General features: G+C 42.2%; 3 protein-coding genes across 6 annotated transcripts; 2 read left to right on the top strand and 1 right to left on the bottom strand.

Annotated features, from left to right (window-relative positions):
- Positions 1-30436: 30436 nt before the first annotated feature.
- Positions 30437-61632, top strand: LOC124000087 (gigaxonin-like). Of its 4 annotated transcripts, none has more exons than XM_046306223.1 (20): positions 30437-30578; positions 31241-31291; positions 31375-31425; positions 31597-31800; positions 31893-31939; positions 32055-32087; positions 32189-32258; positions 32360-32420; positions 32602-34439; positions 34793-34990; positions 35150-35264; positions 35541-35891; positions 36273-36493; positions 38081-38202; positions 38376-38488; positions 38877-39026; positions 39143-39279; positions 60267-60401; positions 60586-60695; positions 60899-61632. In XM_046306223.1, exons 10-20 carry the CDS (start codon positions 34800-34802, stop codon positions 61078-61080), a joined length of 1827 nt encoding a protein of 608 aa, XP_046162179.1. In that variant the 5' UTR covers positions 30437-30578; positions 31241-31291; positions 31375-31425; positions 31597-31800; positions 31893-31939; positions 32055-32087; positions 32189-32258; positions 32360-32420; positions 32602-34439; positions 34793-34799; the 3' UTR covers positions 61081-61632. The 4 variants fall into 4 exon arrangements, with proteins under 4 accessions (XP_046162179.1, XP_046162185.1, XP_046162171.1 ...); XM_046306229.1 differs by having other exon boundaries at positions 32055-32112; positions 32686-34439; XM_046306215.1 differs by having other exon boundaries at positions 32055-32112.
- Positions 61633-68232: 6600 nt separating this feature from the next.
- Positions 68233-110864, top strand: LOC124000081 (c-Maf inducing protein). The gene is made up of 21 exons (XM_046306200.1): positions 68233-69166; positions 93658-93783; positions 93874-93924; positions 94505-94666; positions 94982-95023; positions 95763-95825; positions 96660-96740; positions 96902-97005; positions 97173-97277; positions 97779-98177; positions 101863-101928; positions 104245-104271; positions 104387-104435; positions 104523-104630; positions 104724-104840; positions 104955-105095; positions 107100-107147; positions 107363-107509; positions 108971-109076; positions 109780-109850; positions 109950-110864. The coding sequence occupies exons 1-21, from the start codon at positions 68840-68842 to the stop codon at positions 110001-110003; spliced, it is 2394 nt and encodes a 797-aa protein (XP_046162156.1). The 5' UTR covers positions 68233-68839; the 3' UTR covers positions 110004-110864.
- Positions 110865-115094: 4230 nt separating this feature from the next.
- plcg2 (phospholipase C, gamma 2) lies at positions 115095-138338 on the bottom strand. Its single transcript, XM_046306188.1, has 32 exons — positions 138177-138338; positions 131354-131551; positions 131028-131177; positions 130773-130866; positions 130615-130662; positions 130394-130478; positions 129617-129697; positions 129222-129265; positions 129015-129087; positions 128772-128873; positions 128560-128678; positions 124271-124356; positions 124033-124150; positions 123724-123892; positions 122250-122345; positions 121969-122049; positions 121660-121829; positions 121365-121565; positions 120947-121247; positions 120699-120767; positions 120439-120548; positions 120260-120356; positions 120044-120110; positions 119486-119661; positions 118658-118760; positions 118205-118408; positions 116677-116816; positions 116449-116560; positions 116152-116319; positions 115983-116071; positions 115698-115894; positions 115095-115538 (listed from the first exon to the last, which is right to left on the bottom strand). The coding sequence occupies exons 2-32, from the start codon at positions 131541-131543 to the stop codon at positions 115496-115498; spliced, it is 3783 nt and encodes a 1260-aa protein (XP_046162144.1). The 5' UTR covers positions 131544-131551; positions 138177-138338; the 3' UTR covers positions 115095-115495.
- Between the last annotated feature and the right edge of the window lie 5841 nt (positions 138339-144179).

Below are 144179 nucleotides of genomic sequence, written 5' to 3'. Positions count from 1 at the left end.
TGGTCATCCCGGTGTTCGAGGCACTCTTGCGTCTATTCGCCAGCGCTTTTGGTGGCCGACTCAGGAGCGTGACACGCGCCGTTTCGTGGCTGCGTGTTCAGACTGCGCGCAGAAGAAGTCTGGTAATTTTTTTTCTGCTTCTGCTCCTGGTCTTGCTGGGTCTCAGTCTGTTCCCTGCCATCGCATCTCTCCTGTTCTTGTCCCTGCCCTTGCTGTGTCTCAGTCTGTCCCTAGTTCTCATTTTTTTTTTAGAGTAGTACCCTAGTTTCCCTTTTTATCGTTTTTCGTTACGGTCCTGAGGAGAGGAGTTGGGTTCTTTCTCGGGACGTGCTGGACCGTTTGATCTATGATTTCCTCCGTTGCCGCCAGTGTTCCTCCTCGAGAGCGCCAGGAGGCGCTCGGTGAGTGGGGGGGTACTGTCATGTTTGTCATTTATTGTCATGTCTTGTCCCTGTGCTCCCCATGCTATTCGTTTCCCTCTGCTGGTCTTGTTTGGTTCTATCCCTCTCTCTCCCCTCCCTCTCTCACTCTCTCGCTCTCTCTTCTCTCTGTCGTTCCGTTCCTGCTCCCAGCTGTTCCTATTCCCCTAATCATCATTTAGTCTTCCCACACCTGTTCCCGATCCTTTCCCCTGATTAGACTCCCTATTTATTCCTTTGTGATCCGTTCCTGTTCCGTCGGTTCCTTGTATTGTATTCACCATGCTGTGATTGCGTTTCGCCCTGTCCTGTCGTGTTTTTGCCGTGATTGTGTATCACCCTGTCCTGTCGTGTTTTGTGCCTTCATCAGACGCTGCGTGTGAGCAGGTGTCTCAGTCGACTACGGCCTGCGCCTACCCGAAGCGACCTGCAGTCTGTGGCCGCTTCTCCAGTTGTTTTCCCCTCTACAATCTAGAGGATTTCTGTTATTCCGTTTTGAACATTAATAAACTCTGTTTCTGTTAAGTCGCGTTTGGGTCCTCGTTCACCTGCATGACACAGAGCTCATCAGTAAGCGGAGGGCGACTGATAAGCGCTACTAGACGGTCCTCTCCGTCAAGTACCTGTACTACCTTACCGGTCCATCTACGCTGGACCGGATCCGCAGCTTCCTGCAGTGCATTAATAGACTCTGGGGCGGAGGGCTGTTTTATGGACGAAGCCTGGGCTCGGGAACATGACATTCCTCTCAGACAGTTAGGGGAGCCCACGGTCATGTTTGCCTTGGATGGTAGTCCTCTCCCCAGTATATTATATGAAACACTACCTTTAACCCTCACTGTATCTGGTAACCATAGTGAGACCATTTCTTTTTTTATTTTTTGTTCACCTTTTACACCTGTTGTTTTGGGTCATCCCTGGCTAGTGTGTCATAATCCTTCTTTTGATTGGTCTAGTAATTCTATCCTTTCCTGGAACGTTTCTTGTCATGTGAAGTGTTTAATGTCTGCTATTCCTCCTGTTTGTTCTGCTCCCTCTTCTCAGGAGGAACCTGGTGATTTGACAGGAGTGCCGGAGGAATATCATGGTCTGCGCACGGTCTTCAGTCGGTCCAGAACCAACTCCCTTCCTCCTCACCGGTCGTATGATTGTTGTTCTGATCTCTTCAAGAAGCGTTTTGCATCCGCTCCTATCCTTGTTGCACCTGACGTCACTAAACAGTTTATTGTTGAGGTTGACGCGTCGGGGGTGGGCGTGGGAGCCATTCTGTCCCAGCGCTCCGATACTGACGATGGGGTCCACCCTTGTGCGTATTTTTCTCATCGCCTGTCACCGTCGGAACGTAACTATGATGTGGCTAACCGCGAACTGCTCGCCATGCGTTTAGCCCTAGGCAAATGGCGACAGTGGTTGGAGGGGGCGACCGTTCCTTTTGTCGTTTGGACTGACCAAAAGAACCTTGAGTACATCCGTTCTGCCAAACGACTGAATGCGCATCATGCTCGTTGGGCGTTGTTTTTCGCTCGTTTCGAGTTCGTTATTTCTTATTGCCCGGGTACTAAGAACACCAAGCCTCATGCCTTATCCCGTCTCTTTAGTTCTTCTGTGGCTTCTACCGATCCCGAGGGGATCCTTCCTGTTGGGCGTGTTGTCGGGTTGACTGTCTGGGGAATTGAGAGACAGGTTAAGCAAGCACTCACGCACACTGCGTCGCCGCGCGCTTGTCCTAGTAACCTTCTTTTCGTTCCTGTTTCTACTCGTCTGGCTGTTCTTCAGTGGGCTCACTCTGCCAAGTTAGCTGGCCATCCCGGCGTTCGGGGTACGCTTGCTTCTATTCGCCAGCGGTTTTGGTGGCCTACTCAGGAGCGTGACACGCGCCGTTTCGTGGCTGCGTGTTCGGACTGCGCGCAGAAGTCTGGTAATTTTTTTTTCTGCTTCTGCTCCTGGTCTTGCTGGGTCTCAGTCTGTTCCCTGCCATCGCATCTCTCCTGTTCTTGTTCCTGCCCTTGCTGTGTCTCAGTCTGTCCCTAGTTGTTACTCTCCTGGCCTGTTTGGTCCTGTTTGCTCTAAAGCTTTCAGTTCTCTACCCGTGTCTCATTTTTTTTTTAGAGTAGTACCCTAGTTTCCCTTTTTATCGTTTTTTCGTTACGGTCCTGAGGAGAGGAGTTGGGTTCTTTCACGGGACGTGCAGGACCGTTTGTGATCTATGATTTCCTCCGTTGCCGCCAGTGTTCCTCCTCGAGAGCGCCAGGAGGCGCTCGGTGAGTGGGGGGGGGTACTGTCATGTTTCGTCTTATATTGTCTTGTCATTTTGCTTTTCCCTCTGTTCGTTTTCCCCCTGCTGGTCTTTTTAGGTTCGTTCCCCTTTTTCTCTCTCCCTTCCTCTCTCTCTTCTCTCTATCGTTCCGTTCCTGCTCCCAGCTGTTCCTATTCCCCTAATCAATCATTTAGTCTTCCCACACCTGTTCCCTATCTTTTTCCCTGATTAGAGTCCCTATTTCTCCCCTTGTTTTCCGTTTCTGCCCTGTCGGATCCTTGTCTATTGTTCACGTGCTGTGTCTGTGTATCGCCCTGTCGTGTCGTGTTTCCCTCAGATGCTGTGTGGTGAGCAGGTGTCTGAGTCTGCTACGTTCAAGTGCCTTCCCGAGGCAACCTGCTGTTCATGATCGAGTCTCCAGTCTGTTCTCGTCATTACGAGTGGAATTATGCTTTATGATTGTAGATTTACTTTACTGGATTAAAGACTCTGTTTTCGACAATTCGCTTTTGTGTCCTCATTCACCTGCCTAACAAAAAAGGACTTCACCTTGTGTAACAAGGGCATGTCCAGACAGTAATGAATTAATTTCTGGTTTATTTCTAATTCATTAGATAACACTGTAAGCAAGCTATCCATTGAATCATCAATTCTTACTGATCATAAAGTTATATTCTTATCTGTAAATATGAATGGCTCTGAAGTTAATAAACCGAATCAGAGTTTTTGGAAACTCAATAGTAGGCTGTTGGAAGATGATAATTTAAAATGGGATTCCAAAGATATTATACAAGAAAATGTCAATCTTATGGGAACTATTGGGAATTAATCCAGTATGAAATAAGACAAACAGCCATGAAGAAAGGTAAATAAATTGCTGAACTTAAAAGATTGAGGCAATAAATACTTTCTGTCATGTTTTGTCATTTATTATCTTGTCTTGTCCCTGTGCTTCCCATTCTATTCGTTTCCCTCTGCTGGTCTTATTAGGTTCTTTCCCTCTTTCTATCCCTCTCTCTCCCCCTCCCTCTCTCACTCTCTCGCTCTCTCTTCTCTCTATCGTTCCGTTCCTGCTCCCAGCTGTTCCTATTCCCCTAATCAATCATTTAGTCTTCCCACACCTGTTCCCGATCCTTTCCCCTGATTAGAGTCCCTATTTCTTCCTTTGTGTTCCGTTCCTGTCCTGTCGGTTCCTTGTCTAGAATTCACCGTGCTGTGTTTGTGTATCGCCCTGTCGTGTCGTGTTTTCCTCAGATGCTGCGTGGTGAGCAGGTGTCTGAGTCTGTCTGGTTCAAGTGCCTTCCCGAGGCAACCTGCTGTTCACCTGCTGTTCAAGATCGAGTCTCCAGTTTGTCCTCGTCATTTCGAGTGAAAGTTGTGTTTTTTGTTTGTATTTACTTTACTGGATTAAAGACTCTGTTTTCGCCAAGTCGCTTTTGGGTCCTCTTTCACCTGCATGACAGAAGGAACCGACCAAGGAATGGACCCAGCGACTTCAGACGCTCGTTACACTGCCGTCGAGATCCAAGGAGCCATGCTCGGCAGACACGAGCAGGAATTGTCTGCTGCTCGCCATGCCGTGGAGAACCTGGCCGCTCAGGTTTCCGACCTCTCTGGACAGTTCCAGAGTCTACGTCTCGTGCCACCTGTTACTTCCTGGCCTGCCGAGCCTCCAGAACCTAGGGTTAATAACCCACCTTGCTACTCCGGGCAGCCCACTGAGTGCCGCTCCTTTCTCACGCAGTGTGAGATTGTGTTCTCTCTCCAACCCAACACATACTCTAGAGAGAGAGCTCGGGTTGCTTACGTCATTTCACTCCTTACTGGCCGGGCTCGAGAATGGGGCACAGCTATCTGGGAGGCAAGGGCTGATTGCTCTAACAAGTTCCAGAACTTTAAAGAGGAGATGATTCGGGTTTTTGACCGTTCAGTTTTTGGTAGGGAGGCTTCTAGGGCCCTGGCTTCCTTATGCCAAGGTGAACGGTCCATAACGGATTATTCTATTGAGTTTCGCACTCTTGCTGCCTCTAGTGAGTGGAACGAGCCGGCGCTGCTCGCTCGTTTTCTGGAGGGACTCCACGCAGTGGTTAAGGATGAGATTCTCTCCCGGGAGGTTCCTTCAGATGTGGACTCTTTGATTGCTCTCGCCATCCGCATAGAACGACGGGTAGATCTTCGTCACCGGGCTCGTGGAAGAGAGCTCGCATCAACGGTGTTTCCCTGCTCCGCATCGCAACCATCTCCCTCCTCTGGCTCAGAGTCTGAGCCCATGCAGCTGGGAGGGATTCGCATCTCGACTAAGGAGAGGGAACGGAGGATCACCAACCGCCTGTGCCTCTATTGCGGAGTTGCTGGACATTTTGTTAATTCATGTCCAGTAAAAGCCAGAGCTCATCTGTAAGCGGAGGGCTACAGGTGAGCGCAACTACTCAAGTCTCTCCATCAAAATCCTGTACTACTTTGTCGGTCCATCTACGCTGGACCGGTTCGGGTGCTACATGTAGTGCCTTGATAGACTCTGGGGCTGAGGGTTGTTTCATGGACGAAGCATGGGTTCGGAAACATGACATTCCTTTCAGAGAGTTAGAGAAGCCTACGCCCATGTTCGCCTTAGATGGTAGTCATCTTCCCAGTATCAGATTTGAGACACTACCTTTAACCCTCACAGTATCTGGTAACCACAGTGAGACTATTTCTTTTTTGATTTTTCGTTCACCGTTTACACCTGTTGTTTTGGGTCATCCCTGGCTAGTATGTCATAATCCTTCTATTAATTGGTCTAGTAATTCTATCCTATCCTGGAACGTTTCTTGTCATGTGAAGTGTTTAATGTCTGCCATCCCTCCCGTTTCTTCTGTCCCTACTTCTCAGGAGGAACCTGGCGATTTGACAGGAGTGCCGGAGGAATATCATGATCTGCGCACGGTCTTCAGTCGGTCCCGAGCCAACTCCCTTCCTCCTCACCGGTCGTATGATTGTAGTATTGATCTCCTTCCGGGGACCACTCCTCCTCGGGGTAGACTATACTCTCTGTCGGCTCCCGAACGTAAGGCTCTCGAGGATTATTTGTCTGTGTCTCTTGACGCCGGTACCATAGTGCCTTCTTCCTCTCCGGCCGGGGCGGGGTTCTTTTTGTTAAGAAGAAGGACGGTACTCTGCGCCCTGCGTGGATTATCGAGGGCTGAATGACATAACGGTTAAGAATCGTTATCCGCTTCCCCTTATGTCATCAGCCTTCGAGATTCTGCAGGGAGCCAGGTGCTTTACTAAGTTGGACCTTCGTAACGCTTACCATCTCGTGCGCATCAGAGAGGGGGACGAGTGGAAAACGGCGTTTAACACTCCGTTAGGGCATTTTGAGTACCGGGTTCTGCCGTTTGGTCTCGCCAATGCGCCAGCTGTTTTTCAGGCATTAGTTAATGATGTTCTGAGAGACATGCTGAACATCTTTGTTTTTGTCTATCTTGACGATATCCTGATTTTTTCTCCGTCACTCGAGATTCATGTTCAGCACGTTCGACGTGTTCTACAGCGCCTTTTAGAGAATTGTCTCTACGTAAAGTCTGAGAAGTGCTCTTTTCATGTCTCCTCCGTTACTTTTCTCGGTTCCGTTATTTCCGCTGAAGGCATTCAGATGGATTCCGCTAAGGTCCAAGCTGTCAGTGATTGGCCCGTTCCAAGGTCACGTGTCGAGTTGCAGCGCTTTTTAGGTTTCGCTAATTTCTATCGGCGTTTCATTCGTAATTTCGGTCAAGTTGCTGCCCCTCTCACAGCTCTTACTTCTGTCAAGACGTGTTTTAAGTGGTCCGGTTCCGCCCAGGGAGCTTTTGATCTTCTAAAAGAACGTTTTACGTCCGCTCCTATCCTCGTTACTCCTGACGTCACTAGACAATTCATTGTCGAGGTTGACGCTTCAGAGGTAGGCGTGGGAGCCATTCTATCCCAGCGCTTCCAGTCTGACGATAAGGTTCATCCTTGCGCTTATTTTTCTCATCGCCTGTCGCCATCTGAGCGCAACTATGATGTGGGTAACCGTGAACTGCTCGCCATCCGCTTAGCCCTAGGCGAATGGCGACAGTGGTTGGAGGGGGCGACCGTTCCTTTGTCGTTTGGACAGACCATAAGAACCTTGAGTACATCCGTTCTGCCAAACGACTTAATGCCCGTCAAGCTCGTTGGGCGTTGTTTTTCGCTCGTTTCGAGTTTGTGATTTCTTACCGTCCGGGTAGCAAGAACACCAAGCCTGATGCCTTATCCCGTCTGTTTAGTTCTTCTGTGGCTTCTACTGATCCCGAGGGGATTCTTCCTTATGGGCGTGTTGTCGGGTTAACAGTCTGGGGAATTGAAAGACAGGTTAAGCAAGCACTCACGCACACTGCGTCGCCGCGCGCTTGTCCTAGTAACCTCCTTTTCGTTCCTGTTTCCACTCGTCTGGCTGTTCTTCAGTGGGCTCACTCTGCCAAGTTAGCTGGTCATCCCGGTGTTCGAGGCACTCTTGCGTCTATTCGCCAGCGCTTTTGGTGGCCGACTCAGGAGCGTGACACGCGCCGTTTCGTGGCTGCTTGTTCGGACTGCGCGCAGACTAAGTCGGGTAACTCTCCTCCTGCCGGTCGTCTCAGACCGCTCCCCATTCCTTCTCGACCATGGTCTCACATCGCCCTAGACTTCATTACCGGTCTGCCTTTGTCTGCGGGGAAGACTGTGATTCTTACGGTTGTCGATAGGTTCTCTAAGGCGGCACATTTCATTCCCCTCGCTAAACTTCCTTCCGCTAAGGAGACGGCACAAATCATTATCGAGAATGTATTTAGAATTCATGGCCTCCCGTTAGACGCCGTTTCAGACAGAGGCCCGCAATTCACGTCACAGTTTTGGAGGGAGTTCTGTCGTTTGATTGGTGCGTCCGTCAGTCTCTCTTCCGGGTTTCATCCCCAGTCTAACGGTCAAGCAGAGAGGGCCAATCAGACGATTGGTCGCATACTACGCAGCCTTTCTTTCAGAAACCCTGCGTCTTGGGCAGAACAGCTCCCTGGGCAGAATACGCTCACAATTCGCTTCCTTCGTCTGCTACCGGGTTATCTCCGTTTCAGAGTAGTCTGGGTTACCAGCCTCCTCTGTTCTCATCCCAGCTTGCCGAGTCCAGCGTTCCCTCCGCTCAAGCGTTTGTCCAACGTTGTGAGCGCACCTGGAGGAGGGTGAGGTCTGCACTTTGCCGTTACAGGGCACAGACTGTGAGAGCCGCCAATAAACGCAGGATTAAGAGTCCAAGGTATTGTTGCGGCCAGAGAGTGTGGCTTTCCACTCGCAACCTTCCTCTTACGACAGCTTCTCGTAAGTTGACTCCGCGGTTCATTGGTCCGTTCCGTGTCTCCCAGGTCGTCAATCCTGTCGCTGTGCGACTGCTTCTTCCGCGACATCTTCGTCGCGTCCATCCTGTCTTCCATGTCTCCTGTGTCAAGCCCTTTCTTCGCACCCCCGTTCGTCTTCCCTCCCCCTCCCGTCCTTGTCGAGAGCGCACCTATTTACAAGGTACATAAGATCATGGACATGCGTTCTCGGGACGGGGTCACCAATACTTAGTGGATTGGGAGGGTTACGGTCCTGAGGAGAGGAGTTGGGTTCCGTCTCGGGACGTGCTGGACCGTTCACTCATTGATGATTTCCTCCGTTGCCGCCAGGATTCCTCCTCGAGTGCGCCAGGAGGCGCTCGGTGAGTGGGGGGGTACTGTCATGTTTTGTCATTTATTATCTTGTCTTGTCCCTGTGCTTCCCATTCTATTCGTTTCCCTCTGCTGGTCTTATTAGGTTCTTTCCCTCTTTCTATCCCTCTCTCTCCCCCTCCCTCTCTCACTCTCTCGCTCTCTCTTCTCTCTATCGTTCCGTTCCTGCTCCCAGCTGTTCCTATTCCCCTAATCAATCATTTAGTCTTCCCACACCTGTTCCCGATCCTTTCCCCTGATTAGAGTCCCTATTTCTTCCTTTGTGTTCCGTTCCTGTCCTGTCGGTTCCTTGTCTAGAATTCACCGTGCTGTGTTTGTGTATCGCCCTGTCGTGTCGTGTTTTCCTCAGATGCTGCGTGGTGAGCAGGTGTCTGAGTCTGTCTGGTTCAAGTGCCTTCCCGAGGCAACCTGCTGTTCACCTGCTGTTCAAGATCGAGTCTCCAGTTTGTCCTCGTCATTTCGAGTGAAAGTTGTGTTTTTTGTTTGTATTTACTTTACTGGATTAAAGACTCTGTTTTCGCCAAGTCGCTTTTGGGTCCTCTTTCACCTGCATGACACTTTCTCTAATCTCTATGGAGGACCTTGATGAATAGAGAAAGGGTCTGAATGTACAAAGAGAGAGGAAAAGGGCATTTGTATGATCAAAAAGGAGATGTTTGGAGGAAGGTAAAAAATGTCAACATTTTCACAATTTTGAGAAAAAAAATCAAAATCTTTCTTCTACTAATAAGCTTAATATAGATTGCAAAGAAAACGAAAACCTCAAAACTATTTCTAAATATGTTTCAGAAATCTATGGTAATCTTTACACCAGTAATGCCTGTCCTACTAGTGATGCCTGTCCCACATGTATATATTACCTCGACTAACCGGTGTCCCCGTACATTGACTCTGTACCGTATATAGCCTCGCTATTGTTATTTTACGGCTGCTCTTGAATTATTTGTAACTGTTATTTCTTATTTTTGTAGGTATTTTTCTTAAACTGAATTGTTGGTTAAGGGCTTGTAAGTAAGCATTTCCATGTAACACCTGGTGTATTTGGCGCATGTGACAAATACAATTTGATTTGATTTGATGTCTGCTTTTCATGACTCAAATACTATGTAAAATTCATAGAAAAAGAAGACTTCAATACTGTAAGTCTTGTGATTCATTTGTTTCAATTAATGAAATTTTAAAAAGAATCTCCAGTGAATGATGGCCTTATTAGGGAATTCTATAGATATTTTCATGAGGATATTGTTGAATTTATATGTAATGTCTTTAAGGAAGCAATTGATTTAGGGTTCCTGCTTGTTTGTATGACAAAAGGCCTCAGTTCTGTAATCCCCAAACCAAACAAAAATCCTATGATGTTAGAAAATCGGAGACGAATGACATTAATGAACGATGATGAAAAGCTACTTGCATCCATCTTTGCAGAAATACTTTAAAAAGGTATTAACCAAATCATTGATGATACCCAGTCTGGTGTTATGGAGGGCAGACATACAGTTGAAGTCTGAAGTTTACATACACTTAGGTTCGAGTCATTAAAACTTGTTTTTCAACCACTCCAAAAATGTCTCGTTAAACAAACTATAGTTTTGGCAAGTCGGTTAGGACATCTATTTTGTGCATGACACAAGTCATTTTTCCAACAATTACTTACAGATATATTATTTCACTTATAATTCACTGTATCAGAATTCCAGTGGGTCAGAAGTTTACATACACTACGTTTGACTGTGCCTTTAAACAGCTTGGAAAATACCAGAAAATGATGTCATGGCTTTAGAAGCTTCTGATAATTTACATAATTTTAGTCAATTGAAGGTGTACCTGTGGATGTCAATTCAAGGCCTACCTTCAAACTCAGTGTCCCTTTGCTTGACATCATGGGAAAATCCAAATAAATCAGCCAAAACCTCCACAAGTCTGGTTTTCCAAAATGTCCAAATGCCTGAAGGTACCACATTCATCTGTACAAACAATAGTACACAAGTATAAACACCATGGGACCACGCAGCCATGATTCCACTCAGGAAGGAGACGTGTTCTGTCTCCTAAAGATGAATGTACTTTGGTGCGAAAAGTGCAAATCAATCCCAGAACAACAGCAAAGGACCTTGTGAAGATGCTGGAGGAAACAGGTACAAACGTATCTATATCCACAGTAGAACAAGTCCTATATTGACATAACCTGAAAGGCCGCTCAGCAAGGAAGAAGCCACTGCTCCAAAACAGCCATAAAAAAGCCAGACTGTGGTTTGCAACTGCACATGGGGACAAAGATCTGACTTTTTGGAGAAATGTCCTCTGGTCCGATGAAACAAAAATAGAACTGTTTGGCCATAATGACCATCATTATTGAGCAAGCAGCATACCACCCTGCATACCACTGCTGGCTTGCTTCAGAAGCTAAGCAGGGTTGGTCCTGGTCAGTCCCTGGATGGGAGACCAGATGCGGATGGAAGTGGTGTTGGAGGGCCAGTAGGAGGCACTTTCCTCTGGTCTAAAAAATATCCCAATACCCCAGGGCTGTGATTGGGGACACTGCCTTGTGATGTTAAATGGGTGTCCTGACTCTCTGACGTCATTAAAGGTCCCATGGCACTTATTGTAGGGGTGTTAACCCTGGTGTCCTGGCCCTAAAAAAATTCACAGGCCCTCCCGGGTGGCGCAGTGGTTAAGGATGCTGTACTGCAGCGCCAGCTGTGCCACCAGAGACCCTGAGTTCGTGCCCAGGCTCTGCTGTGACCGGGAGGTCCTTGGAGTGATGCACAATTGGCCTAGTGTTGTTAGGGAGGGCTTGGCCAGTAGGGATATCCTTGTTTCATCGTGCACCAGTGACTCCTGTGGTGGGCTGGGAGCAGTGCATGGTTGCCAGGTGCATCGTGTTTCCTCTGACACATTGGTGTGGTTGGATTGTGTATCGGAGGATGCATGACTTTCAACCTTTGTCTCTCCTAAGCCCGTATAGGAGTTGTAGCTACTAAAAACAATTGGACAACATGAAATTAGGGAGAAAAAGTGGTAAAGAAAACATCACGGTCACCTAATAATCCCCAGTTTACAATTGGCTCATTCATCCCATCCCCTGTAACTATTCCCCAGGTCGTTGTGTAAATGAGAATGTGTTCTCAGTCAACTTACCTGGATAAATTACATTTAAAAAAAAATGTAATTATGTTTGGAGGAAAAAGGGGGAGGCTTGCAAGCCAAAGAACACCATCCAAACCGTGAAGCACGGGGTGGCAGCATCATCTTGTGGGGGTGCTTTGCTGCAGGAGGGACTGGTGCACTTCACAAAATAGATAACATCATAAGGATGGAAAACTATGTGGATATATTGAAGCAACATCTCAAGACAGTCAGGAAGTTTAAGCTTGGTCGCAAACGCCAAGCATACTTCAAAAGTTGTGGCAAAATGGCTTAAGGACAACAAAGTCAAGGTATTGGAGTGGCCATCACAAAGCCCTGACCTCAATCCCATAGAGAATTTGTGGGCAGAACTGAAAAGGTGTGTGTGAGCAAGGAGGCCTACAAACCTGACTCAATTACACCAGCTCTTTCAGGAGGAATGTTATTGTGGAAGGCTACCCGAAAGGTTTGACCCAAGTTAAACAATTGAAAGGCAATGCTATCAAATACTAATTAAGTGTATGTTAACTTATGACCCACTGGAATAAATCATTTTCTCTACTATTATTCTGACATTTCACATTCTTAAAATAAAGTGGTGATCCTAACTGACCTAAGAGAGGAAATATTTACTAGGATGAAATGTCAGGAATTGTGAAAAACTGAGTTTAAATGTATTTGGCTAAGGTGTATGTAAACTTCCCACTTAAACTGTAAATGTAATAATGTCTGACTAGTATGGGACTTGATAGACTACAATAAGCACATTATGGAAGACAGCTTTATTTCATTTGTAGACTTTTACAAGGTTCAATATGGAATATTCCTGTAAAATATGTGATCACATATTTTGGTATTAAAGTTTGAAAAGATCAGAAAGAACCAATTAAAATGTATCCCCTATTGTAGAGAAAATTGGAAAAATATTTAACCCCTCGTTATTAAGAGATCTTTCTTTATCTGGACGTGTACTTTTGTCAACATCTGCTAAACACGTATATGTAACAATTACATTTGATTTGATTTTGATTTAGCTAGCTTTAGCCCACCATTTAGCTAGCTAGTTAACGTTCTCACCAGTCGTGTAGTCAGACTTGCTTGCTAACATTAGTCCAGCACCATGGCAAGGATAGTTGGTTAGCTAGAATGTCACCACTTACAAAAATCTGACTACACGAACGGTGAGCTAATGTTAACTAGCTAGCTAAATAGCACCAGGTTACCTAGCTAGTTAGACACCTTGGTTGACTAGTTATCTACATCAGCTAAAGTTGGCTAGCTAGCTCACAAAGGACTTGCGGGCTCAATGTTTCCCCATACAAAACACAAACGTTTTTGTTCCATGAGTGCATCTGTACATGACAAATCAAATGACCTGTGAAGTCAGTTATACGTATCAGCAGGGATATAAATTAAGCTAGCCTGAGGCTAGAACTTTTCTGACACAGCAGTAAAATACTTAGTAGAACATGTGCCAAACTAGCCTAACACAGCAGTGAAATTTTGCCTTTACAAACATCACATGCCACAGATTTAGGACCTGAATGTAGAAATCATGGTCGGCTGGCCGGTACCCAAAATCCTTATGTTACATCCCTGCATGTCAGTCACTTTCAGTGACTTCACAGCTAACAGTTTAAACTTTCCTCTTGAGAATTAGAATCAGAAGTACAGTTGTATATGTCACGGATGTGAAACGGCTAGCTTAGTTAGCTGTGGTATACGCTAAATACCGTTTCAATCGGTGACGTCACTTTCTCTGAGACCCTGAAGTAGTGGTTCCCCTTGCTCTTTTCTTTTTTTATCTTACAGATGGACCTACCCAAAACCCAGTGACAACACTTGGGTCTGCAGCTGCCATTTTTCGGTGGGAAAGAAAAAGGGCCCTGTATTTACCAGAAAAGGAAGCTCATCCACCATGGCAGAAGTGGAAGATCCAGACTGATGATTGGGAAACAAGAACAAACAATGAGGCATGAGGATTAAGTGTTGATGGTCCTTCTGTAGCTCAGTTGGTAGAGCATGGCGCTTGTAACGCCAGGGTAGTGGGTTCGATCCCCGGGACCACCCATACGTAGAATGTATGCACACATGACTGTAAGTCGCTTTGGATAAAAGTGTCTGCTAAATGGCATATATTTATTTATTATATTTTGGCAAATTGTCAAAATCAAATCAAATCAAATCAAATTGTATTTGTCACATACACATGGTTAGCAGATGTTAATGCGAGTGTAGCGAAATGCTTGTGCTTCTAGTTCCGACAATGCAGTGATAACCAACAAGTAATCTAACTAACAATTCCAAAACTACTGTCTTATACACAGTGTAAGGGGATAAAGAATATGTACATAAGGATATATGAATGAGTGATGGTACAGAGCAGCATACAGTAGATGGTATCGAGTACAGTATATACATATGAGATGAGTGTGTAGACAAAGTAAACAAAGAGGCATAGTTAAAGTGGCTAGTGATACATGTATTACATAAGGATGCAGTCGGTGATGTAGAGTACAGTATATACGTATGCATATGAGATGAATAATGTAGGGTATGTAACATTATATAAGGTAGCATTGTTTAAAGTGGCTAGTGATATATTTACATCATTTCCCATCAATTCCCATTATTAAAGTGGCTGGAGTTGGGTCAGTGTCAATGACAGTGTGTTGGCAGCAGCCACTCAATGTTAGTGGTGGCTGTTTAACAGTCTGATGGCCTTGAGATAGAAGCTGTTTTTCAGTCTCTCGGTCCCAGCTTTGATGCACCTGTACTGACCTTGCCTTCTGGATGATAGCGGGGTGAACAGGCAGTGGTTCGGGTGGTTGACGTCCTTGATGATCTTTATGGCCTTCCTGTAACATCAGGTGGTGTAGGTGTCCTGGAGGGCAGGTAGTTTGCCCCCGGTGATGCGTTGTGCAGACCTCACTACCCTCTGGAGAACCTTACAGTTGAGGGCGGAGCAGTTGCCGTACCAGGCGGTGATACAGCCCGCCAGGATGCTCTCGATTGTGCATCTGTAGAAGTTTGTGAGTGCTTTTGGTGACAAGCCGAATTTCTTCAGCCTCCTGAGGTTGAAGAGGCGCTGCTGCGCCTTCTTCACGAAGCTGTCAGTGTGAGTGGACCAATTCAGTTTGTCTGTGATGTGCATGCCGAGGAACTTAAAACTTGCTTCCCTCTCTACTACTGTTCCATCGATGTGGATAGGGGGGTGTTCCCTCTGCTGTTTCCTGAAGTCCACAATCATCTCCTTAGTTTTGTTGACGTTGAGTGTGAGGTTATTTTCCTGACACCACACTCCGAGGGCCCTCACCTCCTCCCTGTAGGCCGTCTCGTCGTTGTTGGTAATCAAGCCTACCACTGTTGTGTCGTCCGCAAACTTGATGATTGAGTTGGAGGCGTGCGTGGCCACGCAGTCGTGGGTGAACAGGGAGTACAGGAGAGGGCTCAGAACGCACCCTTGTGGGGCCCCCGTGTTGAGGATCAGCTGGGAGGAGATGTTGTTGCCTACCCTCACCACCTGGGGGCGGCCCGTCAGGAAGTCCAGTACCCAGTTGCACAGGGCGGGGTCAAGACCCAGGGTCTCGAGCTTGATGACGAGCTTGGAGGGTACTATGGTGTTGAATGCCGAGCTGTAGTCGATGAACAGCATTCTCACATAGGTATTCCTCTTGTCCAGGTGGGTTAGGGCAGTGTGCAGTGTGGTTGAGATTGGATCGTCTGTGGACCTATTTGGGCGGTAAGCAAATTGGAGTGGGTCTAGGGTGTCAGGTAGGGTGGAGGTGATATGGTCCTTGACTAGTCTCTCAATGACGGAAGTGAGTGCTACGGGGCGGTAGTCGTTTAGCTCAGTTACCTTAGCTTTCTTGGGAACAGGAACAATGGTGGCCCTCTTGAAGCATGTGGGAACAGCAGACTGTCCAAGGGGGGTTTGTGTTATGATAAACAATGCATTTTCTGTCCAGGTAAAGATGTTGATATGGCATTGAAAAATACCCATCATTGATTAAATGTATCTTTGTTTTTCCAACAGAACATCCTTTGGACCATCTGATGCATGGACATCCTGTGCCGGGGTGATCTGAGCATGAGCGTCCAGTTGTGGAGACTACAGCACATCGAGCCTGTGGACAGATAGGTCAATAACTCATCAAATACGATACTATATTGTGTAAAACATTGAATTTGTAGCTGCATCAAAATTCTGACCTCATGTCCCCTTTACCCCATGTTTTAGACATGAGGCTTGACCTGCGGAACATCAGGCACACCCCACGAGAAGCAGTGCACGATCAATGCCACGCTCAGCAAGGAGATCTGCTGGAGGTGATGTACTCTTTCATTCTGGGGGTAAGATATACAGTACTCGTCAAATGTTTGGACACACCTACTCATTAAAGGGATTTTCTTTATTTGTACTATTTTCTACATTGTAGAATAATAGTGAAGACATCAAAACTATGACATAACACATATGGAATCATGTAGTAACCAAAAAAAAGTTAAACAAATCAAAATATATTTTACATTTGAGATTCGTCAAACTCGCCACTCTTTTCCTTGTTGACAGCTTTGCACACGCTTGGCATTCTCTCAACCAGTTTCATTGGGTAGTCACCTGGAATGCATTTCAATAAACAGGTGTGCCTTGTTAATTTGTGGAATTTCTTTCCTTCTTAACCTCTCTAGGGTACGTGGGATACTAGCGTCCCATCTGGCCAACATTCAGTGAGGTTGCAGAGCGCCAAATTCAATTACAGAAATGCTCATTATAAAAATTCAGAAAACAAAACATATTTTACATAGGTTTAAAGATGAACTTCTTGTTAAACCAACCACAGTGTCATATTTATAAAATGCTTTTCGGCGAAAGCATACCTAGCCCAGAACATAGCCCAGTTGACAAATGATTACAAACAGTAATCAGCCAAGCAGAAGCGTTACAAAACTCAGAAATAGAGATAAAATTAATCCCTTACCTTTGATGATCTTCATATGGTGGCAATCAGAAGACATTAATTTACTCAATAAATGTTCCTTTTGTTCGATGAAGTCTCTTCATATCCAAAAACCTCTGTTTTGTTAGTGCGTTTTCTTCAGTAATCAACAGGCTCAAACGCAGTCAAAACAATCAGACAAAAAAATCCAAATTGTATGAGTAAAGTTCATAGAAACATGTCAAACGATGTTTATATTCAATCCTCAGGTTGTTTTTTAGCCTAATGATCTATAATATTTCAACCGGACAATGACATCGTCAATATAAAAGGTAAACAAGAAATGCACATGCGCCTGAAAAAGCTCTTTGACACGTTAGGGTCCACTCGTTCAGACTGATCTTACTCCCTCATTCCCGGGACCACCCATACGTAGAATGTATGCACACATGACTGTAAGTCGCTTTGGATAAAAGCGTCTGCTAAATGGCATATATTATTATTATTATATTATTTATAAGAATAGAAGCATGAAACGATTTCTAAACACTGTTGACATCTAGTGGAAAGCATAGGAACTGCAAATGGAGTCCTAAGTCAATGGATACTGTAATGGCATTGAATAGAGACTAAAAAAACAACAAAAAACCTACTTCCTGAATGGATTTCTCAGGTTTTCGCCTGCTAAATCAGTTCTGTTATACTCACAGACACTATTTTAACAGTTTTGGAAATGTTGGAAGTGTTTTCTATCCAAATCTACCAGTTATATGCATATCATATCTTCTGGGCCCGAGTAGCAGGCTGTGTAATTTGGGCATGATTTTCATCCAAAACTCAGAATGCTGCCCCCTACCCTAGAGAGTTTAATGCATTTGAGCCAATCAGATGTGTTGTGACAAGGTAGGGGTGGTATACAGAAGATAGACCAAGTCCATATTATGGATAGAACGAAAAGGAAGAGCCAGAGTTACCTCTGCTGCAGAGAATAAATTCATTAGAATTAACTGCACCTCAGATTCCAGCCCAAATAAATGCTTCACGGAGTTCATGTAAGATACACATCTCAACATCAACTGTTCAGAGGAGACTGTCAGAATCAGGCCTTCATGATTGAATTATTGCAAAGAAACCACTACGAAAGGACTTGCTTGGGTCAAGAAACACGAGCAATGGACATGGTTTGGGATGAGTTGGACCGCAGAGTGAAGGAAAAGCAGCCAACAAGTGCTCAGAATATTTGGGAAATCCTTCAAGGCTGTTGGAAAAGCATTCCTCATGAAGCTGGTGGAGAGAATGCCAAAAGTGTGCAAAGCTGTCATCAAGGTAAAGAGTGGCTACTTTGAAGAATCTAAAATCTAAAAAAGTATTTTTAACACATTGTTGGTTTCTACATGATTCCATATGTGTTATGGAATCACAGTTGTGATGTCTTCACTATTATTCTACAATGTAGAACATTGTAAAAATAAAGAAAACCCTTGAAGCAGTAGGTAGCCTAGTGGTAAGAGCGTTGGTCTTGTAAACGGAAGGTTGTAAGTTCAAACCCCTGAGCTGACAAGGTATAAAACTGTCGTTCTGCCCCTGAACAGGCAGTTAACCCACTGTTCCTAGGCTGTCATTGAAAGTAAGAATTAGTTCTTAACTGACTTGCCTAGTAAAATAAATAAAAAGGTTTATCCAAACTTTTGACTGGTACTGTAATTTAAACATCACAGATATAAATTCCCAATGTCCCCATGATAACATGCAATGTGAACCGTGTTGTACTACTGAATGAAAATGAAACCTGCTACTTGCCTTCAGCAAGATGTACATTCCCACTGTGCCCATGATAAAGTTTTGAGCAAAGCTTGTATATATTATAACCTATTCTGGGAGCCTTGTGTGTGTGTTTGAACTAAGTGGAATATTGTTGGACCATTCACTTCCCGAAAACAGGTACTGACAGGAGGAGCAATATGAGTCTGCTAGAGGCTGTCATGCTCGATGGGGTGTGTGATGGAAGCTTTGGGGTTCCACACAACGAAGAAGCAGGTGTCCATTCCAGGGATGTGGAGCTGACCTTGGACCTGGTGCCAGTAAGGATGGTCTTCACGGATAAAATCCTTTGACTTCACTGCCTCTTCAATGGTAAGGTCCCTTGCACCATAGGTACACTTGACCTCCATCACTGCTGTGGAGTTCACCAGACCATCTGGTGGGGCACCCAGGATCCCAGATCCTGTGACCCAAAGCCCTGATTCCTGCACATGCATCCCTAAAGCCATGTTGAATGCCTTGAAGCCCTCCTTTTTGTTATCTGAGCCCCACATTACAGATAAAACCCCATCCAAAGACTGAGACTTTTTAGCAGCGATGGAGTAACGCTCTTGGCCCTAACCACAGATTCATACTTGCTGGCCGTCGATCTCCTCCTCACTGTGTGCCAGTTGCGGTTGGTGCTCTGTCCAACTGTTGCCTGCCGTATAGCCTCCTACTGCTCCACCGAGAGCGCCATGACAGCCAGGATGCCTGCATGCCCCAGGTGCTCTTGAACAATGTCTGGTACAGAAAGGGATAACAAGGAGGGTAGCAGTTGTTCTGGCTCAGGTTCAAGGAGATATTCCATTCCACTGAACCTGCCCCAGAGACGGTTCCTTAGCCACTGAAGATCCTCCTCTGTGGGCTCTCAGGACAGAGGGTTGTAGGCTTTGGCCGGGTACAGGTCCTCCATTGACGGCACCTGGTTGGGCATGGCTGGCTTCCTCCACTCGCATTCCACATCCATACGGCCGATATTGTGAACCGCCAAAATAGCTGCATGGCTACCTGTATGAGCTCCACGGAGGCATTCTCATGTGGTAGAGAGAATCCCCTGGTCACCTATAGAGACCTGGCAAGGGGAAGGATGTGCCACATTCCTTTCAATGTGTGACTTTGAACACATTACCGTTAATTGGTAAGAAATGTGCTATATAAATGAAGTTTGATTTGATTGATTACATTACAGATGTAGAATATTGAATAAGCTGTCATTTTCAAGAGAACAAGTGCAGTTTTTCCATAAATGTATAATTGGTAACTTTGTCACGGCTTCAATAAGTAGTGAGTGCAGGAGTCAGGCGCAGAGAGCAGGGTAGTTCAAAAGATGTGGATCTATAATATTCCAACAAAACCAGAGAGACGGTCACGCCACACACACAAGGGCGCGTAAAGTCCCAGTCCAAACAAACAGGACGAAACTCGGAAAAAAGAAACCACAGGAATAATCAAACACCATAAACAGAAAAACAAGCCCGCCCAAAGCCGGCGGGCCTACTGGGTTTAAATAGCCCACAACCAAACCTAAACACCAAACAGGTGCAACAAATCAGACACAACTAAATCGGTGGCAGCTAGTAGGCCGGTGACAACGACCGCCGCCCAAACAGTAAGAGGCACCATCTTCGGCGGGATTCGTGACAAACTTGGGATTTTAACACTTGACTTATCAAACATATAGTGGGAAGGATTCTATAAAGCAAGATTGTGTGAATGCATGTACCACTCCGAATAAATAAATGCTTTGCCTTTGAAGATTTGTCTCTGGTCATGAAACTACAATACAGGCTGTATGTCTAAACAAAATCAATTCTGAATGTCAATAGATTTTTTGATTCATTCTCATTAATGACAACACTCTGGTATCCATATCCTCTGGTTAATGATTATATAATTTATTAAAAATGTTGACAGCCGTATTCAACACATTGTGTTGCTAAGATGCTCAAACTGAACTTAATAGCTACACTCACCTACACAGGATAAACTTTATCCCTCATTCTGGCCCTGACCAAACCGTTAAGTTGCCCCTCACTTTAGCTGCACTTCTCCACATGAGTAGACTTATAGTGGTCTTCTCCCTTTTTAAAGCTCTGTTGTCTTAATTGTCTTAAGGTCTGAAGTAGACATGGTTTACAAACAATCATCTAGGCTATTTTGTTTGTCTACTGCTCTGCTAACTAGCTAGCTAACGTGTAGTTTGTGGCTAGCTAAGACAGAGAAAGAGGACGCAAGAAGTTTTACACTTTATTCAATTAATTTCAATAAAGCACATGGATTCATCATGGATTGGGTACAGGTCTCTGATCTGGTGATGAACGTCAGCTGATGTGCAGGAGCTTCCTGCAGGAATTTGTAGTCTTGCTGAGGTATTTTCTGTTGCTAATTAGCATTTTGACATTTGAGTAAATTGAGGCAAATATATTGATCAAACTTACCTTGTCCGAGAGAGAATTACACGGTTATCAAAACGTCACATCAATGTAAGCCTACACCAAACACACAGTTAATTTGAAATGTTTGTAAAATTCACGATGTGAAAAATGAATGGCGGAAAAACCATTGGAACCATTTCCGTGTTGTTATGGGTACTGTGGCAGACTATATGGCCAACCGGTGGCTTCAAAGCCTCTCATCAGCAATCCAGGGTTTATATACATCATTGGTCAATGACATTCAAATCAGCATTGGAAAAAAGCATGAGTTTAAGTTTGTTCTACCTGAGCAAGTCTGACCACAAGTCAAAGACCCCTATGATTACACACCAAATGCGTTTGATGGATCCTTTTTTGTCTTCTTCTAATGTAATTCAAAAGTAACATAAAGTAATCAGATTACGTTACTGAGTTTGGGTAATCCAAAAGTTACATTACTGATTCAAATGTTGTAGAGGTAACTAGTAACTGTTACATTTAGAAAGTTACCTACCCAACACTGTTGGTTTAATCAGTCTATAGACAAGGTATGACAGCAATCAATGCTTTGGTTTTGTTTCCCTGGCACTGTTTCCACATGCTAACATTTTAACATGCCAAATCATGAGACCGATTTTAACATTGTTTGTGCGTCATGTCCAATTAATCCCTAAATACAATATCTCAAATTGATTGTGAAGCTCAACAAAGTCACTTATAGATGATTTGAACACAAATGCTCAAATGTTAGTACGTGAAAACAGTGCCAGGTAAACTAAACCAAAGCATAGATTGCTGTCATACCTTATCCATAGACTGCTTACAGGTTAAAGAAACCAATATTTCATTTGTTTATTTGGGTGAACTATCCCTTTAACCCATGTTGTGCAGATCCCCCTTCCATCTTAAATTAGGAATTTAAAAAGAGAGAAGGTATAGCCTATACTTTACTTACTTAATTCCCAGACCTGCTGTTTTTATTTAATTTATTACTATACATAAAAATATACTTCAGGTATGGTTTTATAATGGAACATATCCCTCTGCTATGTTTGATTTTTTTTAAATACAGCGTTTTAACTGTTTTATCAACAGATGAGTGAGAAAGCAGTCAACCACTGCCATAAAAGGACAACTTGGCAGGACGTCAAAGTAAACTGTATTATTTGTGCATGATGCTTTATATTATGTATTTTCCTGTTTATAAAACGGAAGAGGATTATAACAACTTTACAAGTGCACACAGCTGGCCGGTGCTTACATTACAAGTTTGGAGGTTTCAGCATCTAAACTACTGAGTTTTCCTGAGTTTGTCTTTTTCCCTCGCCTCACAGATGATGATTCATTAAGAAATCAGCCAACCAGTGGAGGCTGCTGAGGGGAGGACGACTGATAATAATAGTTGGAATTGAGCGAATGTAATGGCATCAAACACATGGAAAGCATATGATTGATTTATTTGATACCATTCCACTGATTCCGCTCCAGCCATTACCACGAGCCCGTCCTCCCCAATTAAGGTGCCACCAACCTCCTGTGAGGCCATCGTGTCCAAAAGCAGCCTATAGCCTAGGTAATAATAATAACATGGGGGGTGCTTATATTTGTCCTGTTACACACTTGTACAATGTGTTTATTTGTGTATCCCAACTCCCCCTGAGACACCCACAGGGCGTTGGATCATGACCAGGGTCACCATTGTCCAGTGTCTCTGGAGAATTTTGGGTTAAGTGCCTTGCTCAAGGGAACCGTGACAGGTTTTCACCTTATCAGCTCTGGGATCTGAACCAGTGACGTTTCAGTTACTGGTCTAACGCTCTAACCTTGAGGCTATGTTGTCTCTCTCAAGTGTTTATCCCATACACCCATCTGATATTGGAGGGTGCTATTGCAGCCCATTCCGTTAATTGACCAATAACAAAATACGGAGGCACAACTTTCAGTAGGGACGGTGGGAATATGTCCCCCCCACATTCTGAAATTGCATTTTTGTCCCCCCCCCCACCCAGTTTTATCATTGGAATGTGATACAAAATGAGGCGACAGTGTGCTTCAGGACCATGAGGACACCTCTGAGCGGTGTTTGGAGTGTTTATCCGACTGGATAAACATTTATTTTGAATATTATGTCCCCTCCACCTATAAAACCAATGTTGCGCCCCAGACAAAATATATAGACAAATATTTAACATTTAAATATAATAGCTGGGGTAAATGCAAAAATGGAAATAATGGGGTCAATGAGCATATAGTCTACCTACAGTAGGCTATTTTTTCTAGGTTGTTTTTTGGACATCAAAAACTTGTCCTACACTACTCTGTTGGTTTGGTTAGTGGGGAGATGGCTCTTAGACAATTATAGTGTAACCAATAAGAAGTATTTATATTTTAAACAATCAATTGAGTACCAAAACATTTACATTTGATAGAGAAATGGTCTACAGAGGTCACTCTTTGAATTATATAAATATTGCATCGACAGGGACAGTGTTAGACACTATATAAATATTTTACCTCCACTAGAGGTCAGAGCAACCCTGACTAGAAGGGTTCTAGATTTGGTTAAAGATAGTATCATACAGTATGTCAAACCCTAGCCTATGGACCTGGCTTTCCCAGGAACAAAAGAAAGACATTTGGCAACACCTAATGGTGAGAAAGAGAATCATGTGCTTTTTTTTGCCTGACTTGTGAATTATATAATTTTTTTAATAGTTTACTTATTCACACACACTTTAATACGGAAGTCCAGAACAGACATGAATAAAAAAGATCACAACATAACAAAAGTTGTTTTCTCGTGATCACGATATCATTTTCTCACGGTCAAGACATAACAAAAGTTGTTTTCTCGTGATCACGATATCATTTTCTCACGGTCAAGACATAACAAAAGTTGTTTTCTCGTGATCACGATATCATTTTCTCACTGTCAAGACATAACAAAAGTTGTTTTCTCGTGATCACGATATCATTTTCTCACGGTCAAGACATAACAAATGTTGTTTTCTCGTGATCACGATATCATTTTCTCACGGTCAAGACATAACAAAAGTTGTTTTCTCGTGATCACGATATCATTTTCTCACGGTCAAGACATAACAAAAGTTGTTTTCTCGTGATCACGATATCATTTTCTCACGGTCAAGACATAACAAAAGTTGTAATGTCGAGATTAAAAACATAACTTAAATAAACATAAATCTCAAAACGTATTTAATTTTACTCAAGACTTCTAAGGATTGGTCTTAGTGCACCCCTGTACCTGACAAACACTCAGAGATTCTGTTCAATCCAACTTGCACACAATCGAAACACCCTATAAATAGGAGTGATTTTATTATTGCTACGCTAAGGGGTGGCACATTTCATGCTAACATCATGCTTAAATTTGTGTTTGGGGCTCATTATCAGTTTATAAGTTAGAATGTTTGCAAGCTAAATGTCCTTACCTTGAGCTAAGAGCTTGTGAAAGAGCTAAGTAAGACCTGGTGGGGCATTTAAGCTCTGAACGATGCCTGACAGGCATCTCTGTCTCCCAGGCTGTGTGCCACCCCCAAGACCACAGCCAAATCGCATGCAAGCAATGCAGCTAACTTGGCTAGTCTTGTGAGTGAGCGAGCTAGTTAGCTAGTTAGGTAGGTAGTTGTGTTACCTAGATAGCTAACTAGCTTGTTTATTATCAATGCTTTTTTTAGCTTGCGTAACTGATATGTGTATACATTTACATTACATTTAAGTCATTTAGCAGACGCTCTTATCCAGAGCGACTTACAAATTGGTGCATTCACCTTATGACATCCAGTGGAACAGCCACTTTACAATAGTGCATCTAAATCTAAATCGGTATAATTGTAAGGGACACTTCATGTTTTATGGATAATATTTGCTTAAATGCCCTACAAGCACATTGTTATCAACACAGCCACAGGGCTCTTTGATGAGGTGGTTATCGTGCATCTGATGGCGCCAAAGTTGATGGCTATTTTGTTAGTTTGTAACTAGTTTTTGTACATAATGTTGCTGCTACCATCCCTTATGATCGAAAATAACTTCCGGACATCAGAACAGTGATTACTTACCTCAAACTGGAAGAAGCTTTTTCCTTTAGCAAGTCTGAAGAGAAGGATATACTGCTTTCGCGGGAACAGGCCCAAATCACGATCATTTGCGTCAAGAAAAGATGGAGGAAAAGGGGGCGCAGGTCGGGCTGCCATCTGAGAATCAGTAGGTGAGTGTTACAGTAAATGAGTGAAGAGGCGTGGAGTCAGGCGCAGAGAGCAAAAGATGTGGGAAAAACAACACGCTTTAATGTCCCGGAAACATAAAATGAACAAAAGTGGAAACACAAATGAACAGAAATATAAACGGACAGCGTGAAACCCAAATGCCAACAAAAATACACTCAAACAACAAAACAGACGAACAAGCCCGCACGAAACTGAAGCGGGCTGAACAGACTATATATAACCCTACCCTAACAACCAAACAAGAAACAGGTGCTACCAATAGACAGAACTAAAGGAACACAGAACAACGGATCGGCGATAGCTAGTAGACCGGCGACGACGACCGCCGAGCGCCACCCGAACAAGAATGGGAGTCACCTTCGGTAATATTCGTGACAGCGAGTGAGTAAACTCCCACTGCCATCTGTTCTACTGGCTAACATACAATCATTGGAAAATACAATTGATGACCTACGATTAAGATTATCCTACCAACGGGACATTAAAACTGTAATATCTTATGTTTCACCGAGTCATGGCTGATAATATAGAGCTGGCGGGATTTTCCATGCACCGGCAGAACAGAAAAGCTGTGTCTGGTAAGACGAGGGGTGGGGGTGTGTCTTTTATTAAAATATATATATACATATTTATATTATATTGTTTTTTTTCTCCCCAATTTCATGGTATCCAATTGGTAGTTACAGTCTTGTCCCATTGCTGCAACTCCCAAACGGACTCTGGAGAGGTGAAGGCCAAGAGCTGTGCGTCCTCCGAAACACAACCCAGCCAAGCCGCACTGCTTCTTGACACATTGCCCGCTTAACCCGGAAGCCAGCCGCACCAATGTGTCAGAGGAAACACCATACACCTGGTGACCGTGTCAGTGGGCATTGCGCCCGGCCCGCCACAGAAGTTGCTAGTGCGCGATGGGACAAGAACATCCCTGCCGGCCAAACCCTCCCCTAACCTAGACGGCGCTGGGCTAATTGTGTACCGCCCCATGGGTCTCATGGTCGCAGCCGGCTGCGACAGAGCCTGGACTCAAACCAAGATCTCTCTTGTGCGATACAGTGCCGTAGACCACTGCGCCACTCGGGTGTGTGTCTATTTGTCAATAACAACTGGTGCGCAATGTCTAATATTCTTGAGGTATTGCTCGCCTGAGGTAGAGTGCCTTATGAGAAGCTGTAGACCACAATATCTACCAAGCATGTACTCATCTATATTACCACCACAGACCGATGCTGACACAAAGACAGCACTCAACCAACTCTATAATGCCATAAGCAAACAAGAAAATGCTCATGCAGAAGCGGCACCTCTAGTGACCGGGGACTCTAGATCACCTTTACTCCACATACAGTGATGCATACAAAGCTCTCCCCCGCCCTCCATTTGGCAAATCTGTCCATAATTCTATCCTCCTGATTCCTGCATACAAGCAAAAACTAAAGCAGGAAGTATCAGTACCAGCTCAATACGGAAGTGGTTAGATGACGCTGATGCTACGCTACAGGACTGTTTTGCTAACACACACTGGAATATGTTCCGGGATCCATCCAATTGCATTGAGGAGTTTACCGCCTCAGTCATCGGCTTCATCAATACGTGCATCGACGGCATCGTCCCCACAGTGACCATATGTACATATCCCAACCAGAAGCCATGGATTACAGGCAACATCCGCATGGAGCTAAAGGCTAGAGCTGCCGCTTTCAAGGAGCGGGACAGTAATCTGGACGCTTATAAGAAATCCTGGTATGCCCTCAGATGAACCATCAAACAAGCAAAACATTAATAAAGGATTAAGATTGAATCCTACTACACTGGCTCTGACGCTCGTCGGATGCGGTAGGGCTTGAAAACTATTACGGACTACAAAGGGAAACCCAGATGCGAGCTGCCCAGTCCTGCGAGTCTACCAGATGAGCTAAGCGCCTTTTATGCTCGCTTCGATGCAAGCAACACTGAAGCATGCACGAGAGCACCAGCTGTTCTGGATGACAGTGTGATAACGCTCTCGGTAGCCGATGTGAGCAAGACCTTTAAACAGGTCAACATTCACAAAGCCACGGGGCCAGACGGATTACCAGGACGGGTACTCAAGCATGCGCGGACCAACTGGCAAGTGTCTTCACTGATATTTTCAACCTCTCCTTGACCGAGTCTGTAATACCTACATGTTTCAAGTAGACCACCATAGTCCCTGTGCATAAGGAAACGAAGGTAACCTACCTAAATGATTAACGCCCTGTAGCACTCTCGTCCATAGCCATGAAGTGCTTTGAAAGACTGGTCTTGGCTCACATCAACAGCATCATCCCGGATACCCTAGACCCACTCAAATTCGCATACCGCCCCAACAGATCCTCAGATGATGCAATCTCTATTGCTAGCTAGTTATTTTATATGCCATTTAGCAGTTAGCAGAGCAGTAGATCAAACTGGTTGGCCTATTTCAGGAATCATCATCTGTGAGGTGAGGAAAAAAGACAAACTCAGGAAAACTCAGTAGTTTAGATGCTGAAACCTCCAAACGTGTAATGTAAGCACCGGCCAGCTGTGTGCACTTGTAAAGTTGTTATAATCCTTCTCCGTTTTATAAACAGGAAAATACATAATATAAAGCATCATGCACAAATAATACAGTTTACTTTGACGTCCTGCCAAGTTGTCCTTTTATGGCAGTGGTTGACTGCTTTCTCACTCATCTGTTGAAAAAAACAGTTAAAACGCTGTATTTAAAAAAAATCAAGCATAGCAGAGGGATATGTTCCATTATAAAACAATACCTGAAGTATATTTTTATGTATAGTAATAAATTAAATAAAAGCTGTGTATATTAACAGCAGGTCTGAGAATTAAATAAGTAAAGTATAGGCTATACCTTCTCTCTTTTTAAATTCCTAATTTAAGATGCAATTTCAAAATGAGATATTGGTTTCCTTAACCTGTAAGCAGTCTATGGACAAGGTATGACAGCAATCGATGCTTTGGTTTAGTTTACTTGGAACTGTTTCCACAAAATAACGTTTGAGCATTTGTGGCACAAATCCAATTCCAATATTAGCAGTTTTTGCGCAATATGTTCAAATCATCTATAAGTGACTTTGTTGAGCTTCACAATCAATTTCAGATATTGTACTTAGGGATTATTTGGACATGACGCACGAACAATGTTAAAATCATTCCCATGATTTGGCATGTTAAAATGTTAGCATGTGGAAACAAAACCAAAGCATTGATTGCTGTCATACATTGTCTATAGACTGATTAAACCAAAAGTGTTGGGTAGGTAACTTTCTAAATGTAACAGTTACTAGTTACCTCTACAACATTTTCATCAGTAATGTAACTTTTGGATTACCCAAACTCAGTAATGTAATCTGATTACTTTATGTTACTTTTGGATTACATTAGAATAAGACAAATAAGGATCCATCAAACACATTTGGTGTGTCATCATAGTGGTCTTTGACTTGTGGTCAGACTTGCTCAGGTAGAACAAATGTAAACGTGCTTTTTTTCCAATGCTGAATTGAATGTCATTTGACCAACGATGTATTTAAACCCTGGATAGCTGATGAGAGGCTTTGAAGCCACTTGTCTGCCATATAGTCCGCCACAGTACCCATAACAACACGGAAATAGTTCCAATGGTTTTTCGCTATTCATTTTTCACATCGTGAATTTTACACTTCAAATTAACTGTGTGTTTGGTGTAGGCTTACATTGGCGTGATGTTTTGATAACAGTGTAATTCTCTCTCGAACAAGATAGGTTTTTATCAATAAAGGGCTTTATTACAGACAGAAATACTCCTCAGCACCCACCTCTGCAGTTGTGAGGCCGGTTTGATGTAATGCCAAATTCTCTAAAATGACATTGGAGGTGGCTTATGGTAGAGAAATGAACATTAAATTATATGGTAACAGTTCTGGTGGATGCAGTCAGCATGCCAATTGCAAACTCCCTCAAAACTTGAGACATCTGTGGCATTGTGATGTGTGGTAAAGCTGTACATTTTAAAGTGACCTTTTATTGTCCCCAGCACAAGGTGTACATATGTAATGATCATGATCTTTAATCACATTCTTGATATGCCATACCTGTCAAAAATAAGCTTTCTGTGCCTATGAAACATTTCTGGGATCTTTTATTTCAGCTCATGAAACATGGGACCAACACTTTACGTTGAGTTTATATTTTTGTTCAGCATATATAGCACATTTCTTACAACAAATGCATTTCAAGGTGTTCAAAGTCATTAATTGAAAGGCATGTAGCACATAAGATCCTTCCTCTTGGCAGGTCTCTAAACAGTGGGGCAAAAAAGTATTTATTCAGCCACCAATTGTGCAAGTTCTCCCACTTAAAAGATGAGAGAGGCCTGTAATTTTCATCATAGGTACACTTCAACTATGAGGAAAGAATGAATGGGGCCATGTATTGTGAGATTTTGAGTGAAAACCTCCTTCCATCAGCAAGGGCATTGAAGATGAAACGTGGCTGGGTCTTTCAGCATGACAATGATCCCAAACACACCACCCGGGCAACGAAGAAGCATTTCAAGGTCCCGGAGTGGCCTAGCCAGTCTCCAGATCTCACCCCCATATAAAATCTTTGGAGGGAATTGAAAGTCCGTGTTGCCAGCAACAGCCCCAAAACATCACTGCTCTAGAGGAGATCTGCATGGAGGAATGGGCCAAAATACCAGCAACAGTGTGTGAAAACCTTGTGAAGACTTACAGAAATCGTTTGACCTCTGTCATTGCCAACAAAGGGTATATAACAAAGTATTGAGTTAAACTTTTGTTATTGACCAAATACTTATTTTCCACCATAATTTGCAAATAAATTCATTAAAAATTCTACAATGTGATTTTCTGGATTTTTTTTCTCATTTTGTCTGTCATAGTTGAAGTGTACCTATGATGAAAATTACAGGCCTCTCTCATCTTTTTAAGTGGGATAACTTGCACAATTGGTGGCTGACTAAATACTTTTTTTGCTCCCCTGTAATTAAGTCTTGATCTTGACATAATGAGGGAATATCTGTTTTTATTCATATGGCCTCTCTGGACTTCTGTACTTTTATGTTATTGTTTTTCTACGGGCATATTGTTTTTCAGTATTGTTGCAAGCTGCTGCACAACGATGGTATATATGAAAACCATCATAATTATTTTCCTTCAAAACGATCAGGTTTGGCTCATTCTGACATGTCTTTATTTATTGCTCTTGTTATATTTATTGTTTTTGTTCTATTTCTTGTTGATTGATATTGCTGCATTGTTGGAGATAGACACATAAGCATTTCACTGCACCACGAAAATATCAACAACGCTTTGTACACGACCAATACATTTTATTTGATTTTGTGTCGGTTATTTCTTGCATATGTTTTATGAATTTCTGATATATTTTGGGGGGTGGGGGGGGGGGTATTTCTCTGGTCCACGCGCATGAGCAGGATGAATAGAGACGCCTTTGACTGCAGTGTGCAGTTCCGGGCTGTGCTCAATGTGGGCGGAGTCAAACTCGTTTAACCCGAACCCTTCCCGTCTCTTTCAAGATCACCCAAGTTGAGGTAAACGTTGAAGGTATCAACGTCAGCGAATCTTAATCGAACCTAACCTACATGGATAAAAAATATCAACCATGGAAGTAAGTGAGACTGTCATTATGCACTTTGTAATATTCATGTTATACCAGTGCAGTGATATATTTGTATATGACCAACTACCACACCGATGTTAGCATAGAGTTAATTAGCACCCATTTGCACCTGAGCTAGCTAATTGCTCACAATGAGGGAATCTTATTTGGTCAAGTTTTACATGTACAGTTATGTAATCGATTTGATTGTTGATTTTTCTGTGTTTCTTCAATGTATGCCTTATTGTGTTTGGCTGGCTCTAAATGTGTGTCGTTGATGCCATTCCCTTAGGTACACAGCAAGTCTACACAGCATACACAAACATAATATGTACAATAATGAAATCACCTGGTCCCAACATACATGGCAAGTCAAGAAAAGTCTTTGTAACTTGTTCAAATAAATAAAATTAAGTTAAACACATTTTACGAAAGCATTCACATTGCTTTGAAACAGTGTCCAAGGAAATATTTTTGGCATGTGAGTGCATTGATGTGAGAAATTGGGTTTGCAGTCGAAAATACATTTTCTGGTTCAACAACACCCATAATGATGTGAAAAATACTTGGGCTAATTCAGTTCCAGCTGTGTTAAAAAATGTTATGCATGCTGGAGCGTAAAAATCTGTTGAATTGTACTTTTTCTTTACTTCCACATACACTGTTCACAGAAACATTGCTCGGATCTTGGACCTTGGAGAACTTTTGGTGTGGATGATCAGGTTAGATATCCCTTTAAATGATTCCACTGAACTGTACCATTTGATGTCATTCCTTTATTGAAAATTGTACCTTCACACCACAGGATCTACCAAAGCAAGGTTTCTCAAACAACTGTGGGGTGTTTGTTTTGATGGTAAGATGCTGGCTGTTCAGTATATTATATTAGTCCTATTTTCTGTTATAACATATGAAAATATATTGTTATTTCTGTGCTTGTAGCATGCAAAGCACACTTGTTATTTCTCATACTACTTCTTCTTCTTTATTATTCTTGACTCTTTTTTTTTGGACCTATTTCCTACAGTTTTTACACGACATTCAATTCATACATCAAACTCCTGCAGAGCTGGATGCTGATGTGACATACTGTGACTTCTTGGGGGAAAAGGGATGTATGTTTCTGGACGACGCACCCATGCTGTTGATAACATGATCGAGTGGTGCAGATTACTGTTTGATTTAGTATGCTCTGTACATTGCAATGGAAGCACAGTGTGATTTCACTGAGGTATGTATAAATTATGAAATTCTCCTCACTAGTGGATATGTTTTTTGGGATCCCCATCTGACTGATTTTCTTTTTCAATGGAAAACATGCAGCAAATTATGTGACGGTGGTGCCTTGTTCTGCAGAACTTTCCCATGCCGTAAGTCTTAAACATTATAAAAACGTTTAATTTGCATCCTTAAAATCACTTGTTTCACTAGCCAGACTGACCTGAATATATTTTCATATTGAATGTATGTCATTCACTCACTAAGGTCTGAAGAAGAGAGGTTGAAAGATTGAAAAAGGTGGCGAAAACAAAACGCATTACAGGTAGGTGTCATATGATGAGTGGTATAGTCTTAAACCAATGTTTAATGTCTTAAACCCTCCCTCCAATATATTTCAGGTTGATGTAGAAGATGTCCACCCCCCCCCCCCCAAGCATGTCACATCAGCATCCAGCTCTACAGGATCAGGTACTGTATTGGCTATTAGCAAAAGTAAGATGCATTCTTGTACACGCATCCCTAGAGGTTCCCTTACATTACTTAATGACCACAATCTGTTTTCTTTCTAGATGATACTGAAAACAAAATGCATGGACAACTGGGAGCTGTGAACTGGCTATGTAGTCTACTGTATGTAAGGCTTGATGCATGGCAAGATATAATAGTTGTGATGACTTGTTGAGTAGTTATAGATGTCACTGAACACTCCTTTAGTAATAGTGGTTTTTGTTTGCATGGTGGTATTGTGAAAGTGGGGTGTAATTTGTCTTGATCACCCACTCTTAATATTTATTCTTCCTTTTTCTTCAAGGAAGCAGATGTTATTCTAAGGGGCACCCTAGATGCAGCAATGTGGTGTGAACTCAACATATAAAGGCGTTGTTTCCTTCCATAGTGTAATTGGGATGAACATGGAAGACCGCATTACAACCCTTAAAGAACTACGGTTGTATGATGGCCAGGATGAAGAGGAAAATATTCTCCTCAAGGAACAATTCATGTTACAGAGAGATTATGAGATGTTCTATGTGGAGGCAGTTGACAACAAGAAAATTACTGTCTTTGCCTCTTGAGGAGCAGGAGTGAAGCCATTTTTGAGGAGTGGTCAAACCTTGTTTTTGTCTGCTGTTTTAATTGTGTTATGTGGTTTCGTGAAGATGACGTAGAAGTCACCCGAGGCTCTGCTCTCTTTACTGGAGCTGGTATAACTTAATGTACAAAGCACATTCAGCTTGTCTATATGGTATAGTCTGTCCATTCTCATGAGGAAAGTAAATAGCATCAGGATAGGTAGTGTGTGTGTGTTCAATTAAATAATATAATTACAAAGTTAGAACACTTATCAATGCAATTTTAACAGTATATGACATACATAACAAGTCTGTTCACTGCAACAATATCAGTAGCTTGTCTCAAATATAGCATAAAGCAAAAAGTGTTACAACACATCTGCTGGTACCACATGAAATAATATTTCTTAATATATTTAAAAAAGAATTACGTTTGTATTGAATGTGTGTGTTTGTATTCAGTGTGACTGCCAAACTTCAGATGGACAAAAAAAGGTGGGTGGGTCAAACTTTTGACTCCGCCCGTATGGAGCCGGGCCTCGATTTGCACACTGCAGTCAGGGGTACTCTAAGAAATATGCGCAGCTCGTATGCTGCGTTCATAACCAAGTGGGAGGTGCTATTTACCACAAACGACTGGGACAATACACGATGCGCATCCAACTCGTCTATCATGCCACGTTCAAAACAACTGTGAACTCAAATCTCTGACTTCCGACTTTAGTGAGTTCAAAACAACTGGGAACTCTGAGGGAAAAATTAGCTCCGGCTGGGAGAGATCAATTTGAACGGTCACTCAACTCGGCGAAATCGGGCCTCTTTCTATAGCTTTCTGACGTGAACATGGCTGACTCCATGATTTGACCTTGTTCCCAGTTGTTTGAATGCGGCGTCATCCTTCCGACTTCTCCCACATGCTGACCTCATGTCAACTACTAAGGAAATTACCTCAATAACAGCATTTTCGGCAGTTAAATGTAACAGCAAGACATTCTATATACATAAAAAACGATCTATTAATAGGGTTTTAGAACACTACCAGTTGTTTACAAGCATAATAGACATACTTTTAGTTAATGGTTGACACAGCTTGTTGGCCATCAGCCAATCTGCGTTTCTCAACGCGTTCAAAGCATATGAATGTATTTACGACTTCACCACTGGTAATTACTACCTTTCCTTTTGGTTATGAATGCAGCATTATTGCCTTTGACACATGCGCTTGGACCATTTGTGTGAAAACACTAGTGCTTTTTTGTGGGCGCAACATGGGCTGATCCAAAATACAGTACATTTTTGGCTCTGTTCGATTACTTTGAAGATGTATCCAACCTTTCTTCATCGAGGTTTACATCTTCATATATAATGTAAATCAATGGTGCACACACTAATCTATTTGAAAGGTGAAAGGAAGGATTCAACATATATATCTCGCAGGTCTGTGATTGCTCCATTTAATGTATGATTTGCTCAAAAGGAAGGACATTAAACGTTTTTCATTGGAGCCTGCTGAAAGCTTCTTCACGCCTACTTTACAGAAACTTACAGTCTGCCTCTGATTTGTGGTGATCCATGCAAGGTAACGTAATGCTACTGTGAATTGGGACGCACCCTGTTATTTTTCTATGTCTAGCCAGCTAGCGGTAAAGTAGGTTACTATTATAACGTTAGTTAGCTATGCTTGTCGCCGAAACTGTCTGTTTTTATTGAAATGTGTGTGACCCTACCAAGTGTAACGATGTCACTTTTAATATTCAGCCCAAAATTCAGTTCAGTCATTACATATTGCTACAGTAACTCATTTATTATGCTGACGTTAGCATAGCCTACGTAGGCTAATCCTGTGTGAAACTAACACTGGCCGGTTAAATTGATTTATTCTCTGTGCCCTCATCCGGGCAGCTGTGTTAATAACGGGTTTTTCATCTGTAGATACACAATGTCCACCTCTGATCCAGTGGTTAGCGCTGCAGGTTCGGTGGTATCGGACCCTCAACACTCTCAGAAACTTCTCAAGGCCCTTCGCTCATTTTGGATAGAACAATGCTTCCAAGACGCAGTCTTAGTACTGGAAGGGGAAAAGATTCCAGTCCAGAAAAATATTTTGGCTGCGGCTAGTCCATATATCAGGTAAACAGCTTTTGACATGCCATGGTTAAAAAAAAAAATGTTGACAGGGCTAGTTATGTAACATAGTTTCCCAGCTGTCAAGGGTGTGTCCCACTCTGTGCTTGTAGACTGTCAGTGCCCTTTCCTGTCATTCTGATACAGTATTCTGACATCCCATAGAACAAAGCTGAACTACAACCCTCCAAAGGAAGATGGATCCATGTACACCATTGAGCTCCAGGGAATCTCTGTCACTATCATGAAGCAGATCTTGGACTACATCTTGAGTGGGGAGGTAAGCAGTATGCAAATCTGTAGTAGGCCTACAGTAAAGTGAACACAAGTGGGATGGGTCAGATTACTTAACTGACCAGTACGTGTGATTCTTATACTGGTTTTTAAATTGCCAGTACTGATATTATCCAGTAGGTTATATGCCTAACTCTTTTGAGAGAATCCATATTCATATCTATTTTAGAATTGTATAATATTCAAAAACATAGTATGATACCTAGAAGAATCCTGATGTTACACTTCTCCTTCCATCCCGCTCCTTGTTGTCTGTGTGTAGATCAGTCTGAGTGAGGACACCATTCAGGACATGGTCCAGGCCGCTGACCTGCTGCTCTTGACAGACCTGAAGTCCCTGTGCTGCCAGTTCCTGGAGAGCTGCATTGCTGCAGAGAACTGCATTGGGATCCGGCTTTTCTCTCTACATTACTGCCTTCACCATGTTCACCATGCTGCCACAGACTTCCTTCAGACACATTTCTGTGATGTGGCCGTCACGGAGGAGTTTACGGAGTTACCTCCAGACCGGCTGTGCGAGATCCTGTCGATGGACAAGCTCAACGTGGGCAATGAGAAACATGTCCTGGAGGCTGTGGTGCGCTGGCTTGGCCATGACCTGGAGGAACGGAGGGTGAGGGCCTGTTCTACTGCTAGGGTGGTGGTGGTCCTGCCCTTATTTCTGTCTGTCTGTGTTATTTATTTAACTAGACAAGTCAGTTAAGAACAAATTCTTATTTACAATAAAGGCCTACCCTGGCCAAACCCAGACGACGCTGGGCCAATTGTGCGCCGCCCTATGGGACTCCTAATCACGTCTGGATGTGATACAGCCGGATGTGATACAACCGTCTGCCTAAAGCATGGCTGTAGAATTACTACAATTCTGGTCGAAGACTACTAAATAATTTGAAGGAATGTGTTTTTCGCACACAATTTGCCTATGCATTACTATTGGCATTTTAGCTTATCCCCTGAGTAACATCTTCTTGGTGTGTCCCCCCCTCCCCTCCAGGTGCACATGAAAGAGGTGATGTCATCGGTGTGGATCCAGGGGCTGGACCAGGGTTACCTGAGGGAGCAGATGTTAGGAGAGCCCTTGATGAGGGAGGTGATCCGGGAGTACTGCAACGCTCCACTGGGGGGCGCAACACTGCAGGGCGAGGCTCTGTTAGCCGCCTTCAAACCTCGTGGCTACTCGGAGTGCATTGTCACTGTAGGGGGGGAGGAGAGAGTGTGAGTATCTTTTAAGTCTGTTACTCTGGGACGAGGTCCAGACATAATTGTCTTTGCTGTTGAATGTGTACAGTGCATTTCAGAAACTATTAATACCCCTTAACTTATTCCACATTTTGTTGTGTTACAGCCTGAATTCAACACACAATACCCCATAATAATGACAAAGTGAAAACATGTTTTTAGAAATGTTAGCAAGTTCATGGAAAATGAGTACAGAAATAACTTATTTACATAGGTATTCACACCCCTGAGTCAATCGTTTTTTAGAAGCACCTTCGGCAGCGATTACAGCTGTGAGTCTTACTGGGTAAGTCTCTTAAGAGCTTTCCGCACCTGGATTGCCATTATTCTTTATCAACATTATTTAAGCTCTGTCAAATTCATCTCCCAGTGTCTGGTGGAAAGCAGACTGAACCAGGTTTTCCTCTAGGATTTTGCCTGTGCTTAGCTCCATTCTGTTTCTTTTTTAAAATCCTGATTAACTCTCCAGGCCTTAACAATTATAAGCATACCCATAACATGATGCAGCCATCACTATGCTTGTAAATATGGAGAGTGGTACTCCTAACACCTTGTTTTCAGGGAAAAAAGTGAATTGCTTTGCCACATTTTTTGCAGTGTTACTTTAGTAATGCATGTTTTGGAATATTTGTATTATGTACAGGCTTCCTCCTTTTCACTCTGTCAATTAGGTTAATATTGTGGAGTAACTACAATGTTGATCCGTCCTCAGTTCTTTTCCTTTCACAGCCATGAATCTCTAACTGTTTAAAAGTCACCATTGGCCTAATGGTGAAATCCCTGAGTGGTTTCCTTCCCCTCTGCTAACTGAGTTAGGAAGGATTCCTGTATCTTTGTTGTGAGTGGGTGTATTGATGCACCATGTAAAGTGTAATCAATAACTTCACAATGCTCAAAGGGATATTCAATGTCTTTTTTTAATCTACCAATTGGTGCATTGGAGAACCTTCCTTGTCTGTCACTTGTTAAGAACATTTTTACTCCTGAACTTATTTAGTCTTGCCATAACTTAGGGGTTGAAATTTCAGCTTCCCATTTTAAATGAATTTATAAAAGTTTCCAAAAACATCATTATACTTTGACATTATGGGGTATTGTGTAGGACAGTGACAAAAAAAATCTAAATTTAATCCATTTTAAGTTCAGGTTGTAACACAACGAAATGTGGAAAAAGTCAAGGGTGTGAATATTTTCTGAAGGCATTGTATATGACTCATACAATGTGGTCATAACACATGGATTCTCATTTTGCGATATGCTGTGGTTTTGTGCACATGCTTGATAGATAAACAGTTTGTAATGGAAATTCATGCAAAACATTTAGATATCTGCAAGAAGAGAATGTATTAAGGACAGGAAGGGGAAAAACTGAGAATAGTGTGTGGTTGATCTACTGATAGAGCACATAGTGATTGAGGAGACTTTAGACAAGTAAGTAAAGTTGAAGGGGTGTTCTGGTGACACATAGACAGCGGATGAGGTTAGAGAAGGAGCCAGTGTGTCAGAGATAAAAACCAACAGGACTAACAACAATTGACGTCCTGTTATCTGGTTCCTGTTTAGAACGAGGAAGCCGTCAGCCATGATACGCTGCATGTGTCCACTCTACGACCCAAACCGCCAGCTGTGGATCGAGCTGGAACCAATGAGCATTGGGCGAATAGGGCATGGGGTGCTGGCAGCAGGTTGGTATTGGATCCAGACACAGTTTTACTGTTACATATGCACATACTTATACACAGTGCAGTTTTCATGGCAGCTAATGATTAGTTGATGGCTCCAACAATTCTCATGTCAGGCAAACCCAACCTAGTCTTAGTAATCAACAATAGATTAACCCCATTCTTTGTCCTCTCAGAGGGCCATCTCTTTGTGATGGGTGGCATGGATGAAACCAAGACAGTCCTGAGCAGTGGAGAGAAATATGACCCAAACACAAACACTTGGACCCCCATTCCTTCCATGAAACAGGTATTCTACAGTACTACTCCACACAACATTATAAACTGCAATGTTATTTTTTCTTTGCAATCCTTTCAACCTTTTCATTAGCACCATTCAACCCGCTTGGTTCATAGACATTTCAAGTGGTATCATCTGAAGTTCTCACTTCAATTGGTTATGTAGACAAAATAAATGTCTTCCACTGAACTAAAGTGAATATTGTGGTATGTACATACATGACAATTTATTTAATCTATCAAATGTTCCATCTGTCCTTTTTACTTGTATACTCCCACTGGTAGCCATTTGTTTTGTTCTTCTCTACCCTCCTAAAGTGTGTTATTGTTCCAAGTGATGCCACTAGGGGTCAATGTTTCTCAGTATTATTAAGGCTTCTGCCATTTTGTTTGGTCAGGCGAGGCAGAACTTTGGTGTTGCTGAGCTGGATGGGATGATCTATGTGTTGGGAGGAGAGGAAGAGGACATGGAGCTCCTGACTGTGGAGGTGTTCGACCCTCACTACAACACCTGGACTACCCAAACCAGCATGACCATGGTCCGCAAGGTGTGACATGACATTAACATTTCCGGCTTCCAACTGAAATGTATAACAAACACATTCACAAATTGCAACCTTTCCAAATCTCTCACCACTTGCCCAACGATCTCTCCTCTCCTCAGGTTGGCTGCTATGCCACCATGAAAAAGAAGATCTATGCCATGGGTGGTGGGTCATATGGAAAGCTGTACGACTCAGTAGAATCTTATGATCCAAAGACCCAGCAGTGGACTGCAATCTGCCCTTTGAAAGAGAGAAGGTACATAATCAAGTCAGTAGTTTGAATATACAGTATACAGTGGGGCAAAAAAGTATTTAGTCAGGCACCAATTGTGCAAGTTCTCCCACTTAAAAAGATGAGAGGCCTGTAATTTTCATCATAGGTACACTTCAATCATGACAGACAAAATGAGAGAAAAAAAATCCAGAAAATCACATTGTAGGATTTTTAATGAATTTATTTGCAAATTATGGTGGAAAATAAGTAATTGGTCACCTACAAAAAAAGCAAGATTTCTGTCTCTCACAGACCTGTAACTTCTTCTTTAACCTGTTGCGACGAGCAATCCCGTATCCGGGAGCGTAATTATAGCCTCAAGCCCATTACCATAACGCAACGTTAACTATTCATGACAATCGCAAATGAAATGAAATAAATATATTGGCTCCCAAGCTTAGCCTTTTGTTAACAACATTGTCATCTCAGATTTTCAAAAATGCTTTTTAACCATAGCTACACAAGCATTTGTGTAAGAGTATTGATAGCTAGCATAGCATTAAGCCTAGCATTCAGCAGGCAACATTTTCACAAAAACAAGAAAAGCATTCAAATAAAATAATTTACCTTTGAAGAACTTCGGATGTTTTCAATGAGGAGACTCTCAGTTAGATAGCAAATGTTCAGTTTTTCCAAAAATATTATTTGTGTAGGAGAAATCACTCTGTTTTGTTCATCACATTTGGCTAAGAAAAAACCCCAAAAATTCAGTCATTACAACGGTGAACTTTTTTCCAAATTAACTCCATAATATCGACAGAAACATGGCAAACGTTGTTTAGAATCAATCCTCAGGGTGTTTTTCACATATCTATTCGATGATAAATCACTCTTGGCAGTTTGGTTTCTCCTCTGAACAAAATGGAAAAATGCACGCACCTGGAGATTACGCAATAGTTTCGACGGAGGACACCGAGCGGACACCTGGTAAATGTAGTCTCTTATGGTCAATTTTCCAATGATATGCCTACAAATACGTCACAATGCTGCAGACACCTTGGGGAAACGACAGAAAGTGTAGGCTCATTCCTTGCGCATTCACAGCCACATAAGGTGACATTGGAACACGGTGCATTCAAAATCTGGCTCACTTCCTGTATGAAATTTCATCTTGGTTTCGCCTGTAGCATTAGTTCTGTGGCACTCACAGACAATATCTTCGCAGTTTTGGAAACGTCAGAGTGTTTTCTTTCCAAAGCTGTCAATTATATGCATAGTCGAGCATCTTTTTGTGACAAAATATCTTGTTTAAAACGGGAACGTTTTTCATCCAGAAATTAAATACTGCCCCCAGAGGTCCAAGAGGTTAAGAGTCTCCTCTGTCCTCCACTCGTTGCCTATATTAATGGCACCTGTTTGAACTTGTTATCAGTATAAAAGACACCTGTCCACAACCTCAAACAGTCACACTCCAAACTCCACTATGGCCAAGACCAACGAGCTGTCAAAGGACACCAGAAACAAAATTGTATACATGCACCAGGCTGGGAAGACTGAATCTTCAATATGTAAGCAGCTTGGTTTGAAGAAATCAACTGTGGGAGCAATTATTAGGAAATGGAAGACATACAAGACCACTGATAATCTCCCTCGATCTGGGGCTCCACGCAAGATCTCACCCCGTGGGGTCAAAATGATCACAAGAACGGTGAGCAAAAATCCCAGAACCACACGGGGGGACCTAGTGAATGACCTGCAGAGAGCTGGGACCAAAGTAACAAAGCCTACGATCAGTAATACATTACGCCGCCAGGGACTCAAATCCTGCAGTGCCAGACGTGTCCCCCTGCTTAAGCCAGTACATGTGCAGGCCCGTCTGAAGTTTGCTAGAGAGCATTTGGATGATCCAGAAGAAGATTGGGAGAATGTCATATGGTCAGATGAAACCAAAATATAACTTTTTGGTAAAAACTCAACTCGTCGTGTTTGGAGGACAAAGAATGCTGAGTTGCATCCAAAGAACACCATACCTACTGTGAAGCATGGGGGTGGAAACATCATGCTTTGGGGCTGTTTTTCTGCAAAGGGACCAGGACGACTGATCCTTGTAAAGGAAAGAATGAAATCGTGAGATTTTGAGTGAAAACCTCCTTCCATCAGCAAGGGCATTGAAGATGAAACGTGGCTGGGTCTTTAAGCATGACAATGATCCCAAACACACCGCCAGGGCAACGAAGGAGTGGCTTCGTAAGAAGCATTTCAAGGTCCTGGAGTGGCATAGCCAGTCTCCAGATCTCGCCCCCTTAGAAAATCTTTGGAGGGAGTTGAAAGTCCGTGTTGCCCAGCAACAGCCCCAAAACATCACTGCTCTAGAGGAGCTCTGCATGGAGGAATGGGCCAAAATACCAGCAACAGTGTGTGAAAACCTTGGGAAGACTTGCAGAAACCTTTGTCATTGCAACAAAGGGTATATAGCAAACTATTGAGATAAACTTTTGTTATTGACCAAATACTTATTTTCCACCATAATTTGCAAATAAATTCATTAGAAATCCTAAAATGTGATTTTTCTGGATTTTCTTTTTCTCATTTAGTCTGTTATAGTTGAAGTGTACCTATGATGAAAATTACAGGCCTCATTTTATTTATTTTATTTCACCTTTATTTAACCAGGTAGGCTAGTTGAGAACAAGTTCTCATTTGCAACTGCGACCTGGCCAAGATAAAGCATAGCAGTGTGAACAGACAACACAGAGTTACACATGGAGTGAACAATTAACAAGTCAATAACACAGTAGAAAAAAAGAGGAGTCTATATACAATGTGCGCAAAGGAACACATGAGGAGGTAGGCAAATAATTACAATTTAGCAGATTAACACTGGAGTGATAAATGATCAGATGATCATGTACAGGTAGAGATATTGGTGTGCAAAAGAGCAGAAAAGTAAATGAATAAAAACTGTGGGGATGAGGTAGGTGAAAATGGGTGGGCTATTTACCAATAGACTATGTACAGCTGCAGCGATCGATTAGCTGCTCAGATAGCTGATGTTTGAAGTTGGTGAGGGAGATAAAAGTCTCCAACTTCAGCGATTTTTGCAATTCGTTCCAGTCACAGGCAGCAGAGGACTGGAACGAAAGGCGGCCAAATGAGGTGTTGGCTTTAGGGATGATCAGTGAGATACACCTGCTGGAGCGCGTGCTACGGATGGGTGTTGCCATCGTGACCAGTGAACTGAGATAAGGCGGAGCTTTACCTAGCATGGCCTTGTAGATGACCTGGAGCCAGTGGGTCTGGCGACGAATATGTAGCGAGGGCCAGCCGACTAGAGCATACAAGTCGCAGTGGTGGGTGGTATAAGGTGCTTTAGTGACAAAACGGATGGCACTGTGATAGACTGCATCCAGTTTGCTGAGTAGAGTGTTGGAAGCAATTTTGTAGATGACATCGCCGAAGTCGAGGATCGGTAGGATAGTCAGTTTTACTAGGGTAAGCTTGGAAGCGTGAGTGAAGGACGCTTTGTTGCGGAATAGAAAGCCGACTCTTGATTTGATTTTCGATTGGAGATGTTTGATATGAGTCTGGAAGGAGAGTTTGCAGTCTAGCCAGACACCTAGGTACTTATAGATGTCCACATATTCAAGGTCGGAACCATCCAGGGTGGTGATGCTAGTCGGGCATGCGGGTGCAGGCAGCGATCGGTTGAAAAGCATGCATTTGGTTTTACTAGCGTTTAAGAGCAGTTGGAGGCCACGGAAGGAGTGTTGTATGGCATTGAAGCTCGTTTGGAGGTTAGATAGCACAGTGTCCAATGACGGGCCGGAAGTATATAGAATGGTGTCGTCTGCGTAGAGGTGGATTAGGGGATCGCCTGCAGCAAGAGCAACATCATTGATATATACAGAGAAAAGAGTCGGCCCGAGAATTGAACACTGTGGCACCCCCATAGAGACTGCCAGAGGACCGGACAGCATGCCCTCCGATTTGACACACTGAACTCTGTCTGCAAAGTAATTGGTGAAACCAGGCAAGGCAGTCATCCGAAAAACCGAGGCTCCTGAGTCTGCCGATAAGAATATGGTGATTGACAGAGTCGAAAGCCTTGGCAAGGTCGATGAAGACTGCTGCACAGTACTGTCTTTTATTGATGGCGGTTATGATATCGTTTAGTACCTTGAGTGTGGCTGAGGTGCACCCGTGACCGGCTCGGAAACCAGATTGCACAGCGGAGAAGGTACGGTGGGATTCGAGATGGTCAGTGACCTGTTTGTTGACATGGCTTTCGAAGACCTTAGATAGGCAGGGCAGAATGGATATAGGTCTGTAACAGTTTGGGTCCAGGGTGTCTCCCCCTTTGAAGAGGGGGATGACTGCGGCAGCTTTCCAATCCTTGGGGATCTCAGACGATATGAAAGAGGGGTTGAACAGGCTGGTAATAGGGGTTGCGACAATGGCGACGGATAGTTTCAGAAATAGAGGGTCCAGATTGTCAAGCCCAGCTGATTTATACGGGTCCAGGTTTTGCAGCTCTTTCAGAACATCTGCTATCTGGATTTGGGTAAAGGAGAACCTGGAGAGGCTTGGGCGAGGAGCTACGGGGGCCGGAGCTGTTGGCCGAGATAGGAGTAGCCAGGCGGAAGGCATGACCAGCCGTTGAGAAATGCTTGTTGAAGTTTTCGATAATCATGGATTTATCGGTGGTGACCGTGTTACCTAGCCACAGTGCAGTGGGCAGCTGGGAGGAGGTGCTCTTGTTCTCCATGGACTTCAGTGTCCCAGAACTTTTTGGAGTTGGAGCTACAGGATGCAAACTTCTGCCTGAAGAAGCTGGCCTTAGCTTTCCTGACTGACTGCGTGTATTGGTTCAAGACTTCCCTGAACAGTTGCATATCGCGGGGACTGTTCGATGCTATTGCAGTCCGCCACAGGATGTTTTTGTGCTGGTCGAGGGCAGTCAGGTCTGGAGTGAACCAAGGGCTATATCTGTTCTTAGTGTTCTGCATTTTTTGAACGGAGCATGCTTATCTAAAATGGTGAGGAAGTTACTTTTAAAGAATGACCAGGCATCCTCAACTGACGGGATGAGATCAATGTCCTTCCAGGATACCCGGGCCGGGTCGATTAGAAAGGCCTGCTCACAGAAGTGTTTTAGGGAGCGTTTGACAGTGATGACGGGTGGTCGTTTGACTGCGGCTCCGTAGCGGATACAGGCAATGAGGCAGTGATCGCTGAGATCCTGGTTGAAGACACCGGAGGTGTATTTGGAGGGCCAGTTGGTCAGGATGACGTCTATGAGGGTGCCCTTGCTTACAGAGTTAGGGTTGTACCTGGTGGGTTCCTTGATGATTTGTGCGAGATTGAGGGCATCTAGCTTAGATTGTAGGACTGCCGGGGTGTTAAGCATATCCCAGTTTAGGTCACCTAACAGAACAAACTCTGAAGCTAGATGGGGGGCAATCAATTCACAAATGTGTCCAGGGCACAGCTGGGAGCTGAGGGGGGTCGGTAGCAGGCGGCAACAGTGAGAGACTTATTTCTGGAGAGAGTGATTTTCAAAATTAGTAGTTCGAGCTGTTTGGGTATGGACCTGGAAAGTATGACATTACTTTGCAGGCCATCTCTGCAGTAGACTGCAACTCCTCCCCCTTTGGCAGTTCTATCTTGACGGAAGATGTTATAGTTGGGTATGGAAATTTCGGAATTTTTGGTGGCCTTCCTGAGCCAGGATTCAGACACGGCAAGGACATCAGGGTTAGCAGAGTGTGCTAAAGCAGTGAGTAAAACAAACTTAGGGAGGAGGCTTCTGATGTTGACATGCATGAAACCAAGGCTTTTTCGATCACAAAAGTCAACAAATGAGGGTGCCTGGGGACATGCAGGGCCTGGCTTTACCTCCACATCACCCGCGGAACAGACAAGGAGTAGTATGAGGGTGCGGCTAAAGGCTATCAAAACTGGTCGTTGGGGACAGAGAATAAGAGGAGCAGGTTTCTGGGCATGGTAGAATATATTCAGGGCATAATGCGCAGACAGGGGTATGGTGGGGTGCGGGTACAGCGGAGGTAAGCCCAGGCACTGGGTGATGATAAGAGGTTGTATCTCTGGACATGCTGGTTGTAATGGGTGAGGTCACCGCATGTGTGTGAGGTGGGACAAAGGAGGTATCAGGGGTATGAGGAGTGGGACTAGGGGCTCCATTGTGAACTAAAACAATGATAACTAACCTGAGCAACAGTATACAAGGCATATTGACATTTGAGAGGGACATACAGTGAGGCATACAGTAATCACAGGTGTTGAATTGGGAAAGCTAGCTAAAACAGTAGGTGAGACAACAGCTAATCAACTAGCACAACAACAGCAGGTAAAATGGCGTTGACTAGGCAACGGGGCCGACAGATAAAACAAACAAGCAGAATGGAGTACCGTGATTAATGGACAGTCCAGCGTGCATCAGCTATGTAGCCAAGTGATCAGTGTCCAGGGGGCAGCGGTGGATGGGGCAGGGGAGCTGGACTGGCGAGTGTTATCCAGGTTAAAAAACTAACAATGACTAAATAGCTTGTAGCTAGTTAGCTGGTTAGCTTCTGGAGGTTCTTGAGTGTGTTCTAAAAATTAAAAATAATAGCGATTCCGTATCACATTGGGTGAGGCAGGTTTCCGGAAGGTATAAACAAATTAAAAATATAAAAAAATTGGGAGGAGATAGAAAGTACATATGGGCCACTGAGTGTTTGGGACGCGGCGATGCAGACGGTTAGCAGGCCTGTGCTGACAAGCTAACAGTTAGCAGGCCGGGGTAAACAAGGTAGCAGTTAGCGGACCTGGGCTCAACAAGCTAGCAGTTAGCAGGCCGAATTAGCAAGCAAGGAGATAGCAAGGGCTAGAGAGTTAGCCTTTGGGGGACGTCGCGATGGGGTGAGTCTGTTTATTCCTCTTCATGCGGTGACATCGATAGACCGGTCGTGGGTTGCGGTTTAGCTCGATAGCTAGTTGTGAAGATCCAGCTGAAAAATGTTCCGTTTGCGGTGGGAATCCGGGGATAAAAAATAAATAGGTCCGTTATGCTCTGGGTAGCGTCGCATTGTTCGAACTGGTGAGAGCTTTCCGAGCTAAAGGTTAGCTGACCTCCATCCTATGCTAGCTTGCTACCGATGGCCTGGCTAGCTGTCTAAATCGCCGTGAACCCCAACCAACCTCCACTCACTGGACCCTTTTGATCACTCGACTAAGCATGCCTCTCCTTAATGTCAATATGTCTTGTCCATTGCTGTTCTGGTTAGTGTTTATTGGCTTATTTCACTGTAGAGCCTCTAGTCCTGCTCACTATACCTTATCCAACCTATTAGTTCCACCACCCACACATGCAATGACATCTCCTGGTTTCAATGATGTTTCTAGAGACAATATCTCTCTCTTCATCACTCAATACCTAGGTTTACCTCCACTGTATTCACATCCTGCCATACCTTTTGTCTGTACATTATACCTTGATACTATTTTATCGCCCCAGGAAACCTCCTTTTACTCTCTGTTCCAGACGTTCTAGACGACCAATTCTTATTGCTTTTAGCCGCACCCTTATTCTACTCCTATGTTCCTCTGGCGGTGTAGAGGTGAATCCAAGTCCTGCAGTGCCTAGCTCCACTCCTATTCCCCAGGCGCTCTCTTTTGACGACTTCTGTAACCGTAATAGCCTTGGTTTCATGCATGTTAACATTAGAAGCATCCTCCCTAAGTTTGTTCTATTCATTGCTTTAGCACACTCTGCCAACCCGGATGTTCTAGCTGTGTCTGAATCCTGGTTTAGGAAGACCACCAAAAATTCTGAAATTTTCATCCCAAACTACAACATTTTCAGACAAGATAGAACTGCCAAAGGGGGCGGTGTTGCAATCTACTGCAAAGATAGCCTGCAGAGTTCTGTCCTACTATCCAGGTCTGTACCCAAACAATTTGAACTTCTACTTTTAAAAATCCACCTCTCTAAAAACAAGTCTCTCACTGTTGCCGCCTGCTATAGACCACCCTCTGCCCCCAGCTGTGCTCTGGACACCATATGTGAACTGATTGCCCCCCATCTATCTTCAGAGCTCGTGCTGCTAGGCGACCTAAACTGGAACATGCTTAACACCCCAGCCATCCTACAATCTAAGCTTGATGCCCTCAATCTCACACAAATTATCAATGAACCTACCAGGTACAACCCTAAATCCGTAAACACGGTCACCCTCATAGATATCATCCTAACCAACTTCCCCTCTAAATACACCTCTGCTGTCTTCAACCAAGATCTCAGCGATCACTGCCTCATTGCCTGCATCCGTAATGGGTCAGCGGTCAAACGACCTCCACTCATCACTGTAAAACGCTCCCTGAAACACTTCAGCGAGCAGGCCTTTCTAATTGACCTGGCCGGGGTATCCTGGAAGGATATTGATCTCATCCCGTCAGTAGAGGATGCCTGGATATTTTTTTAAATGCCTTCCTAACCATCTTAAATAAACATGCCCCATTCAAGAAATTTAGAACCAGGAACAGATATACCCTTTGGTTCTCCCCAGACCTGACTGCCCTTAACCAACACAAAAACATCCTATGGCGTTCTGCATTAGCATCGAACAGCCCCCGTGATATGCAGCTGTTCAGGGAAGCTAGAAACCATTATACACAGGCAGTTAGAAAAGCCAAGGCTAACTTTTTCAAGCAGAAATTTGCTTCCTGCAACACTAACTCAAAAAAGTTCTGGGACACTGTAAAGTCCATGGAGAATAAGAACAACTCCCAGCTGCCCACTGCACTGAAGATAGGAAACACTGTCACCACTGATAAATCCACCATAATTGAGAATTTCAATAAGCATTTTTCTACGGCTGGCCATGCTTTCCACCTGGCTACTCCTACCCCGGTCAACAGCACTGCACCCCCAACAGCAACTCGCCCAAGCCTTCCCCATTTCTCCTTCTCCCAAATCCGTTCAGCTGATGTTCTGAAAGAGCTCCAAAATCTGGACCCCTACAAATCAGCCGGGCTAGACAATCTGGACCCTTTCTTTCTAAAATTATCTGCCGAAATTGTTGCCACCCCTATTACGAGCCTGTTCAACCTCTTTCGTGTCGTCTGAGATTCCCAAAGATTGGAAAGCAGCTGCGGTCATCCCCCTCTTCAAATGGGGTGACACTCTTGACCCAAACCGCTACAGACCTATATCTATCCATACCATGCCTTTCTAAGGTCTTTGAAAGCCAAGTCAACAAACAGATTACCGACCATTTCGAATCTCACCATACCTTCTCTGCTATGCAATCTGGTTTCAGAGCTGGTCATGGGTGCACCTCAGCCACGCTCAAGGTCCTAAACGATATCTTAACCGCCATCGATAAGAAACATTACTGTGCAGCCGTATTCATTGATCTGGCCAAGGCTTTCGACTCTGTCAATCACCACATCCTCATCGGCAGACTCGACAGCCTTGGTTTCTCAAATGATTGCCTCGCCTGGTTCACCAACTACTTCTCTGATAGAGTTCAGTGTGTCAAATCGGAGGGTCTGCTGTCCGGACCTCTGGCAGTCTCTATGGGGGTGCCACAGGGTTAAATTCTTGGACCGACTCTCTTCTCTGTATACATCAATGAGGTCGCTCTTGCTGCTGGTGAGTCCCTGATCCACCTCTACGCAGACGACACCATTCTGTATACTTCCGGCCCTTCTTTGGACACTGTGTTAACAACCCTCCAGGCAAGCTTCAATGCCATACAACTCTCCTTCCGTGGTCTCCAATTGCTCTTAAATACAAGTAAAACTAAATGCATGCTCTTCAACCGATCGCTACCTGCAACTACCCGCCTGTCCAACATCACTACTCTGGACGGCTCTGACTTAGAATAAGTGGACAACTACAAATACTTACGTTTCTGGTTAGACTGTAAACTCTCCTTCCAGACCCATATCAAACATCTCCAATCCAAAGTTAAATCTAGAATTGGCTTCCTATTTCGCAACAAAGCATCCTTCACTCATGCTGCCAAACATACCCTTGTAAAACTGACCATCCTACCAATCCTCGACTTTGGCGATGTCATTTACAGAATAGCCTCCAATACCCTACTCAACAAATTGGATGCAGTCTATCACAGTGCAATCCGTTTTGTCACCAAAGCCCCATATACTACCCACCATTGCGACCTGTACGCTCTCGTTGGCTGGCCCTCGCTTCATACCCGTCGCCAAACCCACTGGCTCCATGTCATCTACAAGACCCTGCTAGGTAAAGTCCCCCCTTATCTCAGCTCGCTGGTCACCATAGCATCTCCCACCTGTAGCACACGCTCCAGCAGGTATATCTCTCCAGTCACCCCCAAAACCAATTCTTTCTTTGGCCGCCTGTCCTTCCAGTTCTCTGCTGCCAATGACTGGAACAAACTACAAAAATCTCTGAAACTGGAAACGCTTATCTCCCTCACTAGCTTTAAGCACTAACTGTCAGAGCAGCTCACAGATTACTGCACCTGTACATAGCCCACCTATAATTTAGCCCAAACAACTACCTCTTTCCCAACTGTATTTAATGAATTCATTTGTTTAGCTCCTTTGCACCCCATTAATTTTATTTCTACTTTGCACATTCTTCCATTGCAAAACTACCATTCCAGTGTTTTACTTGATATATTGTATTTACTTTGCCACCATGGCCTCTTTTGCCTTTACCTCCCTTCTCACCTCATTTGATCACATTGTATATAGACTTGTTTATACTGTATTATTGACTGTATGTTTGTTTTACTCCATGTGTAACTCTGTGTCGTTGTGTGTCGAACTGCTTTGCTCTATCTTGGCCAGTTCGCAATTGTAAATGAGAACTTGTTCTCAATTTGCCTACCTGGTTAAATAAGGGTGAAATAAAAAAATAAATAAAAGTTTTCGGCTGGCTTGCCCCAACAACACCCTGAATGCACTGAGCTAGGCTGAAACTCCTGCATTTTGGAGCTGCCTTACTCAAGAAAACAAAAAAGAGACCATGTTTGTATGCTGCTCTATTAACTCAATGATGTGTATATATACAGTGCTTTGCGAAAGTATTCGGCCCCCTTGAACTTTGACCTTTTTCCACATTTCAGGCTTCAAACATAAAGATATAAAACTGTATTTTTTTTGTGAAGAATCAACAACAAGTGGGACACAATCATGAAGTGGAACGACATTTATTGGATATTTCAAACTTTTTTAACAAATCAAAAACTGAAAAATTGGTTGTGCAAAATTATTCAGCCCCCTTAAGTTAATACTTTGTAGCGCCACCTTTTGCTGCGATTACAGCTGTAAGTCGCTTGGGGTATGTCTCTATCAGTTTTGCACATCGAGAGACTGAAATTTTTCCCATTCCTCCTTGCAAAACAGCTCGAGCTCAGTGAGGTTGGATGGAGAGCATTTGTGAACAGCAGTTTTCAGTTCTTTCCACAGATTCTCGATTGGATTCAGGTCTGGACTTTGACTTGGCCATTCTAACACCTGGATATGTTTATTTTTGAACCATTCCATTGTAGATGTTGCTTTATGTTTTGGATCATTGTCTTGTTGGAAGACAAATCTCCGTCCCAGTCTCAGCTCTTTTGCAGACTCCATCATGTTTTCTTCCATAATGGTCCTGTATTTGGCTCCATCCATCTTCCCATCAATTTGAACCATTTTCCCTGTCCCTGCTGTAGAAAAGCAGGCCCAAACCATGATGCTGCCACCACCATGTTTGACAGTGGGGATCGTGTATTCAGGGTGATGAGCTGTGTTGCTTTTACGCCAAACATAACGTTTTGCATTGTTGCCAAAAAGTTCAATTTTGGTTTCATCTGACCAGAGCACCTTCTTCCACATGTTTGGTGTGTCTCCCAGGTGGCTTGTGGCAAACTTTAAACAATGCTTTTTATGGATATCTTTAAGAAATGGCTTTCTTCTTGCCACTCTTCCATAAAGGCCAGATTTGTGCAATATACGACTGATTGTTGTCCTATGGACAGAGTCTCCCACCTCAGCTGTAGATCTCTGCAGTTCATCCAGAGTGATCATGGGCCTCTTGGCTGCATCTCTGATCAGTCTTCTCCTTGTATGAGCTGAAAGTTTAGAGGGACGGCCAGGTCTTGGTAGATTTTCAGTGGTCTGGTACTCATTCCATTTCAATATTATCGCTTGCACAGTGCTCCTTGGGATGTTTAAAGCTTGGGAATTCTTTTTGTATCCAAATTCGGCTTTAAACTTCTTCACAACAGTATCTCGGACCTGCCTGGTGTGTTCCTTGTTCTTCATGATGCTCTCTGCGCTTTTAACTGACCTCTGAGACTATCACAGTGCAGGTGCATTTATACGGAGACTTGATTACACACAGGTGGATTGTATTTATCATTAGTCATTTAGGTCAACATTGGATCATTCAGAGATCCTCACTGAACTTCTGGAGAGAGTTTGCTGCACTGAAAGTAAAGGGGCTGAATAATTTTGCACGCCCAATTTTTCAGTTTTTGGTTTGTTAAAATAGTTTGAAATATCCAATAAATGTCGTTCCACTTCATGATTGTGTCCCACTTGTTGTTGATTCTTCACAAAAAATACAGTTTTATATCTTTATGTTTGAAACCTGAAATGTGGCAAAAGGTCACAAAGTTCAAGGGGGCCGAATACTTTCGCAAGGCACTGTATATATTTTTTTACATTGTTTGCTGATATGTGACACGTATTATTGGTTTTCTGCCCCACCTGCCCTGAATGACGGGTTGCCACTGGATCAGTGTTTGCAATGCATTTTCAACTCTACCAGTAGTTTCGTCACAAATTGTTGCATTAAATAGCAAATATGCCTACTCTGGTCTTGGCATGTGCACTCTAGCCAACAGCTCGCAGATACAGTGGTGGTAAGCTTGTCTACATGATGAGATTATGGATAAGTGCAAAAATGTTTTTATTTGTCAAAATTGCAGTCAAGCATGGTTCATCATCACCAAAATAAGATTCTCGACATTTATTGGAAAGGAGCATCAAGTTCATACCATGCACTTTCACCACCCTGTGAAGTTCATATTAACTTATTTCATCTGTAGCCTAATTTAAACTGCATGGTTTCCCAAGTCGTAGTGGAAGGAGCACACACCATATCATCGTGTGACTACAAAATCACATCGATATGATGGTTCACTATCACTATTTGCACTTGGTTTCCATCACCATTTCTTGCATAATTTATTTTACAGACCAAAAAAATCTCATTGTTGAACGAACAAATTATCTGTCTGCATCTATGAAATTGTCCTGAAACTTCCTGTTTCCATCACAGCTGTCATAATTTTATTTTACATGGTATAACTTTACTCGTATAAAAACTGTAGATGGAAACGTGGTTAGTAAGGTATTTAGCGTAGCCTAGTGGTTAGAGCGTTGGACTAGTAACCGGAACGTTGCGAGTTCAAACCCCCGAGCTGACCAAGTACAAATCTGTCGTTCTGCCCCTGAACAGGCAGTTAACCCACTGTTCCCAGGCCGTCATTGAAAATAAGAATTGGTTCTTAACTGACTTGCCTGGTTAAATAAAGGTAAAATAAAATAAAAAAAATTGTTACCCAGAAATGGTTTGATATTGATATAGAAATGTCTGCATTGGGCCTTTTTTTAAAGTCAATGGCATCATTAACTTTACCCAGTACCAGGATATTTTAAGCAAAAACCTGGTTGCCTCTGACAGGAGGCTGAAACTTGGCTGCAAATGGATCTTCCAGCAAGACTATTTGCCCAAGTACACATACAAATCCACAAAGAAATAGTTCATTTGGCCACAAAATCAACATTTTGCAATGGCCATCTGTCTCCGGACTTGAAACCCCATTGAAAACCTGTGGTTTGAATTGAAGAGGCCAATCCATAAGTACAGAGGAAGGATATCAAGGATCTGGAAGGATTCTGTATGGAGGAATAGTCTAAGATCCCTTCCAATGTGTTCTACCACTCATAAAATATTTTACAAAACGGCTCAGTGCCGTTATCCTCGCAAGGTGAAAACGGGTGTCAGTAATTTTGACCTACCTTCTTGAGAAAAATAAATATTACTTGTTAAACGAAGTAATTATCTTTGAGCAATTGTATTAGTATAAAAAATAATTTACCAGTTTCTTTTCCATACAATACAGCTCAGTATTTGAATTATTTATTTTATACAGTCATTATTGCTAATATTTATCAAGTGTGTCAATTTATGACCCCACTGTGTGTGTGTATAGTTTACCTGTCAGATGTCAGGTTTTACTTGAGAAATGATTCAACTTTATTGTCCACATTTAGATGAGAGGTGAAGCCAAAGGCTATTTTCCAAGTAACACATTTATACATTGTAATACAGTTTATTTGATTTGATTGCTTATGTACTATTTTCTAAACTCTTAGTACGAAACTCCAAACTGGTAACTTGTAACGCAGCCCTTCTTACATTCAAAACCTTTCATCGAGCATTAATTTTGTTTGTAGACATATTTCACCACACAACCATTGATCCAAAATATGAGTTTACTGTGAAATATAATGAGTACATTGGTTTAAACACAACATGATGATATCTTCTCAATTGAGTTATTTTTAACAACCAGTTAATCCAATAGCAAAACATGTAATGTAGCATGCTACAGTCCTGTAAATTACAGTACATTACACTGTTTTCACATTAGGCAATACACTTGCACAACTGAACATCACATTTCCGTCATCTCTATCCCATGTGTGATCATCTTTCACAATTTTGATGTTATTTTGATTGAACCTTTATTTAACCAGGAAGGGCTCATTGATTTAAAATCTCTTTTTCAAGAGCGTCCTGGCCAAGATAAGCAGCACCAAATTACAGACAAACAACATGAAAAGCTACAAGTAATCTAGTAAAAACCATAGAATTCACAGGAGTATAACAAAATCAAAAAGAGCAAATTAAAAACATTGACAGGTCAGGGAATCAGTCTCAAGATCATTCATCAGTGATTTAAAAAGTTCTTCCAGTTTAAAAGTATTTTGCAAGGTGTTCCAAGACTATGGCGCAGAGTACATAAAAGCCCTTTTAACAAATTCAGTTCGGACATTTGGAACAGTTAGCAGGATAATGTCCAGCGACCGAAGAGAGTACCCACCACATGTCTGAACAATAAAATGCCCAAATAAAAAGGTAGTAAACCCAAAATGGCTTTGTAAATAAAAGTATACCAGTGACTGAGCCTACGATTGACTAGAGAAGGCCAGCCAACCCTGGTATACAAAGTGCAGTACTGCGTAAGGGTTTTGCAGTTTTAAAATAAATCTCAAAGTGCAATGGTAAAGGGTGTCAATTGATCTCAAACACTGAGCGGAAGCATTCATATATAAAATATTCCCATAGTCTAGTAAGGGCATAAATGTAGCTGATACTAGCCTCCTTCCGGCTTCAAAAGATAAACAGGCCTTATTCCTAAAATAAAATTCCAATTTCAGCTTCCATTTTTTTTGTAAATTGTTGAATATGCAATTTAAAAGAGGCCGTCATCAATTAAAATTCCAAGATATTTACATGAGGTTAGTCTCAATCTCATTGCCCTGACAGGTAATAATAGGTGAAAAGTTCAGAGGTCTATATCTTGCTTTAGAAAACGCCATTAGTTTAGTTTTGTCAGTATTGAGGATAAGCTTCAATTGACACTAGGTATGTTGAACAGTAAGCTTCAATTGACACGAGGTATGTTGAACAGTATAAAAAGCAGTTTGCAAGTTCTGGAATGCTTTTGTAAGAGACTAGGCATAACAGTATCATCAGCATAAAAATGAAGTTGTGCATTTTGAACAATTTTGTCTAAATTATTTATATAAATAGTGAATTAGAGAGGACCAAGTACTGAGCCTTGGGGCACACCATTAGACGGACAATTTAACAGACATGAGCCCATCAAATTGAGTGCACTATCAGACAGATAGTTAGCAAACCATGCAACTGCATGCTCTGAAAGACCTACACTCGATAATCTATGCCTTCGCATGATCAACTGTATCAAAAGCCTTAGAGAGATAAAAATAAAAAGTGAGACACAGTGCTGTTTTTTTGTCAAGGGCTTCAGTGAAATCATTTAAAACCTTCATGGCTGCTGTGCTATGCCTCTTCCTGAAGCCTGATTGGTACATTGATAAAATAGTTTGTAAATAAAAACTCTTTTAGCTGTTCACTTACAAGGGTTTCAAGTATTTTCACCAGGGGTGACAGCTTTGCGATTGGCCTATAATTATTTAAAATAGTTTGATCTCCCCTTTTTAAAAGTGGTGGGACCAAAAAAAATCCAAAGATCTGGAAATCAGCATTACATTCCAGGGTTAGATTTAACAGATGTGTACGTGGTTCAGCTATGAAATCAGCTGCCAGATTTAAAAAGCAGGGATCCAGAAGATCAGGACCTGCAGGCTTTCTCTGATCTAAGGAGTTCGGGATTTATGTACCACCTGCACTGAGAATGGCAAAAAGCAATGTAATCCAATTAAAGAAACATCATGTTTAGCAGGCACTAGTTTGCAGCAAGCCTGTCTTGAGCATTTGGCCGAAGGTTCTCTCATCGAAATTGCAGTAAATATCCTCATTGTTCATGCACCTGGGGAAACCCCTTTTGGCATGGCGAGTCCAAACCTGACATGCACTGTAGGTCTGGATTGAAATCATTCCATGCCTCGTCCATGGCCTTTTGGATACATGTTTACTGTATAGGGGATGCATCTCTTTCTTGTTTTGGACTTTCTGGATTATTTGAAATTGTAGTGACAGAAACACAAGCATTTCGCTGCAGCTGCTGTAACACCTGCTAATCTGTACATTTCTGATCTTGTCAGATATGATTTTACTTGCTGTGGCAAGTTTACAATAGTCATCATAGTAGTACATTCGAGTATATATTGTACTTTTTGTGTTTATACATCAGACATACAAAACTAGTCAAAGGTTTGGACACTCCTACTCATTCCAGGGTTTTCCTTTATTTTAACTTTTTTTTGTAGAATAATAGTGAAGACAAATTATGAAATAACACATTTAATCATGTAGTAACCAAAAAGTGTTAAACAAATAAAAATATATTTTAGATTCTTCAAAGTAGCCATGCTTTGCCCTGATGACAGCTTTGCACGTTCTTGACATTCTCTCATCCAGCTTCATGAGGTCATTATCTGGAATGCATTTCAATTAACAGGTGTGCCTTGTTAATTTGTGGAATTTCTTTCCTTAATGCATTTGGGCCAATTAGTTGTGTTGTGACAAGGTAGGGGTGGTATACAGAAGATGGCCCTAATTGGTGAAAGACCAAGTCCATATTATGGCAAGAGCAGCTTAAATAAACAAAGAGAAACGTCAGTCCATAATTACTGTAAGACATGAAGGTCAGTCAGTCCGGATAATTTTAAAGAACTTTGAACTTTTCTTTAATTGCAGTCACAAAAACCATCAAGCGTATGATGAAACTGGCTCTCAGGAAAGGAAGACTCTGAGTTACCTCTGCTGCAGTGGATAAGTTCATTATAGTTAAATGAACCTCAGATTGCAGCCCAAATAAATGCTTCACGGAGTTCAAGCAACAGACACATCTCAACATCAACTTTTCAGAGGAGACTGCGTGAATCAGGCATTCATGGTTGAATTGCTACAAAGAAACCACTACTAAAGGACACCAATAGTAAGAAGAGACTTGCTTGGGCCAAGAAACACAAGCAATGGATATTAGACCGGTGGAAATCTGTCCTTTGGTCTGATGAGTCAAGATTTGAGATTTTCTGTTCCAACCGCCATGTCTTTGTGAGATGTAGAGAAGATGAACGGATGATCTCGGCATGTGTGTTTCCCACTATGAATCAAGGAGGAGGTGTGGGTGTGCTATTCTGGTGACACTGTCTGTGATTTATTTAGAATTCAAGGCACACTTAACCAGCATGGCTACTCCAGCATTCTGCAGCGATACACCATTCCATCTGGAATGCGCATAGTCCCACTATCATTTGTTTTTCAACAGGACAATGACCCAACACACCTCCAGGCAGTGGAAGGGCTGCATCAGATGAACTGGCCTCAACAATCACCTGACCTCAAACCAATTGAGATGGTTTTAGATGAGTTTGATCGCAGAGTGAAGGAAAAGCAGCCAACAAGTGCTCAGCATATGTGGGAATCAAATCAAATCAAATGTATTTATATAGCCCTTCGTACATCAGCTGATATCTCAAAGTGCTGTACAGAAACCCAGCCTGAAACCCCAAACAGCAAGCAATGCAGGTGTAGAAGCACGGTGGCTAGGAAAAACTCCCTAGAAAGGCCAAAACCTAGGAAGAAACCTAGAGAGGAACCAGGCTATGTGGGGTGGCCAGTCATCTTCTGGCTGTGCCGGGTGGAGATTATAACAGAACATGGCCAAGATGTTCAAATGTTCATAAATGACCAGCATGGTCGAATAATAACAAGGCAGAACAGTTAATATATTTTTGCCCGCATAGAAAGTGGTAACAGTGCACAAAGTCTGGAACCAACAGGACTCTGAACAGCTTCTAACCCACCAGAGTCCATGCTCTGGCGAAGGCTCTGACGAATTGAAGCTGTTCTGAGGGCAAAAGGGGGTTCAACTCAATATTAGGAAGGTGTTTCTGTTTTGTAAACTCAGTGTATATAACCACGTTATTTTCTACTCTGTATATAGCCATGGTATTTTCTACTCTGTATATAGCCATGGTATTTTCTACTCTGTATCTAGCCATGGTATTTTCTACTCTGTATATAGCCATGGTATTTTTCTACTCTGTATATAGCCATGGTATTTTCGACTCTGTATATAACCATGGTATTTTCTACTCTATATATAGCCATGGTATTTTCTACTCTGTATATAGCCATGGTATTTTCTACTCTGTATATAGCCATGGTATATATAGCCATGGTATTTTCTACTGTGTATATAACCATGGTATTTTCTACTCTGTATATAGCCATGGTATTTTCTACTCTGTATATAGCCATGGTATTTTCTACTCTGTATAGAGCCATGGTATTTTTACTCGTCATTTTTATTATTCGATTTTCTATCTTATCTTTAACTCTGCATTGTTGGAAAAGGACCCGTAAGTAAACATTTTCACCTGTTGTCTACGAAGCATGTGACAAATAACATTTTATTTGAACTAAGAGTTGTGGAGCAGTTCCACATACAGTGCCTTTGCGAAAGTATTCGGCCCCCTTGAACTTTGCGAACTTTTGCCACATTTCAGGCTTCAAGCATAAAGATATAAAACTGTATTTTTTTGTGAAGAATCAACAACAAGTGGGACACAATCATGAAGTGGAAAGACATTTATTGGATATTTCAAATTTTTTCCCATTCCCCCTTGCAAAACAGCTCGAGCTCAGTGAGGTTGGATGGAGAGCATTTGTGAACAGCAGTTTTCAGTTCTTTCCACAGATTCTCGATTGGTTTCAGGTCTGGACTTTGACTTGGCCATTCTAACACCTGGATATGTTTATTTTTGAACCATTCCATTGTAGATTTTGCTTTATGTTTTGGATCATTGTCTTGTTGGAAGACAAATCTCCGTCCCAGTCTCAGGTCTTTTGCAGACTCCATCAGGTTTTCTTCCAGAATGGTCCTGTATTTGGCTCCATCCATCTTCCCATCAATTCTAACCATCTTCCCTGTCCCTGCTGAAGAAAAGCAGGCCCAAACCATGATGCTGTTACCACCATGTTTGACAGTGGGGATCGTGTGTTCAGGGTGATGAGCTGTGTTGCTTTTACGCCAAACATAACGTTTTGCATTGTTGCCAAAAAGTTCAATTTTGGTTTCATCTGACCAGAGCACCTTCTTCCACATGTTTGGTGTGTCTCCCAGGTGGCTTGTGGCAAACTTTAAACAATGCTTTTTATGGATATCTTTAAGAAATGGCTTTCTTCTTGCCACTCTTCCATAAAGGCCAGATTTGTGCAATATACGACTGATTGTTGTCCTATGGACAGAGTCTCCCACCTCAGCTGTAGATCTCTGCAGTTCATCCAGAGTGATCATGGGCCTCTTGGCTGCATCTCTGATCAGACTTCTCCTTGTATGAGCTGAAAGTTTAGAGGGACGGCCAGGTCTTGGTAGATTTGCAGTGGTCTGATACTCCTTCCATTTCAATATTATCGCTTGCACAGTGCTCCTTAGGATGTTTAAAGCTTGGGAAATATTTTTGTATCCAAATCCGGCTTTAAACTTCTTCACAACAGTATCTCGGACCTGCCTGGTGTGTTCCTTGTTCTTCATGATGCTCTCTGCGCTTTTAACGGACCTCTGAGACTATCACAGTGCAGGTGCATTTATAAGGAGACTTGATTACACACAGGTGGATTGTATTTATCATCATTAGTCATTCAGGTAAACATTGGATCATTCAGAGATCCTCACTGAACTTCTGGAGAGAGTTTGCTGCACTGAAAGTAAAGGGGCTGAATAATTTTGCACGCCCAATTTTTCAGTTTTTGATTTGTTAAAAAAGTTTGAAATATCCAATAAATGTTGTTCCACTTCATGATTGTGTCCCACTTGTTGTTGATTCTTCACAAAAAAAATACAGTTTTATATCTTTATGTTTGAAGCCTGAAATGTGGCAAAAGGTCGCAAAGTTCAAGGGGGCCGAATACTTTCGCAAGGCACTGTACTTGTAAAAATTGTACCAAAGTGATTAAAAAACTAACAGTGAACAATTGCATGCACTTATTATACTGACTATATATTAGGTCAGATTACATAACTGCATTATGTCTATTGTATTTCCACCCAAGAGGTCGAGAATAAGGTCAGAAGCATAGCTGCGTCCCCAGATGAACTCATATTTTTGAAGTATATTTTTCATCCCTTCAAAGACCACAGAAGATGAATGTTACACAAAGTCTCCTGTGGTGGATTTGTTTAGTGTTGGTGTTATTAATGTTATGCTTTTGACGAGTGACCCCTGACCTGATATTACGGTGGGGATGTCTCTGCCTGCAGGTTTGGCTCAGTGGCGTGTGGTGTGGGTCAGGAACTCTATGTGTTTGGAGGCGTGAGGAGCCGTGACTCAGACAACCCAGAATCCAGCACCATGACCACCTGCAAGTCCGAGTTTTTCCATGATGAGATGAAAAGGTCAATAATAGGGCTTACTTTGATCAAATACATCCTTGTTTTCATTCATGCTTTAGCCAGAACGGTTATTGACTGGGTGTATCCTTGTTACCTAAAGACGAAGAGACCTTATATTTACTGTGTTTGTAGATTATCAACATCTTTCAATCTTCTTTTTTTTTTTGCCCAACCACACTGTGTCCAGATGGATATACCTGGATGACCAGAATCTCTGTGTTCAGACCAGTTCCTCCTTTGTGTATGGAGCTGTCCCCATTGGAGTCAGCATTTATGTGGTGGGAGACCTAGACACTGGTGAGTTAAAGGCTGTGCCAATAGAATGTAAATTTTATGATATGTTATGTAATGGACTCCTGAAGCATATTACAACAACTTGGCAAGCATTTGCAAATACAAGTTACTGTGTGTATACATTCTCTAAAGGGGGGTGGGGGGGTGTACACAGCTGGCAATCCCCTGAGGGTAATATCAATATATGTTTTCCTCCCTCTGCGTAGGTACAACCTATGACTATGTGAGGGAATTCCGTCGTAGCTCGGGGACATGGCACCGCACCAAGCCCATGCTGACATCTGATCTGTGCAAGACGGGCTGTGCAGCCCTGCGCATCGCTAACTGCAAACTGTTCCGTCTGCAGCTGAAGCAGGGCCTGTTTAGACACAGGGTCCCATCGTCATAGAAAGCACCAAAAGGAGTGGCATTGTCTCCACATCTTTTGGCAATGGGCACAGCAATGGGACATAAGAATGGAGGTTGAAGAGGGGACCCTCCAATGGGGAGTGACCAATGGGGAGTGACAGTAAAGTGACTGTTCCACTGGATGTCATAAGGTGAATGCACCAATTTGTAAATCGCTCTGGATAAGAGCGTCTGCTAAATGACTTAAATGTTAAATGATTTTTGGAGTATTTATCTGCATATTTTGCTGACTTTCTTAGGGTTCATGAGGGTATTATTGTATGTGCGATCTTGCTTGAAGAGGGATCACTTTTTAAACATGGCCTTATTTCATTGCAATTTAACAGTGGGAATGATTTGTAAATACATTTTACTGACATTCCCCATTTGCTTTTTATGTTTACTACATTTTTGCTGCTGCTTGGTGGACTTTAGAGAATGTAACACTATTTTTAAGGGGTGAAAAGGAAGAATTACATTTTAGCAGACATGCTTATCCAGAGCCACTCACAGGAGCAATTAGATTAAAGTGCCTTGTTCAAGGGCACATCTACAGATTTTTCACCTAGTCGGCTCGGGAATTTAAACCAGCGACCTTTCACTTAACCACTAGGCTCCCTGCCGCCAAGTAGTACTGTAATTTGTAATCACCTAGCCTGTCATTTTTAAGGAAAATCTAGACCCATGTCTAACACTGTATTGTTTTTGTTATGAGTCAGTGAATGTCAACTAGAGATACATAACTAGATTCACAAAAGGACAAATGCTGTTTTTGGCCTATGACAACTAGAGATACACAAGGAGACTTATAAAATAACATGTGGTTTTAGTTGTTCCCTTAGCTAAGGGAACAACTAAAATAATCTTTACTCAAAATCTTAACTTAAAATAGACTTTCTAAATAGACAGTTTATAGTGCTTAATGCCAGAAGCTGGAGCATAGCACATATTTCAATGGTTACTGGTGATATACTGTATACACTGAGTGTATAAAACATTAGAAACACCTGCTCTTTCCACAAGACTGACCAGGTGAAAGATATGATCCCTTATTGATGTCACCTTTAAATCCACTTCAATAAGTGTAGATGAAGGGGGAGACAGGTTAAAGAAGGATTTTCAAGCTTTGAGACAATTGAGACATGGATTGTGTATGTGTGCCATTCAGAGGGTGAATGGACAAGACAAAGGATTTAAGTGCTTTTGAACAGGGTATGGCAGTAGGTGCCAGGCACACCGGTTTGAGTGGGTCGAGAACTGCAACACTGCTGGGTTTTTCACACTCAACAGTTTCCAGCCTATCAAGAATGGTCGACCACCGAAAGGACATCCAGCCAACTTGACACAACTGTGGGAAGCATTGGCGTCAACATGTGCCAGGGTCTCTGTGAAATGCTTTCCACACCTTGTAGTTCATGCCCTGACAAATTGAGGATGTTCTGAAGGCAAAAGGGGGTGCAACTCAATATTAGGTGTTCCTAATGTTTTGTGCACTGTGTGTGTATATATAAACGGTACTGTATCCTAAGTGAAATCTCTTCATGACATGAATGTAAGGCTGAGTTAAGCATTTTCCAGCAGTGCCATTGGTTTCTCTTCAACCAAGCACTCCAGGAACAGCGTGGGTCAGAAAAAGATGTAGAGTTACTAGTGTCGCTCTTAAAGTTGTTGCATGGTCAATCCAACATCTGCATTGGCCATGCAGCATTTACGGTGATAAGGCCTCTGTAAAAGTCCGGGCAACCATACTTCTTGTGCTTCGCAGAGCTGTTGTCAAGTAAGTGTGTTTGTTTATACAGGACCTCCTGCCCCCACCTACCATCAACCAATCATGTAAATGCGGAGCTACAGTTGAAGTCGGAAGTTTACATGTTAGCCAAATACATTTAAACTCAGTTTTTCACAATTCCTGACATTTAATCCTAGTAAAAAATTATGTCTTAGGTCAGTTAGGATCACCACTTTATTTTAAGAATGTGAAATGTCAATAATAGTAGAGAGAATTCTTTCAGCTTTTATTTCTTTCATCATATTCCCAGTGGGTCAGAAGTTTCCATACACTCAATTCGTACTTGGTAGCATTGCCTTTAAATTGTTTAACTTGTTTAAAATTGTTTCAGGTAGCATTCCACAAGCTTCCCACAATAAGTTGGGTGAATCTTGGCCCATTCCTCCTGACATAGCTGGTGTAACTGAGTCAGGTTTGTAGGCCTCCTTGCTCGCACATGCTTTTTCAGTTCTGCCCACAAATTTTCTATGGGATTGAGGTCTGGTCCTAGTGATGGCCACTCCAATACCTTGGCTTTGTTGTCCTTAAGCCACTTTGCCACAACTTTTGAAGTATGCTTGGGGTCATTGTCCATTTGGAAGACCCATTTGCAACCAAGCTTTAACTTCCTGATTGATGTCTTGATGTTGCTTCAATATATCCATATAATTTTCCATCCTCATGATGCCATTTATTTTGTGAAGTGCACCAGTCCTTCCTGCAGCAAAGCACCCCCACAACATGATGCAGCCACCCCCGTGCCTCACGGTTGGGATGGTGTTCTTCGGGATGCAAACCTCCCCCTTTTTCCTCCAAACATAAGTTATATTTTTGTTTCAACAGTTATTTCTTTGGTCATTTCTCCAAAAAGTCCGATCTTTGTCCCCATGTGCAGTTGCAAACCGTAGTCTGTCTTTTTTTATGGCTGTTTTTGAGCAGTGGCTTCTTCCTTGCTGAGCGGCCTATCAGGTTATGTCGATTTAGGACTTGTTTTACTGTGGATATAGATACTTTTGTACCTGTTTCCTCCAGCATCTTCACAAGGTCCTTTGCTGTTGTTCTGGGATTGATTTGTACTTTTCGCACCAAAGTACGTTAATTTCTAGGAGACAGAACACGTCTCCTTCCTGAGCGGTACGACGGCTGCGTGGTCCCATGGTGTTTATACTTGCATACTATTGTTTGTACAGTTGAACGTGGTACCTTCAGGCATTTGGAAATTTCTTCCAAGGATGAACCAGACTTGTGGAGGTCTCCAATTTTTTTTCTGAGGTCTTGGCTGATTTCTATTGATTTTTCCATGATGTCAAGCAAAGGGGCACTGAGTTTGAAGGTAGGTCTTGAAATACATCTACAGGTGCACCTCCAATTCACTCCAATTATGTCAATTAGACTATCAGAAGCTTCTAAAGCAATGACATCATTTTCTGGAATTTTCCAAGCTGTTTAAATGCACAGTCAACTTGGTGTATGTATACTTCTGACTGACTGGAATTGTGATACAGTGAATTATAATCTGTAAACAATCGTTGGAAAAATTACGTAAAAAAGGATGTCCTAACCAACTTGCCAAAACTATCTTTTGTTAACAAGAAATTTGTGGAGTGGTTGAAAAACAAGTTTTAATGACTCCAACCTAAGTGTATGTAAACTTCCGACTTCAACTGCTTTTGGAGCCCTCTGCATTGTTACAAAATTTGGGAGGTCCATGGCGATGCGGTACAGATCTCAATTTGGCATCTTTATGCCTCCGGAGGCTCTGCAATTGAGTCGCACCCTCCATTAGGGAGACTCGGACCACATTTTCGGATCAAGCATAAATTGGATTTTAAGTTGCTGGGTGTAATTGGCTGATGACCTTTGAACTGGCTTTTCAGTCAGTGGACAAATTTGGCATCTGTTGACCCCATTTGTTCTGTGTGAGTTACAGCTGTTGCTTTCCGTCTCAATAGAAGGGCAACTCATCACCTATACACTACAGCACTCACAGACACATACAGTATTAGAGAAAATGCATTCACACACACACACGTAATGCCTTATTATTGCAGCCAACAGAGCTCAGGACACCTCTGAAAAGCACCAAGAACACATATTATACTGTATCAAAATCTCCACTTAACACTGTTTACTTGCAGCATGTTACAGTGTATTGCTGAGAGATACTCAACATTCCAGTGTCCCTCACACAGTTTAAACACTATCCACATTCAGTGGTCGAAACAGTGCTTTCACAAAACATTCACCCATTGTGTAGCTATCAAAACACTTTGATGCACTGTTCTTCGGGGAAGTCTGCAATAGTATCATCAAGTGATTGTTAACCAAAATAGGGATGTGGGAGAAACATAAATTCAAAGCTATATGTATTTTGTATTCAATTCTGTGGAGTAGCAAGGAAGGTGTCATGGAATGAGCTCAATCATTAGTGTCTTTTGGTTTAACAAAATGGATTAAACACGACTCTGTGTGGTCAACTGGGTAGTTATTCCTCTGTGACATCAGCCCTGCTTGAAGTGGTTTAAATCAAGTAGCATTCAGGATGTTTTTTTGTTTTTTTTATTCACGGGTTACTGAGGAGTTATTTCCCCAAATAATCCATTATATTTTGGTTATTGTTGATTTTTTTGGAAACAATAGTTAACCAAGAGAATCCACTCCAGAAGTGTGTGTACGTCAGATACAGTCCAAAAATGTTTCTCATGTCATCAGTCAAGTTAAGATATTGGACTTTCAAGAAGCAAAAGAAAACAGCCATATGGTGCATTTTAAATGATGATGATGTGGATGGTGACTCTTTGCTTCTTGAAAGACCAATATCTTTTAAACTTGACTGCTGTGGACTCATTTTTTATAAAAAATTGCCAAATCGTTTTTGAGTGGAGTTTCCCTTTAATACAACAGGATTACTGAAGATAATCAGGATGGAGTTAATTAATTTAAACCAAGCTGCTCTCATTACATCCTCATAATTTAACAAGAGATCTTGATGAGTAGCTAATGTTAAACTGAGACCTGAGAGACTGTGCTGCCGGACAACTTGATGAGACTTGTTCATGTCCACCAGTGGCATGTGAAGGGAAGCGTAACAGAAAGACACCAGCACTCTACACTCATTGCTTTGACAAAACCTGTTTTGAGATTTACGTTGAGTGTAATCAATGTTTAAATATTAATGCTGATTGTAAAGGAATTAATTAATCAGAAATTAGGAAACTATCTGTTATGCCCTAAGGTATTGGGACCTCCTTATGTTTGTTGCATTTGAATGTGGTTTATCATTTAAAGAACAGACTACATGGGGGGTTATTTAACTTCCTCTTATATCTGAAATGTCTTAACTGCATAATGACAGTCACATTGTCTTTCACTTTCAGCTTTACTAAGCGTTCAGGCATGACAGACCAAGGCTTGCTATTGTGTGATGCAAATATGGAGTGCTATCTCTGCAATGTTGTGGTCAAGTTGCATAATGGGAGTGGGTGGAATTGAAAAAGCATTCAGAGAAATGTGTTCAGCTCCCAATGGGAGCATCTAGACCTTAGTGGAGAGACGAAGCGATATGTAACTTTTTGGATGACCCCGACCAAATTTACAGAAATGTTAGTTATCGATCTAAGATGCGCTAGATATGTTCTATGTACGCTATTTCTATGCTTCCCGTTCTTAAGATTAGTTTTGCATCTTACTTTCAGTTTTGTACAGCGCTGAAAATACAATATTTTTGGTTATGTAAAATATATTTCACAGCGGTTTAGATGGTACAATGATTCTCTACACTATACTTGCTTCTTTTGTCATAAACTGAAATTAGGCAAACTATTAGAATTTAGCAACCCGGAAATGGCGGAGTGGTTTCTGCATTGTGCATCTTTGGAGAGCTGCTTGTTTTTGACAGTGTGACCCATGAGTTTAGTGTCCAAGGTACTGTATATTTCACATTATAAACTGGGCGGATTGAGCCCTGAATTCAGATTGGCTGAAAGCCATGGTATATTTAAGCAATAATGCACGAGGGGGTGTGGTATATGACCAATATACCATGGCTAAGGGCTGTTCTTACGCATGAGGCATCGCGGAGTGCATTAATACAGCCCTTAGCCGTGGTATATTGGCCTTGTATCACAAACCCTGAGGTGTCTTATTGCTTTTATAAACTGGTTACCAATGTAATTAGAGCAGTAAAAATAAATGTTTTGTCATACCTGTGGTATACAGACTGATATACCACGGCTGTAAGCCAATCAGCATTCAGGGCTCGAACCACCCAGTTTATAACAGACTGTATACCACGGATTTGACAAAACATTTAGTTGTACTGCTCTAATTATGTTGGAAACCAGTTTATAATAGCAATGCATTGAATTCATTTAGAAACGCTGATTGGCTAATGGCCAACAAGCTGCATAAACCATAAATTAAAATTACAGCTATCATGCTTGTAAATAAGTTACTCCATTCAAAAACCATATTAATAGATTGCTTTTTATAAATGTTTTGTTGCATTTAACTACCGAAAATGCTGTTAGCAAGGTGACGTCAGAGCTCATGATGATATGAGTTCCTACTTGTAATTACCAGTTGGAGGTCAGTTTAAGTGGATTTTTGCCAGTCATATGTGGTAAATTCCCACTTCCCACTTGGTTATGAACGCAGCATTAGAGGTCACTCTTCTTTCTCTGCAATACTTATCCTTCTCAGTATACCCTTCAGCTTGCCCATACTGTATTGTCAACAAAGGCTGTTACATACAGTAGGTTTGTGACAACTGTTTTCTTAGATTTAATCTGGAAACATCAATACATACTGTCACTGTGGGTCAAGAATGTGACTGGGAGTCTCTGACCCATTGCTGAAACAGTTTTAATGGATATGTGTTGTGCAGTCCCCCATCACAGACCGTGTGGATGCTAATCAATCAATTCTGGGAATGAAGTATCAACATTGAGCTCACAGTTAAAGGGAAACTGTCAGTGATTCATGTTTATTATAATGTGAATCAAAACTCTAAAGGATTTGCAATAAAATGAAACTATAGCCTACAACCGTTTTCGGTCGGTGTGTAATTGAAACAGTAGCCTACCGACAATTAGGCGGATATCCTCATATTATATATTGCCATATGTTTCCCTCAGTATCCTATCGGGTCTTCTTATGATTCTTAACGCCCGTGATTCCAGCAACATTTATTAAGTAGAATGATTGATTTCCGTGTCAAACGCAGTCTTCTTTAACAAAAAATAGAGACAACACTGCTAGACGAGAAAATTGACATGTAGGTCGTGCGCCCTCCATTTTTGTGTTGAGGAAACTGTACACCCTCCTATCACATAGTAGGCAGCAGACAGTGGAGCTAAAAGACGCACAGCGCATCCGCTTGCCTCCCCATTGACGTCACTTTGGTATCACATGAACGAGAAGGGACCAATCCAAGTGGCTCTATCGAAGTGCTTCGGTTCTTTCACGAAGATAGAAGAAAAAGACAGTAAAAAGGAACCATGCCAATGACCGTTTAAAGACCAAGAAACACGAAGAAACACGTCGCCTTTGGATTTGTGTGTTTTCTATCAAAGCTACGTGACTTGTATGAGTTCAATCTGTGGAAGATGTTATCTGGACTGGAGCTGGCAGAATGGACATGGCCCGAACATATTGAGTAGCTCGTTGGGGGTGCTAAACGCGGACAGGATAGACATTACAGTGGGAATGGTGTGGATATAGGATTATTTGCCTATCCAATAACTGCTCCTTTACTTTTCCGTTTTGAAATACCTCCTTCAAAGACTCTTTCATGGCTTTTCTATCAGTGGCTCCGCCGTGTCTGTTTTTCGCCCACAACACTCTTTTAACAATTGAGGTCGTATCGCGGTAGCTTTGCTCCCAAGGTTTACAATCCAATCCAATTGGCTTTTCTTTTGAAATATATATATTTAAACTAATATTAGATAGGCCTACATTGTTACCTATAGGATCTTTTTGCGACGAGTTGAATATGGATTTTAACAGCAGTGGTGGGGGTAACGAGCTACATAATAAACAATTCTATCAATCTGAGGAGAGCAAGCCTTTGCTGGGGGAGATGTCTGCGCCGACGCCACCGGAGGGGAATAATATCAAGTTAGGCGCCGGGCCGTGCAAGAGAACCCTTCTCCATTGCAGCAGTGGGATGCGATATAAACTACTACAGGAGGGGGACATCCAGGTGTGTGTGGTCAAACATCCTCGGACCTTCCTCAGCAAAATTCTAACCTCAAAATTCTTACGGAGATGGGAACCGCACCACCTCACCTTGACAGACTGCAGCCTGGCGTCTGCGACGGTGAGTTGCAACATTGTGTGCACGTTCAATGTTTATGCTGTCTTTTTTTTTAAATGTGTGCTTTGTTATCACTTGTAATAATCCGTTTAAACACGACGATTGACGCATTTTCTGTGATTAACAGCAGAAAATGTAGCCTATCTGTTTCCTTTGTTACCTTCCAAATTCCATTTGCTCAGCTGATAATTAGATCGCAACATTGTTGCTTTATTTCCCCCTTCGGTGACACTATTGTCGCTACACCTACACACATCCTCTGACGACTGTGCAGTGGACTCCTATTTGCTACGCTTTTATTTTAGTTGGCTACGATTTTCATATCATTATAACATTTGATAATCTCTAGGACTATTGGTTCATCAAACATGTATGGCTGTTGATATGGTTTATCAGTCCTCGGCGGCCTAGGCCTACTGTTGTCCTCACGTTGGATACATAGGCACGGACTGACGTGTTATTTCTGTATTAAAGCATTGTTTTGTGGGCAGTGAGTGATGGCATGCTCACAATGATATTGGATGACATTTTCTGTAGTCTAATGAAAGCTGAATTGGGCCTAATGTTAATCTCCCAACAGCTGCCTCTTATGGATTTGTATCACATTAAATACAGTTGGCCCAGGCCAGGGCAGGGATCAATTCAGTTTTTAATTAAGTGAATTCAAGAAGCAAACAATAGGCATTTATCATATTTAATTCCAATGCACTTCCTGAATTGATCCTAACTGTGATGTAAAAATGACTGTACTCATTGGACTCTGATCTGCTGTGTAAACCTTGTATGAAGCCATAGCTCATAGATGAAAACTGTTTTCAACAGGAATGCCATACGAAATATGAGTTTTTAAACCAAACAAATAGTATTAATATTACTCTTCCTATAGTTACAAGTGCCGGGTCTCTTAAAGGTTCACACCTTACTTCCTGGTCAAATGCATCTAAAATGGTTGAAAAAAAATATGATCATGATCACTGTTAGGCTATTATTGTTACTGTTGTTTACTGGTGGCAGTGGGACAGTTGTCATAAGGCTTGGGGCATTGTTTTATCAACAGGTCTTCTAAGAGGACATTGTTTTTTTGTTTTACATGTTCACCCATTTGAACAATTTCACCCATGCTGCATGCAGTAAGCTAATAATGCCACATTTGATATTTTTCAGATTTGATTATGAATATACTTCATATAGTAAACAATGGTGGGGATATTTAATTATGTATTTAATAAGTTACTTAAATAAGAATATGAACATACAGTGTGTTTTGAATGTATTACACGTATGCATAAGGTATAATTTAATTGCAGTACAATTGGCAAGTCACCCATGGGGCTGTTCACAAATGTTTTGTCTTGGTAGACTGCATTACAATTTACAAAGACATACTGTCAAATCTATTCTTACAACTAATCTTAACTTGTGGATAATCACACTAATGCCGCAGTGCTTCAATGAAAAGCACAGTACAGTTACAAGTGTCAAACACTCTCAGACAAGACGTCTTTGTCAGACATCATGACAAATTAGACAGTATTTTGTGGCTTGACCTAGTTGTTGATGAGAATATATATATATATATCTATATCCCTAAAATATGGTAGACTACATAACTTTACAAAAAAGTTATGTCTTCCTTCACAGCTCATTCTATCAGATGTGAAGCGTAAGGTGCTGACTAACCACCTCACCCCATTATCAATAACAGTCCCTCTCAGCAACGGGGTCACTAATAGGTGTCCATCAGGTGCTCAGTGTTTGGCGGAGCGTCACTAATGGAAGTGTAGTTGTCTGGCTAATGGTCTCTTTGGGCCACAGTCAGTGTCTTACTTTTAAATCTGTAATGTCTGTCTGTCTTTAGAAGTGAGCCGTTACATGTATTGTTTGATGTGTCAATATAGTATTCATAACAAGGTACTGTTCTCAATAAATTGCACATTAAAGCCCCAAGGAAATTATTTCTCCCCCATACATTGTAATTCCACAGTTTGACTATATGCCAGACAATTCAGGTCTATAACTAGTTCAATCGCAAATTATCGAGTGCAGAACTGTTGTTCTGTACTAAAAACAACTTGAATTATATTTCCTTTGTGTATTGGGTCACCAAACTGTGACTGAAACTTGAGCCATGCCACACAAGTTCAGGTGCATTTTCTCCTATCAGACTTACTCCTTTCCTGTCATAATTTACATTAGGACAAAACCCCAAGCCATGTGGATGCTTCAGTTTCAACAAATGAGGTAGGCTACAATATAAATAGATGAAGGCCTGATATGAGAAAAGTGAATCATTCCTCTTCTTAAGCATAGGCCAGTCACTATTGAGAACCTGCATCATATTTGCGTAACACCAACCCATTACAAGAACTTCCTGTCACGCCTCCTTCACAAAGGCCTACAGATTAGCTTGCAGTTGTGATATCTCAAGGGTCCTATTATGTCTTGAAGTGAACACGAACAGACAGAAACTAAGAACATGAGGTTGAGCAGGGTTAGGCCATACTACTCCCCAAAGAGCTCAGATTAGACAGAGATACCTTACTATCAGTAAGCAACTGAAAACACAAGATGAGGCAACTTTGTATCTAACCTTTACATACAATGGTTGGCTGGCCTTCTCTAGTCAATCGTAGGCTCAGTCACTGGTATACTTTTATTTACAAAGCCATTTTGGGTTTACTACCTTTTTATTTGGCCATTTTTGTTGTTCAGAAATGTGGTGGGTACTCTTTGTTCACAGGACTTTATCCTGCTAACTGTTTCAAATGTCTGAACTGAATTTGGTATAAGGGCTTTTATGTACTCTGCGCCATCGGCTTGGAAAGCCTTACAAAATACTTTTAAACTGGAATTGGTGATTTTTAAATAATTGATTAAGGATTTTGAGGATGATTCCCTGACCTGTCAATGTTTTGTTTTATCTTGTGAATTCTTTTTTTTTTTACTAGATTACCTGTAGTTGTTCATGTCTGTAATTGTGTATTGACTTGTGTATTGACTTGGTGCAGCCTATCTTGGTCAGGACGCTCTTGAAAAAGAGATTTCAAATCTCAATGAGCCCTTCCTGGTTAAATAAAAAAAAAAAATACAATCTAAACACTGAAAGTCAGACTGAAAAACCAAACTATTTTTCACATCATACTCCATCATAGCTATTATTGTAGTGTAAAATGAACTGAAGACATTTATAATACACAGTTGTGACACACACACACACACAGATGCCTCAGAGAGCCTCTTGGCAGACACGTGTTCACATTCAAATACAGGATCATCCTCCTTTTGTTGGGATAATCACCCATTAAGAGAATATTTGAATTATTCTCTGGAATTAAGTTGCAGTACCCTGACATGGTTTCTTATTATTAACCTAAATTTGACTTTCCCCTTTGCCAGAACATTCAGTAGAGGGAGAAATAAAGAGAACATGTGTGCAATAATGAAAAAAATAATTTTAGACAGACATATAGACTTAGGCCTATTTGTCACCTACCCAGTAAATACGTTTTAGGCCTCATTATAAAAGTGTACAGTAGCCCGCTGTATGCCATAACTATGATCAGCAGTGGTTTTAGCTCGTGTGCATTTGACCAATGGGTGTTGTTAATCAGAAATCCCTTTAAATCAAATACAGATGTTACAACAAATGTTATAGATTTTCTAACTGAAGTGGTACTAAACTACCATAAGTTTGCCACCTTTGTTGTAACCCAATCTGTACAGTAACAGTGGAACGGGTGCTATCAAGTATAAACATTTGTGTAGCCCAGTACTCAGACAAGGTATACAGTACATGGGATCCTTGGCAGTTCAGGAGGGAGTAACAGAGTGGTGAAAGGAAGGGCAGTGAGCTGGTCATGTGGCATCACAACTAGATTATCCCCCTCCCTTACATGGTTCATCATATGAGAACCTTTGGAACCTCTGCTGTGGTGAGGTCCTGGCTGGGCTCTATTTTGTCAGCGTCACAGTGTGATTGTCTCAGCTCTCACAGTGTGATTGTCTCAGCTCTCAGTGTGATTGTCTCAGCTCTCACAGTGTGATTGTCTCAGCTCTCACAGTGTGATTGTCTCAGCTCTCACAGTGTGATTGTCTCAGCTCTCACAGTGTGATTGTCTCAGCTCTCACAGTGTGATTGTCTCAGCTCTCACAGTGTGATTGTCTCAGCTCTCACAGTGCGATTGTCTCAGCTCTCACAGTGTGATTGTCTCAGCTCTCACAGTGCATTTCCCAAAGTAATACCTTTAATATATTTTGTTTGTTTTGCCATGTTCATAGAGTGAAATCCCAGTACATTTAAAAATATATATTTTGTCACACAAATGGGTGCAGTGAAATGTGTTGTTTTACAGGGTCAGCTATAGTAGTACAGTACCTCTGGAGCAAATTAGGTTTAAGTGCCTTGCTCAAGGGCACAGATTTTTTTCACCTTGTCGGCTCAGGTATTCAAAGTCCTTCACACTTACACTAGAGCTTGTTGATCAGACAGCAGCCTGGTTGGTAATTTACAACCTACTGGTTGGTTCCTTATTATGCAGTTACAGTAATAATAACCTGTTTTGTTACAACTTGCTGCACATAAAGCCGATTTACTGTATCATTCATTTTGACACATAGAAAAGTGGCCATTTGCATGATATTTGGGAAGGCATGTTGGCACAATTGTATTGTTTATTTTTCATTATTGAATCTAAGCCAAGATACAAATATTTATGTGAGTTACATAATAGTATGTTCCAGCATTGTATGATGAAATGCTTACACCCTATTTGCCCTGTATCCCATAATCCATTTCACTTTTATTTGACCATCTTTCACACTGGAAGCCTTCATGCCTGCCGGACCAGATGCGAATGCTTAAAGTACTCGGTTAGTATAACATTACAAAAACCAGTATAAAGTTTATCAAGTTATTGGCAAAAAGAAAAACCACAGCTTGTCAAATGTGTGTTTTTGTTTGAAGAAAACGGGGTAATGGTTGCTATCACATGCACGTCTACTACAGCCTGTCTCTTATTAGATCAAGCCATATTGTGCAGGTCACAGTCACTATTTGGAGTTGTCCACATACACCAGTCAGAATCCCCCAATGCGTCATGGCTTGACTTTATTAACCTCAGGTCCACTAGGTCATGCCTGATTAATAATCCTCCATACCTCACCTTCTGCAAACTGATGCTGTGTTACGGAGTAGCCTAATGTACCTTTCAAACCACTGTGTTCTCTGTTTCTCTAATCACTCATAGTTTCAGGCTGCCATTGAAGTCTCATTAATTGGATATCCTTCATACAAGCTGTCCAGAGGCAACTGCCATCTACTGGTCTCTGATGTTCATAACATGTGCAAATGAGAAAATGGTGGAGAGTACTTGGCTAGCAATAGCCATAATGCCTATACAATGGAAGGAGAGATTTGATGCTGCATTTTGTGAATATCTGTTTCCATATTTTATTTGCATCGGTATGTAGAAGTGCCTGGCAGTATTTGTGTACCTTCTATACATTCTCAAATTAATTTACAATGAATGCTTTTTACCATCTTTTTTTGGTGTGATAAAAAAATGTTGCTGCCAAAATACATTCATCCTCAAATTTAGTTGATATAAACATCCTATAAAGACACGTGGGGTATAACTGAATAAGGTGAGCACAGTGTTGGGAAATTCATTGTGTTCATTACTAGAGCTAAATAATTGATCATGAACACTGACCACTGAAACCTGCTATGATTGTTAGACTATATCATGAGCAAGATCAACATTGATTGTCTTCATCGTTCATATGATCAGTTTGCCAGTGCACCTGAATACAGAGATGCTTTCCACCTGGTTCTCCCTGGAAACAACAAAAACATGTCTCCATTTCACCTCCTTGTTTCCATGGCAACATAGCTGTGTTGGTGAGAAGAGCTGTACTCCACTTCTCCTCAAGGAAGAAAAGCTGAATAAAAAGAGACACAATTAGATGAAGAAAGACCATAAGCAAAAGTGAAGAAAACAGCATGAGGGATGAAGATGGATTGATGCAAGTTACCACAGCAAGCTCTTGTGCAGGATATTGCATCTTACAATTTATGGTAGTTCGCAGTGAGCAAAATTGGTTGAAAGATGGCTTTTCAACGTCTTGTGCTCTAGGGGATTCAATTAACCCTATCTGTTTGCTCCTGTAATATATATATAGACTTTTTCATTTGAATTTCTTAGAGATGCAAGGTTCCACTTCTCGAGTGACTTTAGTTTTTTGTCTTGCTTTGCTATTTGTGTGCATGCATGCATATGTGGTGCATTTGTGCATGCACCTGTGTCCAGATACACGCACAATCAGTTAAATTAAAAATGGTATTGGACAGTGCCTTAAGTATTCATACCACAACTTTTCCCACATTTTGTTGTTACAGCCTGAATTTAAATTGTTTTAAATTGAGATTTTTTGGGCCACTGGCCGAAACACAATACCACACAATGTCAAAGTCAAATTATATTGAAATTTTTACAAATGAAAGTTAATGTCTTGAGTAAGTATTCAACTCCTTTGTTATGGCAAGCCTAAATAAGTTCAGGAGTAAAAATGTGTCACGTAGATTTCATGGACACACTGTATGCAATAATAGTTAACATGATTTTTGAATGACTACTTCATTCACCCCACACAATTACCTGCAAGGTCCCTCAGTCGAGCAGTACATTTCAACCACAAAGACCAGGGATGTTTTACAATGCCTCGCAAATTTGGTTGATGGGTAAAACATTTTTTTTAAAGACATTGAATTTCCCTTTGAGCAATGTGTATTAATTACACTTTGGATGGTGTATCGATACACCCAGTCACTACAAAGGTATAGGTGTCCTTCCTAACGCCGTTACCGGAGAGGAAGGAAACGGCTCAGGGATTTACAAGAGGGAATACAATGTTGTTACTCCACAATACCAACAGGGTGAAAAGCTTGTACAGAATACAAATATTCCAAAACATGCATCCCGTTTGCAACAAGGCACTAAAGTAATACTGCAAAAAATGTGACAAAGTAATTGTACTTTTTGTCTTAAATACAAAGTGTTATTTTTGGGGTAAATCCAATACAACACATTACTGAGTACCACTCTCCAATTTGTCAAGGATAGTGGTGGCTGCATCATGTTATGGGTATGCTTGAAATCATTAAGGACTGTGGAATATTTCAGGATAAAAAAAAAAGCTGAATGGAGCTAAGCACAGGCAAAATCCTAGAGGAAAACCTGGTTCTGTCTGCCTTCCACCAGACACTGGTAGATGAATTCACCTTTTAGCAGGATAATAACCTAAAACATAAGGCCAAACCTACACTGGAGTTAGTTTTGACTAAAATCTGCGTTAAAATCTCTGGCAAGACTTGGAAATGGTTGTCTAGCAATGATCACCAAATAATTTGACAGAGCTTGAAGAATTTTGAAAAGAATCATGGGAAAATCTTGTACAATCCCAGTGTGCAAAGATCTTAGGGACTTACCCAGAAAGACTCACAGCTGTAATTGCTGCCAAAGGGCTTTGAATACCTGTAAATTAGGTATTTTCATTTTCAATACATTTGCTAAAATGTCTAAACGCATGTTTTCACTTTCATTGTGGGGTATTTTGTGCACTTAGACAGGTGAGGGAGAACATCTATTTAATCCATTTTGAATTCGAGCTGTAACATAAAATTTGTAATAAGCCGAGGAGTATGAATACTCTCTGAAGGCACTGTAAAATGTATTTTGTTCTTAGACAAAAAAAAATCTATTTGATATAGGGATGGTGTAATGCAAATCACTCCTGATTTCACAATATGGCTACGGCATGTCAAACAACAGCATCCTCCCGGATACTCTAGACCCACTCCAATTTGCATACTGCCTCAACAGATCCACAGAGGACGCAATCTCTATTGCACTCCACACTGCACTTTCCCACCTGGACAAAAGAAATAACCTATGTGAGAATGCTTTTCATTGACTACAGCTCAGCATTCAACACCATAGTGCCCTCAAAGCTCATCACTAAGCTAAGGACCCTGGGACTAAATACTTCCCTCTGGAACTGGATCCTGGACTTCCTTATGGGCTGCCCCCAGGTGGTTAGGGTAGGCAACAACACGTCTGCTGTGCTGATCCTCAACACTGGGGCCCCTCCTGTACTCCCTGTTCACCCACGACTGTGTGGCCAAACATGACTCCAACACCATTAAGTTTGCTGACAACAACCGTGGTAGGCCTGATCACCGACAACGATGAGACCAGCCTATAAGGAGGTCAGAAACTGGCAGTGTGGTGCCAGGACAACCACCTCTCCCTCAATGTGAGCAAGACAAAGGATCTGATCGTGGACTACAGGAAACGGGGGTGTAGGGGAGCGGTTCGAGAGTTTCAAGTTCCTTGGTGTCCACATCACCAACTATCTATCATGTTCCAAACACACCAAGACAGTCAAATAGAGGGCACAACAAAACCTTTTCCCCCTTGGGAGACGGAAAGATTTGGCATGGGCCCCTAGATCCTCAAAATGTTCTACAGCTGCACCATCGAGAGCATCCTGACCGGTTGCATCACCGCCTGGAATGGCAACTGCAGGGCATCTAACCGTAAGGAACTACAGAGAGTGGTGCGTACGGCCCAGTACATCACTGGGGCCAAGCTTTCTGCAATCCAGGATCAATATAATAAGTGGTGTCAGAGGAAAGTCCATAAAATTGTCAGACTCCAGTCACCCTAGTCATGGACTGTTCTCTCTGCTACAGCACGACAACTGGCACCGGAGTGCCAAGTCTCGGACCAAAAGACTCCTTAACCTCTTACTCCTACCCGACACGCAGGCGTCCCATCTAGACATCTGGAAATGCAAATGCGCTACGCTAAATGCTAATAGCACTCGTTAAAACTCAAACGTTCATTAAAATACACATGCAGGGTACTGAATTAAAGCTACACTCGTTGTGAATCCAGCCAACAAGTCAGATTTTTAAAATGCTTTTTGGCGAAAGCATGAGAAGCTATTATCTGATAGCATGTAACACCCCAAAAGACCCGCAGGGGACGTAAACAAAATAATTAGCATAGTCGGCACTACACAAAACGCACAAATAAAATATAAAACATTCATTACCTTTGACAATCTTCTTTGTTGGCACTCCTAGATGTCCCATAAACATCACTATTGGGTCTTTTCTTCCGTTTTAAATCGGTCTATATATAGCCTAGATATCGATCTATGAAGATTGTGTGATCAAGGAAAAAAACATTGTTTTTTAACACAACGTCATTTTTTAAATTAAAAAAGTTGACGATAAACTTTCACAAAACACTTAAATACTTTTGTAATGCAACTTTAGGTATTAGTAAACGTTAATAATCGATCAAATTGATCACGAGGCAATGTATATTCTATAGCCGTACGTCTGGAAATAATATCCGGTAAATCTCAACCAAAATATCCGGTCGGAGACCGGAAGAAATGTGCTGCCTCGTGTCCGTTTGACCAAGAAACAAATCGTAGGCAAATGACAAGACTGTTGACATCGTGTGGAAGCTGTAGGTATTGCAACCTCAGCCCCATTTAATGTGGTTCCCATTCAACAACACGTTCAAGTGGCGCATGGATATATTTTCCCATTTTCAGTGATCAGATTTTCCTGCGCTTTTCGATGAAACGCACGTTCTGTTATAGTCACAGCCGTGATTTAACCAGTTTTATAAACGTCTGAGTGTTTTCTATCCACACATACTAATCATATGCATATACTATATTCCTGGCATGAGTAGCAGGGTGCTGAAATGTTGCGCGATTTTTAACAGAATGTTCGAAAAAGTAGGGGGTAGGAGTAACAGGTTAACAGCTTCTACCCCCAAGCCATAAGACTGCTGAACAACTAATCAAATGACCACTGGACTATTACATTGACATCCCCCCTCCATTTGTTTTGTACACTGCTGCTATTCACTGTTTTATTATCTATGCATAGTCACTTCACCCCTACCTACAGTGCCTTGCGAAAGTATTCGGCCCCCTTGAACTTTGCGACCTTTTGCCACATTTCAGGCTTTAAACATAAAGATATAAAACTGTATTTTTTTGTGAAGAATCAACAAGTGGGACACAATCATGAAGTGGAACGACATTTATTGGATATTTCAAACTTTAACAAATCAAAAACTGAAAAATTGGGCGTGCAAACTTATTCAGCCCCTTTACTTTCAGTGCAGCAAACTCTCTCCAGAAGTTCAGTGAGGATCTCTGAATGACCCAATGTTGACCTAAATGACTAATGATGATAAATACAATCCACCTGTGTGTAATCAAGTCTCCATATAAATGCACCTGCACTGTGATAGTCTCAGAGGTCCGTTAAAAGCGCAGAGAGCATCATGAAGAACAAGGAACACACCAGGCAGGTCCGAGATACTGTTGTGAAGAAGTTTAAAGCCGGATTTGGATACAAAAAGATTTCCCAAGCTTTAAACATCCCAAGGAGCACTGTGCAAGCGATAATATTGAAATGGAAGGAGTATCAGACCACTGCAAATCTACAAAGACCTGGCCGTCCCTCTAAACTTTCAGCTCATACAAGGAGAAGACTGATCAGAGATGCAGCCAAGAGGCCCATGATCACTCTGGATGAACTGCAGAGATCTACAGCTGAGGTGGGAGACTGTCCATAGGACAACAATCAGTCGTATATTGCACAAATCTGGCCTTTATGGAAGAGTGGCAAGAAGAAAGCCATTATTTAAAGATATCCATAAAAAGTGTTGTTTAAAGTTTGCCACAAGCCACCTGAGCACACCATCCCCACTGTCAAACATGGTGGTGGCAGCATCATGGTTTGGGCCTGTTTTTCTTCAGCAGGGACAGGGAAGATGGTTAAAATTGATGGGAAGATGGATGGAGCCAAATACAGGACCATTCTGGAAGAGAACCTGATGGAGTCTGCAAAAGACCTGAGACTGGGACAGAGATTTGTCTTCCAACAAGACAATGATCCAAAACATAAAGCAAAATCTACAATGGAATGGTTCAAAAATAAACATATCCAGGTGTTAGAATGGCCAGGTCAAAGTCCAGACCTGAATCCAATCGAGAATCTGTGGAAAGAACTGAAAACTGCTGTTCACAAATGCTCTCCATCCAACCTCACTGAGCTCGAGCTGTTTTGCAAGGAGGAATGGGAAAAAATGTCAGTCTCTCGATGTGCAAAACTGATAGACATACCCCAAGCGACTTACAGCTGTAATTGCAGCAAAAGGTGGTGCTACAAAGTATTAACTTAAGGGGGCTGAATAATTTTGCACGCCCAATTTTTCAGTTTTTGATTTGTTAAAGTTTGAAATATCCAATAAATGTTGTTCCACTTCATGATTGTGTCCCACTTGTTGATTATTCATTAAAAAAATACAGTTTTATATCTTTGTTTGAAGCCTGAAATGTGGCAAAAGGTCGCAAAGTTCAAGGGGGCCGAATACTTTCGCAAGGCACTGTACATGGACAAATTACCTCCAACCTGTGCCCCGGCACACTGACTCGGTACCCCTTGTATATAGCCTCGTTGTTACATTTTTTTAATAAAAAAAAAAAACTTTATTTGGTAAATATTTTTTTAACTCTTCTTGAACTGCACTGTTGATTAAGGGCTTGTAAGAAAGCATTTCACGTTAAGGTCTACACCTTGTATTCTGCGCATGTGACAATTTGATTTGATCTCTATCTCAGAGCGAGGGAGACGTTGTACCGCCAGTTTGCTCTATCAACCAGGGAGGGAGATTTAAATAAAGGAATTGCCTGTTTGTTCTTTTGCAGGGGGAGGGAGACTCATGGGGCAACTGCTTGTTTGTTCTATCACACAGGAGAGATTGAGAGAGATGCAAATAAAGGAACAACCTGTTGGCTTGACTGAGGGCGACGTTAAATAAGGAACTGTTTGAATTGACAAGGAAAAACGTCACAAATAAAGAAATGGCTCTGGTGTGTTAATGCAGAGGGAGGGAGGGTATCAGAAGTAAATTGAAGAGCCTGTTGGTTTGACTGATGGGAGGGTGTCACACAAAACAGAACAGCTCTGGCCTCCTATATTGTAGAGATGAAGGAACAGCCTGTTGACTTTTCGGGTCATGTGACCATAAACAGTCAGTCATGCAGCTGAAAAACGTCTATTACCAGTAGTTTATTGCTTTCTGTGTATATCATTTACTTTACCAGTATCAATTCCCAAATATCCAAGGATAGATGTCTAACTGTAAATCAAATCACTTTTTGACAACACCTTTTTTTTAACCATACAACCTTCCATACAGATGTGCCCAATGTAGCTCAGAAAATGGACCTGAATGGTAAAACATTCAAGAGATAAAGGTGCTCAAAGTTAACCTATTTTGCAAACCCCATCAGACCATAAGACATGTCACTGGAAAATATATAATTTTAAAAGCTTAAACTAGGGATGGGCATGGTTATTCAAATAACCTGAACGGATGGTAGTATTCGATTACTTGGGAGAGTATTAATTTCCGAGAAGAAAAAAAAAGCTTTGTCAAAGTAAATTATCTATGTAACATTGCTACATAGACTACAAGGATAGACCATTACATTCTACATTTTTATAAAACAAGTTATGAGCTACCCATACAAAAAGACTCACTACTAGCCTATACACGTTTCATACATGTAGCTTGTTGTTATTGTCCGTCAATCAAAGCTGCTCAACTATCCCAGGCTCCATTTCTAGTCAACGCAAAATAGAATGAAATTACGGAATTAACTTGGCTAAATTAGGAGTATGCTACAATGATCACGAACAGGTACTATAGGCTGTTTCATATGAATGGAGTTGTAGACATACAGGGAGCGCAGCAAAATAGACAATGTGCCTTAATACTTTAGCTAGCTTCTTTACAACAAATTGATGCAGTCAAGACAGGCACGACCAGATGTTGCAGCCATATGTTATTTATCATACAAAGTTTGTCTATCGCTCTCGCTCCTTTCCACACGGACTGCCACACACACCAGTCGCTGCGCCTCCCTCGCCCGCACCCTTCTACTGAAACAAGCAGAGCGCCGCGCAGCGCACCCTCGCTCTTGAGTCTCGTGAGTAAAAGCGTCTGCTTACTTCAGTTCGGCGGGCGGCTATCCGAAGTCCGCTAGGCGAACCGAAGGAGTGTGCTCGCAAACTCTCAAAATAGCTTTTTGTTAGGAAAAAGTATTGACAAAAGCGGCAATAGTGCTGTAGCCAGTATATACTTCCTCAAAATAGCCCGAATTATTCTAAGAACTCTAGATATCTTTCATGTTTATTAGTCGCGCAATTTTGCATCAAATATGTTTTGTGCATTATTTTCATTTTAAAATATTTTTCATGAAAAGGAGTTCTCTCGTTGAATGACAACAGATTTGATTGAAGAATCTCTACTGTTGACCAATCACCGACGAAGGGGCGTCGACTCCAGCGACCTCAAGGGAAAAAAAGGTGTGTCCGAACAGCCGGATGTCCAAAACAACAAAAGTTGTCATAATATATGCACGAACTCTTCCGAACTGTTTAGGCTGGGAGACTCCATTTGAAGTTAGAAAAACGTGTTTTCTACTATTTAAGAGGGTTAAAAAAAGTGTAACCTTTATTCCCACCGCTCTAACCAGAGGCTACCTGCCGCCCCAACTACCTGGATACCTAAATAAATATCATGATATTATTAAAAATGGTGAAACTATTTCAAATGCCCATTCTTTTACAAACAGGGTTGTCAAATGTATTTAATTTTGTATAACATTTTTTAAATAAAAATATTTTTTTAACCTTTAACGTCTAAGATCAAAAAATGCATAAATATATTTTTTGTATATATACAATGGTATGTGGACACCCCTTCAAATTAGGTAATTCTGCTATTTCAGCCACACCCGTTGCTGACAGGTGTATAAAATCAAGCACACACCCATGCAATCTCCATAGATAAACATTGGTAGTAGAATGGCCTGTACTGAAGAGCTTAGTGACTTTCAACGTGGTAACGTCATTTTCTAAATGTATTTTTATTTCACCTTTATTTAACCAGGTAGGCAAGTTGAGAACAAGTTCTCATTTAAAATTGTGACCTGGCCAAGATAAAGCAAAGCAGTTCAACACACAACGACACAGAGTTACACATGGAGTAAAACAAACATACAGTATAAACAAGTCTATATACGATGTGAGCAAATGAGATGAGAAGGGAGGTAAAGACAAAAAAAGGCCATGGTGGCAAAGTAAACACATTATAGCAAGTAAAACACTGGAATGGTAGATTTGCAGTGGAAGAATGTGCAAAGTAGAAATAAAAATAATGGGATACAAGTCAGTTAATCAAATTTCTGCCCTGCTAGAGCTGCCCCGGTCAACTGTAAGTGCTGTTATTGTGAAGAGGAAACTTCTAGGAGCAACAACAGCTCAGCCGCAAAGTGATTGGCCACACAAACTCACAGAATGCGACCACCGAGTGCTGTAGCGCGTCCTCTGTTGCCACACTCACTACCAAGTTCCAAACTGTCTTTGGAAGCAGCGTCAGCACAAGAACTGTTCGTCCGGAGCTTCATGACATAGGTTTCCATGGCCGAGCAGCGCACGCAAGCCTAAGATCACCATGCGCAATGCCAAGCGTTGGCTGGAGTGGTGTAAAGCTCCCTGTCATTGGACTCTGGAGCAGTGGAAACGCGTTCCCTGGAGTTGATTTTATTTCATTTTTATTTAACCAGGTAGGCCAGTTGAGAACAAGTTGTCATTTACAACTGCTACCTGGCCAAGATAAAGCAAAGCAGTGCGACACAAACAACACAGAGTTACACTTGGGATAAACAAACATACAGTCAATAACACAATAGAAAATATACAGTTGAAGTCGGAAGTTTACACGTTAGCCAAATACATTTAAACTCAGTTTTTCACAATTCCTGACATTTAATCAGAGTAAAAATTCCCTGTCTTAGGTCTGTTAGATCACCACTTTATTTTAAGAATGTGAAATGTCAGAATAATAGTAGAAGGAATTATATATTTCAGCTTTTATTTCTTTCATCACATTTCCAGTGGGTCCGAAGTTTTCATACACTCAATTAGTATTTGGTAGCATTGCCTTTAAATAGTTTAACTTGGGTCAAACGTTTCGGGTAGCCTTCCACAAGCTTCCCACAATAAGTTGGGTGAATTTTGGCCCATTCCTCCTGACAGAGCTGGTGTAACTGAGTCAGGTCTGTAGGCCTCCTTGCTCGTACACGCTATTTCACTTCTGCCATCAAATTTTCTATAGGATTGAGGTCAGGGCTTTGTGATGGCCACTCCAATACCTTGACTTTGTTGTCATTGTCCATTTGGAAGAACCATTTGCGACCAAGCTTTAACTTCCTGACTGATGTCTTGAGATGTTGCTTCAATAAATCCACATACTTTTCCATCCTCATTATGCCATCTATTTTGTGAAGTGCCACCCCACGTGCTTCACAGTTGGGATGGTGTGCTTTGGCTTGCAAGCCTCCCCTTTTTCCTCCAGACATAACGATGGTCATTATGGCCAAACAGTTCTATTTTTGTTTCATCAGACCAGAGGACATGTCTACAAAAAGTATGATCTTTGTTCCCATGTGCAGTTGAAAACCGTGGTCTGGCTTTTCTTATGGCAGTTTTGGAACAGTGGCTGCTTCCTTGCTGAGCGGCCTTTCAGGTTGACGATATAGGACTCGTTTTACTTTGGATATAGATACTTTTGTACCCCTTTCCTCCAGCATCTTCACAAGGTCCTTTGCTGTTCTTCTGGGATTGATTTGCACTTTTCGCACCAAAGTACGTTAATTTATAGGAGACAGAACACGTCTCCTTCCTGAGCGGTATGACGGCTGTGTGGTCCCATGGTGTTTATACTTGCATACTATTATTTGTACAGATGAACGTGGTACCTTCAGGCGTTTGGAAATTGTTCCAAGGATTAACCAGACTTGTGGAGGTCTCCAATTTCTTTCAGAGATCTTGGCTGATTTCTTTTGATTTTTCAATGATGTCAAGCAAAGAGGCACAGAGTTTGAAGGTAGGCCTTGAAATGCATCCACAGGTACACCTCCAATTGACTCAAATTATGTCAATTAGCCTAACAGAATCTTCTCAACCTATGACATAATTTTCTGGCATTTTCCAAGCTATTCAAACTTCTGACCCACTGGAATTGTGATACAGTGAAATAATCTGTCTGTAAACCATTGTTGGAAATATTACTTGTGTCATGCGCAAAGCGGATGTCCTAACCAACTTCCAAAAACTATAGTTTGTTAACAAGACATTTGTGGAGTGGTTGAAAAACAAGTTTTAATGACTCCAACCTAAGTGTATGTAAACTTCCGACTTCAACTGTACATAGTGTGTGCAAATGTAGTAAGATTATGGAGGTAAGGCAATAAATCGGCCATAGTAGTGAAATAATTACAATTTAGCATTAACACGGGAGTGATAGATGTGCAGAAGATGATGTGCAAGTAAAGATACTGGGGTGCAAAGGAGCATGAGGATAAGTAACAATACGGGGATGGGATAGTTGTATGGGCTCTTTACAAATGGGGTGTGTACGGGTGCAATGATCGGTGAGCTGCTCTGATAGCTAGTAGATATAAATCTCCAGCTTCAGTTATTTTTTTATACATTTTTTTGCAATTCGTTCCAGTCATTGGCAGCAGAGAACTGGAAGGAAAGGCAGCCAAATGAGGAGTTGGCTTTGGGGATGACCATTGAAATATACCTGCTGGAGCGTGTGCTACGTGTGAGTGTTACTATGTTGACCAGTGAGCTGAGAGAAGGCTGGGTTTTACCTAGCAAAGACTTATAGATGACCTGGAGCCAGTGGGTTTGGCGACGAATATGAAGCGAGGGCCAGCCAACGAGAGCATACACGTCGCAGGGGTGGGTAGTACAGTGGGGCAAAAAAAGTATTTAGTCTGCCAACAATTGTGCAAGTTCTCCCACTTAAAAAGATGAGAGGCCTGTAATTTTCATCATAGGTACACTTTAACTACCGACAATGATTTTAAAAAATCTCCAGAAAATCACATTGTAGTATTTTTAACGAATTTATTTGAAAATTATGGTGGAAAATAAGTATTTGGTCACCTACAAACAAGCAAGATGTCTGGCTCTCACAGACCTGTAACTTCTTCTTTAAGAGGCTCCTCTGTCCTCCACTCGTTACCTGTATTAATGGCACCTGTTTGAACTTGTTATCAGTATAAAAGACACCTGTCCACAACCTCAAACAGTCACATTCCAAACTCCGCTATGGCCAAGACCAACGAGCTGTCAAAGGACACCAGAAACAAAAGTATAGACCTGCACCAGGCTGGGAAGACTGAATCTGCAATATGTAAGCAGCTTGGTGTGAAGAAATCAACTGTGGGAGCAATTATTAGGAAATGGAAGACATACAAGACCACTGATAATCTCCCTCGATCTGGGGCTCCACGCAAGATCTCACCCCGTGGGGTCAAAATGATCACAAGAACGGTGAGCAAAAATCCCAGAACCACACTGGGGGACCTAGTGAATGACCTGCAGAGAACTGGGACCAAAGTAACTGGGACCAAAGTAACAACGCCTACCATCAGTAACACACTACGCCGCCAGGGACTCAAATCCTGCAGTGCCAGACGTGTCCCCCTGCTTAAGCCAGTACATGTCCAGGCCCGTCTGAAGTTTGCTAGAGAGCATTTGGATGATCCAGAAGAAGATTCTCCCAATGTCATATGGTCAGATGAAACCAAAATATAACTTTTTGGTAAAAATTCAACTCGTCGTGTATGGAGGACAAAGAATGCTGAGTTGCACCCAAAGAACACCATACCTACTGTGAAGCATGGGGGTGGAAACATCATGTTTTTCTGCAAAGGGACCAGGACGACTGATCCATGTAAAGGAAAGAATAAATGTGGCCATTTTGAGTGAAAACCTCCTATCAGCAAGGGCATTGAAGATGAAACGTGGCTGGGTCTTTCAGCATGACAATGATCCCAAACACACCGCCCGTTCAAGGTCCTGGAGTGGCCTAGCCAGTCTCCAGATCTCAACCCCATAGAAAATCTTTGGAGGGAGTTGACCCGTGTTGCCCAGCAACAGCCCCAAAACATCACTGCTCTAGAGGAGATTTGCATGGTGGAATGGGCCAAAATAACAGCAACAGTGTGTGAAGACTTACAGAAAACGTTTGACCTCTGTCATGGCCAATAAAGGGTATATAACAAAGTATTGAGAAACTTTTGTTATTGACCAAATACTTATTTTCCACAATTTTCAAATAAATTCATAAAAAAATCCTACAATGTGATTTTCTGCAGGCGGTTGTGGGCAGCGATCGGTGGAAGAGCATGCATTTAGTTTTACTAGCATTTAAGAGCAGTTGGAGGCCACGGAATGAGTGTTGAACGGCATTGAAACTCATCTGGAGGTTTGTTAACACAGTGTCCAAAGATGTGCCAGAAGTATACAGAATGGTGTCGTCTGCATAGAGGTGGCAAGAGCAACATCATTGATGTATGCAGAGAAAAGAGTCAGCCTGAGAATTAAACCCTGAGGCACCCCCATAGAGGCTGCCAGAGGTCTGGACAACAGGTCCTCCGATTTGACACACTGAGCTCTATCTGAGAAGTAGTTGGTGAACCAGGCGAGGCAGTGATTTGAGAAACCAAGGCTGTTGAGTCTGCCAATAAGAATGTGGTGATTGACAGAGTCGAAAGCCTTGGCCAGGTCGATGAAGACTGTTGCCCAGTACTGTCTTTTATCGATGGTGGTTATGATATCGTTCAGGACTATGAGCATGGCTGAGGTGCACCCATGACAAGCTCTGAAATCAGATTGCTTAGTGGAGAGGGTACGGTGGGATTTGAAAGGATTGGTGATCTGTTTGTTAACTTTGCTTTCAAAGACTTTAGACCCAAACTGTTCCAGACCTATATCTATCCTACCCTACCTTTCTAGAGGGGGATGACCAGTGAAGCTTTCCAATCTTTAGGGATTTCAGACGATACGAAAGAGAGGTTGAACAGGTTAGTAATAAGGGTTGCAACAATTGCAGTGGATAATTTTAGAAAGTTCCAGATTGTCTAGCCCAGCTGATTTGTTGGGGTCCAGATTTTGCATCTCTTTCAGAACATCAGCTATTTGGGTGAAGGAGAAGTGGGGGAGGCTTGGGCAAGTTGCTGTGTGGGGTGCAGAGCTGTTGACCGGTGTAGGGGTAGCCAGGTGGAGGAGCCGTAGAGAAATGCTTATTGAAATTCTCGATTATCATAGATTTATTGGTGTGTTTCCTATCCTCAGTGCAGTGGGCAGCTGGGAGGAGGTGCTCTTATTCTCCATGGATTTTAGTGTCCCAGAACTTTTGGGAGTTTGTGCTATATGATGCAAATTTCTGTGAAGAAGCTAGCCTTTGCTTTCCTAACTGACTGTGTATATTGGTTCTCAACTTCCCTGAAAAGTTGCATATCGCGGGGGCTATTTGGTGCTAATGCAGTACACCACAGGATGTTTTTGTGCTGGTCAAGGGCAGTCAGTTCTGGAGTGAACCAAGGGCTATGTCTGTTCTTAGTTCTAGATTTTTTTTGAATGGCGCATGCTTATTTAAGCTAGTGAGAAACACTTTTTAAAGAATAACCAGGCATCCTCTACTGATGGAATGAGGTCTATATCCTTCCAGGATACCCGGGCTAGGTCGATTAGAAAGGCCTGCTCGCTGAAGTGTTTTAGGGAGCATTTGACAGTGATGAGGGGTGGTCATTTGACCGCAGACCCATTACGGATGCAGGCAATAAGGCAGTGATCGCTGAGATCCTGGTTAAAGACTGTAGAGGTGTATTTAGAGGGCAGGATGGTCACGATGATATCTATGAGGGTACCCATGTTTACGGATTTAGGATTGTACCTGGCAGGTTCCTTGATAATTTGTGTGAGAGATTGAGGGCATCTAACTTTGATTGTATGACAACCGGGGTGTTAAGCATATCCCAGTTTAGATAACCAAACAGTACGAACTCTGAAGATAAATGGGGGGGCAATTAATTCACATATGGTGTCCAGGGCACAACTGGGGGCTGAGGGGGGTCTATAACAAGTGCCAACAGTGAGGGACTTATTTCTGGAAAGGTGGATTTTAAAAAAAGTAGAAGCTCAAACTGTTTGGGCACAGACCTGGGTAGCATGCAGTAGATTGCAACTCCACCCCCTTTGGCAGTTCTATCTTGACAGAAAATGTTGTAGTTGGGGATGGAAATCTCATATTTTTTTGTGGCCTTCCTAAGCCAGGATTCAGACACGACTAGGACATCAGGGTTGGTGGAGTGTGCTAAAGCAGTGAATAAAACAAACTTAGGTAGGCTTCTGATGTTAACATTCATGAAACCAGTGCTTTTACAGTTACTGAAGTCAACAAATGATAGCGCCTAGGGAACAGGAGTGGATCTGGGGGCTACAGGACCTGGGTTAACCTCTACATCACCAGATGAACAGAGGAGTAGGATAAGAGTCCAGCTAAAGGCTATAAGAACTGGTTGTCAACTGCGTTGGGAACAGAGAGTAAAAGGAGCAGATTTCTGGGCGTGGTAGAATAGATTCAGGGCACAATGTACAGACAAGGGTATGGTAGGATGTGAATACAGTGGAGGTAAACCTATGCGTTGAGTGAAGATAAGAGAGGTTTAGTCTCTTGAGGCACCAGTTAAGCCAGGTGAGGTCTGCATGTGTGTGGGGTGGGACAAAAGAGATATCTAATGCATGTTGAGCAGGACTGAGGGCTCTACAGTGAAATTAAACAATAAGAACTAGCCGAGACAGCAGTAGACAAGGCATATTGACATTAGAGAGAGGCAATAAGCAATCACAGGTGTTGATCAGGAGAGCTAAGAAAACTACGGGTAAATGGCGATGAATGGGCAAAGCGGGTCAGTTCTGTACATACAGGACTTGAGTTTGAGGCTGGGGCAGACATGTAAACAAAATGAGGTACCGTGTTATTGAAACCGTCCAGAGGGCATCAGCTGTGTAGCCGAGTGATCATTGGGTCAAAAGAGCAGCAATAGGTGAGTCAGGGTGCCGTTCGGTAGTCACTTACGCTAGGTGAGCTGGGGACACAGCGTTCAGAAAGCTAGCGGGCTGGGGCTAGCAGATGGTTCTTCGGTGACATCGTAACAGAATAGCCGGTTGAGACCAAATCGTGTGATCACGTCGGCAGTCCAGTCGTAATGAATCACGCTTCACCATCTGGTAGTCTGATGGACGAATCTGGGTTTGGCGGATGCCAGGAGAACGCTACCTGCTCCAATGCATAGTGCCAACTGTAAAGTTTGGTGGAGGTGGAATAATGGTCTGGGGCTGTTTTTTCATGGTTCAGGATCTTCAGTTGCAGTGAAGGGAAATCTAAAAGCTGCAACATACAATGACATTCTAGACTATTCTGTGCTTCCAACTTTGTCAACAGTTTGGGGAAGACCCTTTCCTGTATCAGCATGACAATGCACCCGTGCACAAAGCAAGGTCCATACAGAAATGGTTTGTTGAGATTGGTCTGGAATAACTTGACTGGCCTGCACAGAGCCCTGACATCAACCCCAAAAAACACTTTTGGGATGAATTGTGACACCGACTGCGAGCCAGGCCTAATCGCCCAACATCAGTGCCTGACCTCACTAATGCCTTTGGCTGAATGGAAGAAAGTCCCCTCAGCAGTGTTACAACAGTCTTGAAGGAGTTCCCACATATGCTGAGCACTTGTTTGCTGCTTTTCCTTCACTCTGTGGTCCGACTCATCCCAAACCATTTCAATTTGCTTGAGGTCGGGGGATTGTGGAGGCCAGGTCATCTGACGCAGCACTCCATTACTCTCCTTCTTGGTAAAATAGTCCTTACACAGTCTAGATGTGTGTTAGGTCATTGTCCTGTTGAGAAACAAATGATAGTCCCACTAAGCCCAACCCTGATGGGATGGAGTATTGCTGTGGTATCCATGCTGGTTAAGTTAGCCTTGAATTCTAAATAAATCACAGACCGTGCCACCAGCAAAGCATTCCCACACCATAACACATCCTCAACCATACTTTACGGTGGGAAATACACATGTGGAAATCATCTGTTCACCCACACAGCATCTCACAAAGACACGGAGGTTGGAGCCAAAAATGTCAAATTTTGACTCCAGACCAAAGGATAAATTTCCACAAGTTTAATGTCCATTGACCGTGTTTCTTGGCCCAAGGAAGAATCTGTTCTTATTGGTGTCCTTTAGTAGTGGTTTCTTTGCAGCAATTTGATCATGAAGGCCTGATTCACACAGTCTCCTCTGAACAGTTGATGTTCAGATGTGTCTGTTACTTGAGCTTTGAAGCATTTATTTGGGCTGCAATTTCTGTAGATGGTAACTCTAATGAATTTGTCCTCTGCAGCAGAGGTAACTCTGGGTCTTCCTTTCCTGTGGCAGTCCTCATGAGAGCCAGTTTCATCATAGTGCTTGATGGTTTTTGCGGCTGCACTCAAAATTTCCGTATTGACTGACCTTCATGTCTGAAAGTAATGATGGACTGTTGTTTCTCTTTGCTTATTTGAGCTGTTCTAATTCCACAAATTAACAAGGCATACCTGTTAATTGAAATGCATTCCAGGTGACCCCGTCATTAAGCTGGTTGAGAGAGTGTGCAAAGCTGTCATCAAGGCAAAGGGTGGCTATTTGAAGAATCTCAACACTGTTTTGGTTACAACATGATTTTATATGTGTTATTTCATAGTTTTGATGTCTTCACTATTATTCTACAATGTAGAAAATAGTAAAAAATTAATAAAAACCCTTGAAAGTGTATGCTTGTCTGAACCTTTGACTGGTACTATATATAGATAGAAAGATTTGTGTATATGTTCTAGCTTAGACCCTACTTTAGACACAACGTGCTTTTGAATGCAGGGTGGGTGCAATTTTTTGTCTAATAAATGTACATCAGAGAATGTTGACTTGAATGGGAATATCTCTTTTAAATTATGCTTTCAATCTTCCATAGGAATCCCATTGAAATCATAGAAATATAGATAATAGAATAGTCATGACCACTTTAAGTTGACATTCAGCAGTGGGTGGGCCATATTTGTAGTAGTAATTAGAAGTTAAAATTTCAAATACATTTCAATAGTGTACCTGTACCAACTAAATTGCAGTGGTTTTTAGTGATAGGTCCATTCTGTACATTTTCTTTGTTTGACTGAAATGACACCCACCCTGTATTCAAGAGCATGTTGCTCACAACACAAAAACCTCAGATGATGGAAATTAGGATTTAAGCTACAACATATGTGAAAATATGAAATAAATCAGAGTTTACGTGTTTTTAAATAATTGACTTTAAATGTTAACACTTATTTTTTTTAATGTTTTTAACATAAAAACATGCCCCCACCCCCATCAAAGTTGCCCACCCCTGTGCTCTATGGACAGCTATGTTGGGTGTTGAATACTGCCTTGTACAAGTCGTCAGCAATGCCTCTTCTAACTATTTCCATCACTGGGCAGATTTCAGGTCTGCTGAGCGCAAACATGAATGTTGTGAAAATTCTGTGCAACTTCCGACACGTTTACTGTGAACACTGAGGCTGTACCTGCTTTAAGTTAGTTTTAACAGTAGTCAAGTAGGCTTCTGGGGCTATTTGATCATAATGTAGTCCTAACAGAGTAGCCTACCATCAAAAACAATGAAGAAAATGCATCCAATAACATTTTAACATGGAAATAGCTGTTCTATTGTTCAGCCTGTGTGTTGTGTTCGATGTAGGATTACATTCCATTAGGCTTTTTGGGAGAAAAAAAACATGCAGGGCTGGACATTAACCTGTTTATCCACTTGTCCTTCAGACAGGGTGACTAAAAATGTTGTTGTGGTGTTTGATGCAAAAAAAAACAGTTTAAAATGCATCATTATTACATTACCATTATGGATATTGGCTACTTAGCTTATTCAAGCCTGTCTCAAAACCCAACTGCCCCTTACAGGAAAAAAAGCTCTTTACCTGACTCGCTTTTCAAAGATAGAATCCTACTCCGTGCGTTCTGCCCACAACAAAATCTCTTACATAATTCGTTTTACATATTAAGTCTTGCATAGTAGTTTGTTTTGTTTTGGTATGTTGCATTGAAAGTGGCTAATATTGTGTTGATTCGATCACAATTCCCACAGTGAAGAGAAAGGTTGATAGTGATAAGAGTGAAACTCAAGAAAGTTGAGTGAAAGTTGAGTGAAGTTCAATCTCGTGCTTCTCTGCCTGCTCTGATATTTCTTCTGTGCGCAGCTTTGAGGAAAAATTGGTCATCAGTACAGTGATCATTATGACTTCCCAATGAGAAATAGTTTGGAGCACTGTGATAGCCTGTCTGTTGGCCTTGTATTTGTCTATTCAAATGTGTAGCCTGCGTGTGTAGGATGTACGAATGAGTGGTTGACATTATTTCTCTCATTGTCTCTAGCCCACGGGGTACATGGAGGCTGCCCTGTCCTACAGTACCATAGAGGACCTGCAGTTGCTCTCCTGGGATAATGCCCCCAAATATTGTGTGCAGCTCAGCTTCCCCGGGGGCACCGTCCTCCTGCAGGTATGCCCTGTACCCTCCCTCCCTCTTCATGTAACATGACGTGCATGTGTGCTTTCGATCTGTTACCTGATGGTCTGTGTGCCCTAACAGGCAGCCAACAGCTATCTGCGGGACCAGTGGTTTCATTCCCTGCAGTGGAAGGTAGGATTACTATGATGAAGTATTCATTAGTTTGTGTTCATGGGGGTTCAACAAGACTCACAGTACTTTGCACAGAGATTTTATTTGTAGGCTATACAGAGAGCTGCATGGGCAGGGCACGTGGGAAGGGGTCCCACTGGAGGTCGGGGGCTCCCCAAATAGCATGTGATAGGAAAATGTGTAGAATTAAAGGAAAAGTGCTTTACAATTCCAAAATGTTCTCGTAACTTCAAGGCAAAATGTGTAGAATAGCAGGAAACCTGCCTTAAAACTGAAACATTTTATCTTGGCCTCATGACTTAATGTGTAGAATAGCATTATAAAACTGCACAAATGTTTTGAAAGTTACTTTTTTACTTAAAAATAATTTGATTGAATAATATTTTTCTTATTTGGGGCACCCTCGGAGTTCGATGCCCAGGGGCCTCCGATGCATTCGTCCTGTAATGCATGCATTTCCCTCATGTATCTTTGCATTGGTTTGATAAGCCTATAAAGCAACATATTGTGTCCCAAAGGCTTGAAGCCTATTGTAGTGAATCTGTATGTGGTTATGTGTGTGCCTCTATTTTCTAACCAGAAAAAGATCTATAAGTACCGTAAGGTTCTGAACAACCCGAGTCGCTGGGAGGTGGTTCTGAAGGAGATCAGATCACTGGTGGACATGGCCTTGACCTCTCCCCTGCAGGACGAGTCCATTCACCAGGCCCCGCTGCAAATCATCTCCACCCTGCTGGCCGAGGTATGCCCATCTGCTGGCCTCGCACACACGCACGCCCGCAGTCATCTCACACACACACACACTACAATACACACACCACAACTGCAATACACACACTACAATACACGCCCCCACACTACAATACACACACTATAATACACACACCACAATACACACACCTGCTGCTGGGAGCTCCGCTCAAAACACACAGATGCCTGCTGTTTGGCAGAGTCAGAACTGTTCGTCAGTTTGGGAGTGGCTCTATTCAATTTGTTTGTCTGCTCTCGCTCTCTGATCATACCTGTCCCACTTCTGTTGTCCCCTCTGCCTCCCCAGAACACCAACCTCAGCTCACAGGACCATGAGAACATCATTGTGGTGAGTTTAAAGGGGAATGGAAGCACTAGCTTCTAGAGCACCAGCTTCCTGTAACTGTAAATAGCCATGCTTTCTTTGTTCATATTATTACGTCAGTGACTGGACAGAAACAATTTTGTAGTTCAGCAATGGCGAAGTTTAGTGAAAGTGACCTGTTCGACAGGTAAAACCTGGTCAAACTGCTGAGACTGCACATTTTTTTGCCTATTATTACAGCTCAGAAGGCGTGTCGAGCAGGTTAGAAATAGGCCCCTGGATAGCAGCTTTGATGATGACCAGCTACTCCGTTGCAGCGGCACCCACTGGTGTTCGTGTGGATGCTGTCAGATTATGCCCACTTACTTATTGTAATGGTGTATTCATCTGGATGTGTTTGTGTCCATACCCCCATGGACCCTGGCCACTTGAATCATAGGATGATTGCATTATTAAACTGTTGCAGCACACTAGGTATAGTTAAATCTACACTTGTTGCATACGAACAGCTGCTCACCTTATTTACCTGTCTTGAGGCGAATTGAGAGCTAAGATAATACAGCCCTAGAGGATAATAGGGACAGCTGTGTACTTTTAAGTTGACTTCTGCACTAACTCTTGGGAATTATACTAGGATAGCAGAGTTTATTGGCCCATGACGGGTTGCTGGAAAAGGGCCATTGTAAATACAAGATAGCATGGCTGGGGAAATTGTGAAGTTGTATTGATCAGTCCTGTCTCTGATATCTCTGTGTGTCCCTAGGCCATTGCTCCTCTCCTGGAAAAGAACCACCCTCCACCGGACCTGTGTGAGTTCTTCTGCAAGGTAAAGATGGGTTCCAAACATTTCACCTCAACCTGTTGTCAAAATCATATCTCATAACTGTCTTGGCCCTTAGTTAGTGCTAGTGGTAATCTCACTACTCAGCTTGAAATGCCTCCACCCGCCCCATAGAATTGCTAGCTTTTCGGGGGCGTAGCTGGCTGAAGGGCCCTACACCCTATGCAAACAGAGCGACGGAGCGTAGTTTGCATGAAGTGTGTAGAGGCCTTTAGGCATTGTCAAGAGGGCGGTCTTGTGTGTTTTTGCGAGACAGAGGATCCGAGATCTAGGCCCGGTAGGACTTGAGGAATCAAACACACTGACGTCCCTCACCCTAGGGCCATTGTTGGAGCAGAAGATTTCAACTCTTTACAACCATGGCGATCATTAACAGCACAGTTAGTTTTTCGGGCCTAGTTAATAGAACATTTAGACGGCTGAGATGGAAACGGCGTTTCGATACAATTTTATAAATGCCGACAGATCATTTGTTAGTCTGATATTGTGTTATCTTTTTATGCCAGTAAAATCAATTATGCGAGAAATGGCGGTCGAAACCCCTGTATGTGCAAATATTGATATAATAACCATCATATCGAAGTAAAATTCGAGTCACGCGATGACATGGAGTGTGTGGTCCTCCCAGTACGACTTGGGAAACCATGCAGTTTATTAGGTTATAGATTAAAACTTATAATGAACTCCCACCACTGGTGGGAAAATGTACATATTTTGTTTATGCGGATTTTAGAATATTGACATGAAAATCTGTCACAAATTGGATGGACTACTACTACGATCTAGCTACTGTTAAATGGTGTTTGTGCGTTTGTGCAGCACTGTCGGGAGCGTCCGCGGTCGATGGTTGTGATTGAAGTGTTCACCCCTGTGGTCCAGAGAATCCTAAAACACAACATGGTGAGCTGAGTTTTCCATCTTATTTCCTGTCAAGGGTCACGCTCAGTTTGTTTATGTCTGTTTTCTTCTGTGGTCATATATTGGAGTGAGTCAAAGCTCACTATACTGCCTCTTGTCCTCTCTATCCCCATGTTTATTTCTCTGCCTCCTCTCTCTGTCAGGACTTTGGGAAATGCCCCAGACTGCGTCTCTTCACTCAAGAGTACATCTTAGCTCTAAATGAGCTCAACGCTGGGATGGAGGTCGTAAAGAAATTCATTCACAGGTGAGTCAGTGACAACATGTTTTTAGGACTGGAATTTTCTCTACCAACCCAAAACTCAGGACCTAGATATATCAACAGTGCCCCCTTGTTTATTTTGTGTTTTCTCCACGTTCGATGGAGGGTGTTTAGGGTATTGAATGCTAATTGTGTGTGTGGCTGTGTTTCAGCATGCATGGTCCCTCCGGGCAATGCCCTCACCCCCGCGTCCTGCCCAACCTGGTGGCAGTGTGCCTGGCTGCCATCTACTCCTGCTACGAGGAGTTAATCAACAGGTGAGTCATGTAGTGTTCTGTAGAACCACCACACAGACTAGATTCAATGGCCAAATAAACCTCCCAGGTTAGCGTAGGCTATTCTCCTCTCCTTTAAACATTTTAAATGAGATGTTGACTTGAGTAATGAGTCATCTAATTGGTTTTCATAACATCATCACCCTGAGCCACTGGGTCCTCAGCCGCCGTGAGAGGACATTTGCTAAATTTCCGTGACATTGTCACCCCAGAGAATCATTGCTCGGATACATGGCTCTCCTCACTCTCCCTCTAAATACACAGGGGTTGTAACAGAGACATACAACCCCAACAGAATGACATGCATTCTTACTATGGACCTCAATGTTGTAGTCTTGAAATTATTATTCAATGTGTGATACAGTGACTTTCTCCATTCCTCTCTTACACAATATTGCCCCCTCTCCATCAATATCTCTCTCTCCTCTTGCGCCCTCACCATCAATATCTCTCTCTCCTCTTGCCCACTCTCTCGCTGTCTAGCCGGGACAACTCCCCAAGTCTGAAGGAGATCAGGAACGGCTGCCAGCAACAGAATGAGCGTAAACCCCCCCTGCCCCTACGCCTACTGCGCCCAGAGCCCCCCACACCTCCACCAACATCCCTGCTGCCCCTCTCCCCTCCCCCCTCAGCTCCCCTCTCCCCTTCTCCCACACTGCCCCTCTCTCCCCCGCCCTCCATCGTCAACTCCAGTGAGATCCTGGTGGAGTTGGAACGTAACAACACTGCCAACGCCAGGCGGAAGGGCCCAGGGGGAGGCGACAGTGAGCCCAACCTGATCGACTGTCTGCTGGTCAGCCCCGCCCTCAACGCCCTGTCAATCCAGCTGCCTGCCCAGGCCGACCGTGTGTTGGGCTGCTTCGCACTCATCCTCAAAATGCTGTGAGTTACCACTACTGTTACTTAGGGCTGTAACGATACCAGTATCGCAATACTTTTTCCTTGGAAAAAATGAAAACACAAAGCAGAACAAACTCTTTGGTCCTTTAAAAACCTGCTGTATGTAAAATATGGAAAATAAATAAATGTGACTCTGTTTCCAACATCAGGGCTGTTTTTCTAAAGAAGTTAAATCTGCTTCATGTTTTGTTTCCTTGCCTGATATTAACGAGTATCGTATCGTCTCGGCCCTGTAATGCCTCTCCCTTACTGCCTGCCTTACTATGTCTGTGTGTGTCTAAGGGGGCTTTCACACCAAGTTTGGTTTAAGCAGGGTTTTATTCTTACTCTGGTACTTTTACCCACTACATTCGGTTTGTTTGGACAGAACACAATCTGCACTCGGGTGACAACACTGTGGTTTGTTCAAATAGGGTGGTCTCGATCCCATTCCATTCATACTGTGGTGCAGTTCGCTGCAGGTGAAAACGCAGTCTGGTCAAAACACAGGAAAATAATCAGAGGTGCGCAGTATTATCGGTTGTTTGACTGCAAGCTTTTGATTAAATGCATGCAATATTGTAACTTGATATCTCTGAAACGTTTTGTGTGTAGCGGTGTGCATTTATGAGCGCATCTGATGCAGAGTCATGTCTCCTTTGTTTGCTGCATGTCTCAGTTTCCTCACACATGTTACAAAGCGGATGTAATATGAAGGTTGGGGCCAATGTTCCCTCTAAGCTGCGCGCGGGCATGCAGCTCCCTCAGGACTGCCAAGCAGAAGTATCAGACCGCGCAGAGAAGTGCGAGATTGAACTTCTCATCTTTATAGTTTTCCCTTTAGTTAACACTATCAACGTTTCCCTTTGTGTGACTTGTGATCGAATCAACTCAATATTAGGCACATATCGAAACAAAACAAACTAAGCAAAATATTTTCTTGTCGGCAGAGTGCATTGGAGTAGGATTCTATTGCATTGACAGGCACTAATCAGGCCTATACTCTACACAGACTGGTGCACCATAACCAATCAGAGCTGCAGTATACCTATAAGCAAATAGACCATTGCCATATATGGATCTGTGCCATTCACTTTGAACTGGACTGTGTTTACAGCATGACTGGTAGCGAGTAGATGCACTTGTTTTGAGATCAAAGCAAGAGCTGCATGTAGCCAGGTGTGTACATTTCTTCCTATTCTTTCCTAATAAGTGAGTTATTAGCCCAGTTATGGCTCATTTCTAGTCAGCAATGAGGGAGTGATTGCTTCCTACAAGAGCACAAAACATGTACATTACTAGATATCTTTGAAAAGCGAGTCAGGTAAAGAGCATTTTTTTCTGTCTGAAAGGGGCATTGTTGTATTTTGAGACAGTAGCCAATGGGCAGAGAGTAGCATAATGTGTATGATTCTCTGTTATAATTTTATGGGAATAATTAATTACATTTTGTAAACTGGTTTCTTGCATCAAACAACAACATTTTCAGTCACCTCATTTGTCTGAAGGACAGGTTAATGTCAATCCCTACATGTTTTTTTCTTAAGTCTCATTGAATGTAGTCCTACATTGAACACCACACATTGGCTGCTACTGTAGGCTAAATGGTAGAACATCTATTTCCATGTTAAAATGTTATGGGATGCATTTTCTCCATTGTCTTTTATGATAGGCCTACAGTGCCTTCGGGAAATATTCAGACCCCTTGACTTTTACACATTTTGTTACGTTACAGCCTTATTCTAAATGGATTTAAAAAATACAATCCTCAGCAATCTACACACTAACCCATAATGACAAATTGAAAGCAGGTTTTTAATTTTTTTGCAAATGTATGAAATATAAAAGGCAGAAATACCTTATTTACATAATTATTCAAACCTTTTGCTATAGGACTCGAAATTTAGCTCCGATGCATCCTGTTTCCATTGATCATCCTTGAGATGTTTTTACAACTTGATTGGAGTCCACCTGTGATAAATTCAATTGATTGGACATGATTTGGAAAGGCAAACTCCTGTCTATATAAAGTCCCACAGTTGACGGTGCATGTCTGAGCAAAAACCAAGCCGTGGGGTTGAAGGAATTGTCCATAGAGCTCCGAGACAGGATTTTGTCGAGGCACAGATCTGGAGAAGGGTACCAAAGCATTGAAGGTCCCCAGGAACACAGTGGCCTCCATCATTCTTAAATAGAAGAAGTTCCTAGAGCTGTCCGCCTGGCCAAACTGAGCATTTGGGGGAGAAGAGCCTTGGTCAGGGAGGTGACCAAGAACCCGATGGTGACTCTGACAGAGCTCCTCTGAACAGATGGGAGAACATTCCAGAAGGCACTTAAGACTTGCAGACCATTTTCCTGCAATTGTACACATTTCTCCAAGGAGCCAAGACATTTTTGCCATTTTAAAGCTGATTTCCTACAACTCTATGTAGAGTCCCTTTAGAAAGTATTCATACCCCTTGACTTACTCAACATTTTGTTTTACAGCTATTGTGTGCCGCCCTATGGGACTACCAATCACAGCCGGTTGTGATACAGCCTGGATTCGAACCAGGGTGTCTGTAGTGACGTCTCTAGCACTGAGATGTAGTGCCTTAGACCACTGCGCCACTCGGGAGCCCCAAAAAAACCTGGAATGAGTGGCTGTGGCCAAACTTTTGACTGGTATTGTAGGCCCATTATCTTCCCTACATCATTTAAAAGACTAAAAGAGATAAAATGCTTTCAGTGTCACTTTTTGATCCCGATAATGTATTTAATTAATATACATGTATACAGTTTATTACAGAAACGCATGTCATACACAAACAAAACATACAGCAAATGCATCCAATCAATTTGTAGAGTAACAAACTTAACGTAGTCATTGAGTGCTATGAATATGGGACCAAATACATAACTTTTTAATACTTTAATCCGCAAGTGAATTTGTCCCAATACTTTTTCTCCCCTAATATGGATGTACAATAAGTGCTGTAATTTCTTAACAATTCACCCGATATGGATGGAAATACGTTCAAATTAAAGCTGACAGTCTGCAATTTACCGTTATAGTCATTGTTTGATTTCAAATCAAAAGTTAAGTATAGAGCCAAAAAAGAGAAGGCTTCACTGTCCCAATAATTATGGAGGGCACTGTATATATAAATATATATTTATTTTTTTTGTCTCTATTTTTTCACTGTTATGAGAGAGAATATTTGGCCCAAAGAAAATGCACAGGCCCTGCCCGTCCAAGGATTTCAATGTCAGAAAAATCCCTGCAAACAAAATTTTGTGAAAAAGCCCTAAGTGTAAACAAGAATGACTATGTGGTGCTGTCTGTGTGGGCTGTGCTGAGCAGCTGGACACAGCTGCTGACTCTGTCCTACTGAGGAAGAATTCAAAAAGAGGGAGGGCTGCTTAGTGTGTCTCTCTGAATGGATGGATGACATGGATGTGACGCTGTCGAGCAAGATGTTATATTCTGTGTGTGGGAAAGGGGGAATGAACTAAATAGTGTGTCTGTAACAATGACACTGTTACTTAACAGACATGAATCTGATCCTCGTACCATTTGAATTAATGGATTTTTTGGCATCATGGGACTATACTCAGGTTACCTCTTGTGATTCCCTTGGTGACCAGCCCTTTGCTCTCATTCTGTGTACCTCTTTCTATCATTCACTTTCTCTCTCCAACCATTCAGGTCTGACTACGATGACTGGAGACCAGCCCTGGCCAGTCTGCTGCAGCCCATCCCCTTCCCCAAAGAGTAAGTATACTGCCCTTAAAGCATTAGACATCTCACTAAATTCTTCAGTCATACAGAAGCTATAGTTAAATCCAAACTGGTTCTCTAGCAGATTAATAAGAATTGCTGACCCCATGTTCAACCATGGCCTTTTTCCCTTCATTCAGATTACAACCATTCACTTTCAGTTATTTGAAAATGAAATCATCTCTACAATATAGCTATTTTTAAAACCAGAAAGTTGGTTGCAATTTCAGTTTAACCAGAAAAGACAGAACAAATATTACAGTTAAACTCAAATATACTAATTGATAAAATGAAAAGTATAATCTTTGTAAATGATGTCATAATTATGTATCACACATGCAGCTAGCAAAATAATATGTACATGTCTGCTCTTTCCAAAATTACAACCAACTAATTGCAGCATTACTGCAAACATTGAAGAGGCAAGTGGAAGTAGGAGAAAGTAAGGAACTTGTCTGTTGGTCCAGCATTAAAGACTAAAATTGGTTGAAGAAAATTGTAATGAATAAAAAAGTATACCAGTTTAATTTAAGGACCCCAAAATTGACAGCTGTGCCATACAGATGCCAAAATAGTTGGGAAGAGATTGTCGATGTACTGACTCCATTGCACATGGTTTATGAACTGATACCCAGTTTAATTTAAATTATTATACAGAATTCTTGCAACCAATATAATGTTATATACACTACATGGCTAAAAGTATGACACCAGCTCGTTGAATATCTCATACCAAAATCTTGGGCATTAATATGAAGTTGGTCCCCCCTTTGCTGGTATAACAGCCTCCACTCTTCTGGAAAGGCTTTCCACTAGATGTTGGAACGTTGCTGCAGGGACTTGCTTCGGTTCAGACACAAGCGTTAGTGAGGTCGGGCGCAGATATTGGCCAATTAGGTCTGGTTCGCAGTAGGCGTCACAATTCATCCCAAAGGTGTTTGTTGAGGTCAGCGATATCGATATGGCCGACGCTCTCCGCTGGTTCCAATAAGATATGCTACTGTTTGCTTAATTGAGAGTTGACCATTTTGATAACTGGAAACCAATTTAGTCTTTTCTTTGTTTTCTCATTTCATTAATAGCCATTGCTTTCTAAGCTGTTTTTCCTACGATTGTATTTTTAAATATTGTGATTTGCCTAGGCCTATTTAACTGTTTTCCACTGACCGCTGCAACACAACAATCAGTTATCTGGTAGGCTCGTTTTAAAACATGCTAATGATCTTCTTTGGTGTAGGATTTTTCATTTGTATTTTTATGTATATGCACAAGTCATTTTATATAGCAATTTTTTAAAACTTTCTGTGAAGCTTAACTTCCCCAAGCCTATCGCCTATGTTGACATCAATGTGAAAGTAACCGGTGAATAAACAGCTGGCCATGAGACTTCCAAGGCCTAGTTCAAATGCCAACATTAAATTCAGAGCCATCGGCGCACTGCCTTAACGGCAGACCGGCAAAGCAAACTGTCTGACACAGTTTCTGCGTTCTACTTTCTTAGTGAGAGAAAAGCATGTAGGCTGGCAGCTTCTCAGAGCGACACTCCGCATGGTCCTAAAGGCAGCTCACAATACGCTTAACTGTCATTGCATTTTAATTGTGATTGGAATGATTTTAGTCAACAATTTTTATAGCCTACTTCTTTTTTTCAATGGCCTTTTACATTTTTGGTCTTGAGCTAGGGTATAGCGATTGCCCCTGAATTGTACAACAAAACTTATTTAGATAAAAAATTCTACACAGTATATATTGTGAATCGCCCATAAGTTCGCCCTCACCCACGGCTGGGACTGTGGGTGAGGGCCTCTCTGAGGTGTAGGATCCTGGGATTGGTGTTGACGTGGGTGTGCTGCTGAGGGGCCCTGCTGGGGGATGGGATGGGCTCCGGGCTTGCTGCTGTAATTGGCTCCTCAGCCCTGGCCCTCATTACCAGTCACCTAAAGAGGACTGTTGTTGTCACAGCCGGGAGACTCACCTGCGCACCAGAGCCTAATCTAAGCATTCAGGCGTCGTTAGAAAGGGCAAAACACTCCGACACAACTCCCAGAATGAATGAGTCAGACAGAACCCCCACACACACCCTAAGAGCTTCACATGGACATGTATTTATTTGTGTGTTTTGAAGATACGTTCAAACCAACAACAAAACGGTCTGTATTTCCTATGCAATCCAGCAGCAGCTGCTGTTCAATACCTTACTGCATGTTTGAGTGTAAACATGGTAGAAGTGTTTAAATGTGTTATTTTCCATTTCATCATGATTAGTGTATTACATGTTTTAATGATTATTCTTACTTCTCTCCTCTTTAGGGCCCTTGCACATGCCAAGTTCACAAAGTAAGTATCTACAGCCATGCTGTTTATTTAACGAATGTTACATTCAGTTACCGTCCAGATGAATCTGTAAGGAAAGCTTGAGGATTGTGTCTGACCTGTCTGTTTGTTTGAACAGAGAGCTGAAATATGTTATTCAGAGGTTTGCAGAAGACCCCAGACAGGAAGTGAGTGTGGCTCTATTAATCACTGTTTCACACTTGCTCTGTGCTAGGTTGGGGTGTGTGGTACTCATGGTTGTGTGCTTGTTGCAGGTCCACTCCTGTCTGCTCAGTGTGCGCTCTGGAAAGGACGGTTGGTTCCAGCTCTACAGTCCAGGGGGTGTGGCCTGTGATGATGATGGGGAGCTCTTTGCCAGTATGGTGAGTGTTTGGTGTTCTTACCCTAATAATCCTAACCCTCATGCCACCTTCTGTTCTAATTGGCTGGACTTGACCTTTGATCCTCTCCTCCAGGTCCACATCCTTATGGGTTCCTGCTACAAAACGAAGAAGTTCCTCCTGTCCCTGGCTGAAAACAAGCTTGGACCCTGCATGCTCCTGGCTCTGCGTGGGAACCAAACCATGGTTGAGGTGTGTGTGTGCACCCGTAGCACAGAGCTGACCGGTTTTTATTAGTGTGTGAGTGTGTGGCAGAGAGGTATAAGTGTACAGGAAGGAGAAGTGACCCAAGTGTGTGTGTTTCAGATCCTGTGTCTGATGCTGGAGTACAACATCATGGAGAACAAGGACACCCAGCTGCAGATCATCTCCACCCTGGAGAGCACTCCGGTGGGCCTTCACATGTACGAGCAGCTGTGTGACAGGCAGAGGGAGCTCAAAGAGCTGGTGAGTTACTACTGTAAACCAACAAAGGCTCAAACACCACACGCTCAACCTCGCACCGCATTCACAATTATTCTGCAATGTTTCCGCAAAATAAACTAGATATCTGGTTCATCAGAGGACAGCTGTGATACAGTGCCTTTCGAAAGTATTCGGCCCCCTTGAACTTTGCAACCTTTTGCCACATTTCAGGTTTCAAACATAAAGATATAAAACTGTATTTTTTTGTGAAGAATCAACAACAAGTGGGACACAATCATGAAGTGGAACGACATTTATTGGATATTTCAAACTTTTTTAACAAATCAAAAACTGAAAAATTGGGCGTGCAAAATTATTCAGCCCCCTTAAGTTAATATTTTGTAGCGCCACCTTCTGCTGCGATTACAGCTGTAAGTCGCTTGGGGTATGTTTCTATCAGTTTTGCACATCGAGAGACTGGAATTTTTACCCATTCCTCCTTGCAAAACAGCTCGAGCTCAGTGAGGTTGGATGGAGAGCATTTGTGAACAGCAGTCTTCAGTTCTTTCCACAGATTCTCGATTGGATTCAGGTCTGGACTTTGACTTGACCATTCTAACACCTGGATATGTTTATTTTTTAACCATTCCAATGTAGATTTTGCTTTATGTTTTGGATCATTGTCTTGTTGGAAGATAAATCTCCGTCCCAGTCTCAGGTCTTTTGCAGACTCCATCAGGTTTTCTTCCAGAATGGTCCTGTATTTGGCTCCATCCATCTTCCCATCAATTTTAACCATCTTCCCTGTCCCTGCTGAAGAAAAACAGGCCCAAACCATGATGCTGCCACCACCATGTTTGACAGTGGAGATGGTGTGTTCAGGGTGATGAGCTGTGTTGCTTTTACGCCAAACATAACGTTTTGCATTGTTGCCAAAAAGTTCAATTTTGGTTTCATCTGACCAGAGCACCTTTTTCCACATGTTTGGTGTGTCTCCCAGGTGGCTTGTGGCAAACTTTAAACGACACTTTTTATGGATATCTTTAAGAAATGGCTTTCTTCTTGCCACTCTTCCATAAAGGCCAGATTTGTGCAATATACAACTGATTGTTGTCCTATGGACAGAGTCTCCCACCTCAGCTGTAGATCTCTGCAGTTCATCCAGAGTGATCATGGGCCTCTTGGCTGCATCTCTGATCAGTCTTCTCCTTGTATGAGCTGAAAGTTTAGAGGAACGGCCAGGTCTTGGTAGATTTGCAGTGGTCTGATACTCCTTCCATTTTAATATTATCGCTTGCACAGTTCTCCTTGGGATGTTTAAAGCTTGGGAAATCTTTTTGTATCCAAATCCGGCTTTAAACTTCTTCACAACAGTATCTCGGACCTGCCTGGTGTGTTCCTTGTTCTTCATGATGCTCTCTGCGCTTTTAACGGACCTCTGAGACTATCACAGTGCAGGTGCATTTATACGGAGACTTGATTACACACAGGTGGATTGTATTTATCATCATTAGTCATTTATGTCAACATTGGATCATTCAGAAATCCTCACTGAACTTCTGGAGAGAGTTTGCTGCACTGAAAGTAAAGGGGCTGAATAATTTTGCACGCCCAATTTTTCAGTTTTTGATTTGTTAAAAAAGTTTGAAATATCCAATAAATGTCGTTCCACTTCATGATTGTGTCCCACTTGTTGTTGATTCTTCACAAAAAAATACAGTTTATATCTTTATGTTTAAAGCCTGAAATGTGGCAAAAGGTCGCAAAGTTCAAGGAGGCCGAATACTTTCGAAAGGCACTGTATCTGCTCAGTTAAAACTGTTACTACTCTACACTGTCGACACAGCTAGAGATATCTATTCATTCTTCTGTGTTACCTAATCTTTCTCTGTTGTTACTTCATGGAAATATTAACCCTTTATCTAATTTAAAAGACCTCATATATTTCATTGGTGGCACATTGTTCAGACACCACCTGCTGTCTGAATGAGGAACTGCAATGCCTGCTGTAATCAGTCAACATTTTTGTTTCCCTTTCTCCCTCAGCAAAGAAAAGGGGGCCCAACCCGACTTACTCTGCCCTCCAAGTCTACGGTGAGATTGGCTTTTATTGTGCTACTCCCATTCCCTTAAAGGTTCTTTGTTTTTCTTTCATATGAACATATGAATAACTAAATGTTCAAATGTTGTAGGATTTGGTTTCTTTTTTCTTCATGTCTCCCAGACCCTCCGTCTCAATTAAACTCAAACAGCTTTATTATGTCTCTCACTGCCTCTGTGTCTGACCATGTCTTTCTGTCTCTCTGTAGGATGCAGACCTTGCAAGGCTACTGAGCTCTGGCTCCTTTGGGAACCTGGAGAACCTGAGTCTTGCCTTTACCAACGTCACCAGTGCCTGTGCTGAACAGCTCATCAAGCTGCCCTCTCTCAAACAGCTCAACCTGTGGTCCACCCAGGTCAGAACACACACTCACAATCGCAAGTATTCACACACACGTACATTGAACAAAAATATAATAATAATAATAATAATAATAATATAAACTGCAACAATTTCAAAGATTTGACTGTGTTGCAGTTCATACAAGTAAATCAATCAATTGAAATAAATGCATTAGGCCCTAATCTATGGATTTCACATGACTGGGAATAGAGATATGCATCTGTTGGTCACAGATACCTTAAAAAAAAAATAGTAGGGGTGTGGATCAGAAAACCAGTCAGTATCTGGTGTGACCACCATTTGCCTTATACAGTGCGACACATCTCCATCTCCCCAGTAGAATATTGTCCCACTCCTCTTCAATAGCTGTGCAAAGTTGCTGTATATTGGTGGGGAACTGGAACACGCTGTCGTACACTTCGATCCAGAGCATCCCTAACATGCTCAATGGGTGATATGTCTGGTGATATGCAGGCCATGGAAGAACTGGGTCATTTTCAGCTTCCAGGAATTGTGTACAGATCCTTGCGACATGGGGCCGTGCATTATCATGCTGAAACATGAGGGGATGGCAGGCGGATGAATGTCACGACAATCAGGTCCTGTCATGGTATCTGTGCATTCAAATTGCCATCAATAAAATGCAATTGTGTTTGTTGTCTGTAGCTTGTGCCTGCCCATACCATAACCCCACCGCCACCATGGGGCACTATGTTGACATCAGCAAACTGCTAACCCACATGACGCCATACACGCCCGGTACAGTTAAAACCGGGATTCATCCGTTAAGAGCACACTTGTCCAGCGTGCCAGGGACCATCGAATATGAGTATTTGCTCACTGAAGTCTGTTACGATGTCGAACTGCAGTCAGTGAGGACCGCAAACACTCAGATGAGCTTCCCTGAGATGGTTTCTGACAGTTTGTGCAGAAATTCTTTGGTTGTGCAAACCCACAGTTTCATCAGCTGTCTGGGTGGCTGGTCTCAGACGATCCCTCAGTTAAATCAGCTTCTTGATATGCCACACCTGTCAGGTGGATGGATTATCTTGGCAAAGGAGAAATGCTCACTAACAGGGATGTAAACAAATTTGTGTTTTTAATCTTTTTTGCATATCTTATTTCAGCTCATGAAACATGGAACCAACACTTTACATGTTGCGTTTATATTTTTGTTCAGTTTATATTTAACATTTTAGCCATTTAGCAGACGCTCTTATCCAGAGTGACTTTCAGGAGCAATTATGATTGTGTGCCTTGCTCAAGGACACATCGGCAGATTTTTCACCCTGTCTGCTCAAGGATTCGAACCAGCGACCTTTCGGTTACTGGCCCAACGCTCTAACCGCTAGGCTACCTGCCACCCTACACACACACTGGTATTAGCACACTCACACACACACACATTTAGTTGTGATTTGAATTGGATAAGTAATACTGTGCAAGACATTCTTCCTTTTTGTCCTTCCTTCAGTTTGGAGATACAGGATTGCGGTTGCTGTCTGAACACTTGGCGTGTCTGCAGGTGTTGAATCTGTGTGAGACACCCGTGACTGATGCCGGCCTGCTGTCCCTCAGCTGTAAGAACTTGTCTCAATCATTTAACTATATACTTCTCACATACCGTATACTTCTGGCCTGCCACACGACCTCATGCATTCAGTATAGATCAGGCTTCCTACACAATATCCTAACTCTATATACACTGAATGCACAAAACATTAGGAACATTAACTCTTTCCATGACATAAACTGACCAGGTGAATCCAGGTGAAAGCTATGATCCCTTATTGAGGTCAACTGCTAAATTCACTTCAGTCAGTGTAGATGAAGGGGTGGAGACCTGTTAATGAAGGATTTTTTGGGGCCTTCGAGACAATTGAGACATGGATTGCGTATGTGTGCCATTCAGAGGGTGAATGGTCAAAAAAACAAAAGATGCCTTTGAATGGGGTATGGTAGTAGGTGCCAGGCACACCGTTTTTTGTCTAGAACTGTTATGCTGCTGGGTTTTTCACGCATAACAGTTTCCCGTGTGTATCAAGAATGGTCCACCACCCAAAGGACATATACCCAACTTAACACAATTGTGGTAATCATTGGAGTCAACGTGGGCCAACATCCCTGTGGAACGTTTCAACACCTTGTAGAGTCCATGCTTTGACAAATTGAGGATGTTCTGAGGGCAAAAGGGGGGTGCAACTCAATATTAGGAAGCAGTTCCTAATATTTTGTAGACTCAGTGTCTGAACTCAGTGACTTATTTATGCGTGTCTCTTCCAGCCATGAAGAGCCTGTGCAGTTTGAACATGAACAGCACCAAGCTCACAGCAGACACATATGATGACTTAAAGGTAAGATGAACCTTCATTCCCTCTCTGACAAGAACATATTAGTATATCAACAAATATCACATTTGTTTTGGTCTCTTATCTTCTTTCTGTTCCTGTCAGGCAAAACTCCCCAATCTGAAGGAGGTGGATGTCCGCTACACCGAGGCCTGGTGAACACATCCTGTATGACATCACTAGAACACCAACTCCCACATCATCGGAACACATAGCCTCTCTTACATCAACAATAAGAGGATCCTCTCCCATCTCTAGATGAGGACACTTTTATCTGGAGATGACATCAAAACGCCACGACCTCTCTAGTAACATGTCCATGGAAAATTACTATCTTTCTAGTGACATCATCAAAATACAAGGACCTGTTCTTTCTTGTGAAATCAACATACAAGGACCTCCTTTTTAGTGACATCATCAAAATGCAAGGACCCACTTTCTTGTGACATAAGGGACCCTCTCTTGCTCTCATTCTCATGTGTTGTTGCTCACTCAGTCCCTGTCCACATCCTATTTGCCCTCAATAGACTCGTCATAGATTTCCTCTGTGTTGTGTCATATGTACACAGAACAAAGTTAACAAATGGTGGATCTTGCCCCTTTCCCCCCCTCTCCCTCTCCTGCTCTCTCTAAGGACCTTTGAGTTTAAATTACCTCTCTTCCCTCCATTTACTGGGAGCTATTCTACCCTTGTCTGATGAAGGCTGGATAACCAGGTCACATTCCAGTACATTTTTTTGATATTGCCTCTAGTCAATCCAAATGTAGCTTTAAAAGACTATTCAACTGTCATTTTGGTCTTGTTGTTTTGTTTGGGTTCTTTCAGGTTAAGAGTCGGGCCTTTCCAGTCCTTCATTGGGAATGAGGTGCTACCTCAAAAAAATAAAAGTTGCAAGACTGTGCCTAATGCCTTGTATAACACGTTCCCTCTCAATCAATTTTTATCAACTTGAATGAACGTATTTTTCCAGATATCCAGATATCTCTGCTTTTATATATATATATATATATATATATATATATATATATATATAAACAATATCACACACACACAGTACCAGGCAAAGGTTTGGACTCACCTACTCTTTCAAGGCTTTTTCTTTATTTTTACTATTGTCTACATTGTAGAGTAATGGTGAAGACATAAAAATGATGAAATAACACATATGGAATCATGTAGTAACCCCAATTTTTTTTTTTGATTTCTTCAAAGTAGCCACCCTTTGCCTTGATGACAGCTTTGCACAATCTTGGCACTCTCTCAACCAGCTTCACCTGGAATTATTTTCCAACAAGTCTTGAAGGAATTCCCACATATACTGAGCATTTGTTGGCTGCTTTTCGTTCACTCGGCAGTCCAACTCCTCCTAAACCATATCAATTGGGTTCAGGCCGGGTGATTGTGGAGGCCAGGTCATCTGATGCAGCACTGCCATCACTCTCCTTCTTGGTCAAATAGCCCTCACACAACCTGGAGGTGAGTTGCGTCGTTCTCCTGTTGTAAAACAAATGATACCCTATCCCATCTGGTTTGCAGTTAGTGGGGCTATCACTGAAGAATGCTGTGGTAGCCATGCTGGTTAAGTGTGCCTTGAATTCTAAATAAATCACTGACAGTGTCACCAGCAAAGCACCATCGCACCTCCTCCTCCATGCATCACGGTGGGAACCACACATGCGGAGATCATCTGTTCATCTACTCTGCGTCTCACAAAGACACGGCGGTTGCAACCACAAATCTCAAAATTGGTCTCATCAGACCAAGGGACAGATTTCCACCGGTCTAATGTCCGTTGCTCGTGTTTCTTGGCCCAAGCAAGTGTCTTCTTGTTGGTGTCCTTTAGTCGTGGTTTCTTTGTAGCAATTTGACCACGAAGGCCTGATTCATGCAGTCTCCTCTGAACAGTTGATGTTGAGATGTGTCTGTTACTTGAACTCTGCATTTATTTGGGCTGCAATTTCTGTGGTTGGTAACTCTAATTTGTCCTCTGCAGCAGAGGTAACTCTGGGTCTTCCTTTCCTGTGGCGGTCCTCATGAGAGCCAGTTTCATCACAGCGCTTGATGGTTTTTGCGACTGCTCTTGAAGAAACTTTCCAAGTTATTAATTCTCTGTATTGATTGACCTTCATATCTTAAAGTAATGATGGACTGTCTTTTCTCTTTGCTGACTTGCCATAATATGGACTTGGTCTATCTTCTGTATACCACCCCTACCTTGTCACAACACAACTGATTGGCTCAAACGTATTAAGAAGGAAAGAAATTCCACAAATGAACTTTTAACCAGGCACACCTGTTAATTGAAAGTTAATTGAAATTCCAGGTGACAACCTCATGAAGTTGGTTGAGAGAATGCCAAGCGTGTGCAAAGCTGTCAAGGTAAATGGTGGCTACTTTCAAGAATCTAAAAAATATTTTGATTTGTTTAACACTTTTTTGGTTACTACATAATTCCATATGTGTTATTTCATAGTGTTGATGTCTTCACTATTATTCTACAATGTAGAAAATAGTAAAAATAAAGAAAAACCTTTGAATGAGTAGGTGTGTCAACTTCTGACTGGTACTGTGTGTATGTATGTATGTATGTTTTATTTATATATATATATATATTCCCCGTTGACATTTCAGGAGCTCTGCTCTGCAGTTGCAACATCCATTTAAAGGAAAACATGTTTGTACATAACTCCCATATTTAATAGAATGGTTGTGCAGTAGGTGGTCTGAGACTGCCTTGTATTTATGATTTCTCTCTTCATATCCTGTTTTTCTGCCTCCCCTAATTTTGTCATATACCTTTTTTTCACTTTCTAGGCAATTTATCCATAATCCGGGTTGTGGCTTCAACAGAGGCCCCATGTACACCTTGCATCAACCTCTCAATGTTGCCTTTTTGGCATGATGGGGCATGTTTTTATAGAGATGAATATTAGACACTTTTTGCTAGTGGATGTAGATATACAGGCCATGGTCATCCTTAATGGGATAGGAATATTTTGTCATTGTCAGGAGTGAAGAGGCTCTGTAGAGACAACAGCATGGTGTGTAGATGACCCCGATTTTAAAAAAAAGGGCACATTAAATGCCCAAAGTGTCTAGACTAAGATTTTAATTCACAATTGTTTGCCATACTGTACTTCAAAAAAGAAACTATTGCATCAAACATCAGTACTGTCTGAAACGTGACATAACGGTGGATTCTGATGTGCTAATCATTCATTCACAGAACCACATTTCTCTCTACTCCCCATCAAGCATGGAGAGAGGGCACTGTTTGGAGCATCCTCACCCATGAAAGTCGTACATGTTTCTCGGTTAAAATGTTTTGCATTCAATCTTTATTTGAAATCCTAAGAACACTTTCTGTTTACATGGGCATACTGTGGACAAGTCCAATTTTCTAAACCACCTGTTTTGAATTGATTTGCCATATTGTTACCAATGAATGTTATTTCAGCATTCAGGTATGTGACTTTGCCCACACAAACAGCAGAACAGTGTTGTCCTCTGTGTCGCTTCTCTTCTGCTGTAGGTGGCTTTGATCAATCTGTCCCTTCTCTGTGCCCTTTCAGGGTGTCTTACACAATCAGATCGTTCTTTTGACTGCCCTACTCTGGTCCCATCCACTTCTTGTTTTTTTCAGAATTCTCTAGAATTCTGTTCAGTTTTGGCAGAACGTAAAGAACACAGAGTTGGACACCGTCCAATAAGAGTTCAATGCTATGTTTATTTTGAGTGCCATTACGGTTACTGGCACTACATTTCATTGTGTATTGGCATCTTTGGTCTGGCTTAGGACCTCATGCTGTCACTTCCTGTATAGTGTATGTATGTATGTATGTATGTGTGTGTGTGTGTGTGTGTGTGTGTGTGTATATATACACACACACACACACACACACACACACACACACACACACACACACACGTGTATATAATTTTCTGTCCCCCTCCCCTCTGTGCTTCTTAGTCTCCCTGTTAGGGAGGCTGTCATTGCCTTCATCTTAAGGTCATGTGCGTGTGGTCATTAACTTTTTATTTTCACACAAAGTGCACTGTAATCTGTCGTGTTTTCATGGTTAGTATCTTTTGATTTGTTTGTCAACTGTTTATTTGATTTGATCACATTATCAGTTTATTTGTCGCCTGACTTTTTTTTGGCATGTACATTTTGCATCAGGTGATGTTTTTTTATTTTGTAACTTTATTTTAAAGATTTGAATATGAAAAGGGTCAGATCACTAGCTCTGAAGTCGACCTACACCCTTTGTCCATGGGTTACCACAATGTTCTGATCGAAGCTCAATGATAAGCAGTACATGTCATAAACCAGCGATTTAATCACCTTGGTGTGTGATTACAGACCTTTTGTATTGCTGGACACATTAGCTCGTGCACAAAATACTGTGTAATGATATGAACATAGTATGTATGTATGTATGTATGTCAGTGAGTGTACTGGTTACTGTACCGGTTGTACACTGGTGACATACTGTGTGTAATGATATGAACATAGTATGTATGTATGTCAGTGAGTGTACTGGTTACTGTACCAGTTGTACACTGGTGACATACTGTGTGTAATGATATGAACAGTATGTATGAGGGAACCTGACCTGAGGATTTCTTTTGTAGCCCTGATGTTCCTCTAGTTTTTAACATTGAAATGTATATCTGCAGCTGGCTAAAGAGGGAGACAGAGGTTGGAATGTGGAGGGTTTTAGTACTGGAGAGGAAATTGTGACAAACTAATCCATTTGTTATATCACTTTCCTGTGGAGCTCAATTTGCTTTGGTTTATGTCTCCTCTAACTCTCTTCTCTCCTCATTCCTCTCTTTTCAGAGGTCATATTACAACCTGTACTCTTTTCTGAATTTGTAAAGATTTCTATAATTTGAATTGTGACCGCGGCTTGAGTCTTAATGTGGTTGACAGCGGGGCGCCTGCTGCTGTAGCACCCCTGCTAATGCAGTGATGGACATAAACTAGATTTCTGTTCCCCTCATTTCCTCTCATCTGCGTTATCTGCTTCTACAGCTGTGTTACTACTGCTCTGTGGCTGTTGTAATACAAAAACAAGACCTTCTACGGGAAAATAAAATACTATGATGTGAAATCATTTCAATCAAAATAAACTGTCTGTGAATATGTTTAAAATGTGAGTGCTGCATAGTTATTTATAGGTTCTGTGTAAGTTTCACTGTTTTCAAATGCCGTAGTTTAATCTGATCAAATGAAGCGAAGATAGTCAGCAGAAGAGGTCATGTTTTATTGACTGAAATTACGCAGAGGAACCATAAAATAAAATATAAACAGAAGGATTATCAAAGCAACATGTGCTCTAAGCCACAGTTTCACCTGCAAATAGCCCTGTATGTCTACAATATCAGTAGTTAAAGAATGCATTTGTTGAAAACAAAAAAGAAACAATCAATACACTGGTAACATGACTTAATGTATTCCTCAAAAACTCCAGAGAAATGATCAGCATGACGCTGCTAAGTGCACCTTTCACTGTTCATCTTAATAACCCATTAACACCCAAAATTATGCAAATGTTAAACACATCACACATTTTCTCTCTGTTGGCCTTGGCTTTGTAAGACTGAAGTTCGGGATGCAACCACGCAGGCTCAGGATGAGCTGCCCTCAGGAATAAAATTTACTGTTGTTGATTTTCTTTTCCTTTATCCTAGGACCAGATAAGTGAAATGAATGTATCATGACATTTCTGTTCACAATTTTTATTATTATTTTCATATAAGCATTTCGCTGCACCTGTGATAACATCTGCAGATCTGTGTACACAACCAATAAACGTTGATTTGAATAGAGCACAACTCCGGCTTACTTCTGTTTGCAGGTATCTTGGATCTTCTGTAACTGTGTCTCATTGGTGCTGAACTCCCTCATGAGGTCGTCACGGAGCTGTGGGGGGGCAGAACGCTGCAGGCTGGTGTGGGTGTCGTACAGGAAGATCTCGTTGTTTATCTCAGCCTGCCGCCTCCGCAGTTGGTTGGACGACGAGTACAGCTCCTCCTCTGCTTTCTGATTAGCAGACAGACACAGGCTCACCATCCAGATGCACAAACACCACCACTAACACCAAAGGCTGTCAACATGCAGCGTGTCTCACCTCCACCTGCTGCACATCGATGTAGACCAGTAAAGACGCCAGCTCTATGCTCTCATTGAAGCCATTTTTCAGAGGAACAGAACGGTACCCTAAGATGAAACAGTGTAGAAGTGTGTAAATGAGGGGCTTAAGGGTTCATGGACCACATATTAGTGGTTGTGTGTCCTACCTGAGCGGATGCCCTTCACAGGGAAGGTAGCCTGAGCCAGGAAGTTAGGGTCTGAGAACATGTCCTCCTCATTCACCACAAAGCGCAGGAAGGTGAGCTCTGGCTCATGGACTGGGAACGTCACCGGCTCTGGAGGAGCCTTCCACACCGGGTTCAGCCCATTGTCACCTGAACAAATATAAGCCACATTACCAACATCCTTTCATCTTTAAAACAACACACACACACGCTGATATTCTTTAATTAGCTGGACGGCATTGTGGAAAGAATGTAATTCTATCCACTCCCACTCCTTACGATAGACGACGGTCTTAAACTTGTTATCTTCTGTGTGTCCACACAGCTCCGTCTCTACAAAAGGGCTAGCAATGCTACGGCCTGGCTTAGGCAGGTGTCTGGCAGCAATCACCTACAGGGGGAAGCACAGCAAACTCAGTGCTCAACAGTAACCAGTTTACCATATGAAAGATTAGCAGGGAAATGTCAGTGTAAATAAATACAATTGGACAATGAGCAGAACCATACCCTGACAGTAAGGGTGAACTTGACTTTCCTCTTCTCCAAATGTGGATCATAGCTGTCTGAGCGCATCATCTCTGGCTGTAGCACGTAGCCTGTATGTCCGTTAAGGCTGAAGAGGGCACTGTTGAGTTGAGTGTACTTATCTGGGGACATAAACAAACATGAACATCACTTGGACACCGAGCAAGCAATTTCCTAATCCCTGTGAACATATTTTTTTGTTGTCACATACACTGAATAGGTGCAGTGAAATGTGTTGTTCGACAAGATCAGCCCCGCTCCTCCGCTCTCTCCACTGGCTTCCAGTTGAAGCTCGCATCTGCTACAAGACCATGGTGCTTGCCTACGGAGCTGTGAGGGGAACGGCACCTTGGTACCTCCAGGCTCTGATCAGGCCCTACACCCAAACAAGGGCACTGCGTTCATCCACCTCTGGCCTGCTCGCCTCCCTACCACTGAGGAAGTACAGTTCCCGCTCAGCCCAGTCAAAACTGTTCGCTGCCCTGGCCCCCCCAATGGTGGAACAAACTCCCTCACGACGCCAGGACAGCGGAGTCAATCACCACCTTCCGGAGACACCTGAAACCCCACCTCTTTAAGGAATACCTAGGATAGGATAAGTAATCCTTCTCACCCCCCCCCCCTTTAAGATTTAGATGCACTATTGTAAAGTGACTGTTCTACTGGATGTCTTAAGGTGAATGCACCAATTTGTAAGTCGCTCTGGATAAGAGCGTCTGCTAAATGACTTAAATGTAAATGTAAATGATAGTAGTAGAGTCTCTGGTGCAAATTAGTGTAGCTCAGTTGGTAAAACATGGTTCTTGCAACACCTGGGTTGTGGGATCAGTACTTAAAAAGTATAAAAATGTATGCACATAAGTTGTCCTAAAATGTTAAGTGTCTTACTCTGCCAAGGGCACGTGGAAAAAGTATTGAATCGTCAAACTTGAGTAAAAGTATAGATACCTTAATAGGAAAGGAGTGAAAAGTGAAAGCCACCCAGGAAAATACTACATGAGGAAAAGTATTTGGTTTTAAATATACTTTAAAACCTCTTAAGTATCAAAAGTAAAAGTATGAATCCTTTAAAATTCCTTATATTAAGCAAACCAGTGGGCACAATTTTCTTATTTTAAAAAATGTACGGATAGCCAGGGGCACACTCCAACACTAAGACATAATTTACAAATGAAGCATTTGTATTTTGTGAGTCTGCCAGATCAGAGGCAGTAGGGATGATATGTGTGAACTGGACCATTTTCTGTTCTGCTAAGCATTCAAAATGTTAAGAGTACTTTTGGGTATCAGGGAAAATGCATGGAGTAAAAAATACATTATTTTCTTAAGGAATGTAGTGAAGTAAAAGCAAAAGTAGTCAAAAATATAAATAGTAAAGTAAAGTACTGATACCCAAAAAAACTACTTAAGTAGTACTTTAAAGTAGTTTTACTTAAGTACTTTACACCACTGGGCACATGGAGGGGGAATGAAAATCTGTCCATCTTTAACACATGCTCATCAAACCCACCTGCAGTCTGGAAGTTGAGCGCCACCATGTGGCAGCCACAGGCCCACAGAGGGTAAGGGTCGTAGTTTGATGAGTCTACACGTTGGCCCTTGGGGTAGGTGCGGCTCAGGGACTTGCGGTTGTACTTCAGGAAGTCTGGAGTTTTGTTCTTGGCCGGGATCTTGTTCTCCACAAAGGAGCGGATCTCTTTGTAGCAGTAGTTCACTGTGGGGGCATGATTGGTAATGAGCAGACTAAGTTTGATCAGAACAATACTGAGAGGAGAGAGTCTACCACATCTGACTGTGGTGGAGGGTGACATTCTGGTAGTAATAATATGAGTGTGAGAAAAGGATGGATTGAATTTAATTTGAAAACACACAGTTGAAATCTCTAATGTGTATTGCAGTGCATGTCATAGGATGAATGAATGCCTTATGTGGGTGTTAAGGGTGGTAGGGCTGGGGATCGTACCAAAGCGGTCCTTCTCCTTGCTGCGAGGCTGGCAGTACACCACCAGGTCAGACATCTCCATGGCAACCTCTTCACTCTTCTCCACCTCCTCCTGCTGCTTGATCTGGAGGACAGAAAACACACAGCAGCTTCCTGTCAGCGTGACATCACTGAAGACAGCTTCCTGTCAGCATGACATCATTGAAGACAGCTTCCTGTCCCTAATCTGTGCCCCGCACATTGACTCAGTACTGGTACCCCCTGTATATAGCCTCATTATTGATATTTTATTTAGTAAATAACTCTATTTTCTGAAAACTGCATTGTTGGTTAAGGGCTTGTTAGTAAGCATTTCAAGCATTTCAAGGTAAATTTGTTGTATTCTACGCATGTGAAAAATACAATTTGATTTGATTTATCAGTATGATATCACTAAAGACGCCTTGGCTGTGTAGCAGCTTCCTCTCAGCATGACATCACAATATACGCTGGGCTATTCATCTTTGGAGTGGTAGATATAAAGATATCATACTAGCCTCTTACGTATAGATGTCGTTGGGTTATTTAAGAAATAAGGCACGAAGGGTTGTGATATAGGGCCAATATACCATAGTTAAGGGCTGTTCTTATGCACGACGTATCGCGGGGTGCCTGGACACAGCCCTTAGCCGTGGTATATTGGCCATATACCACAAACCCCGATGTGCCTTATTGCTATTGTAAACTTGTTAATTTGTGCAGTAAATGTTTTGTTGTTGTCATAACCGTGATATACCACGGCTGTCAGCCAATCAGCATTCAGGGCTCGAACCACTCAGTTTATAAATGGAATTATATCATGATACTAGCCTCTAACTGCTTGTTGTGCTGCTTGGTGATCTCTCTCTGGGTGATGTCCCAGGCCACCTGGTACCACTCAAACAGATCTTCCAGTGACTCTGCCGCAAAGTCAAAATGAATCTTACTGTCATAATCACTCATCTGAAGTGTCATGACATGGGACTTCCCATTCTTTGCAGATCTCACTGAGAAGAGAGCGGGATGGAGGGAGCATGGGGAAGAGAATGTCAAATATTTATTATGTGGAATGTACTGTATATATAATACACTGTTGTGTTTGGGTACAGGACTAGACTGTGTCTACACGTTATGTACCGTCAATTGTATATTTATCCTGTGTATGGTGTCGTGGTCTAAAACGATCCATTTAGAAATGTATGTAGTTGTGTGTGCTGTTGATATGGGGTATGTTTTAAGAGCAGTCGATCTAATGAGCATGTGCTGCGTGGAAGGACGGGGGGGTTTGTTATTTAGTGTGTTAATCATGTGAAGATAGCATGTTTCTGATATAGATTATCTGTGTTTGGACAGCATGTAAAACAGATGTAACAAAATGACTGTACTCACCAACGTTACACTTGGAAATGTCAACAACTCCTTTACACATATCCCCCAGAGGATTGTCCTCCATGACCTGTGAGACAAATGTGTACACTGTAGATCTCTAAAAATGCACTCTTACCACACAAGAAATATACAGCACAAATGCACAATGTCATTGACAGACTGACCCCACACCAGTAATACAGTAATAACATGCAAAATACTGATCACTCCTCCTACCTGATCCTGTGACTCAGCTTTGATATTGTTGGACACTTCCTCAACATAGTTGGCAGGGAAAAATAGCTGCAGCTTTCCTCCATAGTCCCCTTTCCACCTATAGGGAGCAGCAGAGAGAGGTTAGTATGTTCCTAATCTGACCTGAGATCAAATTGTGTGTCTGTGTTCTGAGGCCTCACCATCCATCGCTGTCTTTGGACACACTGTGGATCAGAGCCCCCTTGCAGAAGTTCAGTTCATCCGGTCTCATGGGTCTGTAGTCGTACAGAGCTTTAACAGTACTCTTCGGCTGATGGGGTTAAACATACAGTACATCAACAGGTACATACATTAATACACATACAAATATAGATACACACACTACATTGACATTGCCTGAGAAAATCTATAAACATAATTTCAATGAAGTGAAACAAGTCAACATAATATGTGAACATACCAGTGACGGCTCGATTTCATTTGGCTCCACATACATCTTAATATCATAGAGTGAGGCGCAGTCTGTCTCCTACATAGACAAACCATTGAAAACACTTATCAGTAAACATACTCTACTTAACCTTTCCTCCCCCAGCCGTCCAGTCTCTGCCCCCTCTTCTCCCACCCTCTGCCCTCCTCTCATCCCCATTATATCTCTCTCCCATCCTCTCTTTTCTGCCTCCAGTCTCTCCCGTCCCTCTCTCTTACCGTGCTGAAGCGGCTGACAAGTTCCAGTGTGACAGGGTAGCGTAGTTTGATCTTGCGATACAGAGGCTTCTTACGGAAGTAGTTGACCAGCTCCACCAGGCTCTCAAACTCAGTGGTGGTTCCCAGCACATACATAGAGCCATCCTTCTGGATCCGACAGTGCTTCACCTTGCCATCACCTCTGAAGGTGATAGCGTAGGAGTCGCTCTCCTCTCTCTGTCTGATGAGGAAGGCTCCGTCCCGGGGGATTCTCAACAGATAGTCCTCTGCCTCCCCTCTGCTCAGGTTACTATAGAACCACCTGACCACCACAGCACACAGAGAGATAATCTATGTGTTAAGTGTGTGCATTCTTGCGTACCTGTGTGCATGTTTAATTTCAGACATACTCTATGTCAGATGACCCTATGTAACTCACCCTTCCAGTAGGTGTGGGTTGGGTCGAGGCACAGCCTCAGTGAGGCGCAGGTCAAAGTCGTGGCAGCGGAGGGGCATGTCGCGATAGTGCTGAATCAGTGAGTACACACTGGGGAAGTGCAAGTTGTCAGTCAGGAAGTAGAAAGTATGTCCTCCCTCTGAGCCAGAGCGGATACGACAGTGCTGGACCCTCCCACTGCGCCTACAGTATAACACACCGAAAACAGGCATCAGCACAGCAGAGATCTAAACACTGGACACGTACTAGCAGTAGAGCTGAAGACAAGCTGGCGTACCAGAACGAGAGGGTGAAGTCTGTCACAAAAGTGTCACTTTCTCGGACCAGGAAGGTGCCATCCCTGCCTCCCGACTCAGCACAGAACTCCTGAAGCAGCCTCTCTGCTGTCTGCCTCCCTTCACTCATCCTCCCATGGAACCAAGGCTCAGACGTGTGGAGCTCTGGGGACTACAGCATAGAGGGAGGGGGACGGCAGGCAGGAAGGCAGGGCGGTAAAAAACAGTCATAATTATGTAATAATTAAATACGGTGACAATGATCATTTGTTTCTCCTACAATTATAAATTAACTATTCTCTGTTGTTTACCTTCCTGAGCTCATCCTCCTCCTCCTCCTCTGCGTAATAGAGTGTGTCATCTGAAATCACACAGTAGTGCTTGTTCCATCGCTACAGGCAGACAAACAGGCACAATGTCAGAATTGTTGACAACGGCAACCATCACAACACAATATACACTAACAATGCTATGACTATGAAACAAATACAATAATATACAACACACTTCCTGAACCAAATAGGCCTACAGACTTCTAAGGAACTAGCTTGGAACCATATCATGTTAACAGGACAGGTGGTCTCTAAGTTACCTGGTCCACTGGATCCCAGATATGCAGGTCTCCTTGCTTCTCTCCCTTCCGGAAGTCCTTTCCGCTGATGCCTCCCTCCACACTCAGTTTCTTGTGCTGTAGGGGAGAGGAGGGGAGGGGTGTTGGACCACCACAGACCCACCACGCAGGTAATAACTGACTGTCATCTGAAATGCCCATCATATCATGATGATGAATCACTTTACTATAACATGCTGTACCATATACTATATCGGAAACTGTTTTGCCCTGTGACCCAATTCTTCACATTATTCCCTCCCACCACCATCCCCATTGTATCCTCTGGGCTGGCCCTCACCTTTAGGATGATATCATACCACCACCCCCATTGTATCCTCTGGGCTGGCCCTCACCTTGAGGATGATATCATACCACCACCCCCATTGTATCCTCTGGGCTGGCCCTCACCTTGAGGATGATATCATACCACCACCCCCATTGTATCCTCTGGGATGGCCCTCACCTTGAGGATGATATCATACCACCACCCCCATTGTATCCTCTGGGCTGGTCCTCACCTTTAGGATGATATCATACCACCATCCCCATTGTATCCTCTGGGCTGGCCCTCACCTTGAGGATGATATCATACCACCACCCCCATTGTATCCTCTGGGCTGGCCCTCACCTTGAGGATGATATCATACCACCATCCCCATTGTATCCTCTGGGCTGGCCCTCACCTTGAGGATGATATCATACCACCATCCCCATTGTATCCTCTGGGCTGGCCCTCACCTTGAGGATGATATCATACCACCATCCCCATTGTATCCTCTGGGCTGGCCCTCACCTTGAGGATGATATCATACCACCACCCCCATTGTATCCTCTGGGCTGGCCCTCACCTTGAGGATGATATCATACCACCATCCCCATTGTATCCTCTGGGCTGGCCCTCACCTTGAGGATGATATCATACCACCATCCCCATTGTATCCTCTGGGCTGGCCCTCACCTTGAGGATGATATCATACCACCACCCCCATTGTATCCTCTGGGCTGGCCCTCACCTTGAGGATGATATCATACCACCACCCCCATTGTATCCTCTGGGATGGCCCTCACCTTTAGGATGATATCATACCACCACCCCCATTGTATCCTCTGGGCTGGCCCTCACCTTGAGGATGATATCATACCACCACCCCCATTGTATCCTCTGGGATGGCCCTCACCTTGAGGATGATATCATACCACCACCCCCATTGTATCCTCTGGGATGGCCCTCACCTTTAGGATGATATCATACCACCACCCCCATTGTATCCTCTGGGATGGCCCTCACCTTGAGGATGATATCATACCACCACCCCCATTGTATCCTCTGGGCTGGCCCTCACCTTGAGGATGATATCATACCACCACCCCCATTGTATCCTCTGGGCTGGCCCTCACCTTGAGGATGATATCATACCACCACCCCCATTGTATCCTCTGGGCTGGCCCTCACCTTGAGGATGATCTTGCCCTTGAGCTGTGTGGGGGATGGCAGCTGTTCAGCCATCAGCTCCACAGGCTCCATCAGCAGCTTGTCCTGGAATACCTCTCTGAAGATACGAGCCATCTGCCTCTGCTGCTCTACTGGACAGTGCTCCTCAATGGAGAGAACCACAGGGTATCTGACAACAACAGCACCACAATGCTCAGACAACACAGGCAGAATGTTCTAGAAACATTTACAATCCTCAGTTGTAAAGCACCTCAGGTGTGGGTATGTTTATTAGTTTGGGTGAGTTTTCTCAGACAGATTCAGACTCACTCAGATGTGACAAAGGCATGGTCATTGATGGCCTTCACCACGTCCTCAAACTTGATCTTGGTGGTCCTGGTCCAGCCATGGTATATGATGGGCTCACCTGGCCCTTCCCAGCAGTCCACTACAGGGCCACACAACACAAAATAATCCTTCCCAACTATAGAAGTAAATGGATAATGTAACGAGGGCAAAGTAAAATATGTCGGGACTGTTTCAGTGAGGTTTAAGGTGTACAACTAACACTCAACACAGCGGCATCCCAGACGCAGGCAACGAACGTAGGCCTCGGTGGACGACTCGCTCCGCAGCTGGTCTCCAGTCAAGTACCTGATGGAAACACATAACAGCATCATAACAAGAAATACAACATGCAAACAAATCATAAAGAGCATTTGTGTGTTTATTATAATATGAGTCATAGCCTATTCAGAGGTGGCACCACAGATCCCAGAGTGGTCTGGTGAAAAAAACATTCTGGGGCCGTAGCTTTTCCTGATGTGGTAAACTAACCAGGTAAAACTCCAGACCGTATACGGTATAATGTGATTAATCTGTTGTAAAAAAATTAATATGGGCTATGATAGGAAAATAGTTTTTCTAATCAAGTCACGTTTTTTTTTATTATGGAAAAACTCCTGGTCTTGGTGAGGATGAAAATCCTATCAAATTGCCTCAACCCTGTACTTGTTCATATTAATTATATTTTATTTAACCAAACCACTCTGGAAAATCAAGTTGCTAGCAATAGGCATTATTTTTTTCGCTCCAAAAAGTCAACAACAGGTTTGCTAACGTTACTAGCTAACTGTAGTAGCAGCAGCCAGCTAATAATTGGATCATTTGGACAATAACTTGATTATTGAGGATTAATTGTTCATATTCATTATATTTTAAGGACTAGAGGTGTTTCCTATGCACAGACACGGAGAAAGCAACATGATTGGACAATAAAACTAACTGGGCTGAGCTTGCTTTATGCAGGTTTGCATCGTAGTTCTGCCCTATGCAATTGTCCGCCTAATAAAACATGTACTCACAGTCTATGTCAGCTATTGTGTTTAGGCCTATTGATTAATTCCAGTTTTGGCTTGACAAAGTCTAGGTAGCCTAGTCAGACCAAGTTTGAATATAAACGGCATTTTATCCCATTCAAATTTTCTCACAAACAAATGGGCTGTAAATACATGTTTCCTTTTTGTTTACCCTGGCCAGAGTGACAAGAGCACATAGGCTAGACCAGGGGTGTCAAACTCATTTCGCATCGTGGGCCACATACGGCCTAGGGAGATGTCAAGTGGGCCGGACCATTAAAATTATACCATACTCTGCTATAAATAACCAAAATATCATGTCTTTCCTTTGTTTTGGTGTAAAGAAGCACAAGAACATTAGGAAAATATTGAAATTTAATGAACTATCCTTTTACAAAACATTTCATGAAACACCTCATATTTCCTTAGACAAATGTGCAATTTACTTTTATCATTCACAAATATGCATTGCAACTGATCCCACTGATTGTACAAAGGCACAAAACTTTAATTGGTACTGAAAAATATAGTAATGCACTTTAAGATTAAATGAGACTTTTAAAGAAAGGAATTTTTAAACCACTTACACATACGCATATAAAATCTAAATGTAATCCCTGCGTACACCTTACAAACTAAGGAGAGTGATTTTAAATGTGTAATGAAGAAAGTGTTCGCCTGTCCTGTAAATCTGTAAACTTCATACATGAAACATACATACACATACAATACATACTGAAAATTTATGGAGTTGTATGAACAGTAGAATTCCATCACACAACTTTTGTTTTGAAGCTGCTGACTAACATTAAAGTGCACATTTTTTAAATCACCACAGTAAGGATTCATCTTCACAGAGCTGTATTCTTTCAATGCAAACAGAATCTAAGGCAGCATTTTAAAGGTGTTAGTCTAGTCTGGACTTGTATTTGTACCTGAAACTTGGCATCTTTTGGCCTGTACAAGTGCATCAACACCAGGTGTCATGTCCTGACTAGCTGTCACTTTCAGAATGTCATTTAAGTGCTTGTTTGTGAGCCTTGAACGCATTTTTGTTTTATTGATATTCATCACTGAGAAAATTTGTTCACAAAGGTAGGTTGTCCCAAACATGCACAAACTTTTAGCAGCCAGGGCTGTTAATTTGGGGTACCCTGTTAGTAGATACTGATAAAATCTGTCCAGACCTACAGAGGCAAATTTGCCCTTCAAATCTGCATCACACTGCAAATCAATTATCTCTAGCTGAATTTCGACCGGCAGATCAGAAGCTTTAACTGTGAAAGGTGAGCGAAAAACTGAAAATTCTGTCTCAAGTTCACCAAATACCTGAAAACGTTTCTCAAACTCCCGCAGTAGTCCTGCAATTTTGTCTTTGTACCGTTTCATGTCCGCATCAGGTCTGGTCACACACACATCTCTCAGACAGGGAAATGAGCAGGGTTGCCATTTGCCAGTTGCATCTCCCACAAAGTCAGCTTCAACTTAAATGCATGTATGTTGTCAGAAAACTGTGTGACAACTTTTTGCGGCCTTGCAACATTTTGTTCAGATTGTTCAAGTGTTCAGTAATATCAACCAAGAATGCAAGGTCCCGTAGCCATTCCTGAGATTGTAATTCCAACACCGGTTTTCCTTTTTCTCCATGAACTGTCCGATTTCCTCTCGTAGATCAAAGAAATGCCTCAGCACAGCGCCTCGGCTTAACCATCTCACTTCAGTGTGGTATGGCAGGCTGTGGGTAATGTTGCTGTCGCTGAGAAGTTTGTCAAACTGACGATGGTTCAGACCTCTGGACCGGATGAAATTTACAGTGCGAACAACCACCTCCATGACGTGGTCCATTTTCAGCGACTTGCAACACAATGCCTCCTGGTGCAAAATACAGTGAAATGTCCAGAAACGATCTCCTCCATTAAGGGCTTGTACTTTGTCTTTGAACTTTGTCGCAACACCTGCTTTCTTTCCGACCATGGATGGCGCGCCGTCTATAGCCAGGCTGACAGCGCGGGACCAGTCCACTCCAACTCTGTCCAATGCAGCAACGACAGAGCCGAAAATGTCCTCGGCTGTTGTGGTGTCCATCATTGGCACCAACTTAAGAAACTCTTCAGTAACAGTCAATGTCTCATCAACTCCTCGAATAAATATGGCCAGTTGGGCCACGTCTGTGATGTCAGTGCTCTCGTCAATTGCCACGGAAAATGCAATAAATGACTTGACTCTCTGTTTCAATTGACTGTCTAAATCTGCCGATAGTTCCGAAATCCTCTCTGCTATAGTATTCCTCGTCAGGCTAATATTGGCAAAAGCTTGTCGCTTCTCGGGACATACAAGTTCAGCCGCCTTCATCATGCATCGTTTAACAAAGTCACCGTCGGAATACGGCTTCGATGCTAATGCTATTTCGCTAGCAATTAGGTAGCTGGCTTTTACCGCTGCTTCACTGACTTCTCGGCTCTGGATGAAAGTTGACTGCTGTTTCCTCAGACCCGCCAGCAATTCGTTAATCTTATCTCTTCTCAGTTGTCCTTGCAAGCCGTCATATTTTTCGCTGTGATGAGTCTCGTAGTGGCGTCGAATATTATATTCCTTCAATACCGAAACTTGTTGCAAACACACCAAGCACAAAGGTTTTCCGTGCATCTCTGTAAATAAATAGGACGTGGTCCATTTTTCTTTGAAAATTCTACACTCCTTATCTACTTTTCTCCGTTTGGATAACGACATTTTGGCTAATGAGGGTGTAGCGGAGAGGTAGAGACCAAGGTATTAACAACGTCGTAACAAGCAGCAGATGGCGCATTGATACCGTCTGCTGTTTTCAGTCTGTCTCAGTGATGCGGCTTGTCTTCTACTCTGATGGAAAGAGTGCGCCCCTTAGCGGATAATCCATGAATTGCAGCGAATTAAAAATATTAATTCCATGTCTTTTATGCATTTTTTCCACTTTCAAATTATCCTGCGGGCCTGATCGAACCTCCTTGGGGGCCGGTTCCGGCCCGCGGGCCGTATGTTTGACACCCCTGGGCTAGACTATTCAGCTGCTGTTGTTAGTAGCCTACAATTGATCAGACTGAAAAATAGTCTCGTTTCCATGCAATACAGCAAGTCTTATCGGTAATGTTTAGCTCTAAAGGCTGCTGCATTTATGTAAGCTTTGCTCGTGTCTATTGGGAGTGATGTGCTATCACGGTTGCTTAGTAAATACAGGAGGAAATTGGAGATCCCGCTTTGAGCGTTGTGCTTTGCGCCCCGCCCACGCGACCTGCGATTTCCGCAAATCTGATTGGTCAAGACGTGCAAAGAGCCTGCAGCAGCACTCCGATTTGATGGACAGCGAAATTATACGGGAGTTGTCATGAGGCAAATCGGTCTAAAAAGCAGCACCTTGACCCTTTTTTTAACGCATTGCATCAATATATTTAATTTTAAAAAGTTAAGTAGTGTTCATTTCATAGTGCTGTGTTGTATTTTTGTGTTATGTGGCGGTACTGACGTGTTGTGTGAGGAATTGATCCAGTAGTGGGACAATGGGTTGTTCATATCCAGGTTGCACATCTCTGAGTATTTCTCATCCCAAATCGAGTTCTCCTTAGAGAAGAGGAAACTGAGGAACTAAAGTGAGAGAAGAGAGAGAGAGCGCTTTGACAAACATAAAACATCGTTCTCCACTCCCCATTCACACACACATCAACCACTGTGTCCCACCTCGCTGACGGTAAACTCTGGATCGTTGGTCTTCCTCATGGTGTCATCTATAAAGGTGGTCATCAGCTCTCGAACCTGGTTCAGGTCATTGGCCCATGACTCCTGAGAAGGAGAAACGTAGAGAGTGAGGAAAATATAGATACAAATTACAATAAAGGTAATGATAACAGGTAGCAGGTTAAACACTGACAGAAACAGACCCAGTTTTACCAATTTCATAATTGATAGATAGCTTAATCATACCTTCTGCTGGTACAGAAGAAATCGTTGGAAATCATGGAGAAGAACTGCAGAGGCATCAGGTTTATCTGTACTACTACAGTAGGGAAAAACCACATCACCCACCAACATACCGTCAACAAGAATTCAAGTTTACCAGTATAATAAAGCTGAGTAAATGATTATTTGTGATTGTTGAACTACAACTTTCAATGAAAGAGAAAGACCCACCCCATGATGAAAGCACATGACTCCCTTTTGAACTCCTCGAGAATCTGATGAAACATATCCACACACCAGTTACAAGTCAATACACAGTCTCTCACACACACACACACACACACACACACACACACACACACACACACACACACACACACACACACACACACACACACACACACACACACACACACACACACACACACACACACACACACACACACACACACACACACACACACACACACACTGGTTGACAGCCAGTGTCATTAACATGCAAAATGTGATATGCTAGCTAACACTTCCGATGTGAACACACATATCAATACATACTGTAAGAGAAGTTAAATTATCGGTAATTTTCTACTTAGAGAGTGTAGTAGTGCAGTAAAATTATGACTCACATCTTTCTGATCAAACATTAGAATATTGTAGAATTTATGAAACTGCTCAAAGTTCAAGACATCTTTCCTTGCTCCAATTTCCTGGAACAAAAGAGGGAGATGGACAATGTTTGGTTCAGAATACTTTTTTATATTTGTTATTTGTTTACCCCCTTTTTCTCCCCAAATTTGTGATATCCAATTGGTAGTTACAGTCTTGTCCCATTGCTGCAACTCCCCTACAGACTCGGGAGAGGCGAAGATCAAGAGCCATGCGTCCTCCGAAACATGACCCTGCCAAGCCTCACTGCTTCTTGACACACTGCTCGCTTAACCCGGAAGGAAGCCGCACCAATGTGTCGGTGTCAGCTTGCAGGCGCCCGGCCCACCACAAGGAGTTGCTAGAGCGTGATGGGACAAGGAAATCCTGGCCGCCAAACCCTCCCCTAACTCGGACGACACTGGGCCAATTGTGAGCCGCCTCATGGGTCTCCCGGTCACGGCCGGCTGTGACACAGCCTGGTATCAAACCCGGGTCTGTAGTGCCCTTGGTTCAGAATACTACAATTAATTTTATTACATACATACTTCAATTCTATTACAATTGATAAATCACTTGAGTGCCCAAGACCACTTATTATCATCTAAAATAACTCATGAATAGAATTAATTATACTGCCCAAGTTTTTATCTGGCCAAGGAGGGAGGGCAACTTCAGCTCCTTGGTTCTACAACTCATTAAAGTTTTGGCAGCAGTGAGGATGAGGGTGTGAATAGGGATGAAAAGGGGATGAGTACCGAGAACTTTTCCTTCAGGGAACGTGTGCCGGGGACCTTGTAGTTGAGCTGTGGCAGAAGAGACTTCACCTCCTTCAAGGTGATGCTGAGGAGAACAAATTAAAAGAACAATGGATTGAATTGTGGAAATTACTAAAGGGGCAGAATGGGAATTTGGCACAAAAAGTGGTATAATTAAGTAGAGGATTAAATAAATGTTTGAGTGTTGAAACTGTTCTTACCGGTTCTTTTTAGTTTGATTGATAGAATACATCTGTTTCCTCAACCAGCTGGAAACAACAAAAAATATGCTCCGTAATTGTCAGTTATCGTCCATATAATGTGTGTGTACAGTATATGGGTTTAGGTTTGCGGTCTTTTCACGTGTGTGTGTGTTCACCTCTCTATGATGTCTGGTGTGGGGGCCACCAGTGTCTCCTGTCTCAGTAACTCCAGGCCTGTCAGCCATTTATCCGCGTCATCCACAGTGTCAGCTGTCAATCAACACAGACTATTACAAGCTATATTATCCAATATAGCCTAAGATAAACCATCCATATTTAATCAGTAGGCTATCATCAACAAAATGTGGTTGTATGGCATCAAATAAACACAGAAAAGTGGACATACTCTGCACCCTCCCACACACACTTACCGCCAAGGCTTATGGTGTTAAGAACAAATTGGGACCCATAGAAGATGGTGAAGCAGGTATTGTCATCATGTTTGTCCCTGCCATCTCTGAACCTCTCAAAGTCTTTTGAGTTCCTCCCTGGGCGAATCTCCCGTATCTCAGACAGATCCACTGAAACCGTACTCATCATTGTTACTCACTCTCTCACATACTCAACAGCTTTTAAACTTTCCCTCACACACCCTATCCACACACCACATCTCTTAATGTACTCACAGCCCTTCTCTTCTCATTGTTTCAGTGTTAGGGTTGGGATTTGAGTTAGACTTAGATTCAGGTTTACTCACAGACACCATCATTCTTGTCTGCTGTTCGGGTCCAGGCCACCTGCCTGGTCTCCATGATGACCTGCACAGTAAGGCGCTCTACCTTCTGGCGGAACACGGTCATGACGATGCCCATCTCCAGGTCCCTCTTGATCAGACTCTTCTTGTACTCCGTCAGCTCTCCCTGCTGGCTTCGCCCCGGCCCCGCCATTTCTGGCCCTGTGGAATGGACCCATACTCTACTTATAGTAGGGATGCAATGGGTCACTAGGTCCACGGTTTTGTTCAGTGACTCATTAAACCCCTACCTCATAGCCTCTCCATAAAGCTGTTTCAAGATTCATGGATTCATCATGTCAAACAAAGGACGAGGAAGTAACTACAGGCCTGCACAGTTATAAAGCATGCTTTTATTTGACCACTTTAAATATTTCAGGAGGTGCATAGTGTACAGTGGCAGTATATTATGTTCATTTGCATTGATGACTTTTTAGGAATGTCTATGTTTATAACATGGAAACATATTTTATTTTATTTGCTTGATAACAGAAATGAAACGTATAACAACTCTACTTTGCATTGTATATTAGCTTATTTATTTTAAATTATAAAACTGGTTGTTTGGAACCTGGATGCTGATTGGAGGAGCAGTATTCCAAGCCATGCTGTTTTGGCGGGAAACAGACACACCGATGTCTGCTAACATTTCTATCTGAAAATTATCACTGTGCCTCCATAAGAATATCATGTTCAAGTTGGTGTCCGAATCATGTCTTATATTTATCTCATATATTTATTTATCTAATCTCAAATTGTTTCCCTTTGCTTCCAGCCTAGCATGTACTTTGGTACAGAGGGGGTTAATATAAACCTTGCGGTCTGGTCTGTCTGTTCAACATCGGAAACAATGTTTCACTTGTGAATTTCAATCTCTAGTACTACCATACATAAAGTAAAATGTGCCCAGACGAGACAACTTTTCCTGAGCCAGTCGAAATCCCGCATCAACGTCATTATCATGGACATATACAAGTAAATGCCAATAGAAAAAAGCTCAAACAAACGGAAATGCAGCTCGTGTATTGTAATGCAGGTTCAATGTATGACGTCACGGAGTTAGCTGAACTTGGCTTGCTACCTAGCAAGTGACAAGAAAACTTTCCAGCCTGGAAAGCAACCCGTTTGTTAAGAACTGACGACCAGTCCTTTCACATAGCTACTAACCAACAATTATTAATGACTGGGTTGGGTCCTTTAGCAACATGAACAAAATAACTAACAACCAGATTTTTGTCCGGACTATAGCCTATCTTCTGGTGGAAGAATGACATTTGTATTAATTGACTTATCAAAATAATGTTTTAATGAAAATATGTCATTCATTGTTATTTTAATATGTTGGTAACAGTTATATTTAAGCAGAGATGGAAAAAGTACTCAATTGTCATACTTGAGTAAAAGTAAAGGTACCTTAATATAAAATGACTCAAGTAAAAGTGAAAGTAACCCAGTAAGATATTACTTGAGTAAAAGTCTAAAAGTATCAGATTTTAAATGTACAGTGGTGGAAAAAACACTCAATTGTCTTACTTGAGTAAAAGTACAAAGTAAAAGTAAATACTATACATCAAATCTTTATATTTAGCAAACCTGACAGCACAATTTCCTTTTTTATAACTTTTTTTGACAGCCAAGGGTACACTCCAACATAATTTACAAGGGAAGCATTTATGTAGTGCATTTAGTGAGTACACCAGATCAGACGCAGTAGGGATGACCAGGGACGTTCTCTTGATAAGTGTGTGTATTTGATATTTTTCCTGTACTGCTAAGCATTCAGATTGTAACTAGTACTTTTGGGTGTCAGGGAAAATTTTGGGAGTAAAAAGTACATCATTTTCCTTAGGAATGTAGTGAAGTAAAAGTAGTCAAAAATATAAATAGTAAAGTACAGATACCCCAAAAAACGACTTCAGTACTTAAAAGTATTTTTACACCACTGTATTTAAGTGATAATGCCAGAGAAACCGGTGTTTGGAGGATATATTGGCACAAAGGGTTGATAGGCCTGAGACAAAGTCGATATATACCCTCCAAACACCAGCTTTGAGGGCTTTTAAACAACGGGTTACCAACATATTCAAATAAGCATTGACATATTTTCATAAAAATAATTTTGTATCTATGGACGCGACCCAGTCGTTCTCTCTAAATGTTCCATTGCCCAACTTGCTGGCAACGTTCTTATCTCTTGCTCGCTAGCTAGCCAACTACGGCTAACTTACAGTCACGTCAAACAGTGCAGCCAACAGAAAAATAGCTGCATTTGCATGTGTTTAAGCTGTTTTCTAGTGACATTTATTTGGATACATCCATAACAATGAGCTAATGATGTACGATTTCATCTGGCATTAAAAATGTGCTCTCTCGTCAGGACACTATTGTTCAGAGGAGCGAGCCAACAACACAGCTAACACAATCACTTCAAACTGAAGCTAGTTTTACCTGTTTTCTATTGATATTTATTTGTATATATCCATAAAAATAATGCCAGCTGATTCATGATTTCGACTGGCTGAGAAAAGCTGTCTGCCTCATCCCGACACATTCATTTCTATGGGACAGTGGAGATCGAATTTCAATATTGAAACAATGTTGCAAATGTCAGAGACAGACAGGGTTTATACAAATCTCTGCAGTTGAAAACCAAATGGTAGTCTAAAGGAAATGGGAGATAATGTCTAGATGCTTTTTATAGTGGAGATCAAGTTTATAAATTGCCTGGCTGGGTTGATGAGACAGTGGATTGTGCAGTGAGATTGAACAGTTTAAATAGGCATTTCAACATCACAGCTAGCCGATGATAACTTGTGGAATAGACACGTGCTGGATTGTGGTTTTAACCAATCAGCATCCAGGATTAGACCCAATCTTTGTATAAAAAAGTAATAAGGCACACTGAGGCAATGCTGTATCATGAATACAGCCACAGGTAAATGGGTTGACTGGGTCATTCCAACTGTGCAGTGCCTTATCTGTCCCCAGGATATATCACTTCTTATTTTGTGTAAAATGTGGATTCCAAATGGCTTTAAATATACGATAAAGTGTAATTTACCCTAAAAGCATAAAAATATTGATCTTGAAAGGGAATTCTATGCATTTTGTAGAAAGAAAATTCTGTGAATGTCGGCATTATTGCTAGGTCCCAGTTGTTATTCCTCAACCTCCATGACAAATATAAGGCTTAAAATAATACATTTTTTATTATCTTTCTTAATTATTTTTATAGTCCTAGCTAAATTCTCTATCATCATAATATTGTTTTTATGATTATCGTATTTATTGTTATTTAATTTAAGATGTTCTGTGTGTCCCTGATATCACTTTCCATCCTGTTAGTTTGTTGTAATTCTCCATTTAAGAAAACCACCCCTTTCTAAAATGACACCACATTCAGGAAATGTCATAATTTCTTTGGTTGGAAAACAATGGTTCAACTGTAAAAAAATATACTGTACCAAGCAAAAATATAAATGCAACATGCAACAATTTCAAAGAATTTACTGAGTTACAGTTAGTGAAATCAGTCAATTGAAATAAATAAATTAGGTCCTAATCTATGGATTTCACCTCTGGAAATAAAGATATGCATCTGTTGGTCACAGATACCTTAAAAAAAGGTACGACAATGGCAAGTCAATGGGACTCGTTACAGTATCTCTATGAACTCAAATTGCCATCGATACAACACAATTGTGTTCATTGTCAGTAGCTTATGCCTGCCCATACCATAACCCCACTGCCACCATGGGGAACTCTGTTCACAATGTTGACATCAGCAAACTGCTCGCCCACACCACGCCATATATTTGGTCTGCATTTGTGAGGTCAGTTGGACGTACTGCCAAATTCTTTCAAATTATGTTGGAGGTGGCTTATGGTAGAGATATGAACATTAAATTCTCTCTTCTCTTTCTCACTCACAGAGCTCTGGCTAATTTAGGCTCCAAATGTCCATGCTGTTAGGTTCTGACCTGTTAGAATTATGCACCTAACAGGTTGGAATATGTACATTAAAAAATATATATAATTGCCGGAGCTTAACTAATATGTTTTTCTGAAAGTCCGTAGGAATGACCCAACTGTGTTACCTGTGACTGTATTCATGATACAGCACTGCCTCTTGTGCCTTTCAATTTTCACCTAAAATCTGCCTGACAGTAGTTTAGGACCTGAAGCAAGGACATGCATATTATTGATACCATTTGAAAGAAAAACATGCGTTGATTAAACCTGTAGAGGTTTAATCAATACACCTACAGTGCATTCAGAAAGTACTCGAGACCCCTTTACTTATTTCAAAATGCTGTTACAGCCCTATTCTAAAATGTATTAAATTGTTTTTTCCCTCATCAAATCTAGACACAATACCCCATAATGACAAAGTAAAAACTTTTTTTTAAACATTTTTGCACATGTATAAAAAAACAGAAATATCACATTTACATAAGTATTCAGACCCTTTACTCAGTACTTTGTTGAAGCACATTTGACAGAGATTACAACCTCAAGTCTTCTTGGGTATGACGCTACAAGCTTGGCACACCTGTATTTGGGGAGTTTCTCCCATTCTTCTCTGCAGAGCCTCTCAAGCTCTGTCAGGTTGGATGGGGAGTGTCGCTGCACAGATATTTTCAGGTCTCTCGCCGCTCGAGGAGATTCAGAGAAGCCACTCCTGCATTGTCTTGGCTGTGTGCTTAGGGTTGTTGTCCTGTTGGAAGGTGAACCTTGGCCCAGTCTGAGGTCCTGAGCTCTCTGGAGGAGGTTTTCTTCAAGGATCTCTCTGTACTCTGCTCATCTTTCCCTCGATCCTGACTAGTCTCCCAGTCCCTGACGCTGCCACAACCATGCTTCACTGTAGGGATTGTGCCTGGTTTCCTCCAGACGTGATGCTTGGCATTCAGGCCAAAGTGTTCAATCTTTGTTTCATCAGATGAGAGAATCTTGCTTCTCAAGGTCTGAGAGTCCTTTCGGTGCCTTTTGGCAAACTCCAAGCAGGCTGTCATGTGCCATTTACTGAGAAGTGGCTTCCATCTGGCCACTACCATAAATAAAGGCCTGATTGGTGGAGTGCTGCAGAGATGGTTGTCCTTCTGGAAGGTTCTCCCATCTCCACAGAGGAACTCTGGAGCTCTGTCAGAGTGACCGTTGGATTCTTGGTCACCTCCCCCGATTGCTCAGTTTGGCCGGGCGGCCAGCTCTAGGAAAAGTCTTGATGGTTCCAAACTTCTCCATTTAAGAATGATGGAGGTCAGTGCGCTCTTGTTGACCTTCAATGTTTTGGTACCCTTCTCCAGATCTGTGCCTCGACACAATCCTTTCGCTGAGCTCTACGGACAATTCCTTTGACCTCATGGCTTGGTTTTTGCTCTGACATGCACTTTCAACTGTGGGACCTTATATAGACAAGTGTGTGACTTTCTAAATCATGTCCAATCAATTGAATGTACCACAGACAGATTCCAATCAAGTTGTAGAAACATCTCAAGGACGATCAATGGAAACAGGATGCACCTGAGCTCAATTTTGAGTCTCATGTAAATAAGGTATTTCTGTTTCATCTTTTTAATAAATTTGAAAAAATTTCAAAAAACCTGCTTTGTCATGATGGTGTATTGTGTGTAGATTGATGAGGATTTATTTATTTTTTAAATCCATTTTAGAATAAGGCTGTAATGTAACAAAATGTGGAAAAAAGGAAGGGGTCTGAATACTTTCCGAATGCACCGTACATTTCAACCAAGAGCAACAGCTCGAACAGCTATGTGGTCTACTTTCCAAACCACAACATTAAACAACCAATCTTTTTCTTTTTTCTGTTAACCCGGCGGTCTCTGAGTGTGAGGGAGGGAAAGTTATTTGCACCTCTACGTTTTTAGGCTTCATGGTATGGTGGTTGTGTACAAATGGAAGCAACCTTTGTGCATGAATACTGAGGGGTAATATTATATGAGTGTGTCAGACCTGATTCCATGTAGCACTCATTATTTACATTGCAAATGAGCAGCAGGCGCAGTGGATGGATGGACCCAGAGAGAGAAGTGAAGTATTAACCCAGAACTATTTCAATATCTTTCCTGAGGAAACCTTTGCTCTCAACCGGTGCCGTCCCCTTAAAGGGCTATCCACAAAATGTACACAAATTAGTTTCCTGATACACCACAAGAACATAGTCAATAACACACACATAAATTATAAGCGTAACTGATGGTCCCCTACTTCCTTCTGTAAAAGATGTATCCAGTGTAGCGTAAACCAAATGTGAAACCAATCAACACTGTGGCACTCCCCAGGTCTTGATGTACCATATGAGAGACAATGCAATACAGGTATGTCAAACATGATGTAAAGTAGCCCTGGTTACATTAGGCACATAATAGATTCAAATCCCCACTTTTTTAGGTTAATGGTGTTTTGCTATCCACAATTTAATTATCATGAAAATAGATACCGTTTGCTGGACAGTTACTACAAGTGTTAAAATGAATGTAGGGTCTATAACATAACGGGTTCTTTGGAAATGCATATTCGAATGGATTGGGGAAAATTAGATCGACATTTGGATGCACAACAGGTGTTCTGTCTAGACTAAAAATTATATTAGGAAGGTTCACACAATCACACCCCACAAGACCCCTGCCACAGACCATTATGGGCGCAGAAGATCCATCACCATCAACGCTCCACTTGAAACTAAAAGCGGATTTCCCCATTGTCACTCTGCTCTCACTTTGCTCTACATTTGCACACCCACAAAAAACGGAAAAATTTTAAGACTTACCCAATAAATGAAACAGTCAATGTTATAGCTGTAAAGTAGCCTCTTGTATAAATTAATTCATGGTTTTTAGGCTTGAGATTCTAAAAATTATACAGTCTTTCAAACAGTCCTAACCCAGCCGCGAAATGGTCAGTTCCTCAATTCTATGTGTATAAGGAAGTAAAGTTAATTTGCGTTATAGGCATAGCAGTAATAAAAAGATCCGGAAGTACGCATATCTATGCAAATTCCCCTTGGACGCAAGAGTATTTGGCGACACAGCTGCATTGAAAGGTTTCAGCTTTTTGGTGAAATCAAATTATTGGCCTATTGTAAAGTAGTTATAGAAAGTCATTTGACTGTCTATACATCGTCAAATTGTTGTCAATATATATAATGGTCACTGGTGGCAATGTTTCTCTCAAACTCTATTTCTTAAGTGAAAGCAGCCCTCCTGGTTACAGTGATAGGCTGAAAATATCTAAACCATCTACTGTGCTTGTTGAGAAGCAGGAGAGCGAGTATATTTTAGAGCAGCAGCGCTGCACCGCACTCCGCTGATAATTTGAGAGATGTCGACTACAGTTTGTTTCATCTGTTGATCATTTTAATTTATATTATTTACTAATGAACCATTACTATTAACCCATTCACGTCATTGTACTATATTTAGTACAATATCAAAATACGACGCTGTTTGGTGTACATGCATGAAATTTGATGTCAACACTGTTAGTACAAGTGTCTAAATAGGCCACATTTAAATTGTAAGATTGTCATTATCTATCATATTTCCAGTGTCAATCAAGGTTGCTATTTTTAGGAAATTTGAAGAAAAAAATGACTTCAGCACATGTATTTTGAATGATAAAATGGTTGTTTGGATCCCGGATGCTAATTGGACTAGCAGCGTTCCAAGCTGTATTTGCCATCACAGGAACTCGATGCCTGCTGAAAGTTCCATGTGAAATGATCAATGCACCTATATAAGAATATCATGTTCATGTTGCTGTCCGAATAATATTTTGTATTCATCTCAACTCGCACATTATTTCCCCTTGCTTCCAGTCTAGCTTTTAGTTTGGTACAGCGGAAGTTAATATAAGACTCGCTGTCTGCTGTTCGACCTCGGAAACAATGTTTCACTTTTGAATTTCCATCTCTACCATATATGGGGAGTGAACCGTGCCCAGACAAGCCTAGACAACTTTTTCTGAGCCAGGCAAAATCACACACCAAAGTCATAAATATGGGCATATCCAAGTAAATGCCAATTGAACAAAAAAAGCTCAAATAAACATGTGTACTGTCATTCCATGTTTGACGTGACTTAGTTAGCTGGAGTTGGCCAGCTAGATAGCTAGCAAGTGACAATAATATTATCATCCAGCCTGCATAGCAACCATTTAGTTTAGAAAGGACGAGCAGTACTTTTGCATAGCAACTATGCTTCAACAAAAAAGTATGACTGGGTCGCTCGCTTCTGTAGCAGCCAAAATAACTAACAACCAGATTATTGTCCAGACTACATTTTCTGGAGGAAGAATGAAATTGTATGAATTTACTTGTCAAAATAATGTTTTAATGAAAAAAATGCAATTCGTTGTTATTTTAATAAGTTGGTAACAGTTTATAAAAACATTATACAATGGACATAATGTCTATTTACTGTGTTCCATTTGAGTGCACAATCCACTGTCTCATCAGCCCAGTCAGGCAATTTCTAAACTTGATCTGCACTATAAAAAGCATCTAGACATTATCTCACATTTCTTTTAGACTAGCATTTAGTTTTCAACAGCAGAGATTTGTATAAACGCAACATTGTTTCAATATTCAAATTCGATCTCCAGCTGTCTCATAGTAATGAACGTGTCGGGAGTCTGGATGAGACAGCCAGGCAGGCAGCCTTTCTCAGCCAGTAGAAATCATGAATCAGCATCATTTTTATGTACAGTCATGGCCAAAAGTTTTGAGAATGACACAAATATTAATTTTCACAAAGTCTGCTGCCTCAGTGTCTTTAGATGTTTTTGTCAGATGTTACTGTGGAATACTGAAGTATAATTACAAGCATTTCATAAGTGTCAAAGACTTTTATCGAAAGGCTATTTATTGGCTATTATTGCTGTCAATTAACTTTTGGGCCACATCCTGACTGATGGCAGCCCATTCTTGCATAATCCATGCTTGGAGTTTGTCAGAATTTGTGGGGTTTTGTTTGTCTACCCTCCTCTTGAGGATAGACCACAAGTTCTCAATGGGATTAAGGTCTGGTGAGTTTCCTGTCCATGGACACAAAATATCAATATTTTGTTCCCCGAGCCACTTTTGCCTTTTGGCAAAGTGCTCCATCATGCTGGAAAAGGCATTGTTCGTCATCAAATTGTTCCTGAATGATTGGGAGAAGTTGCTCTCGGAGGATGTGTTGGTACCATTCTTTATTCATGGCTGTGTTCTTAGGCAAAATTGTGAGTGAGCCCACTCCATTGGCTGAGAAGCAACCCCACACATGAATGGTCTCAGGATGCTTTACTGTTGGCATAACACATGACTGAAGGTATCTCTCACCTTGTCTTCTCCGGGCAAGCTTTTTTCCGGATGCCCCAAACAATCGGAAAGGGGATTCATCAGAGAAAATGAATATCAGTCTGTCCCTGATTTTTTTCCTGGAGAGAAGTGGCTTCTTTGCTGCCCTTCTTGACACCAGGCCATCCTCCAAAAGTCTTCGCCTCACTGTGCGTTCAGATACACTCACACCTACCTGCTGCCATTCCTGAGCAAGCTCTGTACTGGTGGTGCCCCGATCCTGCAGCTGAATCAATTTTAGGAGACGGTCCTGGCGCTTGCTGGACTTTCTTGGGCGCCCTGAAGACTTCTTCACAACAATTGAACCGCTCTCCTTGAAGTTCTTGATGATTCGATAAATGGTTGATTTAGGCGCAATCTTACTGGCAGCCATATCCTTGCCTGTGAAGCCCTTTTTGTGCAAAGCAATGATAATGGCACATGTTTCCTTGCAGGTAACCATGGTTGACAGACGAAGAACAATGATTCCAAGCACCACCCTCCTTTTGAAGCTTCCAGTCTGTTATTGAAACTCAATCAGCATGACAGGCATCCTCGTCAACACTCACACCTGTGTTAATGAGAGAATCACTGACATGATGTCAGCTGGTCCTTTTGTGGCAGGGCTGAAATGCAGTGAATTTGGGGGGGGGTTTAGTTCATTTGCATGGCAAAGAGGGACATTGCAATTAATTGCAATTCATCTGATCACTCTTCATAACATTCTGGAGTATATGCAAATTGCCATCATACAAACTGAGGCAGCAGACTTTGTGAAAATTAATATTTGTGTCATTCTCAAAACTTTTGGCCATGACTATACATACACAAATAAATATCAATAGAAAAAAAATAGAAAAAGTCTAATGAAATGCAGCTAGTTTGAAGTGATTTGTTAGCTATGTTTTTGGCTAGTTCCTCTGAAACAATAGCGTCTTGACGAGAGAGCACATTTTCTATACCAGGTGAATTCGCGTATCATTAGCTCATTGTTATGGATGTATAAAAAAAAATGTCACTAGAAAACAGCTTAAACCACTGCCGGCCCGCTCATTAGGCAGGATTAGGTCACGTCCAACAACACATAAACACATAAAACCTCACATGAATCTACCCAAAAACAATGACAATTTCTCTCAACCAGTGGTATATGGGCATTTTAGGTGAACACTGATGACACCCTTTGATAAGCAGTGCCCCCTTTATCAATGGCAAGGGCTCTCAGCAGCTCTCCACCAACGTTCCGTCAAAAAAACTATCCAACTTAAAAAAGGATATGGTAGAAAGAATATGTCGCTTTTTCTGTAGTCTATAGGCTGGAGATAAAATGTATGACAACATAATGAGAATGACACTTTTTACATCATGCAGGTTTCTCCAATCATATAGCCTAACCTAAATGGCGCTCAATCAAAAAAAGAAAAAGTGCTGTCATGTTAACAAACAACATATCCCTGACCAGGTGAATTCAGGTAAAAGCTTTGATCCCTTACTGATGTCACTTCAATCAGTGTAGATGAAGGAGGGGAGACAGGTTGAAGAAGGATTTTTAAGCCTAAAGACAATTGAGAAATGGATTCCTGTGGAACACTTAACACCTTGTAGAGTCCATGCTTCGACAAATCGAGGCTGTTCTGACGGTAAAAGAGGGTGCAACTCAATATTAGGAAGGTGTTTCTAATGTTTTGTACACTCAGTGTATATATATATATATATATATATATATATATATATATATATATATATATATATATATATATAAAAAAAGAAAGGGAACACTAAAATAGCACATCCTCGATCTGAATGAATGAAATATTCTTATTAAATACTTTTTTCATAACATAGTTGAATGTGCTGACAACAAAATCACACAAAAATTATCAATGGATATCAAATGTATCAACCCATGGAGGTCTGTATTTGGAGTCACACTCAAAATTAAAGTGGAAAACCACACTACAGGCTGATCCAACTTTGATGCAATGTCCTTAAAACAAGTCAAAATGAGGCTCAGTAATGTGTGTGGCCTCCACGTGCCTGTATGACCTACAACGCCTGGGCATGCTCCTGATGAGGTGGCGGGTGGTCTCCTAAGGGATCTCCTCCCAGACCTGGACTAAAGCATCCGCCAACTCCTGGACAGTCTGTGGTGCAACGTGGCGTTGGTGGATGGAGCGAGACATGATGTCCCAGATGTGCTCAATTGGATTCAGGTCTGGGGAACGGGCGGGCCAGTCCATAGCATCAATGCCTTCCTCTTGCAGGAACTGCTGACACACTCCAGCCACATGAGGTCTAGCATTGTCTTGCATTAGGAGGAACCCAGGGCCAACCGCACCAGCATATGGTCTCACAAGAGGTCTGAGGATCTCATCTCGTTACCTAATGGCAGTCAGGCTACCTCTGGTGAGCACATGGAGGGCTGTGCGGCCCCCCAAAGAAATGCCACCCCACACCATGACTGACCCACCCTCAAACCGGTCATGTTAGAGGATGTTGCAGGCAGCAGAACGTTCTCCACAGCGTCTCCAGACTGTCACGTCTGTCACATGTGCTCAGTGTGAACCTGCTTCCATCTGTGAAGAGCACAGGGCGCCAGTGGCGAATTTGCCAATCTTGGTGTTCTCTGGCAAATGCCAAATGTCCTACACGGTGTTGGGCTGTATAAGCACAACCCCCACCTGTGGACGTCTGGCCCTCATACCACCCTCATGGAGTCTGTTTCTGACCGTTTGAGCAGACACATGCACATTTGTGGCCTGCTGGAGGTCATTTTGCAGTGTTCTGGCAGTGCTCCTCCTGCTCCTCCTTGCACAAAGGCGGAGGTAGCGGTCCTGCTGCTGGGTTGTTGCCCTCCTACGGCCTCCTTCACGTCTCCTGATGTACTGGCCTGTCTCCTGGTAGTGCCTCCAAGCTCTGGACACTACGCTGACAGACACAGCAAACCTTCTTGCCACAGCTCGCATTGATGTCCCATCCTGGATGAGCTTTACCACCTGAGCCACTTGTGTGGGTTGTAGACTCCGTCTCATGCTACCACTAGAGTGAAAGCACCGCCAGCATTCAATAGTGACCAAAACATCAGCCAGGAAGCATAGGAACGGAGAAGTGGTCTGTGGTCACCACCTGCAGAACCACCCCTTTATTTAGGGTGTCTTGCTAATTGCCTATAATTTCCACCTGTTGTCTATTCCATTTGCACAACAGCATGTGAAATGTATTGTCAATCAGTGTTGCTTCCTAAGTGGACAGTTTGATTTCACAGAAGTGTGATTGACTTGGAGTTACATTGTGTTGTTTAAGTGTTCCCTTTATTTTTTGAGCAGTGTATATACACATACACACACATACTGAACAAAAATATAAACGCAACATGTAAAGTGTGAAATAAAATATCAAATGTTTTTCCCATATGCCCAAAATGTGTTTACATCCCTGTTAGTGAGCATTTCTCCT

The sequence above is a fragment of the Oncorhynchus gorbuscha genome, linkage group LG02, assembly GCF_021184085.1.
Source record: "Oncorhynchus gorbuscha isolate QuinsamMale2020 ecotype Even-year linkage group LG02, OgorEven_v1.0, whole genome shotgun sequence".
Lineage (NCBI taxonomy): Eukaryota > Metazoa > Chordata > Actinopteri > Salmoniformes > Salmonidae > Oncorhynchus > Oncorhynchus gorbuscha.
The sequence above is the reverse complement of the archived record's forward strand: the minus strand, read 5'-3'. Positions and strand labels throughout refer to the sequence as shown.

Coding starts and splice junctions, on each gene's coding strand:
- LOC124000087 (XM_046306223.1), top strand. CDS start 34,800: ATGTCCACCTCTGATCCAGTGGTTAGCGCTGCAGGTTCGGTGGTATCG. Junction 38,203..38,375: donor GCATGGGGTGCTGGCAGCAG/GTTGGTATTGGA, acceptor TTGTCCTCTCAG/AGGGCCATCTCTTTGTGATG. Junction 60,696..60,898: donor GGTGGGAGACCTAGACACTG/GTGAGTTAAAGG, acceptor CCCTCTGCGTAG/GTACAACCTATGACTATGTG.
- LOC124000081 (XM_046306200.1), top strand. CDS start 68,840: ATGGATTTTAACAGCAGTGGTGGGGGTAACGAGCTACATAATAAACAA. Junction 94,667..94,981: donor TCTCCACCCTGCTGGCCGAG/GTATGCCCATCT, acceptor CTGCCTCCCCAG/AACACCAACCTCAGCTCACA. Junction 104,436..104,522: donor CAGAAGACCCCAGACAGGAA/GTGAGTGTGGCT, acceptor TGCTTGTTGCAG/GTCCACTCCTGTCTGCTCAG.
- plcg2 (XM_046306188.1), bottom strand. CDS start 131,543: ATGGCGGGGCCGGGGCGAAGCCAGCAGGGAGAGCTGACGGAGTACAAG. Junction 121,566..121,659: donor GACTTCACCCTCTCGTTCTG/GTACGCCAGCTT, acceptor GTTATACTGTAG/GCGCAGTGGGAGGGTCCAGC. Junction 120,111..120,259: donor AAGCTGAGTCACAGGATCAG/GTAGGAGGAGTG, acceptor TTTGTCTCACAG/GTCATGGAGGACAATCCTCT.